Source organism: Rhodamnia argentea, chromosome 3, assembly GCF_020921035.1.
Source record: "Rhodamnia argentea isolate NSW1041297 chromosome 3, ASM2092103v1, whole genome shotgun sequence".
Lineage (NCBI taxonomy): Eukaryota > Viridiplantae > Streptophyta > Magnoliopsida > Myrtales > Myrtaceae > Rhodamnia > Rhodamnia argentea.
In genome coordinates this window covers 17079346-17222371 of record NC_063152.1, presented here as the reverse complement: position 1 = coordinate 17222371, position 143026 = coordinate 17079346, and the positions used below count along the sequence as shown (strand labels likewise).

General features: G+C 40.6%; 9 protein-coding genes and 2 pseudogenes across 12 annotated transcripts; 5 read left to right on the top strand and 6 right to left on the bottom strand.

Annotated features, from left to right (window-relative positions):
• Positions 1-739: 739 nt before the first annotated feature.
• LOC115754054 (BTB/POZ domain and ankyrin repeat-containing protein NPR1-like) lies at positions 740-5166 on the bottom strand. Its single transcript, XM_030692972.2, has 4 exons — positions 4289-5166; positions 2924-3677; positions 1917-2114; positions 740-1306 (listed from the first exon to the last, which is right to left on the bottom strand). The coding sequence occupies exons 1-4, from the start codon at positions 4835-4837 to the stop codon at positions 1050-1052; spliced, it is 1758 nt and encodes a 585-aa protein (XP_030548832.2). The 5' UTR covers positions 4838-5166; the 3' UTR covers positions 740-1049.
• A 16474-nt stretch (positions 5167-21640) lies between these two features.
• LOC115754066 lies at positions 21641-90770 on the top strand (annotated as a pseudogene).
• On the top strand, positions 26584-29175 carry LOC115754034 (disease resistance protein Roq1-like). Its single transcript, XM_048275699.1, has 4 exons — positions 26584-27136; positions 27663-27931; positions 27967-28806; positions 28908-29175. Exons 1-3 carry the CDS (start codon positions 26661-26663, stop codon positions 28488-28490), a joined length of 1269 nt encoding a protein of 422 aa, XP_048131656.1. The 5' UTR covers positions 26584-26660; the 3' UTR covers positions 28491-28806; positions 28908-29175.
• On the top strand, positions 32120-33572 carry LOC115754033. Its single transcript, XM_030692936.2, has 3 exons — positions 32120-32480; positions 32624-32779; positions 33118-33572. Exons 1-3 carry the CDS (start codon positions 32364-32366, stop codon positions 33250-33252), a joined length of 408 nt encoding a protein of 135 aa, XP_030548796.1. The 5' UTR covers positions 32120-32363; the 3' UTR covers positions 33253-33572.
• On the top strand, positions 48212-55223 carry LOC115754029 (disease resistance protein RUN1-like). 3 transcript variants are annotated; one of them, XM_030692926.2, is made up of 7 exons: positions 48212-48787; positions 48998-50096; positions 50201-50330; positions 50367-50512; positions 51284-52090; positions 52435-52995; positions 54447-55223. In XM_030692926.2, the coding sequence occupies exons 1-7, from the start codon at positions 48306-48308 to the stop codon at positions 55041-55043; spliced, it is 3822 nt and encodes a 1273-aa protein (XP_030548786.1). In that variant the 5' UTR covers positions 48212-48305; the 3' UTR covers positions 55044-55223. The 3 variants fall into 3 exon arrangements, with proteins under 3 accessions (XP_030548786.1, XP_030548785.1, XP_048131653.1); XM_030692925.2 differs by having other exon boundaries at positions 50201-50512; XM_048275696.1 differs by lacking the exon at positions 52435-52995 and having other exon boundaries at positions 48213-48787; positions 50201-50512; positions 54447-55222.
• On the bottom strand, positions 75771-76634 carry LOC115754043 (annotated as a pseudogene).
• Positions 78132-83627, bottom strand: LOC115754030 (pentatricopeptide repeat-containing protein At5g62370). Of its 2 annotated transcripts, XM_048275698.1 has the most exons (5): positions 83109-83332; positions 80220-82752; positions 79407-79504; positions 79078-79287; positions 78132-78630 (listed from the first exon to the last, which is right to left on the bottom strand). In XM_048275698.1, exons 1-2 carry the CDS (start codon positions 83199-83201, stop codon positions 80482-80484), a joined length of 2364 nt encoding a protein of 787 aa, XP_048131655.1. In that variant the 5' UTR covers positions 83202-83332; the 3' UTR covers positions 78132-78630; positions 79078-79287; positions 79407-79504; positions 80220-80481. The 2 variants fall into 2 exon arrangements, with proteins under 2 accessions (XP_048131655.1, XP_048131654.1); XM_048275697.1 differs by having other exon boundaries at positions 80220-83627.
• Positions 90771-95605: 4835 nt separating the features above from the next.
• Positions 95606-96894, top strand: LOC125314117. Its single transcript, XM_048275592.1, has 2 exons — positions 95606-96001; positions 96079-96894. Exons 1-2 carry the CDS (start codon positions 95606-95608, stop codon positions 96892-96894), a joined length of 1212 nt encoding a protein of 403 aa, XP_048131549.1.
• A 13393-nt stretch (positions 96895-110287) lies between these two features.
• LOC115731854 (fe(2+) transport protein 1-like) lies at positions 110288-111892 on the bottom strand. Its single transcript, XM_030662530.2, has 3 exons — positions 111245-111892; positions 110843-110992; positions 110288-110693 (listed from the first exon to the last, which is right to left on the bottom strand). Exons 1-3 carry the CDS (start codon positions 111890-111892, stop codon positions 110388-110390), a joined length of 1104 nt encoding a protein of 367 aa, XP_030518390.1. The 3' UTR covers positions 110288-110387.
• Positions 111893-117188: 5296 nt separating this feature from the next.
• On the bottom strand, positions 117189-128377 carry LOC115754040 (cyclin-T1-5-like). Its single transcript, XM_030692945.2, has 7 exons — positions 128024-128377; positions 124822-125039; positions 123205-123286; positions 120842-120976; positions 119211-119386; positions 118958-119109; positions 117189-118703 (listed from the first exon to the last, which is right to left on the bottom strand). Exons 2-7 carry the CDS (start codon positions 125028-125030, stop codon positions 117643-117645), a joined length of 1815 nt encoding a protein of 604 aa, XP_030548805.1. The 5' UTR covers positions 125031-125039; positions 128024-128377; the 3' UTR covers positions 117189-117642.
• A 2443-nt stretch (positions 128378-130820) lies between these two features.
• LOC115754041 (pyruvate dehydrogenase E1 component subunit beta-3, chloroplastic) lies at positions 130821-135060 on the bottom strand. Its single transcript, XM_030692946.2, has 4 exons — positions 134733-135060; positions 134334-134425; positions 134190-134233; positions 130821-132065 (listed from the first exon to the last, which is right to left on the bottom strand). Exons 1-4 carry the CDS (start codon positions 134836-134838, stop codon positions 131093-131095), a joined length of 1215 nt encoding a protein of 404 aa, XP_030548806.1. The 5' UTR covers positions 134839-135060; the 3' UTR covers positions 130821-131092.
• Positions 135061-143026: the final 7966 nt, after the last annotated feature.

The window sequence follows — 143026 nt, the reverse complement described above, 5'->3', positions numbered from 1 at the left end:
ATGCAGAGCAGTTTCGTCTCCTACATCTTACTATCGGCATCTTTACTCGAAGAAGTGGTATTACCGGCAGCGCGCCTAGGCTTGCATAACATTCAAATGCAGCAAAAAGAGCGATAAGTTTCCGAGCTGTAAGGGTCCCAGGTGATACTAAGTCATTGTTCACCGGGCTGTTCTGTGATCGCGTCACGCCGGTGCCAAGATCGAATGTCGAGATGTTTTTAACAACACTTGATCGAATCGGGTAAAGACAGTTGCAATTTGGAAGGCGTTGCTCGCTCGAGTTCAAATCGGAGGCCAATGGATTCAGCAGGTTAGGATTGCCACTTCGGGAATCAAATCGAGATTGGATAATAATACTCTTTGAATCTACAGCGTCTATGTCCGACCAAAGAAACAGAAGGAACTCATGTTAACGTCTAAACTCGAACATTTGCAAGTCAGTTCTGAACACAGAACCCCTTTGCACCAACTCCAACTCGAGCAGTATAAATCATCTGATCTGGAGTTAAAAAAAATGGCAGGTTAATCATCATTTTGTTTAGCTAATTGCATGTATCAGCTCGGCGATTAACAGGCCTGCAACAAATCCTTTCGTGTTTGAAAACTTTTCCGACGCATAAACGCTTAATGATTAGCCAAAAGAAGAGCATTTCCAAACATTTCAAACTCCGACCAAAGCGGGATTTTTTCGGATTATGTAACCTTTATCTACTCAGAGGAGGACCGAGATCATTAAAAAAAAAATTAAAAGCAAAACATGGATTGTGATCTGTTGAAAGTGTAATATTTGCTGAACAGACTGATTGCAACTGTACAAAAATGCAATTCAAATCCCTTTGTTGGGTAGCATCAACAGGTGGAGACCTAAAAGAAAGACAAAAACATCTCCAACAAATACCAAAACATCCTATGAACATCTGAATATATAATTTTGTCAGCTCAACAAATTGAGGACAGAAGCCAAAATTTTTGCTTCCTTACCTTAAAAAAAGTAAAACCAGTTACCCTTCAAATAGGTTGGTTTATTCCATATTGCTTCGTTTATGTCTTCACGGTCTTCTAATTCTTTGATTTTCTTTTAAGGATGATGAGGACGAGGAAGATGAGAGCCCTGACCGGCTCATTACCGCCTTGTCCTTAGAGAAGGCCTTCTGGACATCTTCCTTGAGTTCCATGAACCTTCTCGTCTTTATTCTCTGCTCATCGGGTGTGCCCTTCTCGAGGTAACACAGGTCGGGCAGATCATCCTCCATGAACTTATCGAGAACCTCCGAGCAATTAGGAAAGTAGCGCCTACCCATTTCCACTGCCACCATGACAATGGGTTCTCGTCAGTGAATTACACAATTGAAATGAACTTGGCATCATCCACAGGAAACTTTGACTACGATAAACATTGAAGAAACTGTGTTTACATCAAATCAAAATGTAGTAACCAGACTTCTGAATAATGAGTTTGAATTTACAATCAGATAGATCAAGTTCCAAGTGAGTTTGTTCAGCATTCAAAAGTATGCTCATCACAAAGAAGGATCTAAAGCAAAAGTGTCTCCCAAAGACGTGAGAGAGAATAGTTAGACCGCTGAATCAGCTTGAAATTCAAGTTACGGCAGGAAATGACATGCATGCGTGTTGGCCCTTAAGATACTGAAATGCACAACTGGCACTACCCACCATGTGCTGTGCGCGCTAGAGAGAGAGAGAGAGAGGAGGAAGCAGCAGGGAGCACTATTGAGGAGAATGTAGAAAGCTCTCTCATGATCATCATGAAGTCACATAGCATCTTATATGCCTGTGTTTACACCTCTTCAACATCACAGCATGAACTTATAGAATCAACATCAACCCAAGACGAAAGAGTAAGAACTTTTCTTAATCAATAAAGCCGAGCAGCAAAAGAGTATGTTTCAAGTTACCTGTTTTTTGGAGGGCTTCCATTCGGGATCTCAGTCTCTTGTTTTGATCTATGGGGGTCTCATTCAGATCAACCTCCCTCAGATTTCCACTTGAACCTTTTCTTGCAGAAAGACCAGCAAACTCAGCTGTCATCTCAGCATGAGCAATGTCCATAGCTAATTTAGCCTCAGTTGGGAAGAACAGTCTTGCAAATGCAACTGCAGTTCGTGATACAGACAGCATATTGTTCTTAATTATCCTTAGCAATGAGGAAGATAATAAATTCTGTAGAAATGATTGACACCCATGAAGTGCAGAAGCATAAAAATAAAGTGATTAAAAAAAAAGTGTTTTCCAGGAAGAAAACGATGTGAAAGAAAAAAGTACTGAGAATATTTGGAAGCACTTTTAAGAAACAACCAAAGGAAAAGTAAACACCATTATTCTCAGAATCCCCCTAGGTAAAACCATGATGATTTAGATGCCTTATCAAAGATGCCTATACAACCAACCTTAAGGAAATCCTCCATTAGGACCACTAGTTTAAGGGCCTCCAATGTGCATCAATTCATTGACTAACACCAAAATCAATTCTGTCCCCACTACTCTCTCCATACTATAGAACAGTGGGACACCACTGGATCTAGGCTTGCACTAGCATGTTGCTCTGTTCCAATCTTCCAAATGTCTATCTCACTTGAACGTTTCAAAGGGACAAGGAAAGCAAAGAAATGTTAGTCAGGCGACTTATTGTGGGTGGAATTCAAGGAATCAACATATACAATCATCTTGCAAGTTACTTGAAATCAATCCAGATTAGTCGTTATCCTTCCAGAACGGTGAACTTTTGAACACCTCAAAACATCATTTGTTTGAATTTCTTTTCAACCTTCACAAAGAGTATGGTGTCCTCACTCAACACAACAACCTTCTATTCTCATAAAGATGACATGTCTGCTAGAAATATTCATTGCACTGCACCTTGTAAATTTACAAGAAACCAAGTATAAGCCAAAAAAATCAGTACCTCTGTTTTCCAGATACAACAGCTTCATGTGTAGATCATCAAATACCATAGGAGACGATACAGAAGCATCTCCTGCCAATGGATTCCTCCGCATTTCCCTCTCCAGTACATCTATGCATAGCCTGTCCTTGTTTGCTTCCTGGCACTGCTCTGTTTTAGCATGATAATCCTTAGGCCTCGTCAACCTTCGGCAGATGCTGACAGCACTCTGCCCATCAATTGTCAATTCCGGCGCACAAGCGCCTTTTGACAATAATGAGACTATTATTTTGGGTTCCTTCCTCATTGCAGCAACATGAAGCACGGTGTATCCCCTTGGGTTTCGAAGGTTGACATTAGCCAAGCCCATACCAAGCAACTCAGAAACAACCTTGGCGTCACAGTAAGCTGCAGCATAATGTAAGCCATAGGCTTCATCTAAGGTGATATTGGACTCGCTCAAGAGAAGCGTGACAAGCTCAATATCATCGGAGTCTAAGGCTTTGTGAATTCTCTTTATTCTCTTCTCATGCAAGGGGTCCGGAATTTCCAAGTCAGTTTCATCTTTAGGTTGAGACTTGAGACGGAGCAATTTAATCTCTTCTGCAACCTTACGGGGAAGCTCTTTCTCAAGAGAGATGTTGTCAAGATCAGATCGAGCCACTCTATCAACACATTGCATCACAAGTTGATTCAATTCACAGTGGAAAGCAACGGTAAGGATTGGGATGATGTCTTCCGATCGAGCCTTCCCAACAAAGTTAACAAGATGCCGCTGCAGTTGCACAACATATCAATTTAAAGATTATCTACAGCACGATGCAAATCATCCGGATGAGGAAATTTTTTTCACTTTAATTGATCAAAAAATGAAGGTCAACTGTGCAGGTTTCCAGCTGGTTACAGATCGCAAAGAGATAATATCAGTGATAAAAACAATACTAGATTGCGCCTACACTTTCCTTCTTATTCCGCCACATGGCCAAGAACCAAATGAAGGAATCTGCTAGTTAAAATATCTGCTACAAATTTCAGCACAGCCTGGTCACCCTCATGGCTCCAACCATTCTTGGAGTAGCCAGTCTCAAAAAAAACTTCAGCCAGGTAGCTTCTCATAAGATGCAGAGACCATGTGGAGGAGTTTATGTGACAATGCTATCTTGACATTCTATAAATCTTTCACCAATTCAATGAGGCTATAAAAGAACAACCACTTATAATGCTATTTTGAGATTCCATAAATCTTTCATGAATAAATGGGGGCCATAAAAGAACAACCACTTATAGTAGGCTGAATTTTGTGTGTTTTAATTAACATGCGCTGGATGGACAAACCTATTGCCACAGCTACAGCACTTTGTTCAGCATAGAGAGGGAGGGACTAACATGGAGGAGGGAAACCAGCTCCCGGATCTGAAAGATATATGAGGCATACATCAACTCCACTGCAAAATTGATAGCCGGCCTACATGCATCATGGTTACACGTATTATCGACGCAAGTAGAAACCTCCACCGGAGAACACTTCAGCTTTCCCGTGTACACATAGCTCAAGAAAATCAGAAAGGCTTCATATCCGACCTTGCCATAAGGCAAAAGATGGTCCATGTAATACTTTGGTTTACTCTCCTTCTCATCGGATCCCATCTCTTGCTTGAAAAGGTCATTGAAGAAGTCACTCCGGGCAGCCAAAATGCATCGATGAACACCGACCGAGATGTTCTCAACAACAATATCAGCATCACTATAATCAGGAGTGGAATCAGAAAGAAGCCTCTCCAAACTAGAGCTGAGTTTGCCAAGGCTGATGACATCAAGGCTATGCCCCGTCTCAGAGCTACCAGGACCCGATGGGTTGTTGCTGACAGAGTTATTGGATAAATGGGAAGATGAAGTGAAGCTCAAAGATGATGATGGTTCTATCGAATAAGCCATAAATCTAATTAGGGAAGGCTGAGTTACTGAAGGACCCGTATTGTGCTGAAGCTCAACCTTGAGACCAAAAGCAGGGAAGAAACTTCCTAGCGATGATTAGAGCCGAAACTCAATTTAGCTAGCAATGCTTCTAGGTGCAGGACAATCAGGTCTAACACAGACCCCATATATTTACAAAAGCACTATACATATAAGAGGTAACAGGCAGACCAGATTTGGTAACATCTGTTCATTTGCAAACACAATACCTCAAGAAATTCAAACTGACACTTCCGAATGGGCATCAGAGAAACACCACATAGAGATGAAATATATACACGGACTCAAGAGATCGACAAAATATGAAACTTGAAGCACAAACACTTAGATTGAACGCCCACAAATGTAGGAGATAGAGCTAAGAGACTACGACAATGGAAATACGCAAGCCCGAATCTAACCCAACCGCTAGGGGCAATCGAAACATCAAGAAAACAACAGCAGGACAGATTGTGGGACAGCAACACGATCTCAGAGGGAAGTCACCAAAAATCGCATAATGCCCAACTAATATTATCTCAAGAAGAAGCAGCACCAAGAACACCCCTTTTGCTCAATTTGTAACAGATCTCACCGAGGCGACCCAGGATCAAGCAGCCCAATGGCAGGAACAGGTCGTAGACCCCCCGGGGCGGAATCAAGAACAAGCTCTAAAGATTGATGGGTCGAGCACGACGGTGAAAAGCAGCAGCAAGAATCAAGAAAAGCTGCAACGGAAAAACGGGCGGACGAAGAGACCGGGGATTGGACGGACCGAGCAGAGACCGAAGCAGAAAGGATAAGGAAGGTAACACGAAACGGAAAGAGCCCAGACGAAACTTCAGTTTTCGCTTTCACATCTACAACACCCTCAGAGAGAGAGAGAGAGAGAGAGAAGCAAAAAGGGTTAAAATATGAAAGAAAAGGAAAAGAAAACAGAGAAAAAGAAGAGGAGGAAGAAGAAGAAGACGAAGAAAGGATTGGTGCTGCTGTTGATGTGGGGCTTGGTTGACTGAACGTGTGAACGAAGGCAGGGGAGGTGAAGTCGTGTAGGTGACGAATGCGATGGCGTCAGCTTCGGTTGCTGGCCCCTGCAGTCCTGCTTACGTTCTCCACTTGCGTCTCACCTCTCTGGTTTTTGTCTTCCCTTGTTGGGCCCTCACGGTCATTTTCCTTCTCCCCAAATTGCATCAGAGAGAGAGAGAGAGTGTGTGTGAAAGCGAGGCGAAAGGCAGAAGATTTCGCTTCTTTTTTTTAAGATTAAAAAAGATGTTGCCTGAGGAAAGCATGGTGTTATTAGTACTCCGTCCCACGTGACACAACGAGTACTGACGTTGATAAAATTTGTTAATTCGCTAACATAATTTAATTTATATTTTCTTTTCTTTTTTTTTCTTCTTCTTTTTTTCCCCCTTCTTCCTCCACCCTCGGGCATCGGCGATGGGCGGCAGCCGACCAAAGGCAACTACCGGATATCGTAGCCCTAGGCTTCACCTCGCCTGCAGCCAGTGAGGGCCACCCTAGCCTGTCGTAGCTAGTGGCTGGTAGCCGGCCATCACCGAGGCCGAGTGACTAGTAGAGGAAGAAGGAAAGGGAAAAATAAAAAGAAAGAAAATAAAAAAGATAAAAAGAATATAAAATAAAATACATTTAAAATATATGAGTAAATTTTGTCTACGCGAGCGCCAATGTATGCCATGTAGGATGATCGACATTCGGTCAAAATTGGCTACATGGACTATATTGGTAAAACATGAAAAGATTAGGATTAAATTGACATAACCGAAAGGTTTATGACTGCATTGGCACAACCGTAATAGATTTATGAATGTTTTGGTAATTTTTTTCGCAATCTACATATAACGGCAATGATACTAACAATAGAAAAAAAAATACTAATAAATGGGTCGACATACATAGTTGAACAAGTTCCAAACATCACGAAATAGTCGATGCGGGACACTAAAATAGAATACATAGAAAACAATTGTTGCGCATTATTTACCTAGGACGCTTCCGAACTCGGATCTTTAGTAAAGCAAGAAAAGGGGATTGTCCTAGCCTCCATTTGTTTAGAGAAAAATGAATGATTTGAAAAATATTTATTTAAAAAGATCCCTTCTATCGCTTCAAAAAATGAATCAACACAAAATATATTTGATTGTTCGCGAAAATGCTAAGCTCCATTTTTTAACGGAAAATGAATAATTTGTAAACGGTTTTCTGAAAAAAAAAAATCGCTTGTATCGCTCGAAATAATTAGTCGATAGAAAATATTTTCAGTATCGGTAACAATTTATGTCTTAATATTTCATGGAAATGAAACTACTTTTTGTTTATTCATTTTTTGTAGATGATATAAGAGATCATTTTAAAATAATATGTATATGTATATGTACATATATGTATTTTTCAAATTATTATTTTCGCGAAACAAATCTAAAAGCTCCACATGTGCCCATCGCTAGCTATAATCCTAGATGAGAAACCGTTGCATGAGATTTTCCAAACTAATTAGTAATTGGACCGGTTCTATCCTCCTAAAAAAATTCAAAAAAAAAAAAAACTTGTCAGCCGTTAGATCCAAACATTTTGTTGTCGATCGTCGGATCGTGGGTGTTGTTAGTCGTCCTTGTCAACATGACGTGCTATATAGCTCACGACAGCATAGACTTGGCTTTTCTTCATACTTATCATAATGTTCATTGCAGTAAACATGAAGGCATTTTTCCAAGACATGACATCCCTTGTGACATCATGCAATTTCGATGTTCGTAGGGAAAATTATATATTTCAACGTGGATAATAAATTTGGATTTTGAAAATTTAAGGGACGATAATTGATCGTTCCGAGACGTCTATAAAAAAAGTCAATTTTGAATAGTCAAACTTTGACTCGTAATACCAAGACTCGTTGCAAGTAAATTTAGTCTTGACCGAATCCTAAATGCGAAAATCTCAATTTTTGCCCTCAATCGATTGAGCTAAATGGCCACCAATATCTATATATTAAATTACCATTTCGCCCTAGGATTTGTGAGTATAAGACATAAGAATTAATTAAATCTTTGAAAAATAAATCAACCCCCCAAGCATATCGTCCCTCCACTTTCATTTTTGTTGACCTCACCCTCTGCTTACATCATCTAAAACCACGCACACCCACCCCCCACCCCGCCCCCCCCCACACATCGACACCGCCATCCAGCCACTCGCCATCGCCCGCCACACCGTTGTTGTTCATCACCATCTTCTTTTTCTTTTCTTCTTCTCTGCAACTCGCCCCGACGCCACACCACCCCACCCAACCACCATCATTGACACCGCCATCCAGCCACTCGCCGTCGCCCACCGCACCGTTGTCCAGCTGTCATCGGCTAGTCGCCGGTCGAGCTGCTTCAGGACCAGCCACCTGCGGCCAGTTCGTGCGCGTCGGACGCCCGTCCAACCCAGATCCGGTTGCTGTCCAGCCTCGTGACTCGCTGACTCAAGCTGTGCCAATCGTTCCGACACTCGCCTGGCCACCCCAGCTGGTCTAGCCGCGCCTCATTAGTCACCCGCAGCCATCCCACACCGCCCGACGCCAACGATCAGCCCCAATTGCATCTCGACCAGCCGCCACGATCTCGACCCGCTGCCATATCAACCCGAAACCCTCATTGCCCGTGAATCGTGGACCCGACACCCTTGGACCCGAACCACCCGAACCGAAATCCTAACCCGTAACCCCTAAACCCGAACCTTATCTTTGTCCAGCCACTGTATAGTTGCCTCGTTGCCGCCGCAGTTCCTACCCGAAGTTGAGCCAACCCGAAGTCGCACGTGGACTCGACCCGATACGGGAGTTCGTAACCCGATCCGAGAATCCGACTCGACATGGAACGCAGGGATTGTGAGTTAACCCCTAAACTCTGAAGAAGGAATTAACTGCGTTTAAGAATAGAGTTAATATTATTAACCGCTAATTGGATTATTTAGTTAGGGCCAGATAATTTAATTGCTTGTGATTGAATTATTTGCGTGAAGCCGAGTTAGCTAAATATTTTGGTATTATTAATGGAAATCTGGATTAGTTAATCGAGTAGAATTAATTACATGTGATTGGAATAATTACCTTAATTAATTATTATTGTATGATTATTAATATTGGGTGATTATTGTATTATCGTTGGGTAATTGTATAATGACTGTTGTTTGTCCGAATTGATGTAATTGATCACCCCGTTTATAGTTGTAAAGTCTTGTGAATGATATGTATATCTATATGACCACGGGTGGACTGAATTTTGAGCATAAAAATGGCTTCGAGCCAAGTTTTGAGCATGATTGTTTGTATGTGCATTGAATTAAATGCAAAGATTTAAATTGGCTTGATTATTTGGCATGCTTGTGTGATCATATAAGGGTTAACTTGATAAGCTAGTGTCGTGACGATCGGAACCACACGACTTATTGGATGCACAACAGTTCGTGACGCCGGACCGATCAGATGCCGGTTGCAACTTGTGATGAACCGACACTCCTTACGTAAATGTCCGCTAGCCGTGCCGTAACGACCATAATCACACGACTTAACGGTCACCGTCGCCGAAGGAATGGGACAATGCCTGGTCATGCCGGTAGAGCACTAACTAATTAGTGTGCCAAGCACCAACCGACTAGTGTGCTAGGTCTAATGGCCTCTAATAATCGGAACACGTTTGATACATTGTGTATGAGACTATGATGAGTGCTCTGGTTGAGTGCCTTGGTTTATATGTTGTTGGCTGTTATGCTATGAACTATTCGTCATGTGGCCCAAGGTGGGGTAAGTTTGCATGTAATTGATGATTCACTGTGATATTGTACTTGGTCGTATGGTAGCTAGAGCATGGCGAGAGTCGCACGCTATAAATCTGTCATCGATATTATCCTGTATGTTTATGCTGCCTTGAGCGAGTCAATGCCATACTTTGACTTAGGCGTTGACTCACGAAAATTTTATATCTCACCCATTATTATTAACCATTTTTAGGCCCTTAACTATGAAGAGCTTGCTCTGTAGAGGATAACGTCTTCCCTCTTGAGTAGTTGGAGTAATGTTAACCCTAATCCAGACTAAGTACTTTTGTTGGGTGTAGATAGTGGCCCCGAGGGAGGGCTAGTTTGTACATACGTATTTTCCCAATGTTAACAAGATAATTAAATAAAAGTAATTTCTTGTTGTTATCTGATGTGTTAGCCTACTATTCTATCCCTAATGTTTGATTTGATTTATGAGAGTTGTACGTTCCGCATGCGTTTAATAATAAGATAAAAATAATGGGTCGATGATGTGCCCGAGACGTCGTCCTTTTGACCTGAGGCAATCTGATAGAGTTGTTGCGGTCTCGGGGATTGGGGCATGACATCCCTTACGGGAGTCAATCCAATCAATCACGGTGTAATGTTCCCGTATTTCGATTTAGAAGTTATTTCCAAGAAATGTGAGCAAAAATGTGTCGATTCGCATTGATTTCGAAGTCGTTCTTGCCATGTCAAATATGGAGTCCACCCGGCGACTTCGAGTCATTTTCGTGCCATCTCGAGAATTGGGGAGCCTACGGATGTTACCGAGTTATCATTTGTCTCATGTCCGCCATAAAAGTGTAATTTGAGCAAATTAATGTTTGCATTTAGATAGCACTATACTTGCGTAATTGGACTCACGGAATAATTAAGGTTATGTTTGTTTTGTGAAAAATGACTAACTTAAAAAAAAAATTTCTTAAAAATAATAGTTTATATCGCTTCAAATAATTAATTGAAAATTTATGTCTAAACATCTTTAAAGACGAAAAAAAGAATATTCGTTCATTCATTTTTGTAAGCGAGTGAATATTTTTAGGAAAATATTTTTCAAATCGGCCATTTTTTCGTGAGACATCCCGAGCCTAAATATTAAACATGCTCTTACATCCAAAATTACATCAATACGACCAATTATTCTGGGTTAAATTGTTCAGAAAACGACCTCATATTTGCAGTCGCATATCAAGTACCCTCGCCAACGGCGCAATGCTCAGCCTTCATATTGAGGTCAACCAAATCTTTTTTTTTTCGTCCAATTAGTTTCCAAGTTTAGTAATTTTTATAAATTTTCCTTTCTTTCCTAGGTTCTACATTTTTTTTTCTTCCATATTTATTAGACACAGAAACCGGATCGGGACCATATCGGGGTCTAATCTTCCCCGGCCACGACCGAGCTTGCCGTGCTCTCGGGAGATCGATCTCGCAACTCACATGAGCTCAAGCTTCCATGGCCGCGAGGCAGGAGCATCATGAGAAAGAGGAAAGTGCGGTCATTTGGATGGCGAGGGCCATCGGCCGGTTGGTGAAGGCGGCAAGGAGAGAGAGAGAGATGTGTGTACGATTTGAAGCATATGCAAATTGCAGATTTGAAAAGTGAGGATGACGTTTGATAACTGAGTGCAAATCTAAATTCCGTTTATTTTGCGAAAAATGAATTAATTCAAAAATATTATATTTTAAAAATAATCACTTATATCGCTTGTAAAAATAAATGAATGAAAAAAAATTTCATCGTCTATGCATATCGTTAGACATAAATTGTTATCGACAATAAAAATATTTTTCATTAACTACTTATTTTAAGCGATACACGGAATTGTTTTTTTAAAAAAATTATTTTAAATCACTTTTTTTTATGAAACAAACGAAACTTTAGTAAGTTTTTTTTATTATCCCATTATTGTTTCATTAATTTAATTTTGAACGCTTCGAAATTCGTGCGCTGCCGTACAACTCGAGAAAAAGAAAAGGAGCAAGCAGGACAATTCCTTGCAATTTTTTGTTTTCTCTCTCTCTCTCTCTCTCTCTCTCTTTTTTAATGAGACTTTTCCACAACTTTTTTAGTTAAGATATACTACGATTCCTAAGTTAATTGGTCGAATTAGCCTTCAACTTGGATTAAGCATGCAATGGCTTTTGATAACACATCTTTTATGCAATTACCATCCGTGAATTATGACTTTCTTATGTAAATAATTAAATTTGCTTCAAAATATTTTCCATTAAAGATGATAATTCACTTTTTCATCCAAAAAGGTTCGAAAATAATCCATGAAATGCACATTTAGTAATAAATTCAGTTTAATGTTTAATCTATTGTCCCAAAATCCAAAATCAACGGGAAAGATCAAGACTAATTTGGTTTTATTTCTACCATGAAGAAAGTCATTAATCCTGTTTAGATCCCACAGTTCAAGAAAACCATATCTATGTTGGGCCGACATCAAAATCACGCGACGCTCAGATAAAAGCCAAAGGAACTATGAATTAATATCGACCAACAAAAAAAAAAAAGAAAAAGAAAAAAAGAACTATGTATTAATAACTTAAGCCAACAACAGTATACCGTAAAAAAAAATATGAATTACGATAAAAAAAATATGAATTTACATTGGAAGTTGGTAAACAATTATTCAACATTTTCTACGACCATTGCGATTTAAAAGCGGATAAGCTAATGAATTTCACAGGAAATTTCAATAATTTGGAATTGCTTATGAACTCAATTAACATGATCTTAAAGTTGAGTGTAACTACTTGGAGGCCAAAGCATCCGAAATTCGGGGGATGTTTGAATTGCGTCTTGCATTTTAGTTTTACTTTTAAACATTAAACTCGCTTTCCATATTCGATAGAGAGAGAGAAAGAGGGGGCAGGCTATGGCTATGTAGCACCATTACTCTTTGGGGGCTTACGTGTCGTGTTGGATATTCTCTGATATTCTCCGATATGCGATCGACACGTGATAAGCACTAAAAACATGCTAGCAACACGCGAGTCTAGCATCCCGACACACTATTTCGATGCGCATGGATCAATTTTAAGTATTTTCAATAAATTAGGATAAAAAAAAACTAGGGGTCAAAATGCAAATAAAAAAAATATACTTAAGTCATATATTTAGCCAGCCCAAAATTAAAATACCTAGCTAGTCCCAAAAAAACCTAATCGATATTTTTATATACACAATGCAATTTATCATGTATACATAAAAATAAACATTTAATATACAATGTGTCACAACGTGTCAAAATTTTGGACTTTTCCACAACTTTTTTAGTTAAGATATACTACGATTCCTAAGTTAATATGTGATCGACATGTGGTAAGCGCTTAAGACACGCCGGTGACACGCGAGTCTAGCATCTCGATACATTATTTTGACATGCATGGGATTAATTTTAAGCATTTTCAATAAATTAGGGTAAAAAAAAATAAACTGGGGGTCAAAATGCAAATCTATCAAAAATATTTATATTTAAGTCATACATTTAGCTAGCCCAAAATTAATATGTCCAGCTAGCTTCGAAAAAACCTAATTGATATTTTTATATACACAATGCAATTTATCATGTATACATAAAAATAGATATTTAATATACAATGTGTCACAACGTATCAAAATTCTTTATTTTTTTTACGAAATCATGTGTTGGAGTATCTTGTCGTGTCGTGTCGTGTCGTGTCGGTGATATATTTACCCTAAACTTTCTATTGTGACACCAAAAATCCTAAACTAATAATCGAGTAACACATTTACCCTATGTTAGGGTCTTTTAAAAATCAACATTGAAAATCTGACGTGAGACCATAATAGCGCCATGCGAGAGTCACATTAGAAAACATAAAATGAAAATAAAAAAATAAAAGAAACTCGAAGCATGATCATCTTTGAAGCACTGTTCATCTTCTTCAAGTGCTCGTACGGCGATGCACAAAGCCATCGGATGATCCCCGGCTGCGTACAATTCATCTTTTTCTTTTTCCTTTCCTTTTGTCTTTTGTCAAACTCTTCAACTCGGCAAGCCAAGCACCATACCATGGCGACGATATATCATCTTTCATTATCCATGGAAGCTGTCCTTCTGTTATATGTAACTCTTCCGAGTTGATTAAGCCTTCTAGGACAACAGGCTCGATTATAAGGCTGTTAGTGTAGCCTATATTTAGCGATCTCAAATTCGTCAATTCCCTGATTTTTTTAGGTAGTCTAGAAATTATATTCCTTGCGAAGCTAAGAACCTACCATTCTGTAAGGTTGCTAACAATTACCACATCCTTTAAATGACAATTTATGATTAATGACCAGAGGTTTCCGAGGTTTTCCATCAGGGAAGGCAAACTGGAGATCGACATGGAGCAAAGACGTGGGGCTCGGAGCTCCTCCATGTCTTTGAAGTACGTTTTGCTGCAATCTCCCATGTCGGTTGTTTTCCTGACAATATGAGTATCTTCGCGTGGGGAAACCGATGGGGCATCAGTTCAACGGGCCTATCACTGCCGACATTGACTAGGCATGTCCGACATTCCCTTGAGCTTTTCCTCTGGCCACGTGCCACAATTGTCATAAATAACTAAGGAATTTTTTTTTTTTTATCTCTAAATGAAGTTGAGACAACTACCTCGCCGTAGAGATCATGTATGGTCACATTTTCCTTGTCATCGCCACCGTCCGGCGACAAACGAACGGAACGGAGTTCGCTGAGCATAGTCTCCAATCGATCCCTTGAACCTTGTATCGTCTTTTGGCATTTCTCAAACGGAACGGAGTTCCTTTATTGTTCATCTCTCTGGGTAAACTCCTCCAGTTTTTCCACTGTTTTTTTTTTTGTCAAACATTTTTCCTGTACCTTCATCAGTCAAATTATGGCAAAATCGATCCATAGACTTCGCCACTTTGATCGGCTTCTCCAATCCACTGGCAGATTGGCAAATAGTAACAGATATTTGCATTGCACTGTTGTGTCTCTCCATGGCATATTCAGGAAAAGGTTCAACAGCTACCGATGATTAAAGACATGGAGGGTAGCCCCAGTATTGTAGAAGCTCGTGAGAAAGAGGAGGAACAGAGTGACATGGATAACCTTGACTAGTCACGGCCGGTTCGGTGGAACCGCCGGCTCCGGTTCGGGAACCGGCCGTGTAAAATGGCGGTTCCGGTTCCGAGCAGGAACCGGCGGTTCCGGGCCGATTCCCGGTTCCGATTCCGGTTCATTCCGATTCCTTTTTAATAATAATTTTTAAAATAATAAATAAAAAAATAAATATAATAAATTATAAATTATAAAATACAATTAAATTGTACATTGTAATAAAATATGGAAAAAAAAAAGAATGAATGGGCTTGAACTTAATGAATTATCATTAAGCGCCTACATATCTTCTTGGGGATAGAAGAATCAAAGCCCATGTAGTTCTTTTACCTTTGAGAACCCCAACTTACCTCATCGTCAATCGTCGCTACCCGTTGTGGTACCCGTGGCGGTGGTATCTCCAACATCATCGCTAAAAAATTCGTGTTCACGATCTAACTCTTGGTGTCGATATTTCGCCCTCGTCCAATCGCCGACACAAGCTTGAGCTTCCACAGAGTCCGGGCTTAATCTTGAACGGCGAGAGTCCAAAATTAATCCTCCGGAACTAAATGCTTGTTTAATCGCAACCGTTAAAGAAGGGGTTGCTAATATTTGACGAGCGATGAGGGCGAGAACTGGATACTCGATTTGGTGACTCTTCCACCACTTCAGGATTTCGAAATCTGTACTATGTTATGCATCACGAAACTCAAATTGAGTGGTTAAATATTTTTCTAATTCAGAAATACTACCTGTTGCCCCTTTTTGTTTTTTTTGCCTACTCTTAAGCATATTATACCCTCTACTAAGTGAACTACCACCTTCGCTACGTGAGGCGGTAGATTGTAAAGATCCAGAATCACTTAAACCATATCTACTACAAAATTCTCCATTTAACATGTCCTAATATATTTGAAATATCTATTGAATCATCCAAATGTAAACAATCATGATAATACACATTCAAATAATCTTGTAAACCTTCTAATTTAATACGTGGATCAAAAACAATACCAACTAAATAGACAAGAGGAATTTGCAAATAATAATGCAACCGTTTTTCTCGCATTACTAAAATAGTTTGACCTAATTCGGTATCATTTTCATATTCACTAAAAACACTACTAATATTAACACACTCTATTAAAAATAAATGCGTTGTAGGATAATAAATACCAGATAAAGTCTTAGTAGCATCATTAAAAATTTTCAAAATATCTAAAATTTTCTTGCAAACGTCACAATGTTGAGGAAGTAAAGTAATTTCGGGAATATTTTGTGAAATAAACATACATAATAAATATTTATATTCAAAAATTTGCCGAAGCAACTCGTACGTAGAAATCCAACGAGTCGGAATATCTTTTGGAAATCTTCTTGTCCTTCTCCCATTTTGTTTACAAAATTTTCCCCATGATTTCATACATTGGGGACGACTCCATAAAAATTTAATTGCACTTTTTATTGGGGCGAGAGAAGTGTCAAGAGTTCGTAAACCATTTTGTACACATAAATTTAAAACATGACAAGCACATCTAATGTGAAAATATTGTCCGCCAAAAGTGGGTTTGCAAATATTTTCTAATTCGGGAATAGAAGCGGTATTTGCGGCGGCATTATCAAAACCAATTGAAAATACTTTATTTATTAAATTATATTCTTCTAAAACTTGCCTAATTATTCTATAAATATTATGAGCTGAATGGCTTTTATCAAAAACTCGGAATGTAATAAGTCTTTTTTGAATCATCCAATTGTCATCTATCCAATGACACGTGACACCCATATAAGAATGAATTTGCCAAGGATCACTCCAAATATCGCTACCTATATGCACACGTCCATTGAATTCGGAAAAAAATTTTGCTAAAGATTTTTTTCCTTTTTTATAAAGATGAAAAACTCCGCGTTTAAGAGTATTTTTTGGAATAGTTGGCGCTTGCGGAACCAACGCAGTATTTATCAAATATTTCATATTAAAATTTTCACCAGTATTAAACGGAGCATGATCAAGGGCAACATATTCACCTACTGTTTGTTTATAAAGTGCTTCAAAGAAACGAAATATAGGATGAGGATTAGAAGTGGCGTACCCGGAAATTTGTTGTTGCGTATTGTCGATCCCCGCTTGCGTTGGATGTTTTTTCGTCAAATGCCGATGAAATGTTCCGTAGCCGTCTCCTTTCGTAAATTTATATGTTTGCGAACAATATTTACATTTTACATTATACTTACCTTCGACTTCATCACGTACCTTGTCGAAGTGTAGCCACAAATCCGATGTATTATCTCGGCCCTTCCGTTCCGGCTCATTTGCCGTTGACGTTTCTTCGACACCAGTGGGAGGATGAAGACTTTCTTGTGTTGGGATGTGTTCGACGTTCGGAATCGGGACATAGTTGATATTATCGTCGTCGTCTTCCCAACTTGCATACTCACGAGGATCATATTCGGGAATGGGATACTCGGAATCTCCCATAGCCATCTTGCCCTTGTCGGCATTTCTGCTTTCACTTGCCATTTTTGAGAGAATTGATCGGAAATCCGATTGAGAAAATTGAGTCGGGATTGAGAGAATTGGGAGAATTTGAGCGATTTGAGAGGATTTCGGAGAGAATTCGAGAGATTGTTCGGAGAATTTGTGACAAAAATGAAAGGGGAAGCATATGTATTTATAGGCAAGAATCATTTTTAATTATTTTTTTTTTATTATGTAGAGCAACGGCCCAAAGGGGGGGGGGGGCACAGGGGCGAAGAGCCCAACGGCTCTGCGCCCCCGGGCCCACTTAATTTTTTTTTTTTTGGTTTTGTTTGTGGACGGTTCCGAACCGGCCCGGAACCGCCGGTTCCCACGTTTCCGGAACCGTGGGCCCGGTCAACGGGTCGGTTCCGGGCCCACGGGCCCAAATGGCCCCCTCTAACCTTGACATGGTTAAAGTCATCTGACCATTGCAGCGGCCTTAAGTTCGAGGTCGCCGATCTCTCCCCCCACGCCGATCCCAAGTCGAGGAAGTCATGGACAACCTTGACCACAGTCTTGGTCCACAAATGAGCGCTTGAAGACTATGAACAGTGCATCGAAAACAATGAACGATTACCGAGATTTAACTTTTACTTTAATTATTTCTGACCAGGCCACAACAAATTTTTAACGGCAATTTTTAATAGATCCCCGATGGAGAGTAAATGCGTCACTCGGGTATTAGTTTGGAATTTTTAGTGCCACAAAAAAGTTTAAGTTAAATATGTCACGGTGGACATAGTATGAGATTTTTGGTGATTTTATCCCAAAAAGAAAAGAACAAAAGAAAGGGTAAAACGAAAAGGAAAAGAGAAAGAAAAATAAAAACAAGTGCCAATGCACCCGCCATGGATTGAAAAAATGCATTCGAGGCCTTATGTGATGCTAAATTGGCCACTACAGAGGCTAATTTGAGAGAAAGTAATGCTCAAGATTACCTCTTAAGAAAATGACCCGCTTCATGTTAATCGAAATTTTACTGTAATTTTTTTACAGCTTAGTTGAATTGCGGTACGCAAAGGAGAGAGACATGAAATGTATGAACAGAGAGAGAGAGAGAGAGAGAGAGAGAGAGAGAGAGAGAGAGAGAGAGAGAGAGAGAGATATGATACTAAATATGGAACCGGATCTTCTGAGTGGGAATAATTTGATCATTTAAGGATCTAATATAAAAAAAAAAAATTATTCAAACTTTAGCATATGTCTCAACTATATTAAATTTTTTTTTGTCCCAAATCTACCTGCCTAATGACCAAAAAAATCCTCAACTTTAGCATATGTCCCAATTATTTTCAAAACTTTTTTTTATCTCATAAAAACTCCCAAACTTTTACTTTTGTCCCAATTGTACCATTTCATCATTAGTCAATCTTACGTGGCATTTTTCACGTCGCTAGTGAATTATACCACAGTAAAACCGACATGAGAAAACATCCCAACTTCTCTTTTGTTGTCTGCTTTCCCTACACATTGTCAAAACTTATAGAGCCACTCAAGATGACGCGTTGCAGATTCTCCTCGGCACTCAACAGTCCCAAGAATTGCTAGACTTGGAGATCCGATTATTTGAACGAACGATCTCAAATTTTGTTGTCCTTGAAACCCGATGTTTTCGAATTTGGAAGATTTATTGATAAGTTCGACCCGAAAATTCGAACCATGTAGGATTAAATAGTGGTGATTACGGATACAAGGCCGACAGTGGTAGAATGGGGATAAAAGTAAAAGTTGAGAGTTTTTTATGATGCAAAATTTTTTTAATATAATTGGGACACACACTAAAGTTGGGGAAATTTTTTGGGTATTAAGCCGGTAAAATTAGGACAAAAGTAAAAGTTTGAGATTTTTTATGAGACAAACAAAGTTTTGAATATAATTGAGATATATGCTAAAGTTTGGAATTTTTTGGGTATCAAGCCTCAATAAAGCAAAAGAAAATTTTCAAATAAAAGTATGAAATGCTATTATTTTATCAAATAAGGGGTTGAAGTTAACTTTGTTTTAAAATAAAAACCTAAACTGTTCAAACTTCTCAAAGAAGGCCAGGTTGAGGCGCATTTTCATCAAGTATTTTTTTAATGCTTTTTCTTTTTTTCCTCTTCCCTCCCCGGCTGTCACCGGCATCGGGCGGCCTTCGCCGGCCATCGATTAGGCCCGGCGATGGCTCGGAGAGGAAAGAGTGAAAAAAGAAAAAGAAAAGAAAAGAAAAGAAAAATTAAAAAAGTAAATAATGAAAATGCTCTTAATCGGACTCTTTTTTGTAATAATGATGTTATATTATGTTTTTATTTAAAATAATGCTTACTTCATGTTCTTATTTAAATTTTTTTCTTAAGTAAATAAACATTTGTTTTACCCGATTAAAAAAAATTGTGTGGGAATAGCCTCCACCCTTTCATTTTCTTTGGTTTTGTTTTTTCGACTTTTCGGATTCTTTGGCTGAGTATTGACTATGACCTCTGAAGCACCGACACGTTAATTAGGTCATCATGTCGGTGTTGAACAAGCGTCCTACCCTTTCCGACAGGCGTTCGACACATGGTCAATGTGAATCGGATATCCGACATGCGGTCAACACTCGTTGAAGATTTGACACGTGGTCAACGCCGGTGACAGGCCGGGGACACGCGTGTCAGTGAGGAAGGAGGGCAGAGGAAGCGCAGATCTAGAGGTCGAAAATCTGGGGGAGGAGAAGGAGAAGGGTGCCTGTGTCTTGGACCCACGAGAGAGGGAGAGAGCCGGCAACGGGCGAGTCGGTGAGGAAGGAGGGTTAGATAGCATGGGTCTGGAAAGGGAGGCAGCGATGGAGCGAGCCAGAGCCAGAGGATGGGCTTCATGTGCGCCGGAGGACAGAGCGAGTGAGCCTCGGAGAACAGAGCAAGATAGCGGCGGGGGACAGGCTTGACAGCCCAAATCACGATTTGCTGACAGAGAGAGAGAGAGAGAGAGAGAGATTTAAAAAAAAAAGTAAAGAGAGACGAAGATGAGAGAGAGAGCCAGGGGCCCCGGGGGCCGCGGGGGGGGGGGGGGAGGGGGCGGAGGAGAGCGGGGAAGAAGACGATGAGAGAGGACAGAGAGCGTGCAGGTGCAAGCGTGCTGTACTGTGCACTGTCGATTGCAGAGGTACTAATTGATTAGGGAGCACATCACTTTTAAGAGAATCCAATATCTTTTTAATCTTTTTTTACTTTATTATTTACTTTTTTCTAGACTAATTAATGTCAAATTACGGTATATCAAAATTTCTTTTATATTATAAAAGTTCTTTTTGTAAATTCTCTATTTTTACAACAAAAAAAAAGTTTATTATTTTTATAAAAATATATTTTTAATATACAACGTATTATCAATGTGTCGAAATTTCTATTTTTTAAGAAATGACGTGTCGACCAGCAGCGTCGTGTCGCGTGTCACGTGTCGGTATCGACATGTTAAATTCCTCGGCATGTTGGTGTCAAACACGCGTTTGACACGCCGTCAACGCGGATCAGACCTCCAACACATGGTCGGACACTTCGGGGATACACGAGCCGGTGAGGAAGGAGGGCGGAAAAAAGCAGATCTGGAGGGCGGATATCGATGGGGAGAGGGGAAGAGCATCTCGGACCATGAGAGAGATGAGGGAGGGAGCCGGCAAGTGATCGCCCGAGCAGAAAACGACCTTCATGTGCTTCGGAGCAGAGAGTGAACGAGCCGGAGGATAGAGCGAGAGAGTGCTGGAGGAGAGACGAGCAGCAAAATTCATGGTGGTCGACGTCGTGGTTGGCTTCGCGAGACAGAGAGGAGAGAGAGAGAGAGAGGGGGGGAGCGCGTGATTTTTGCGTGAAGTAAAGAGAGAGGGAAGGGGGGAGTAGAGAGGAGAGAGATGAAACTTGTGGGATGTTTTCGGTGATTTTTTAAAAAAGTAAAGAGAGAGAAGAGGGAGAGACGGAGGGGAGAGAGAGAGAGAGAGGCGTTTATTTTGCTTTTTTACTTTATTATTTGTTTATTTTTTCTAGACTGGTTGGAATCGTATTCATGGTATGAGCTTTCTTTATATCATAAGAACTCTTTTGATAAATTCTCCTTTTTATAAAAAAATATAAAAATAATAATATATTATATATAAATAAAAATATATTTAATATAATATGTTCTTAACATATCGAAAATATCTATTTTTTTTTTAAAATAACGTGTCGTATCGTATCTATCGTGCATTTTACCTCAATGTTAGTACTATTTAGACTATGACTTTCCCAAGACTTTGAACGACGCCCCCATCTGCGGCTTCGTCTCCATTTCCGAGAGAGAGAGAGGGGGCGCGCGCGCGAGAGGGGGGCACACGGTCCTTTTGTCTTAGTTAGCTTCCTTAAGCGAGAAGGAGTCACCGTCATCATCTGAGCGATCAGTCATCTTCTCCTTCCTCTCTCTCTCTCTCACACTCTGCTACTGTAGCTAAAAGGGTGCTTCGTTTTCCTTCTTCTGTTCTCATGGAGGCGCCGCGGCTGGTCAACGATCGAGTCTACGTGGCGGTGGGCAGCGACGTGCAAGAGAGCAAGTCGACTCTCTCGTGGGCGTTGCGGAATTTCGGCGGCCACTTCCGCATCCTCCGTGTTCATCAGCCTCCGGAGTGATCATGACAGTGGCCGCCTCGACCCACTTTCAGTTGTGGACCGCACCCCTCACCCCAACTCCCCCGCCGCGGCGGCCAATCCGAACCACACCGACGACTTCGTTAATTCCATCTTAGTTATACGTTGAATGCCGTAAACTGAAACCCTTTTTTTTTTTTTTATCGCAAAATAACTTTTTTAAGACACTCTGTTGGAACTGATTCACTTCGGCCTAGGATGCCGGGGAATGATAGACGCGTTGGTAAAGTTTGATACTTTAGCTTAGTAGAATGCTAACTCAAGCGCATCCTAAAGGATGACTGTAAGAAAGGGCAAGAGTATCTATGCTGTATTGATGATGATGATTCTTGCGAGAATGGTTTCTCTGGCTTTGTTAGCTGATAAGCTGCATTCAACCTCTGGACATCATCAGAGATTGTCAAGATTGCTTTGTTTAATTCCGCGGAGACGTGACTGGATATGAGGCGGCACGATTTAGTTTTGTTGAACTAAGTATTTTTTGGTAATTTGTGGTTGATGCAACTGTTGGCCCTTCCTTGTGTTGGTGCCTCTAACCAGTGAGGTGATCTCGAATTAACATTTTGTAGAAAGTACTTCCCTATTGCCCCATTTGAAGAAACACTCCTGATTGGTATGTACGAGTCTGTTGGACTTCTTTGTAATGTTGGTGATCATGTAGTTTTTCGATGCGAAAATAACTCTCGGTGGTCTAGGGTTAGCATATGCTCGCGTCTTTGGAAATATAGTCCGAATGTGATGCGTTTACCATATGATTGCGTGCCGCGAGGCTTTCTTATTCCGAGGACTAGTCAACATTGGAGGGAACATGACTTTGGTCCTAATAGTCCTTTTCTGTGCAAGTCGGCATTAGCTTAAATTCTTCCACCACGGCAATTTAGTGACAGCAGTTTCCTTGACTTGTGAAATTTCCCAGTGAATCAGACGTATGGTTATGGTGCCAGGACTCCTCAAGAACTTGCGAGGCAGAACATGGATAAGATCCTGGACGAGTACATTCGCATTTGTAGCCAAGCAGGGGTTCGTTTTTACCCGAATTATACGTCTTTCTCCACATTTTCCATATGATAGTTTGTTGGTTCTTAGCATTATTGTTAAATTCGTAAGAGTTTCTTCTTCTCATTTTCCCGTTTTGGTGAATAAGAGAAGAAAAGATAGATTGTGAAGTTTGGGATCTTTCGACATTTCGTATGATCATGTCACGGGAAAAATCAGCGCGTAGTTCGTCCAAGTTCAGATTGTCTTGACTTTGTTCCCGTAATTCAGTACTCCCAGTTTCTTTTGGATTAACTGAGTACAAAAAGGGTGGTGGAAGTTAGAGGCTATCGTCGTATGGGATTTGGCTTCTGTCGAGTTCTGTTTCTAAGGTTTTAAATTGGTTGAGTGTAACCAGAAATGTATAATACTTACTTAACCTGATGTCGGGCCATCATTCGAAACTTTTCGAAGTTAATCCTTGTCGTGGTCACTGTTGTCCAATGTCCGACTTGAAGGGAACTGAGCGCAAACCAGCGCGACCAGCAGCCGGTGGCTAGAAAAAAATAACTTTTAACCTTCATTAAGTCAAGAAAGCAGTGGGAACATCACCTCGTTCGTTTGTTTCTGGTCCGAAATCAAGGAGGGGTTCATGCATGTGGTGCGTGAAAAGTCGAGCGTCGGTGCATTGTTCAGCTTTATCAATCCAACAGCCTTTGTCTTGCACTGACCTAGAGGGAATGTGAGGTGGGACACCGGGAAAATTCCGAAAGCTTATAAAAAAAATTGTCTGATAAAATAAAGGAGAGAAGAAAAACTGGCGTGTGAACGCACTTGGATTGGATCAATGCAAGCCAAAGTGATGTAGACATATGCATAGCCAAAGATGGCTACTTTTTTTCTTTTTTTGGTCCCAAAAAAAAAATGGCTACTTGGAATTAGCATTTTTTTTTTCAAATTCCCATGCTCATTGCGAACATGATCCACCAAACTCGTCGACTCAGCAAGTGATAAATATTAAGGTAAACGTAACAACCACATCACATAGTTTAAGTGCTCTGTCATCGTAAAGTATGGGGGCGAATTTTGGTTCCCATTTTTGCTATATCTCATTTAACAGATTTATCACACAAGCTCACGATTGTCTATTGATCAAAATAATTCAGTTATTGACGAAAAGCAATTTTGCACTGTGAAGATGTCAAGACCAATTGAAGAAGAGGTGATTGCTAGTGTGGCTTACGAAATAAGTTCTTAGAACTAAAAACTTTTAAGCACATGTTAGTGGACAAATTGTGACCATGTTGGTTCTGCTTACTTTGTTTAATTAATTTTATTTTGTTTTCATAACATTCATCATTTTATTGATTGAGAATTTTTTGTGTCTAAATACGGTCAATGATAATCTGGAAGTATTTTAGTGTCTATTACACAATCACAAAATAATTTCCTATCTTCTTTCCCCATGAGAAATTGGTGCGGTTTGACAATCATGTGCTGAAGAGTTACCTCCCACATTCACGTTATCTCTCATTTAACTTCTTTGTGTAATGATGGAACTTATGTCCTTACTAATTTTGGAGCTTGAACCCCATACCTTTTTTCTTTCTTTAATCATAACTTCCAAAATGTACGAATAAGCATTTTTTTTAATCATAACTTCCAACATGTGTGAGGGCTAGTTTACTTTAATGTACGCATGCCGAAAAGACCAAAAACAAACTCAAAATAATATATGTTTCGAGTAATCACGAATGGTCATTAATAAATTTGCAACAGCTAAAAAAAAAGAAAGAAAGAAAGAAAAGAAAGACAAAAGTTCATTAATTACAAATGACATTTATTGAAAGCCACAACGAAGTATTTTACGGGGAAGTGGGGCTTGAATACATGGAGACAGTGCGAACCGCATATTCTCTCGAATGTCGAAGAAATTAACTAACCAATCAGTGCCAAGTCTACCAATTTATAGGTACATCAATCATCCCTCACAAATTTGCAATATAGTTTCAGCCAAGTGCTTTTCCAACGAGATTAGATACTTTCTTTCTCATATATGAAAGAGAGAAACAAAGGCCTAATGGAAGCCATGTCCCCTAAGCCAATCAATCAATTAGAAAACCGGCCTCCAATTATGACTGTATGAAACTATGGTCTAAAATTTTTTATTAAGTCGACCCGCGCGTTCCCTAGCTAATAAACTCAATCTCCCATATTTACTTGATTCAAATTCAAATTTGCAATTTTTTCCATCTTAGACCAGTCAAGTTTTTTTTTTCTCAAATATTATTTTGGCGAATATTTTTTGCCTCCGGAAGTTCTGTGTATGCGTGAACAGGCGTATAGTTGGATGGTATGATGAACGAGAAAAAAAGCGAGGGGTCTCATCCAATTCATAATCTTTGATACTGATTATTTATGTTAATAAATCGGTCGTGGAATAATTTCATAGACATAATGCCCTTTTTCTTTGGAGAAAATAACTTCCGAGAGTAATTTTGAGACAAATCGATCTTGTTGCTTTTGGATTACAATATCGTTAAATAATAACAAAACGGAGAAACAGGAAACATATAAATAAAAAAGTAAAACTAAGTGTAGGCATCTTTGATTATTAATTGGGGAGTGGACTTTCTTTCTTACAATTTTCATGAATTTTCATGGATAATCTTCATGAACCATCGCAATTAAAAATAAATCGAAATTTATGAAGTTCTATTCTTTGTTACAATGTAATGTGGTAAACATTTGTGGACCATCATAATTTTAAAATTTCGAGCTTACGGCACTTTTACTGTTGGTTACGAATGAACCTCCTATCTCTTTGGTTGGAGACAAGAATTCAATCGTCAATATGCGTCAAAGGATTTCACTTTATGGCAACTTAAAAAAGGGAAAAGAAAAATATGAGTGACCAACTTTTTGAAGCAAAAGTGCCTGCGTGAAGGCTTGTAAGAAAGAAAACAAAAACAGAAAAGAAAGACAAAATCTCTTTGTTTGCTAATTGCTATTTATATTATGCCAAAAAGAAAAGAAGAACAAAATCTCATTGTTTGCTAATGTTACTCCCTTGTTAAAGTAATTAAATATTAAATCACGCCTTCATCTCATAATTTAAGATTTTAAAACAATTGGTAGTGATTTTATAAAATTCATAAGAGTCCACGCGACTTGTCGTGTCCTTAATCTTCTTGCTATATTTCTGACTCTCTTCACATTCTCATGCATTGAATGGTAATGACGCGGTAGGCTTCTCGTCATTTTTCTTTTGGCGTTACACATTGGACACGATGTGGAATCAAAACAAGTTATGATGACACTATGTTTGACTGACTCGTTTGACTAACACGCATTTCAACACTTTTCAAAGGCTTTCTTTCCGGAAACCAATCAATCAGTGGGGACTCCAATAAGTACGGTATGAAATTATTGATCCTAAAAATTTTATCTTATGTTGATTGGGCAAATTAACTAGCAATTCAATAAATAATAAATTCAACATCAACTAACCCAGCAAATGTCATCTTTAAGGAAGAAAAGTTTCACACGCAAATTCTCACCAATTTCAGGCGCTTGAGATGCACAATAATAATATTAAAAGACCTTGACTATTTTTTTTTTGTCGAACCGCGGAAAAGCAAGTCATACCATCTAGGTATAAAGAAGACGACGGGACGATCAGATGGTGAACAAACTAGCTCAAACAAAGTACCAGATATATATTGGCAACTCATTGCTTATTGCTAGTGCTAACCCCCCTCCTAATTCAAATGGCTTCTTCTTCTTCCAAGCGCATAAGGACATACGATGTCTTCCTCAGTTTCAGAGGCATGGATGTTCGCAACAATTTTGTTGGTCATCTCTATACAGCTCTAGACCAAATAGGAATAAACACTTACATCGACAGTGAAGAACTGGAGAAGGGAGAGCAGATAACAGCGGCGCTTATGGAGGCGATCGAGGAATCGCAAATTGCAGTCATTGTTTTCTCCGAGAACTATGCCTCTTCGTCGTTTTGTTTGAACGAGTTAATGAAAATCATGGGGCGCATGCAGCAAAAGGAGCTGATTGTGTGGCCGGTGTTTTACAAAGTGGAACCCCGTGAAGTGAGGACGCCAAGAGAGATTTACGAAGAAGCTATGGCCATACATGAGGTCAAGTTCGGGAATGATTTAAACAAAGTAAAGAGATGGAATGAAGCTCTTCTGGACACTGGTAGCTTGTCTGGGTGGCATTTCACAGATGGGTACGTGACAACTCTTCCACTACTTCGATTAGTCTAATTCTTTTGATACTTAATTTTCTCCAAGGTTTAGAATCCTATAATGTTAGGGATAATTTTGCCCCTCAGTCTCTCTCTCTCACGAACACACTCTTATCTGACAATTACACAGCACAGTGCCCGTGTAAGCAGCGGACTCTCAGTCGGTTCTTCTAGATTTCTAAAATAACTATCTATCTCCTTTGATAAAGAGTCCATTGAATTTTGATAGGATACTCCACGATCAACTTGAATTATTGAAAAATGTGAAATAGATATGCTTTTTTGGGCCAGAAAATGCAAAATAGATTAACACACAACACCTAGAATAACATGAAAAATATAGTCTTAGACCCATGCATACACGGGGGCATCTTGCTAGTTGAACATATTTTAACATTTATCTCCAAATATATTGAAGACATGTTTCTTGCTCAGTGATTTTATTTGAATAGTTATCCATTTCTTTGCATTGCTCTGAAAGCGATTTCAACTAACTTTTCCTTGTCAGAAATGAAGCGGAGCTTATACAACATATCGTACAAAAGATCTCAACTCAACTAGATCAAATGCCCTTACATGTTGCCAAATATTTGGTTGGGATAGATTCCCGAGTACAACAGCTTAAAACAATATTAAATCTACAGTCCAAGGATGATGTTATGATGGTAGGATTATGGGGCCAAGGAGGTGTAGGTAAGACGACCCTTGCTAGAGCCACTTATAATGTTGTGTTTAGAGAGTTTCATGGTTCTAGCTTCTTGGAACGTGTTGGAGAAAGTTTCATGGTTCTAGCTTCTTGGAACGTGTTGGAGAAAGTTCCAACATTTCCAATGATTTGGTTGCTTTGCAAGAAAAATTGCTATCGGAGATATTATCGGGGAGGAAATTTACAATTCACAGTGTTGGTAAAGGAAGTCGGTTGATTGAAAATAGACTTTGCAAGAAGAAAGTTCTCATTATCCTTGACGATGTCGATGATGAATGCCAACTAAATGCTTTAGCTAGAAATTGCAAGTGGTTCGGTAAAGGAAGCAGGATAATTATCACAACAAGAGATAGGCATTTGCTAACTACTCATGGGGTACACCATGATCATATCTATGAAGTAAAAGTTCTCCAAAACGGTGAAACTCTTCATCTTTTTAGAAAGCATGCTTTTCTAGGAAATCGGAAAATAGAAATCAGCAGCAATCTTGTTGATAGGGTCTTAAATTATGCTAGAGGCCTTCCTTTGGCTCTTGTGGTATTGGTTTCTTTCTTGTGTGGTAGAGGAGAACGTGAATGGAAAAGTATCCTGCAGAAACTTTCCAAAATTCCTGACAAAAAAAATCAATGATGTGCTGAAGGTTAGTTATGATGGATTGGATGACCACATGAGGGAGATTTTTCTAGACATTGCTGGTTTCTTCAAGGGGGAGAGAACAAAGTATATTAAGAAAGTTCTTGATAGTTGTGACTTTGACACGACTATTGGAGTGCAAATTCTCATTGAGCGCTCCTTGATTAGGGAAGAGCATCAGACCTTACAAATGCATGACTTAATACAATCAATGGGTATGGATATTGTTCAGGAAAAATGTCGTGATGATCCCGAAAAGCGCAGTAGATTATGGCTTTATGATGATGTTACTAATGTTCTATCGGGAGATACGGTAAGACTTGTCAATGTAGAAGGATTCATAATCCATTATTATCTTTGGCTTTGTTTACTCTAATTGCAAGATAACCTTAATTTATTCGAATAAATATACAGGGAACAGATGCCATAAAAGCCATAGCTTTGAAGCTACTGAAGCCGGAAGAGACGTATATTGGTCCTAATGCTTTCACGAACATGAAAAAGTTGAGGCTTCTCATTCTGCGTAACGTACATAATTCTTTCCAAGGTCCCATTCTCCTCCCTAATGAGATAAGGTGGTTTGAATGGCCTCACTGTGCCTCGATTCCAGAATTCAGAGATGGTCCAAAGAAGTTTGTTGGACTTGATATGCGGAAGAGCAAGACCGAAGTTAGGCTGGAACAATTTAAGGTACACATCTATTTGGTTTTTTTCATTACTTATAACTATATATATATATTAAATCTGATGATGTTAGTTAGTATCCTTAGGAAAGCATCTACAATTTTTATATGCGTTATACGTATTAAGTATAATATTGATACAAAAACTTACCGGCATGTGAATTAACATTTGAATGCTGAATGTGCTTAAGCTACATCATGAGCCTTTTTATTTGATTTTTATGGTTTAGATGTATAGTTGGTTGGAGTCCAAATGTTTAAAGACCCTTTCCATGAGAGAATTGAGGAGGCACTAACTCATAACTCTTTGGTGAATAGGTAAATCATATTTGAGAAATAATATTACTGAACGTCAATCACATATTCAACTAATATTTGACAAATAAATAAAAGGAAAAAAATCAATAAAAAAAATCTCTATCTCTGCAAAGCTTATTGCCGGCTAAAGTACACTACAAGTGCCAAAACTTGTGTACGGCGCTTACTTTAATGCCAAAACTTTCAAAATGATCACTTAAATGTCAATTTTTTTTAAAAATGATCACTTCAGTGCCAACTCCGATTTGAGCCGACGTGGCTCGCCGGAAATTCGACGTAACCTATTTTTTATTGATATTTGAGCCAACGTGGCTCGCCGGAGTTAGCACCGAAATGAGTGTTTTTCAAAAAATTTGGTACTTAAGTGATCGTTTTCAAAAAAATTGACACTTAAGTGATTATTTTGAAAGTTTTGGCACCGAAGTGATCATTTTTCAAAAAAATTGACACTTAAATGATCGTTATGAAAATTTTGGCACTAAAGTGAGCGTCATACACAAGTTTTGGCACTTATAGTGTACTTAAGTTGCTTATTGCCCAAGTGCATCCAAGGGATGTACCAGTCCTTCCGGGTGCGATCCGGTGTTAAGAGTAGTGGTGTTCTAGGGCTATTCATTTGAGATTTTTGCAAAATCGAAACCTATTTGGGGAATGTACTATGTAGTACCAGTTTGAAGTTTTTAATAGTAGTAACATTTTCTTTTAATCAGACGATAAGGTTTGGATCAATTTAATTTCATGTAAGCGGTTTACCGATGTGGATTTTTATTTTGTTATAATTTTCTACTTATATTATATTGCGCCCGTGAAAAAGTCATGTCATATCAACAATTACCCCAATAAAACAAATATAGTCTTTTTTTTTTTTCCAAAAAACAAATATAGTCTTAGAAGCAACAAAATTGTCCTATGTAATTTGTTAAAATCGTATGGATAAATTATTTCCCGCGGACATACATAAGTATTTACTTGTTCACCGTAAGTTCCGCAATAATGTTTATAAAGTTATGATGTGTGAAAACTTTTGTATCTATAGGTTCCAAGTTGATTTCATAATTCTTGCAAGACTTTAAAAAATTGAAGTTCATTAACTTCTGTGAATGCCGATCACCGATTTGTTTGCCGGACCTCGGTTATACTCCAAATCTCGAGGAATTGGATCTCAATGGGTGCAATAACTTGGAGCATGCCCATAAATCAGTTGCATATCACAGTAAGTTACAGTTATTGAATTTAAGTGGGTGCTCTAAACTTCATCTCCCTGATGTGCTCCAGCCCAAGAACCTTCAACATCTCATTCTTGCTGATTGCTCAAAATTGCAAAGATTCCTGAATGGTCTAGATAAAGCCAAAGGCTCGCGAGAACTTGATTTAAATGGGACTTCAATTGAGGAACTTCCTGCATCCATAGAAAGTCTTGTCTCTTTGGAAAGAATGGACTTAAGAAAATGCAAGGATTTGGCAGTCCTTCCGTCTAGCATTTACCGGTTGCGAAATCTTCAATGGTTATTCCTTGAAAGCTGCTCAAAACTGATCAAGTTTCCAAAGGAGGAGGGAGATTCGAGTGATCCTCGTATAAAGAGAGGATTTCCTATGTTGAGGGAATTAAATCTCTCGAATTGCAATCTATCAGAAGCAGAGTTCTTGGAGAATCCTTCGTGATTTCCCTCCTTAGAATATTTGGACATGAACGGAAACAAATTTACTAACCTTCCTATGAGCCGGCAACTATCTAATTTGCATCGTTTGAAAGTTAGATATTGCGAACAGCTTCAAGAGATCCTTGAGATTCCAAGCCAATTGAATTATCTGGAGGCGGGTGGTTGCACATCTTTGAGTAAAATTCCTTCCTTCAAATGTCACTATGGCATTATCAACTTGAGTATGTGTCAGGAACTGGTCCGTAATGGGTTGACCATAAATGATTTGTTCAAGCTTGGGTTTAGACTCTCTCTCTCTCTCTCTTATTAATATGGAGTCGTCTGCATGTTGGTTGCACCCATTGTTGGAATATTGCCAAAGATCGAAAATCCTGGATTGGTGGGCTAATTTAGAAAAACAAACATATAGAGAGTGATTCTATATGTATATGTAGTGGAGGTGGCCATAAGACAACGCAAAGAATATTCTTTCTTTTTATAGAATTCTAGTTCACTACGGAATTACAAGGATCATAGAATGAAAAACTTCAACAGTGCTTCTTCATCCAATTACAAAATCTTCAACAATACATATCCTGTTTCCATCAATTAAGCACAAAATTCATTGTAATGCTATTGCTAACTATAGCTAAACTCTATGACTACCCACTTAACTCACTGAAACTCTCTTTTTAGGTGCCAATTTCGAAAAACTATCTAACAGTTTACATCTATGACAGCATTTGCATACCAGCCCCAACGTGAATGTTCATCTACCTGGAGGAGAGCTGCCAGAGTGGTTGGTCCCCAATAATGAGGGTTATATATCTTTCATGATGTCAAAGGAATTGTTTGAGAAGAAGTTCTTAGTATTAGTTTGCTGCGTTGTATCTCGAGGAAACGAAGGACAAATTCCTGAATTGGAGTTCTGGACTTCTGTTAATGGAGAATTTAGGGAGGCATACTACTGGTATTTAGGAGCGGATTCAGATCATGTGCAGCTTCGATGTTTCAAATATTGTTGGAGATCAGACAATTTTGGTCCAAATGACTGGAATCATTTGCAGTTAATCATTAAAGGATCAGGTCGTGCTATTGTTAAAAAGTGTGGATTCCAATTAATATTCAAGCCGTTAGAGAATGATTTGGATGTTTTCCTTCAACATAATCCATGGCTGGATCGAGCTTTACTCTACATAGTTCGACACGAAGATTGTCCAACGAGCACAATGGAAGAAAGTTCAAATGCAACAGAAGATTTACTAGATAGTGAAACTAGCACAGAGGAAAATAGTTCGAGTAATTTAGTACGCAAAGGGTCGAACATGGCTGACTTCTCACTTCAGGTCCGTCTCTATCTCTCTGTGTGTGCATGTGTGTGTGATTGATAGAGTCTATGTTGGGTGCACTGGGTGTTTGTGTAATGCAAAAACTGAAAATGCAAGAAAAACAAACTAATATATGGTGATTGTTTACCTATATGTGACAGCGGTGGTGGGTGGAGCATGAAGATAATCAAATAAACATCGAAGGCAATAGTTCAAATGAAAGAGAAGGTGTACAAGATTGTCAAACGAGCACAGAGGAAGATAGTTCAATCAAATTAGTCCACAAAGGATTGAACATGGCAGACTTCTCCATTGAGGTCTCTCTCTCTCTCCATGTGCGTGCATGCTTGTTCTGATACGAAGTGTATGTTAGGCGCATTGAGTTTGTATAATGCAAACGCTTAAAATTCTAGACAGACAAACAAATCTAATATGAAGTAATTCTTCACGTAAATTTAACAGAAGTACCTACGACATCAGCAAGGGAATGATTTCTTTTGCATGAGTATTGTATATAACGTAAGAAAAGATCAATGCATCTAATTATTGGAGAACACTAGCTTAGGTTGAATCACGAGGAATGTTCTCAAATCAAGCTCTTCCACTTGAACTAGTTACAAACTTTGGTACTTCTAACAATTTACTCATTTAGCAGAAGCATCGATATTCCGTAATTTCTCTTGATTACCGAAATGTTCGCCCTGAGGAGAGATGCCAGAGGAGTTTGTTCCTATTGAAGACGATACCATACGTTTCATGGCTCCACAAGACTTGTATGACAAGTTCCTAGGATTGGTTCTTTGTGTGGTTTTCAGTGTAGAAGATGGAGAAAACGAAATATCTTTCGACATTCTGCCCCATGTTAATGGCCAAAGACGGAGTGTGCTATCGGGAACTCTAGGTTCATTTGATTCGGATCATATGTGGATTCAGTAGCTCAAACCAAATGTGCTATGGGGATTGTTTGAGGGAGCAGTTGATTTTCGTCAATTTGACGAGATAGATTTACGATTTAGCCTTAAACTTAAAGAATCGGGCGGAATTGTGAAAAAGTTGGGATATGTGATAAGATGCAGGGAATTAGAGGATGATTTGAAGGTTGTGCTTGAAGACAACAAATTTTTAAATTTAGCTTCACTCTGTGAGGATTCTCATGATCCAGCAGATTCAGAGATAGACCCCACATTTGAGTCAAGACATCATCGAAGAGAGTACTTACACAGATGTCACATGCATAGAGAGGATCTGGAAGCCAGTGAGAGTGATACAGATCAAACTGGAAGCAGCGGGTAGCGAAATACATTAGATTTTTTTTTTTTTTGGTCGAAAGCGAAATAGATTAGATTAAATGGATATTTTTGTGGTGATCTAGTTTTGTTGGATAGCTTAGTCTCGACTTCTGAGGGATGAGAACTACTTTCCTTTCATAATTATTGTGGTGTGTTTAGCAGGGAACCACTTTTTTCTTATTAACATTATGGCATGTTTAACGTACCAACTTTTCGTCATCAAGCCAACTGCATTCGATTTACACGTTTTCGTGATTCTGCTGGATCATGATCTCCTTGACAAATTGTTAGATTCTGCATAGCAGGCTTAGTTAAGTTTCGTATCATTTACATATCAATTGCTGATTTCACAGCAAGTTTTCGTTTTTGGACGAGTCTATCCCGTGTCAATGAGCAAAATCATCCATGACTTTGAGTGGCGGCTTGGGCGTAGATTGAGAGTTTAGAGCTCCCAAAGCCATGGATAGCTGCAGGAACGAAATTATCTCCCGCAGCCAGTCCTCATCCCTTATCTCTTTCGTCTGAAGAAACCCCACTCTGTGACGTCCACTTGGCATTTGTGATTTTGCCTAACTGAATCCATTACATAATTCATGGATTTAGTTGTCCTGACCACTAGTTTTGTGAAGTTTTTTTTTTTTTTTAATAGTTTTGTGAAGTTAGTTTTAGTGTTCTTCTATCACTTGAGATGCCTGGTCAATTTAGATGGATGAGTTTATTCTGGAATTAAACCAGCGTACTGTTGTTGTGTAATGCTGGGATTAATCTCACCCTGTTGCTAAGTATTCATTAGCATCTGTTTTTTTAAGTTCTTCTCAAACCTATGAAGTTGTTCGTTTTCATATTGACCTAGGCGATTCCTCTATTATTACTAAACAGATTGCTTTAAATAGGTGCAAAGTCTTGTGCCATAACTGCAGGCTTCTTTGAACTGAAAGGTTTTGAGCCTGTCGCAGGTTGCTCGCCTGTTTTTGAACCCCATTATCTTAAAGCTCTATTACCACCCAGTGTTGGGCTCTTTTTTCCCATGGTAGAAGCAAAGAGCAGTGGAAGAGAGCATCGAATAAACTTGCAGAGCATCCGAATGAAACGACCGATAATGTCCTAAGATAAGCTTTGAAAGCCCTACATGATGAACACAAGGAAGGATCAAGATTACGTGACTAAAGTTCTTGATGCATGCAGCTCCTAACTGATCATTGATGTGCAAGTACTAGTTGAGAAGTCCTTGATAAGTATCGAAAATAGGATGATTTACATGAATGACTTGCATCAATTAACAGCCAAACATATTTTCTATCAAGAATGCCCTGAGGAGCCAAGTAAATGCAGCAGGTTTTGGTCGTAGGATGAGATACGTGAAGTATTAGCATCGGATACTGTAATTGCAGTATGTGTAAACCTTGTGAACTTCCAACATGTTGCCACTATAGAATGAACTGGTGGAATCTATTGAAGACAATATGGCCTATGATTCTTTTGATAATCTTGGACAACTACCAGCAATTGGGCTGTGCGAGTCCCGTGACGCCCTGAAAATTAGACTCTATGTTCAGAGACCGAATTCAATAAAAAGGACTATTATCGGATTATAGTCAGTGCAAAATTTCGGATTGCAAGGACGTAAGTAACGGATTTTGGACGGTTCCCGATTTGTTGTTCGGTTTAGATTAGGTCTAAAAAATTTCAGTCGTCGCGATTTATGATTTTTAATCATTGCGCCTAAACCTTTTTCGAACCGAGCCTAGCTCGTGAAAATCCAAATTTTACTCTCGGTTGATTGAGCCAAAAATTCGTTCAATCCCGATTTACCCATTTACCGAATTGCTCTCAATAATTCGTTAGAATCCAAAAATTATTCAAATTCACGGTGGGCCCCACTTGTCCCCTCACCTCTCTAATCTCCCACGTACCCCTCACATCACTCTTCCCCCACCCCACGTGACGCTCTCTTTTTCCCCTCTCCCATCTGTCAACTCACACTCTCTCTCCTCTCTCCCTTTCTCCCGCTGGCCTCTCTCTCTTCTTCTTCTTCTTCTTCTTCTGCGGTTGTGCGACGACCCCCCCACCCCCGACGTCCTCCTTCCGTGCTGCTACCGCTCCACCGCCGCGCCTCCATCTTCGCCGCGCCGGTCGTCACCGCGTCGCTTCGCCATGAACCAGTTGCCGTCCTAGCTCACTCGACCGAGGAGCCAGCCACCGTTCGTCGCCGCGTCGCCAACTCAGCCAGCCCAAGGACGAGCCGGTCGCGACCTCAACCGAGCCTTCAGCTCAGCCGTGGGAACCCAGCCCCCAGTTCGTCGCGCCGCCTGCCCAGCCACTGTCCTCTACCTCGTGCAGTCCCAGCCTCGCACCTGGACACCGCCCGCTACCCACCCCCAGGCGAGACCCACGCCGGCCCGAGCTGGACCCGCGAACCCCCCTCCTCGTCTCTGCTCACCGCCCAACCTCCGTCCGCCGGCTGCGTCGCAGCAAGCCCGAGCAGCCGTATCGCCTGAGCCGCCGGTAGCCACTCGAACCCGACTCCGGCCACCCATTCGAACTGGTCCGATCTTCTCTATTTGTGCCGCCCAAACAACCCACCGAGCTGCCACACTGCCACCGTGAGCCGCCGAGACCTCGTCGCCATCCCAAGAGCGTGTTGCCAAAGTCGCCGGCCGTGAACAGTGCAGTGAATAGTGCCGTGAACAGTACCCCCGACCCGTGAACAGTCCGACCAGATCCGAAAGTTTCGTATCCGACCCGACACCGACCGCTGGTTTTCTGTGAGTTAAATCCCTAAATCCCGATTAGGGCGCTAATTGCGCTCAATAATAGTTAATTAGCGTAATTAGCAATTTATGATGTTTAGCTAGATTAATTGTGGTCGGAATAGATAGAAATTGGGTTTAAGATAAATGACCACAATTATTTAAGATAGTCTGACTAGTTAGATCGTCCGTAGCTAATTGATAAGTAAACTGGACTCGTTGTTTGGGCAATGATTGTCGGTGTCCGATCGCGAGCGAGCGATAGGTCAGAGCCAAGTGTGCGATTATTAATTGGTTGAAATTGAATTAATAATTATCGTTGGAATTATTAATTTGGTTTAATTAATCCGCGGCAATTGAATGTTTGACTCAAGGCTTGATGTTGACTGTTGCTTGTCGCGTGAACAGTTTTGGGCGTCAGACACACCGTATCAGATGCAAAGTCTTGTGATTATTTATTGTGCATTCATATGACCACGTGCGGAATTAAATTGCATATTTTAGCATGAAAATGGCCGTAGGCCAAGTCGTTGAGCACGTACACATGAGCATCCGGCTAAAAGTAAAAGATAAAAATTGATTGGTTGTCGGATGTGCTTGAGTGGTCATATGATGAGAAAAATCGTGCCGATCGTGCGGAACCATAAGACTTGTCAGAAGCACATCAACTCGCGCTTGTGCTAGTCGTACGGATCACGCAAATTGTCGGATGCCGGTCGCAACTTGTGACGGACCAAAGCTCCTTTTTGGATTGCCCGTCTGCTATGTCGTGCCGGTCGCACTGGATACATAGCTTTCGGTCGCCGTCGCCGGAAGTAAGGGACGATGCCTAGTCCTGCTAGTAGACACTACCAATCGTAGTGTTGGGGTCACATCGGTTGTGTGCGCCGATCACGCCAATCGCGTGGGTCACCGATTAATAAATGAATTTCGTGTGGTGTCCTGTGCATTCAAGTGATGTGATGCCTTGCCAATGAATTAAATTAGTTGATTTGACTGTTAAGTCGTCTACATTGCATTATGCGTGGCTTTTGAAGGGTAAGGTTGCATGTGGTTGAGATATCCGTTATGAGATGTTGTGGTTGTTTATTAGGACGTCCGAGTGAATCAACACTCTAGTCGGGCTTAGGCATTGACTCACCGAGATTTATTTCTCACCTCGTCGTTGTTAACCTTTTTCAGGTCCCGAGTGATGAAGCGGTGGCCTTTTAAGGCGAGGGTCGTTGTAGGATTTTGGGGAGTAGATGATGACTTAACCTTACCCGACCGTATACCTTTTTGGGGTCCTAGTGAGCCGCCCCGAAGAATGGGGTTGTTTATGTTTTACGTAGCTCAGTAGGGTTAAGACTCCTCTGCTTTTGGTTGATGAAATGGAATTGTCTTTTGTTTGATGATTGAGTTTATTTTCCTGTTTATTATCCCTATTGAAAATTGTCCGGGAGAATTTACGTTTCCGCTTGCGTCGTAAGTATGTAGGTCAATAGTCTACCTAGGACGCTATCTTTTGTGACTCGTGGCGATTTGGTAGGTATGTCGCGAGCTCGAGAGTCGGGGCGTGACATCCCCGCCCAAGGTGGTATCAGAGTATGACCCGGCTGATCCATCCGGTCATTGGCCTAGAGTGATAAGGTGCGTTGGAAAATTGGGATAGTTAGTAGGATTGTAAGCGCAGTGCATGTGATTGTTGTTTGTGTTCTAGTTGTTGGGGCTGCCTTCTTATTGCGTTTGCTATGGGGTGGGCGGGACTCAGTATTTTCCCGCAAGATGAGTAGACGCGGTGGAAGACCACCCCGAGCTATGAATGTTAGATCGAATCCAGCTACGCCTATAGGACGGGATCCAATGATCGCCGAGATCTTGGAAGGTGAAAGGGCATCCCGAGTTAGACTTGACAGGCGGGATCTAAGGATTGATGGGATCTTCGAGGTGTTGGGAGCCATTGGAAATCTAATGGGGCAGCAAGTAAGGAACCAAAATCTTTGCTGCCGCTTTGAAGTACCACGAGGGAATGTGTCAGCTGGAGCGACGAATGATGGACGCCAGGCACAAAAGTTGGTTGAACAGTTCCTTAAGCTGAAGCCGCCTAAGTTTGCGGGAAGCGGAGATCCTAAGGCTGCTACCTCTTGGATAGAGGAGTCGGAGAAAGCGTTCGCCCTACTAAGGTGTACGGATGAAGATAATGTCACTCTGGCCGTTTATCGGTTGCGGGGCAATGTAAGTTCGTGGTGGAGAGCCACTAAGGACATAGTCTTTCCGGATGGTGTAGCCCCGACATGGGATACTTTTGTGGGAGCATTTAATGGAAAGTACTTTTCGGATACTGCGAGGGAACGAAAGATGGTAGAATTTCTTCGCCTGCGCCAGAATCAATTATCGGTGGATGAGTATGAGGCGAGATTTGCTGAGCTGTCGAAGTATGCCCCAAGGATGATAGAGGATCCCGTAGATAGGGCAAGAAGGTTTCGAGATGGACTAAAATCAGAAATCAAGAGCGTGTTGGTGCCGCTCAACCCGAAGGATTATGACGACCTGTATGAGAGGGCACAGATGGTAGAGCGTGACATGACCGAAAGGGCTGCCGCGACCGGATTACGATTCCTACCCTCGCACAGAAGGGACATTCGACAAGGAAAAAGGCCGATGCCTAGTGGTAGACACCACATCTTGCCCAATAGAAGAGGGGCGATTAGCAAGCCAGTGTTTTGCCAAAATGGGGCGTGTCACTTATGCCGCCAAAGGCATGGACTCGGTCCATGCCCGTTTAGTGGAGGGGCATGTTTTAGATGTGGCAAGTTCGGTCATCAAGTGAGAGACGCCCGCAGAGCGAGTAGGTCAGGCAAGCGCTACAGCGGCGGGAGGAGGACAGTTTGGAGAGAATGCTCCACCAAACTTTCAAAGTCGACCTCCGGCACAAGGAATGGTGTTCATTGTCACCCGAGAGGAGGCGAAGGATTCGCCGACCGTCACGCGTACGGTCCTCGTGCACAACCATGTTGCATATGCTTTGTTTGATCTAGATGGTACACACTCATTTGTGGCTGCTAAATTTGTTGGGTTGGTTGGATTGAAATTATTGCCATTGGATGCTGTGTTTAAGATTTCTACGCCTTTAAAGGATAGCATAATTTCGGCTATAAGTCGTCCTAACCGTGAGTTAGTCATAGATGGTCATAAGGGTAGGATAGACCTGTTCGTGCTTGAAATGTTCGACTTTGATCGAGTGTTGGAATGGATGGGTTGAGAAGGCAAAAAGCAATAGTGGATTGTAGTCGTAAGGTTGTATAGTTTAACCCGCCTAGTGGAGGTAGCTTTGAGTTTGTTAGAGGTCGAGGTGAGACCTCGATGCCGTTGGTTTCATCATTTCAAGCGACACGTTTGTTGGAAAATGGGTGTTAAGGATATCTCGCGACGATAGTGGCAATATGATTGAGATTTGCAATGAAGCGAACAGAAGTCTAAGAGCTTTAAGCGTGGATTTGAGTAGTGAATGTGCTTGAAGTTTAATGATTTACTTATGAACAATAAGTTGAGATGGAAGTGACATGTCAATGACTTTGGATGTGAAATTTGAGAATTGATTTTGGTGGGTCATAGATTTGAAATTGTGTTGATTCTTGATGGTTTTAGATATAGATTGTTATGAAAAAACCCCGATTAATTGTTGATGTGAGGTTTAGGAAGCGAATACGAAACGTTTGGGCAAAGGGCCAATTGGATTAGATGTTCGTAATTTTGAATGGTCGGCGACCAAACTTGAGGATATAGCATAATGATCGACAATAGATTGAGCGATAAGTTGGGAAGGCGAGAGTCTAGGCTTAAATCGTTGAAGTTTGGTGGTTAGTCCGTTGGGATGATTGAGGTGATTAATTATGGATTATAAGTCTGAATTTGTGCGGCATTTTGGTAGTGTAAATTATTGACTTTTAAGGATTGATTTAAAAAAAAAAACAGGAAGAAGAGGATCGCAAGGCATGGAATGGTGAACGTTTGGACTAAAGGCCAATGTGATTAAATGCATATGAGAATTATCTGGACCACGATTGGACATGAGGCTGTAGATTAATCTTAGGAAATAGATCTCTGAGATGTATTAGTCGCTTGTAGAGTTAGAAAGTTCGAAATGATAAGGATAGAATTAAAAACGAGTAGTGTGTAAAGAGTGATGAGGAGGATTGTGCACTACACATGTTTATGACATTGAAATTGGTTCTCAAAATGAAAAATATATTTCGGAAGTGTATAGCATTATACCTTGAGCGACAAGTGAAAGATGATGAGTGGATGGAGAGACCACGCTTAAGTGAGGGCCTCTGATGTGTGATTAGGATAAGCTTGAAATGATTGGAGACCATACGAGCTAGTTGACTAGCGACCTAACATTGTCATGGGGAAGTGTATAACATTTGATGACTGTAATCAATGGAACCATAGGCAAACAGGCGGAACGAAGGATTGTAGAGATAAACAAGAAAAGGTTCGTACTGGCAAGTTATGAGTGGATGATATAGTGGGCATTGCCGATTGAGTCTTTAAGTTACTAAGATCGGTAATGACCCAAAATAAGGTTAAGATTGCGAGATGTAGCAATTAAGGAAGGCACGTGATTAGAGTGCGTATCGAAAGCATAGTGAGGCCACGTAGTTTACGGACATAATGACTACAAAGGTCTTGCTTTGGTTTAGGCAGAAACCTTATCGGAAACCCATCGTAGTAGCTATAGTATTAGTCATGTTAGCAAAAAGAAGTATCAGAATCTGGGACAGCACTTTTGGTGAATTGGTTTGAAGGGTGATGTAGCCAAGCACGTGATGAAGTGTTAGCCGTATCGGCAAGTCAAGGTGCATTATGGTAGGTCTAATGGATTGTCGCAGCCGTTGGAGATTCTAGAAAAAAAAAATGAATGAGAGCATGTTACAACGGACTGGTGATGGAATTGCCTTGAAATCAAAAGAGGACATGGTTCAATTTGGGTTGTGGCGGGCGGATTGACAGAGTTTGCTCACTTTGTGGCGGTGAGAAAGGGTTTTGCTTTGGATAGATATTGTCGATTGTTGAGTAGGGATGCCCGATTTCTATGATCAATTATTGATATAGATTGGCAATCAACAACTGGATTGGGAAGCAAGTGCATGTGGTTACAATTTAATTTGGATTTTTGGAGTTAGATTATTTAACCTGTCTAGGTGAATTATGCATACGGAATTATGATAGGTTGGTAATCGAGGATCGCAGATTTGAGTCTGACTTGTGTATTTACGGTCGAGTTATGGTCTTAATGCACCGAATGGAAAGAAAAATTGGTGTGAAACGAGCATATTATGACGAGCGGTGAGGATGTTATGAGGTGTCAGTATCTCATCCTTTTACGGAGTTGCGGTGGTTGAATTTCGAGAACAAAATTTCTTAAGGTGGGGAGAATTGTGACGCCCTGAAAATTAGATTCTATGTTCGGTGACCGAATTCAATAAAAAGGACTATTATCGGATTATAGTAGGTGCAAAATTTCAGATTGCAAGGACATAAGTGACGGATTTTGAACGGTTCCCGATTTGTTGTTCGGTTTAGATTATGTCTCAAAAATTTTAGTCGTCGCGATTTAGGATTTTTAATCGTTGCGCCTAAACCTTTTTCGAACCGAGCCTAACCCGTGAAAATCCAAATTTTACTCTCGGTTGATTGAGCCAAAAATTCGTTCAATCTCGGTTTACCCATTTACCGAATTGCTCTCAATAATTCACCAGAATCCAAAAATTATTCAAATCCACGGTGGGCCCCACTTGTCCCCTCACCTCTCTAATCTCCCACGTACCCCTCACATCACTCTTCCCCCACCCCACGTGACGCTCTCTTTTTCCCCTCTCCCATCTGTCAACTCACACTCTCTCTCCTCTCTCCCTTTCTCCCGTTGGCCTCTCTCTTCTTCTTCTTCTTCTTTTTCCTCTTCCTCTCTTCTTTTGCGGTTGTGCGACTTCCCCCCACCCCCGACGTCCTCCTTTCGTGCTGCTACCGCTCCACCACCGTGCCTCCATCTCCGCCGCGCCGGTCGTCACTTCGCCATGAACCAGTTGCCGTCCTAGCTCACTCGACCGAGGAGCTAGCTACCGTCCGTCACCGCGTCGCCAACTCAGCTAGCCCAAGGACGAGCCGGTCGCGACCTCAACCGAGCCTTCAGCTTAGCCGTGGGAACCCAGCCCCCAGTTTGTCGCGCCGCCTGCCCAGCCACTGTCCTCTGCCTCGTGCAGTCCCAGCCTCGCACCTGGACACCGCCCGCTATCCACCCCCAGGCGAGACCCACGCCGGCCCGAGCTGGACCCGCGAACCCCCCTCCTCGTTTCTGCTCACCGCCCAACCTCCGTCCGCCGGCTGCGTCGCAGCAAGCCCGAGCAGCCGTATTTCCTGAGCCGCCGGTAGCCACTCGAACTCGACTCCGGCCACCCCTTCGAACTGGTCCGATCTTCTCTATTTGTGCCGCCCAAACAACCCACCGAGCTGCCACACCGCCACCGTGAGCCGCCGAGACCTCGTCGCCATCCCGAGAGCGTGTTGCCAAAGTCGTCGGCCGTGAACAGTGCAGTGAATAGAGCCGTGAATAGTACCGTGAACAGTGCAGTGAATAGTGCCGTGAACAGTATTGGTGAACAGTCCGACCCGATCCGAAAGTTTCGTATCCGACCTGACACCAGCCGTTGGTTTTCTGTGAGTTAGACCCCTAAACTCCGATTAGGGCGCTAATTGCGCTCAGTAATAGTTAATTAGCGTAATTAGCAATTTATGATGTTTAGCTAGATTAATTGTGGTCGGAATAGATAGAAATTGGGTTTAAGATAAATGACCACAATTATTTAAGATAGTTTGACTAGTTAGATCGTCTGTAGCTAATTGATGAGTAAACTGGGGTGGTTGTTTGGGCAATGATTGCCGGTGTTTGATCGCGAGCGAGCGATAGGTCAGAGCCAAGCGTGCGATTATTAGTTGGTTGAAATTCAATTAATAATTATCGTTGGGATTATTAATTGGGTTTAATTAATCCGCGGCGATTGAATGTTTGACTGAAGGCTTGATGTTGACTGTTGCTTGTCGCGTGAACAGTTTTGGGCGTCAGACACCCGGTATCGAATGCAAAGTCTTGTGATTATTTATTGTGCATTCATATGACCACGTGCGGAATTAAATTGCATATTTTAGCATGAAAATGGCCGTAGGCCAAGTCGTTGAGCACGTACACATGAGCATCCGGCTAAAAGTAAAAGATAAAAATTGATTGGTTGTCGGATGTGCTTGAGTAGTCATATGATGAGAAAAACCGTGCTAGTCGTGCGGAACCATACGACTTGTCGGAAGCACGTCAATTCGCGCCCGTGCTAGTCGAACGGATCACGCGAATTGTCGAATGCCGGTCGCAGCTTGTGATAGACCGAAGCTCCTTTTTGGATCGCCTATCTGCTATGCCGTGCCAGCCGCACTGGATACATAGCTTTCGGTCGCCATCGCCGGAAGTAAGGGACGATGCCCGGTCCGGCCGGTAGACACAGCCAATCGTAGTGTTGGGGCCACATCGGTTGTGTGCGCCGACCATGCCGATCGTGTGGGTCATCGATTAATAAATGGATTTCGTGTGGTGTCCTGTGCATGCAAGTGACGTGATGCCTTGCCAATGAATTAAATTGGTTGATTTGACTGTTAAGTCGTCTGCATGGCATTATGCGTGGCTTTTGAAGGGTAAGCTTGCATGTGGTTGAGATATCTGCTATGAGATGTTGTGGTTGTTTATTAGGACGTGCGAGTGAATCAACGCTCTAGTCGGGCTTAGGCATTGACTCACCGAGATTTATTTCTCACCCCGTCGTTGTTAACCTTTTTCGGGTCTCGAGTGATGAAGCGGTGGCCTTTTAAGGCGAGGGTCGTTGTAGGATTTTTGGGAGTAGATGATGATTTAACCTTACCCGACCGTATACCTTTTTGGGGTCTTAGTGAGCCGCCCCGAAGAATGGGGTTGTTTATGTCTTATGTAGCTCGGTAGGGTTAAGACTCCTATGCTTTTGGTTAATGAAACGGAATTATCTTTTGTTTGATGATTGAGTTGATTTTCCTGCTTATTATCCCTATTGTAAATTTTCCGGGAGAATTTACGTTTCCGCTTGCGTCGTAAGTATGTAGGTTAATAGTCTACCCGAGACGCTATCTTTTGTGACCCGTGGCGGTTTGGTAGGGATGTCGCGAGCTCGAGAGTCGGGGCGTGACAAGTCCAATCCAGAAGAAGATTTGTACATTGGACTTGCTTCTTTAGCAGATTTGAAGACGCTAAAATTGCTCATCCTTCGAAATGCATGCGTTCCCTATGGAGCTGAGCAATGTCTCGCTCCATAGTTGAGATGGTTTGAATGGCGTGGATACCCTTCAACAATCTTATCGACATTTCGCAATGCAGAGAAGCTCGTAGGACTTCATATGCTGTACGGTTTTGTTCTAGAATCGAATTGGTAAGTGAATTCAAGCTATGTGCCTAGGATTGGTAGGTTTAACACTATAAATAAGCCAATGGGAAACTAACTATTGTATTTTCATATCTCATATTTGGCAGAATCTTAGAAATTTGCAATATGTCGATTTTGGTGAAAGTTTCCTAAAAAAGATTCCTAACCTTTCAATGGTTCCAAATGGTAAAAGTTTAATGCTACATGGGTGCGTTCGATTAATTGAGATCCATGAATCTAGAGAAGCTTGTTGTTTGGATCTCGAATCTTGATTAAGACTCGAGACTTGTCCAGTTGTCCTTCTAATTGAAGTCAACATATCTCAAATTTCTATGCTGATGCGCTCCTATCCCCGTGGAGTTCCTGGCCATCTCGGCACAAGTGGAATCTCTACTAATACTTAGTTTAAATGAAGGAGTAATCGAAGAATTGCTGGATTCATTTGAGAATCTCATTTCTCTCCTAATTCTGTTTATGAATGACTGCAAGGAACTTTCAGTTCTTCCAAGCAGCATTCATAGGTTGTGAGCTCTTAGGTGTATTTATGCAAATGGTTGCTCAGAGCTTCGCAAGTTTCTGCAACATGGAGAATAATTAAGTCGATTCAGATTGCACCATCGCATTGCCGAATCTAGTTCATCTGGATCGAAGCAATTGCAGTCTATCAGAAGTGGATTTTCTCATGGAAGTTACCTGTTTTCCAACGTTGTGCTCCTTGTCCCTAGCAGGTAATGCTAACACTACTCTGCCTGCGCGCATCAGTAAGTTTGACAAGTTAGATGTTCTTGATTGTCGAATTGCGAGCGGCTTCAGCTGAACTTTGAACTCCCCCCACTGGCATGTTACTGTAGAGATCGATCAAATTATGACAGTCAGAAATGACTCCTTATCTCCATCAAGAAGATCCTATGAAGATTAGGAAAGTAAGAGTGAGTGAGCGAAAGGCCAAACAGAAGTATGAGTAAAGCTTGATTTTCTCGTGATTATGTCATCAATTGAGCGTGGACTTCATAAAGCTTCAATTGTAAGCAACTGGATGGAGGGCGACGATTTTCTGTTTCGTTCCCAAAAAATCAATTCTGTTCTGGTATATTTCTGAAGAAGTTGGTAAATGTCAAAAATTTGTTGGTTAAAAGAGCCACCGATCACCTGATTTCCCATTAAGGAATTACAGACACTTTTTTTTTTTTGTTGAAAATTTCAGATATTTTTCCCTTGAATTTTGATTCAAACATAACCTATGTATAACGTAATTTACTTAATTGTATAGAATGTAATACATGAATGGGATGCTTTCTTTATCTCAAATTTGAAAGGATGATTACGAAAATCGAACCTTCGTGGAATTATACATTTGCGTACATTGCGGGCAATTTAAGTATGGATAGATGAAGTCCTCACTTATTGAATAGAACCACATGTACAATGGAAGTGTGGTCCAATAATTCAAGTAAAGAACACTGTCAATAAGTTATCCTAATAAAGGTCGGTTATCTTAAAAAATTTGGCAAACTTTAAGCGCTAATGTACACGTAACGAAGGTCTTTCTTTTATCTTTGCCGAATAAAATAATGATTAGTTGACTAAAGTGCTAATTTCCAAAGTCGTGCGTGTATGTTCCCGATTTCCACGTTCATATTAGCTGTTTTTCAAGATGGACGGCGCAACTAATTAATATATTGATTATTAGTTAAATCCTTTTCATTATCATGATGCATTTTCTTATTAATTAATAAAATAAAATATCATAAATAAGTATTGTCGCTAACCATCATTTGCACTGACAATAGCGGAATGAATCTCACGGACCTATTTAGGATAGTCCACTACCGAATGAATCAAATTCGAAACATTGCTTGACAAATGAAAGGTTTTATATTTGGAAGCATTATTAAAGTTAACACCTTGTGATCCTGGATCAGATTTTCAAAAATGAGACACGCTTTTTTTAATTAGGCATTGAATGGACATTGAGGATCAATTACTGGGCATTTAGTTTCTTTCCAAAATAACAAGACACAAAAAAAAAATGTTTGAGCCATGACTGAAAGCTATAGATTGTCAAAAGCATAAAAGAAATCATTGAAGAATATCCCATGGAATATCTTTATTTGGGTGACACAACAATTTTAAACATTTTATCTCTTTCTACACACATTTAATCTGTTTTCGTTTTGTCGTGTATATATTTGTATTCACAAGAAAACATATAGGCTACATTTGGTAGTCACGATATGACAAAATTTATCATATCCTATATTTGGTTTTTGCCCAAAATATGATAAAGTTCGATACGATAGTGATATAACCCAAACTCATATAAAATTATCCTCTAGGGATCGTGGGAAAAAGGTAGATAGGATTTCTAATATTCATAATATAAAATTTATTTTTCCAAAAATAACAAAACTCTTAAATTAATAAAATTAAAATAACATTTGAATTCCAATATAGAAAAAAAATTGAAAATAACAAAAAACATCAACCATTTCGTTTTTACTTATTCCTATTTTTATTTATATATTCGAAATTATATCTATTGATATGTGTGTGTATATATATGTATATAACATATAAAAATATATATATATCTAGTATTCATATTATGACATATTTTAGGTACTTTAGGTGTATTAGTATGGTTTACTATTTAATAAAATTTTATTAGAGAACGATGGGAACGGAAAAAAAGAAGAACTAAAAATGGAAAAGAAATAGAAAAAAAGAGGGAAAATAATAAGAAGTAAGAAATAAAAATGAAGTAGGCAAGAGTGTCGTGAGATATTCTAATCATCTCTGTTTGTGTAATTTTTAGGCTCATTTAATTGATATATCGTTCATACCGAACATAAATGGACATGATATGATGCGAAAATATTGGACTATATTATTGCGATTAATCAAATAGTGGATATGATATAGCAAAATACCCGAGTTTCATATCTTTCTATTTAGTCGTGCAAGACCTGTACTAACTAGACATTCAGATCACTAAACGCAGCGGTATGATTATTATGCTACAATATCATAATGAGTGCATTCTCAAACTCATAACTGATGGGCTTTTCTTTACTTCCAGCAATAGGAAAGTTTTTTTTTTTTTTTTAAACAAAAGGTATTGGACAAAGTCGAAAAATTGGAAATTTGTATATATTCATTAGAAACGGCTCTTTTCCTGACACTGTGAGACGTTCCATGTTTCTCAGTCAGCATTGATCTCTCGACCAACTTCAGGATGAGTTCCAGACAAAGCCGTCAACGGGGATGAAGCATCATCCGTCGTTGCTCGGCACGATTTCAAACTAAGCCTCGCCTTCTATCTTTCCTATGTCGTCTTCTTCTTCTTCTTCCGAAGCAAAATGGCCTTTCGACGTCTTCCTCAGCTTCAGGGGCCCGGACGTCCGCCTCGGCTTCCTCGCTCACCTCCACAGGGCTCTGCTTCACCGTGGCATCAACGCCTACATCGACAGCGAGGACTTGAGGCCTGGGGACGAGATCTCGCCGGCGCTGGAGAAGGCCATCGAGGAGTCGCGAATCGCCGTGCTCGTCTTCTCCGAGAACTACGCTTCGTCCGGGTGGTGCTTGGAGGAGCTGGCGAAGGTAATGGAGTGTAAGAGGCTCAAGGGACTGCTGGTGTTGCCTGTGTTCTACGGAGTGGAGCCGAGGGAGATTCGAGGGCAGAGAGAGAGTTATGGCAAGGCATTGGCCAGGCACGAGGAGAAATTGGGAAAGGATTCTGAGAAGGTGAAGAAATGGAGGCAAGCCCTAATTGAAGCCGCCAATTTGTCCGGTTGGCATTATGTCGATGGGTAATCACAGTCTCCCTATTCGGCCCTGTAAAAGAATTTCAAATTCTCTAATTCTCTAATTTTATTGATACACGATGGCATCGATTGGTGTGTTAGAGTAATGTCTTGGACCGTTGAAGATTGATTTTTTGCTTCTTATTAGTTTTAATTAGTTCAATGAACTGTATATTTCCATTTATTCGCATTCCTTTTGCTGCTCTGTTTCGGCAGAGATGAGACCAAGTTCATCGAGAGCATCGTCAAAAGGATCTCGGCTATAGTAGGACGAGTACCCTTGAGTGTTGCCAAGTATCCTGTTGGTGTAGGCTGCCGGGTAGAAGAAGTGACATTGTTGTTAAGTATGGGCTCGAATGATGTTCGGATGATAGGAATATGGGGAACTGGAGGTATTGGGAAGACCACAATCGCTAAAGCTGTTTATAACAGTATTGCTAGTCAGTTTGATGGGTGCAGCTTTCTTCCAAATGTTAGAGAAACCTCCAGTAAACCTGATGGCCTGGTTCATTTGCAGAAAACACTGTTATCCGAGACATTATGGAAAGAAAATTTAGTGGTCTTCAGTGTGGATGGAGGTGCTAATCTGATACGAGATAGACTTTGCTGCAGGAAGATTCTTCTTGTGCTTGATGATGTGGATCATGAGAACCAGTTGAATGCTTTAGCTAGAGAACGTGAATGGTTTGGAAGAGGGAGCAGGATCATCATTACGTCAAGAGATAAACATGTACTAACTTCTCATGGGATAGATCAAGCATATGAAGTTAAACCATTAGATCGAGGTGAAGCTTTTGAACTTCTCAGTTCATATGCTTTTCCAAGAGACCAGACGGAAGACATAAGTAGGGATCTCATAGATAATATTTTGGGCTATGCTAATGGCCTTCCCTTAGCGGTTGTAGTGTTGGGTCCCTTTTTATGTGGTAGAAGCAGAGCTGAATGGGAGAGTACATTGGGCAAACTTGCTGAAAGTCCTAATAAAGATATAAACAGTGTTCTCAAGATAAGTTTTGATGCGCTTGAGGACAATGAGAAGGACATTTTTCTTGACATTGCTTGCTTCTTTAAGGGGTTTTTAAGGGATTATGTAACCAGAGTTCTTGATTGTTGTGGTTTAAAGGCATTAATTGGGATTCAGATTCTAATAGAGAGATCCTTACTTACAATTGAGAATGAGATAAGAGTACAAATGCATGACTTGATTCAGCTGATGGGTCAAGATATCGTTAAGCAAGAGTGTCCAGATGACCCTGGGAAACGGAGTAGATTATGGTGCTATGATGATGTTTATGAAGTACTGTCACAGGATACGGTGAGAGCTTTTCATGAAACCGTCAATAATCTTATCTTCTTTAGTTTACATGCTATTACCTAATTGCATTTGGTTATTAATGATTATTTTCTTTTCCTTGACAGGGAACCAATGCTGTTAAAGGCATAATGCTGCTGTTGCCGAGACAAGAAGAGCTAGACATCAGTCCCAGTGCTTTCACACACATGAGGAGACTGAAATTGCTCATCTTTCGGACTGCACAACTCAGCGGAGGTGCCATACGTCTTCCTAATGATTCAAGCCGTGGAGGTCCCATATGTCTTCCTAACGATTTAAGGTGGCTTGAATGGCCTGAATGTCCTTTGTCCACTCTGAAGTTTAGTGCTGGTCCAAAGAAACTTGTCCAGCTTGATGTGTTTAACAGCCAGATTAAGCAATTAGAAGGGAACTTAAAGGTATGTCGTGAATGCTTTAGTTGACAGTTTACATTCAGTGAATTCAAATTGAATTTATCAAAATCTTGTTCAGCTTTTCTTTATAATTTGCAGCATTTTTTGACTTTGAAGTTTCTGAATTTGTCCTACACCTATCCATGATATGGATTATTGGCATGGTTGGTACTTTTAAAACAATCAAATAGATATTGATAATTAACTCAAATAACAATTCAATGGATATGCATCATAGGGGTTTAATAAATCGCACATGAGATCCACTAGATCAAGATGTCAAAGTCTATTGATGAATTTATACCGTGTTTATATGTATACAAATGCCAGGTATAATTGTAGTGGCTGTATTTATGATGTTATAATAAATTCATGCCATGGATTAGATGGCAAAGGATTGACCATGGCTCTTGTGCTCCCACTTGAGGTTTCTCTCTCTCTCTCTCTCTCTCTCTCTCTCTCTGAGTTACAAGTTTTGTTTCTGCACGTAAGTGTAGTGGAAGTGGCCACACACTCTAGTGTACAGTGGAATTACGAGTCTGCTTCCTCTTTGGGCGAGTTTACATGGATTTCTTACTAGACTCATATTTAAAATGGGAGAGGGAGTGCTTTGGATACACCATATGATCAAGTGAATTCTGATCAGCTGTGCTTGAATCATGATCAAGTGATTTTTATTAAAGGACTCAGAGCCTGATATTGAATTGCATAAATATCTCACCTTTTTTCTTTTTTCGCTCAAGATGTCTATCCAAGTTGGTTTCATTGTTTTTGCAGGGCCTTAAAACCTTGAAGTTCATTGACTTCCACGAATGCAAGTCGCTGGTTTATATGCCTGACCTCAGTGGTACTCCAAATCTTGAGATGTTGGATCTCCATGAGTGCGAAAACTTGGAGCGTGGCCCTGAATCAGTTGCATATCTCTGCAAGTTGTGGTTTTTAAATTTAAGGGGGTGCTCTAAATTGCAAAATTTCCCTGATATTCCGGATAAAAATGAAAGCTTGCGAGAAGTTTATTTAGACAGGACTTCATTTGAGGAACTTCCTCCGTCCATAGAAAATCTTGTCTCTTTGAAAAAAATGACGTTGAGAGATTGCAAGAAACTGGCAATCCTTCCATCCTGCATTTATAGGTTGCAAAATCTTGAAGAGTTGGATCTTAATGGCTGCTCAAAACTAAAAAAGTTTCCAAAGGAGGAGGATTCGAGCGATCCCCATACAAAGACGGGATTTCCTATGTTATTGCGGTTGCACCTTGCATGGTGCAATCTATCAGAAGTAGAATTCTTGGAGAATCTTTCATGTTTTCCCTGCTTACAATCATTGGATTTGTCGGGAAACAATTTTACTAATCTTCCTATATGCGGGCAACTATGGAATTTGTGGTTTTTGGATGTGTCGAAGTGCGAACAACTACAAGAGATCCCCTATTTTCCAGTGAAATTGACACATGTAGATGCAAGTGGTTGCAAATCTCTGAGTAAAATTCCCTCTGAGATGGGTAACGTTAAGTTTATCCAGTTATATGCATGTCATGAACTGGTCCCTAATGGGTTCTCCCTGAATGATTGGTTCAAGCCTGAGGTTAGACTCTCTCTCTCTCTCTCTCATTATTGGCTGCAAGAGCGTTTATGTATTGTTAAAGGCTGAAAATCCTGGATTCTATATATGTGGTGGAACGCAAAGGATATTCTCTTTATTTATAGAACTCATAGTTCGTTGTTGAATTACAAGGATCGCCCAATAAAAAAACTTCAATAACACATGTTCATCCAGTTACAAAATCTTTAACAATACCTATCCTGTTTCCACTCATAATGCTATTGCTAACTGTATCTTAACTCTAGGACTACCCACTTAACTCGTTGAAACTTCTCTTTGTATGTGCCAATTTCGAAGAAGTATCTGACAGTCTACATCTATGACAGAAACTTCATCACAAAATAAATTGCCAAGTTATTCTACCTGGTGGAGAGATGCCAGCGTGGCTGCTTCCCAATAAAGAGGGTTATGTGTCTTTCGTGGCTTCAAAGGGCTTTTATGAGAAGATCCTAGGAGTTGCTTTGTGTTTCGTAATTCGAGCAGAAGGAATGAGGTCATGCCAATTTGAGTTTACCGCATCCGTTAATGGCAAATGCACGGAAAGCCCCATGGCGGCCAGGTCATTTGATTTGGAGCATGTGTGGCTTTTGTTTATGGATCCAAAGAATGTGTGGACAGTAGACGATTTTGGTCCAAATGACTTGAGTCATTTCCACTTGAGCATTAGAGTATCTAGAAATCAAAATATATATGGAGATAGGAGAGGAATTGTGAAACAGTTTGGATTCCGACTAATATGCAAGCCACGAGAAAACGATTTGGAGATTTCGCGCGAAGATAATCCAACGAGCACCAAGGGTGAAAGTTCAAATGAAACAAAAGATGTACAAGATGGTGAAACGTGCACTGAGGAAGGAGGATTGAACATAGCTGACTTCTCAAAAGAGGTATCTCTCTCTCTGCGCGCGCATGTGTGTGTATCTGAATATGTGTTGATACAAAGTGTACGTTCGACGCACTGTGTTTGCATAATGCAAAAGCAGAAAATTCTGGACAAACAGTTAAATATAATATAAAGTGATGCTGCACATATGTATGAAGCTGAACAAAATCTCAAAATGATGTGATGACAGAGACCTAATGTTTGTAATTACTGTATTGAAAAATACATGTTAAAATCTAAGCAAATCTAACTAACATTGGACACGTAGTTCTTGATGCTACGGTTGATCAAAACAACTAACACCATCAACAGTACTAGATCAACTCTACGGATCAAGATAAAACTACACATTGACAATGATTCAATTAATTCGACTTGCAACTTTTTTCACTCTTAGGTGTTTGGTGCTGTAGAGTAATGTTAAGATAAATTTTTTTTGGAAGTTCTATATCCCTAGGATGAGAATATCTCTAATCATTTTTGTGGTGAAAGTCTCTAACCATTAAATAAAGGGGTTATATTAAACGCTTATATAAAATATAATAAAAAACAATAATATACAAATTTTGTGAGTGAATTTTAATAAGTCTAACATCATTTTATGTTATAACGGACAAAAGTTCGAAGCAAATAATTCATCCCTAGATTGCCAAAATCTTACTTTGATATAAAAGAAGACAAGCAGCATCAATCGGTGAAATCAAAGTTATCAAAACAATAGTTAAAATAAAGGGCTTTGGCCAACGTTAGTGCTTGGGAGCAATCTAAATATAATTTTCTCAAGTCATGAGGTTAAGAAGCAGAAATAGAAAGAGTTTTTAGTTTTTGAGCCACCTTTTGTAATCTTTGAATATTTATAATGGATTTTGATTCTCTTTTTATATAAAGTTAGAGCAGACATAAGAGGTGTAAGTGGTTTGGATGAGGCTGGCCGGTGGAGAGGGTATGCATTGGAATTTCCTTGTCAATTTTCCATTAATTTGAGTGCAAGTAGAAGTTTCTTTTTTTATTTGTTTTAATAATGTTAAATTTGTTGTAAGTAAATTGGAGTTCAATTAGGACAGTTTGTGCTGAGAATCGGCGATGTCTAAATTGAACATATGACAATGAACATTAGACAGTGGGGGTCTGACTAGGACGATTAATTTCTCGGATATGATATTCTATTTTCCATCAATTTTTCACTTCCTCTATGGTTACACTCGTATTGTATGAGCTATGCTTAGGTGATCCAATTTAATATTAGGGGTGGGTAACACATGCAAGGGAATGATTTCCAACATAAGCAAGGATCAATATGTCTAATTGTTATAGAACTCTAGCTTTAGTTTTTTTTTTTTTTTTGGTCGAAATACTCTAGCTTTAGTTGAATTACTAGGAATATGCTCAAATCAAACTCTTATTCTTGAACTAATTACGAACTTGGATACTTCTAACAATTTACCCATGTAACAGAAGCATCGTTATTCCAGCCTTTGGCCTTATCACCGAAACGTTCGCCCTGGAAGAGAGATGCCAGAGGAGTTCGTCCTTGTCGAAGACGGTACTATATCTTTCATGGCTTCACAAGAATTTTATGACAAGTTCCTAGGATTGGCTCTCTGTGTTGTTTTCGATGTAGAAGATGAAAAAAAGGAAGTATCTTTTGACATTGTGCCACATGTTCACGGCCAAAGGCGGAATGGGCTGGCAGGATCTCTCGGTTCATTTGATTCGGATCACACGTGGTTTCAGTTTCTCCAACCAAATGTGCTGTGGGGAGTGTTGGAGGGAGCAGTTGACTTCGGTGAATTTGAGGAGAGTTATGTACGATTTAGTCTTACAATTAGAGTCTTAGGTGGAACCATGAAAAAATTGGGATATTTGCTAAGTTGCAAGCCACTAGAGGATGATTTGAAGATTGCACTTAAAGACGATCATTCATTGGATCCAGCTTCACTCTGTGAGGATTTTGATTCAGCGAGCGACACTTCTTGGGGACTTTGTTCATTCGAATACTTGCGCAAATTTCACATTTTTCCACCGGAAGTTAGCAGTGGCGAAACAGGTTAAATGGGAGGAGGCGAGTGGAGTAGTGTTGGCATATGTTTCCTGATACCCGAGGACACCTGTGTTGTTGTTGAAGTAAGAGATGGCGTTCAGTTCAATTTCTAATGTCAGATTCAAATATATGAAAATGGACACAGGATGACTTGGCACACAACCTTCGTAGCAAGTGCTTGTTTCTCCATATTTCCTTATGAATCGGAGTATGATCTCACTAATAAATGTCATGTTTTGCACAACCATGCTTAGCTGCATGTTGTTTACTGATTTTAGTTGGCGGTAGCGTATCTTTGTAATAGTCTTGGGCAGCGACTACTTTTAACTCAACTCCAGATCATTTTGTTTTTAATCACAATTGCACCTACTGGCTTACCAGAAACCATGTTCCGAGCATGGTTAATTTTCTGATATGGCTCGGAGATTTATCTCGTCAGTAAAAATACCTAACTGACAACCTGTTGGTCATGTGGGCTCATAGTAATTTATCAACAAGAAATGCAGCAATTAAATATCCACTTTTTCATAGATTTATCTCTCAAAACAAGAACTTAATGGGGAACATAGCAATTTACCAATGAAATTAATAATTTGCCGACATAGTTCCCTTTTTGAAAAGGTAACAAGGGATCGCTGAAGTGAGGAACTTACGAACTTAAGGTGGAATGTAAATGATCATAAATGGAAATTTACCGCTCAAAGGATCAACTTAGCAGTGAAATTAGCAGCTTACCAACATAGTCCACTTACAAACTAGTCAGTTATAACTAAAGTAAGAAATTTGTCTATACGGATTAAAATCGAAGTTAGTAAAATATTGTTGGATTAAGCAACTTGCCAAGATAGGCCCACTTTTACTGTAGCATGTTACCAACAGTTTGAGGAATTTGAAAAAAGCCAAATTCAATAGTAAGTCATCAAGCTGTTTAGAATATCGACGCAAAAAAATAAAAATAAAAATCAAGATGTCTATAAATTTGCTATTAGAAATAAAATCTTATGATCCAAGTTAGTGTCGTCACGGAGAAATTAATAACTTATCATACCAATGTATCCTGCCTTCTTGGTGGTGGGCGTTGTGAGAGCATAGACAAAGTATTAGAGTAAGGAAGAAAAGATAGTTAAATATTGTTCGGTGAATTTATTCTAAGGAGACTGAGATTGCTCCTCATCCTGAACGAACAGATTGGCAGAGGTCCCTTATGTCCTCCTAATGGTTTAAGGTGGCTTGAATGGCCTGAATATCCTTTATCAACTCTGAAGTTTCGTGCTGGTCCAAAGAAACTTGCTTGGTTTTATGTGCACAACAGAGGGATTAAAGAATTAGCGGATGGCTTAAAGGTACGTCATACATTCTTTTGTTGATGTTTTCATTTCGGTACCTTGCAGAAAGTGAAATTTATCAAAACCTTGTTCAGCTGTTCTTTTTAATTTGCAGAATTTTAAAAATTTGAAGTTCCTGAATTTCAGCTGTTGCGAGTCGCTGATTAGTGTCCCGGACTTCTAAGAGGTGCCAAATTTGGAGACATTGGACTTTTAAGCAGGTGATCGAACCTAATCTCTGTTATCAGTCTTCCTAGTAGCATCTACTAGATGCAAAGTCTAGAGCACCTTTCTCTTGAAGGTTGTTCATCGTTTGGCTTGTTTCCAGAGAGCAGTGAGAGCTCCAATCTCCCTAATGGCAGACTTCAATTTCCAAATCAGGTCTCCTTGAAGCTTAGTGGGTGCAATCTGTCAGAGGCAGAATTCCTTCTGTCTTACCTGCTTCTCCTTTGTAAATGTTTTGCAACTGTTAGGAAATTACTTTGTTAGGCTTCCTACATGCATTGGCAAGTTTGAGGAGTTGATGGTCCTAAAAAAATTAGATGAATGTATCATCTTACCTTTACCCAAAAATAAAAAATAAAAATTGATGAATGTAAACAGCTACAGGAGACCCTAGAGCTCCCGCCAAACATTTGCAACCTTGAAAATGCAACGCATAGTCCAGATTTCCAAAGTTGCCCGTTCAGTGCATTCAGTCCTCTGAGTCAGTGTATATTCACTTAGATTCATGTCATGGATTAGTTCGTGAAGATATCGACCTGGCTAACATTACACATATGCATGAGCTGTTGTGATTCTGATTTAATAAACTTTCTATAGCAGGATGTTCTTGCGAAGGGTCACTACATGGATACCACACTTCCAGGAAGAGAGATAGCATGTTGGTTTATCCAAAGTCAAGAGCGTTCTGTCTCTTTCCGGGTGCCCCGAGATTTGCATGGGACTTTCCTTGGATTGGCTTTGTGTGTTGCTTTTGGATTGGAGGAAACCGGAATTGAGGCTAATGTTTCGGGTGAGGTTCAGGTATTGGTGATGAACAATAAAATTCTCTTTGTTACAGTTTGATCCCTTGTGGTTTAACTATTCAACACATAGTTCATTCGATGAGCTGGATGAGATGCTGGAGACTGAGTGGAGTCTCTTCCAGGTTTCATTTGAAGTATCAGAAAAAAACAGTAAGAAGGTGTAGGTTTCGCCTTCTATGCAAGCAAGTTCTATGCCAACATGAATTGCCCTTACAAAAAGCATCTCAAGCTCATAAAGATGATCTCAATTACGGGAGATATTCTTGATTTGTGGCAGAAAGATCACACCTTTGCATTGCAGTTAATTTTGAGTATTTGATATAATATTTACGGGAAAAGTACACTAGAAATGCCATAACTTTTGTACAGCGTTCACTTGAGTGCCATAACTTTCAAAACGTTCATTTAAGTGTCATAACTTTTAAAAATCGTTCACTTGAGTGCCATGTTGACGTGGCAGCCGGAAAAGCCGACGTGGCAGCCGGAAAAGTTACCGTAGACGCCGGAAAGCTGACGTGGCACGCCGGAAAAGTTACTGTAGCACTCAAGTGAACGATTTTGCTCCGACGTAGCACTCAAGTGAACGATTTTTGAAAGTTATGGCACTTAAATGAACGTTTTGAAAGTTAAGGCACTTAAGTGAACGCCGTACATAAGTTATGGCACTTCTAGTGTACTTTTCCCCGTTATTTACTATAACCTGTTGCATTCGATGAATGATTTCTCGCACTTCGCTTTTGGTCACTTTAGGACCTGTGCTTTTTCCCGGCGAGAATGACCCTCTTGTCCATTTCCCGATGGGTTTCGCTGGATACGTGACGGCCACAGTGGCGGAGGGTGATATAAGAAAGCCAACAAGCTCCCCACTATGGGATAATATGCTAAAATTGTTATTTTTCCATACTTGTCTTGAGGCTATGCATATGCCAAGGATGAAAGAGGTGACTCGGATTATCTTTTATTGCTCATAACGAATAAAATCCATCTCTACCACATAGGTGGCTCAATTTTATCCTTGGATACCATGCGAATGGTTACTGATGCAACATGGTACTCCGGTAACAAATCAAGCGGGGCTTAGGAAAAATTGTAAGGCAAAATACCAAAAACAAGATTGGCCAGTTGAATTGATCTGTTTCCTACTTTTTGAGAAATTTTTTTGAAATTTTTGGGATTTTTGGAATGGTTTGCCCATGAGAGAAAAAATTGTCATTTGGTAGAAATCGAAAGGCAGAATCATCAAAAATACGATTAGCCACTTGAAATGATCCATCTCTTAATTTTTGAGATTTTTTTGGAATTTTTATTTTTATTTTTTATATTTTATTTTTTCCAATTATTCCCTTTTTTGGATTTTTAATTTTTTGGATTTTTTATTAATTCGAAATTTCTATTTAAAAAAATTATACGAAGCTGGTTAGGTTGACCCAAGCCACGTCTCGTGGGCTCCTTACGAAAGTCAGAGAAGATTATTGTTGCCTTTTTGATTATCAAAAGTGTTCTTTTTTTGAAGAACTCACTTTTTTTTTTCTTATTTTGGTCCAAAAATGTTCTCGGGAGCAGAATCGGAATCGGAATCAGAATCGGAGAAACAAAAACGTTACCAAATAGATCCTAAGTTTCGATATGGCATCTTGATTTTCCAGAGTGCATCTTCATATGCTGATGAGAGTTTATGTGTATCTTTTGCGGAACTTATGTCTGAGTGCTTTTCGGCGATTTCTCTTGACTTCACTCTGTCCGAAATCATTATCAATTAGAGAAGCCTGTCTCCATTTTTCTGCGCATGAAGGAGATTGCTGCTAAAGTTTCTTCGACTCTTCATTCTTTGGACGCGACTATATGTTAGCTGATGTGGATTGTTTAAAGCTTTATAGGGAAGGAGATTCACACAATTCTGATATGGATTTTTGTTCCGATCGTCATTTTTAGTGAATTCTACTGCGGAATCTGGATTACAAAACTCAAGAAGTCCTATAGGTTCATCAGCTCTTTCACGATCCAGCTCCAGTGAAGTTGAAGATGATGATGGGCCCTTGGTTTGGATTGAGAGAGGCCATAGGATCCATCATAAATCAGAATCAAGCTCTGGACCTTCTTTTAAACCTTCCAATGAACTTTCTTGTGAACTTCCAACGCCACTTTGTGCTACGGTAGAACGATTTCTGTACTTTCAAGTGTATCTATCACTTCAGTAAACTAGATAGTTTCATATACAACAGAACACTGGGATTATGAGTCCATTCTTGAGGTCCCAAATTTCCTGACGGGAAGGAAGTAACGATGAACTCTATAGACAAACTTGACAGAGCAATGGCAGAAGCTGCAAATGCAAAACGAGAGGCATATGAAGAGTGGATCCGTCGTCAAGAATCTGAAAAGAATGCAATTGATGCTACTCACAGAGTAATGTTTGTTGGATATGTTGTTAATATAGTCCAAATAATATGTTTACATACAAGCCCAATAGGTGAAAGCATGGTTATTTGGGTCCATATGGGTTGGAGCCCAATAGCTTGCATATTAACTCTAGGGTTTTCCTAAGCTGGAGGTAATACTGTTGAGCATTCCAAACTCGATGTCTCTTGGTGTAATACTTCAAGCAACCAAAACGCTCTCTATTCTCAAAACCCATAACCTCCAACAATCTTGAAGTATTAGATTCATGTGTCGGATTTGAGCGAGTAAGGTGTCTACTTGAAGATCTCATCAAGACGAACTCGCTGGTATTTTTTTTTTTCGATTCGACGAAGAGATTGGCCGAGATCTGAGTTTGAAGATTAAAAAAACCCAGAAATTATAGCCAATTTCAGAGGGTGAAACCACTTGGGTTCTGTTCTACTCGTTGATACGAACGTTTTGAGTGGTCACTTGCGTCGAACGGAGGTAAGACGGCGGAGATACGGCAACCGGAAGTTTCACCGTCGCACGTGATTTTCCGGCGATTTTCGGGTATTTTTCTAGCCAGTTTCCAGCGAGTTTTCGGAGACAAGGGCAATCCATCTTAAGGTTTTTGGACGCTCCGGATTCATTTTTGGGGTCTGTTTTGCCAAATTCCACTTCTACAGAGCGGTTTGACCAAGGTTAGGGACTTTATTTGACTTTGTGAGCTCCGAGGACTCCAAGGTGCACTCTTTCTAACTTTTGCTTTGATAAAATGGCAAAACATAGTTCATATGATATTATAAAGCTGCAATCATTTGATGTTACTAAATTTCATGGTTGGAAATTGCATGTGCAATTTGGCATGAAAGAGCGTGAAATATTCTACACTGTGTTGAGTAATTTTGCATCTACCACTCAAGATGTGGATGAATATCAATGGAACAAAGATGAAGATTTTTGTAGAGATTATTTGTTGACCTCTCTAAATCCTCGTCTAGCTATGACTTATAGTGAGTATAAGGCGACAAAAGAGATATGGGATCACTTGAACGCTCGCTTTAAAAAACAAGAGGGGCTCTCTAAGACTCTCCAAGCGGAGAAGTTCTTTCACTTTAAATTCAATATGAATTTGAGTATTATCTCTCGATTAATTGAACTTGAGAACATGAGGAACAAACTCAAAGAGGATAACTTTGATATGTCCGATAATCTCTTTGTCGGTCTTGTATTGAGTAAGCTACCCGCTGAATGGAGTTCTTTCAAGACCGAAATGCACAGATTGAACAGATGGGACTGGATGAATTAAAGAGGTATATTCATATTGAGGATCAAAACTTTTCTAAGAAAAGTTTTGAACAAGTAGGACAACAAAAGTCAGTTGCTAACTTAATTTCATACTCCAATAAACCTCGGAAAATGTTCAAGTCACCAAAAAGTGAATCATCTTCACAGTTAGAAGCTAAAAAGACTATTTCCAAAAAGAAGAAGAAGGGGAAGTGCCATAACCGTGGAAAGTGGGGTCACTGGGCAGTAGAGTGTAAGCTACCAAAGAAGCCAAAGAATGACACACCACAAAATGAGGCTAATATGCTAATTAGTGAATCCGAGCCTCAACCCTTCATTGGAATGATGAAGAATGGAAAGACCAGTGTCTCTTCCGAGTGGTGGTTGGATAGTGGCGCTACTTGTTATGTTACAAATGACAAAAACTTACTCACCGAGGTCACAGAAGTGAAAGACACCATGGAAAATTGCAATGGTGGCGAGGCGGAGGTGATTCATGTTGGAACTACAAATTTGGTGCTTTCTTAAGGTAAATTATTAACTCAGAAACATGTTAGAGTAGTACCTTTACTTAAAAAGAATTTGATATCTATGAGTTTACTTGATAAAGCTGGTATGTCCTTTTCAACTATGAATGGCAGAGTAACTTTATCTGTTAACTCATGTTATTTTGGTTGTGCATTCATGGTTAATGGCATGTATAGGTTGAGTTTAGATATTGATAGCATAAACCATGTGAGTTCTACTTTGATTGATCCAAAGTTGTTGCACAATAGACTTGGACATGTGAACTACAGGAAAATGCAACATCTAGCTAAAACTCACAACATTCCATTGGATACTTCTATTCGATTTGACAAATGTGAAGTGTGTGCATAGGCTAAGATTACTAGAAAACATTTTAAGTCGGTTTCTAAAAGCACACAACTTCTTGAGCTAATACATTTTGACTTTTGTGACTTCAAAAATTACGTTACTAGAGGTGGTTGGAAGTATCTAAAAACATTCATAGACGATTTTTCTAGATATTGTCATGTCTATTTGATGAAATCGAAAGATGAGGCTTTTGAAAAATTTAAGATTTTCAAGTCTAGAGTAGAAAATCAACTCAACTTGAAAATTAAAAGGTTTAGGAGTGATAGAGGAGGAGAATATACAATGACAAGGTTCAAGGAATTTTGTGCTTCAGAGGGTATAATACTTGAAACCACTGCTCCTTACTCATCCCAATCAAATGGTGTTGCCGAACGTAAGAATAGAACATTAACTAAAATGTTAAATTCTATGTTACTTACAGGTGGCATGCCTTCCTCCTACTCGGGAGAAGCAGTTCTAACCGCTAATCACATCCCGAATAGGTTGCCGCACTCTAAGTTGTCTATGACACCTTATGAGGTATGGCATAAGCGTCCTTGTAGATATGATACTCTTAAGACTTGAGGCTGTGTTGCTTATGTAAGAATACAAGATCCTAAGAGACCTAAGGTGGGACCTAGAACCATTACTGGTATATATCTAGGTAGTGCAGAAGATAGTGTTGCAGATAGGTTTTTGGATTTATCTACTAACACAGTGATAGAATCTAGAGATGCAGAATTCTTTGAAAATAAGTTTCTTAGAGATCATAGCTTGAATGCTTCTGGATCTACAGATATGATTTCAGAATCTCCCGTAGAATCTGAAGCAGGCCCTTCCGACACTAATCCCACACAATTGGCTGTTGAACCAGTTCCAGTTAGAATATCTACAAGAGAGAGAGTTCCCAAAAGTTTTGGTGAGAACTTTGTTACTTACCATTTAGAGGATGATCCATTCTCCTATCGGGAAGCAATGAGATCTAGGGAATCCCTGTTGTGGGTAGAAGCCATAGATGATGAAATGAGCTCTCTCTTGCATAACCACACTTGGCAACTAGTCAATTTACTAAAAGGGGCTAAGGCTATAGGCTGTAAGTGGGTATTGAAGAAGAAACTAAATAGTGATGGATCAATAGCCGGATACAAAGCACGTTTAGTAGCTAAAAGCTATAAATAGCAGAGTGGAATAGACTATTTTCATGTCTATTCACCTGTGTGTCATCTATCAACTATAAGAATTCTTTTTGCTTTGGCATTCATCGAACACTTTGTAGTGCATCAAATGGATGTAAAGACAGCTTTCCTAAATGGAGAGTTAAATGAAGAAATTTACGTGGAACAACCGGAAGGGTATGTCATGAAAGGTCTTAAGGGCAAAGTTTGTAAATTGAACAAATCCTTGTATGGTCTTAAACAAGCACCTAAGATGTGGCATCTTAAATTTGACAAAGTGGTAAAGAGTTATGGCTTTCAGTCTAGTTATTCGGATAAATGCATTTACCATCATTCTATGTCAAATAAGATAGTAATCATTTGCTTGTATGTTGATGACATGTTAATTCTTGGCTCTGATCATTCCGTAGTGAGTGACGTGAAAGCTACTTTAGCCAAAGAATTTGACATGAAAGATCTTGGTATTGCTAATATTATTCTTGGTATGAAAGTGAGCTATGAAAGGCAAGTCATCTCCCTTAGCCAAACTCATTATATTGAGCAGCTACTTTCTACCCGGGGATACAGTGAGTGTAAACCGAGTGAGACATCATGTGATTATAATAAAAGGCTGAGTCTTAATGAAGGGACCAGCGTGGATCAATTAAAGTACTCGAAACCGATTGGTAGTCTCATGTATACTATGAGTTGCACTAGACCCGACATAGCCTTTACAGTTGGCATGCTGAGTTGTTTCACTAGTAATCCTAGTAAAGAGCATTGGGATGCCCTCGTAGGCTAATGAGATACCTTAAAGGTACTAAAGATTATGTTCTATGTTACTTTGGTTTTCCTCCAACTGTGGATGGATATTCCGATGCCTCGTGGTGCTCAGAAATTGGTAATAGTAAGTCCACAAGTGGATATGTATTCACTTTGGGTGGAGTTGCTGTTACTTGGAAATCCAAAAGACAGACTTGTATTGCATTGTTATCTATGGAATCAGAACTTTTTGCTTTAGTCTCAACCGGCGAAGAGGTAGAGTGGATAAATAATCCGATTACGTATATTCCTTTGACTTGGCTAAAGATTAATTCTTTAAGCCTGTTTCGTGATAATCAAGCAGCTGCTCAAGTCATCAAGAATGCTCTCTTTAATTCAAAGAGAAGACATGTGAACCGAGGCATGCGTTGTTGAATTATCCGAGAGAACAAGGAGTTATCACCTAGATGAATGTGCGATCGAAGGATAACATGGCCGATGCTCTCACAAAGGGTATGCCTAAAGATCGATTATTCAAAACAGTGGGGGAAATTGGGTTAAAGACTGTGTAGACAAGTCTTAATTACCATTTACTTACCATCTAATTATGTGTTTTGAATTATCGAATCTTCCTTTGTTGGCCAAAATGATAAGCACAGTCTATATGTTTCATCGACGTTCATGGTTGCCGACTAATTTGAAAAGGGTGAGTTGTCTCATTCCAAACTTGATGAAGATGACTTTAACCTAATTCAAAAGTTCTACCCGAGAAGCTTGTGTCATTCCAAACTTGATGATACAATCCAACTAGGTTGGACTATCCTTTTGGTTAAATGATCTCATTCCAAACTTGATGCTAGATTATTTGACTTTAAGGAATCAGTAATTGTGACATTCCAAATTGAAACGTAGAAATAATTATTTGCATAAGAAGCCTGTTAATCTTGTTCTTAATTGAAACTTGATACTATATGACAAGGTTATTATAAGTGACCCGACTTTTGGTCATGTTCTTTGAAACTAGACACTGGTTATTCTCTTACAAATAAACTTAAGTTGATGGCTCTTTGTAAATCAAATTGTTTAGGCCTTGTTCATAATTTATGAAACCGGCTTGATGCTTATGAACATGATATTATAATGTTTTCCGACATTAATATATGTTCTTCTCCGCTTAATGTTATGATGCTAAGTTCTTTTAGTAGAACTAGTCACTTTTAGTAGATTATTCAAATGACTGAATTCATGATAATATGAAATTCATATTTGACATTCTACGGGGATGACGAGAGATGGAGGAGAGCTTAATGAGTGGGATCCTAACCAGGATGGCCTGCTTGATGAATGAATATATCATTTAGAGTATGTGGGGACTTAACAGTTCACCTACTATTGCCCATTTTGATGGAGTCCATTTACTTGATACTTACATTTTGCTATCTCTATTTTGTGAATATTATCATGCTCGTTTCTTGTATTTGTGAGGCCTTTGACTATTTTGACTAGCCTACTTATACTTGACTGTTGTGCATATGTTGGTTGTGAACTAATTCTGAGATTTATTTTTGGTTGTTGGGATTTGGATGAGTTTAGACTGAATCTAAAACTCTTAATATTTATTTTGATGTACTGATCTCAGAACAGATTCTTGATAATGATGATTCACTTATTTGGATTGCAAATGATGATTGAGTTTAATATTTTACTGTTAAAACTCTTTGTCCAATCCGAGTTGATTGTCTTGGACTGAATGTGGATGATTCATATTTGTTTGAACATTACACCGACCACCGTATCTGAATTGTGCTGTATGGTGAACATAGGAGGAGATTGTTGGATATGTTGTTAATATAGTCCAAATAATATGTTTACATACAAGCCCAATAGGTGAAAGCATGGTTATTTGGGTCCATATGGGTTGGAGCCCAATAGCTTGCATATTAACTCTAGGGTTTTCCTAAGCTGGAGGTAATACTGTTGAACATTCCAAACTTGATGTCTCTTGGTGTAATACTTCAAGCAACCAAAACGCTCTCCATTCTCAAAACCCATAACCTCCAACAATGTTCTCGTTGTGATTATCTTGCTATGTTCTGTGGCTGATGTATTCATGGATTCTCGAGTATTGCGGATAAAAAGCAAGGATGCACAAATTTAGTTAATCAATTGTTCAGAATCTGCTTTCTTTTTGCTAATCAATGTCCTGACGAAGTGCTCTAAATGGTGCAACCGAGGATGCGGAAGTCTTGTAGACCAATCTAAATGAAGTTCCTTCATATGGAATAGAACTAACTTAGAACATTAGTATTCCTAAGCTTGTGAGTTTTGAGTAGACTCCATTAGGTGGAAATTGCTTAGTCCATCTTTGACGCAAGTGCTTGGCACGGCCTCAGCCTCATAAGTTGATATTGGTAGGTACAGAGCTTTGAGTGCCTTCGTAATATGATAATGATGTATCCGAACATCATTGGTTATTTACAGGTTATAGCACTTCGGGAGGAGCTAATGCGGAGGAAGGGTCTTGAGGAATCGCTAGCTAAAGAAAAGGAAGCACTTGAAATGACGAAGAACCAACTCGACGAGTTACGTATGCTGCTAGAGAATGCACTGAAAATAAATGAGGAGCTCCTTACAAATCAAGCAAGTGAACCCTCCGAGTGCAAATCCGCGGGGCCTCCTTTCCGAATTTTCTTTCTTAGATATTATGGATGCTACCGGCAAGGTTTGATCCATACTTAAAGATCGAGTAAGGAGAGTACGGGAGCGCTTATAAAGGTTTTCTTTGTCACATTTCAAATAAGGGCTTGAAGTGGCTATAGAGTCTTAAAAAAAGGATTCGCCTAAATGGCGCTTTTGTCATTTCCCCATTTTATTCTTTTTATTGTTTTTTTATTTTTTTTCCTTTTTCTGTCTTTTTAAAAATAAAAAACACCCATAGGCGGGACTCGCCGGTGGCTGCCACCTCATATCCCCGACCGAGGGGGGAGGGGTCGGCGGGAGGCGGCAAAGGCCGATGGACCCTCTCCCGATTGGCTCTCGCACACATGCATAGAGATGGAGGTCGCCCCTCCCGCCTATGGTCGTCGCCCCATCGTTGGGGAAATATAAAGTCATCCAAGCTTGGAAGAGCCAGAACGAGCCAAATAGAGTGCCATCCTCTTTTGATGTCATTGCTAAAGATGCATGAGTAAAACCCCTATACAACATGGCGAGAATAAGGGCGTGCATAATAATAATTCTATTTCTTTGTTTCTGTTCCAAACTTATTTAATAGGTTTGGAATAGAAATTCGTTTGGTAATACAATTCTATTTTTTCCATTTTTAAAACAATTTTTTGTTCTAGAAATAAATTTGAAAGGGAAATAAGAAGCTAAAAATTATAGCTTCTCTATTCCGAAAACAAAAATGAGAAATAACCTAAGAAAGCCGTTCGTTTTTTCTCAAGTTCTTGTCGCACTCTCTTTGTTGCCCTTCCTTGTCGGGCGCCGCCTACGACCGTCAACCATCGTCCCCCACCGACCTCTGCTAGCCACCCCCGCCCACCACCGGGCGTTATCAACCCTCACTGTTGGTCGCCGCCGACCGCCACCTCCTTTGCCCGTCGCCGCCCACCTCCACCTACCGCTAACCTCCGCCGGCCATCGCCGCCCCCCGCCGCCACCCACCGCCCGCCGCAGCCGCCAAGCATCGACCATTGCCCACAACTAGCCACCGCAACCACCGCCGATCGCCACAACCACCGACGCCGCTAGAATAATAAATAAATAATATTTTTTTTATTTTTAAATAGTAAGTAATATTTTCTAATAGTAAAAGCTATTTTTTAAAATAAATTTAAAATAAAAATAAAAAATGAAGTAGAAATTTTCCGTAGAAGATTTTGTGTTAATAATATTCCATAAGTAGAAATTTTCAACCGTTATTAAACAAACTCCTGTTTGGAGAACGTAAATTTTATGTCGTTATCAAACGCGTTTTTTTTTTTCTTAAAATCTCATTCGAAAACTAGAAATAGAAAAATCTATTTCTAGCCAAAAATTGATTCTAGAAATAGAATAGTTTTCATGAGCGTCCTAAGCGGACCTAACAAAGTTGGCTTACCTGCCGCGAGGTGAGAGGCAAGATACAGAAAATCCTTAGAAACTTTGAGCGATTGGGTTGAACTAGACGTAACTGGAAAGCTAGTAATGCAAGTAAGTCGTGTGCTCATTAGAAGTGATTAAACCAGACGTACAGGGAAATCAACCAATAAATTTTGCCGTTTAGCAAGAATGTCATCATCAGGAGCATCGAGGGTTTCAATAGAATCCATGTCCTTTACCGGAGGAAAACCAGCTATGACATAAACGTCCAAAAGAGTGATCGACATGGGAACCAAAGTTAAGAAGCGACAGTAAACTAGCGGCAGAATTCCCGAGTTTTAGGTCATACGACAAACAGGCTAGCCTCCAAAGCGGTCTCCATCCCAGCCCTTTCCCAGGCAAGTTGAATGCAAAAGGTCATTCTTCATTCGCAAATAGCACCTATGGAAGTCCACCTCAAAAGAGGGAAAATCTCGGAAACAGTGGCTACGAACCACGGTGTCGGGGGTTCGAATCCCTCCTCGCCCACAACCTGTCCAAAAGGGGAAGGACGTTTTCCTATGGGGTGTAGGAAAATCATGATCGGGATAGCGGACCCAAGGTTACGGAATTTGGGTGTGGGTCTTTTGTCGCTTCTTGATCAATTGTTTTTGCTCACCATCCAAGCTCCTCAATATAGCTGAGAATTTCCGAGCAATTGGAAGCCGCTTTTGATGGTGAGAAGAGGGTTCTATAGTCCATGTGTCGATGATGGAAGACCTTTGGATGGGAAGCGATTCTTCATGCTTCTTCGGAAAACTGGGTTTGAGAGAAGGTTGGAATTCGTTGATGATTGAGGAAATGAGCTTGCTCAGCCTCAGGATCTCATTTCAAATACGTTCAGAAGATGGAAACAACAATTAACTAGCGTGTTCATCATTTTGCAGATCATAGAATTTGGTGATAATCATCAGTAGGAGGATATCGAGGAGGATTGAACGTCATGAAAAATAGCAAAGCAAAGAACATAAGAGGTTCGAAGGCTTTGGACCAGGTAGGAAATTAGCGTCCAAGGAAGAAGACAAGTGAATGAAAGATTTCTTGCGTATACTCGCTTGCCTGGGATAAAGATGGACCCAAAAGATAAGAGAAAATTTCAAATAAGGGCCGAAGTACCCTCATTTTCTTAAAAAAAAAAAAATAATTTGAAGTATTTCAAATAAGGATCCGAAGGGAAAAATTGTCAAAAAAGTCTTAAACTTTTCTCACTTTTGCCAATTCAGTTCTAAATCTTTTAAATTGGCTGATTTAGTCTTAAACATTCTCACTTTGTGCCGATTCATTCATATTCACTGAAAATCACTAACGTGGATGTCGGTTGTCCTACGTGACACTGCCGGAGATAATTTTTAATAATTTTTTTAAAATTTTTTATTTAAAAAATCAATTATTATTTTTTTTGTTTCCTGGCCAATAACCCCAACTAGATTAACGGAAAAAATAAAATAAAATTAGATTTTTTCAAAGCAAAATATTTAAAAATTATCCATGTTAGCGTCGGCGGTGCCACGTAAGACGATCGGTGTCTACTTCCGGGATTTCCGATCAATAAGACTAAATTGGCACAAAGTGAAAAGGTTTTGGACTAAGTCGGCAAATTTAAAAAGTTTAGGTCCGAATTGACAAAAGTGTGAAAGGTCTAGGACTTTTTTGACAAGTTTTCCAAAGCCTAAAGTGCCACTCTTTGTTTCGAAGAAGAGCCTGACCGAGGGCATTTTCGTCATTTCCTTGTCCTTTTCTTCTTTTTTCTTTTCCTTTTCCCCTTTTTGTTTCTCTTTTGTTTCGGGCAGCGAGAGCGGCGGCTCCAGCGGGCTGACTGCTGGCAACCCTCACCTATAGCGGCAAGGGTCGCCTGAACTTGATTCCAATGCCCCACGGGACGATCACCGAACCCAGAGGATGAGACATCGATTTCGTCAATGTCGCTCACAGCCGCCACGTGCACTCCGACTGGGGCAAGGTCGATCTGCTGAGCGCTGGGTTGACTCCTCTACGGACGAAGCACATCTTGCTCAAGATCCAAACGGACAACGTCCTGGCCCTCGACTTCTTCAACTGGGTCAAGCTCTGAAGCCCGGGTTCCCGCGCCCTCGAGACCCACTTCATCGTGCTTCACGTTCTCACGAAAAATCGGAGATTTAAGTCGGTGGAGTCGATCGTCCGAGCTTTCGTGGCGGCGACTGGCCCGGTTGATCATGCACATCAGCTATTTGATGCGGTACCCTACTCCTACCGGGCGTGCGATTCTTCGCCTCGGGTTTTCGACTCGTTGTTCAGGACGTTTGCGCATTTAAAGAAGTTTGGGAATGCCACCGAGACTTTTCGCACGAAGAAAGAGTACTGGTTCATGCCCACGGTGGAGTCCTGCAAAGCTTACCCGGGTGCACAGCTTAGCATGAACAGGGTCAAGGTAGTCTTGTCGTTCCATCAGGAGATGCGGCATTGCAGGATTGCTCCGATGTTTAGGGATCGCCAGATCTGGGTGGCCGAGGGTCGCCTCTCCGCGGCCGACGAGGGCTTGGGCAAAGGTCGCCAGTGGCCAGTGAGCCTTCAACGGACTCACCCTGCTTTCCCGCCAAAACAAAGGACAAAAAAAATAAAAGGAAAAAAGGAAACGTAAAATGGAAAAGAAGGAAAAAGAAATCAAAATAAGAAATGATGAAAATATCCATGGTCAGGAATTTTTAAAACAAGAAGAGCACATCGGGCTTTTATTTAAAACAAAGTCTACCTCATACCATTATTTAAGAAAATAAGAGCATTTCATGTTTTTATTTGGATTTTTTTCCAAAAGATAATGATCTAGAAGAGATACGAATTATATTGATCACGATTCATTATACATAAATAATCGGAGCGATGTGTCAGAATACTACAAGAGATCATGAGATGGCTAGTCGCGCACGAAGTACAAAGCATCAGAAGGCAAAATGTACATTGGAAAACCCTGCGAAGAAGACCGCGTGTGATCAAGGTACTATTTAAAATGAATCAAAAGAGATTTAATTCTTTTAATAGTGGACATACGTTGACACCAAAATATGATCTGACTCGAGCATCGATGTACATGTGCCTAGCACGTGAGCGAAGGGATGTGTGTGAATGGCATGGAAGCGTGAGCACTTGCGTGCGTAACACATGAGCACCATTGTTCACACACCAACCTATTGATGAGCATAGAAATAAGGATTAATACCTCGAAAAATCTTAAATAGGTACACCAATGACAAATTCAACTCAAATTATTTTTTTATCATAAAAAATCATAAACCGGTACACCTTTGATAAATGTTCCCCAAATTGATACATCAGTAACAAATTTACCCTATGTTGGTTTTCTTTAAATTTTATAGTCAAATTTTTGAGTTGGATGACACATGACAATTGTCGGATGTACAAGTTTGGTGTTTTTACCCTCTATTTGTCACAAGCGTTTCAACTTGGTATTAATCCAATTCAGCGAAAACTAACGTAGGGTAAATTTATTACATATATATCAGTTTTGGGTTTTTTATGATCAAAATAATTAGTTTGAGATGATTTTTTTGCAGATGAATCGGTTTGGGAATTTTGATAGTCAAAAAATAGTTTGAAATAAATTTGTCATATATGCACCAGTTTGTGATTTTTTGTTATAAAAAAATTAGTTTGAGGTAAATTCGTCATAGGTATAACGGTTTGAGGCTTTTCGTGGTATTAACCCTAGACATAAACACGTGATAATTGGCGATAATATTCGTCAATTCTCATATTCAGTTGTTGAAACACGAAGACAAATACTTAGAAACCACCAATATGAATGCTGGCGGCAAACATTTATTGAAATATAACTCACAACTTGGAGTCCCCATGACGATTGAAGTCAGCAATGCACATTTTGGAGGGAACAATTACCGATTGAAGACCCAATTAGGACAGTGATCGACGGTTACAAAACGACCCTCACACGATGAAGACAATCGTTCAGGAACATGGGAGAAACATGCAGAAATTTAGGGATATGGACACACTGATGGAGGTTACATCACTACAAAAAAACAAGGATTTAGCTACCAATTTTACCACGAAAAATTGACCAAAATTTGTCGCTAAACCGATTTGCGACGAAAATTAGCGACGGAAAAATATTCGTCGCCAATTAGGCGTCGCAAAATTTAGGGACGAAAAACAAAATTCATGACTAATTAGCGATGAATTTTGTGACAAATACCTATCCGTGGCTAATTAGTGATGAATAAGTTTCATTGCTAATTGGCCACGAATTTTGCGACGAATTACCCTCAGTGGCAAATTAGCGACGAAACTTATTCCTCGCTAATTAGTCACGAATTTTCCCACGAAAATAAATTTCGTCACTAAATTTAGCGATGAATTTTATGTTCGTCGCTAAATTTAGCGACACCGTATTAGCCACGAATTTTTTTTTTGTGGCAAAATTCGTCGCAAAACCCAATTTAGCGACGAATTTTTTTTTTTTCATATGGTAAAATCATTTCTTTTACTTTTCGATTTTAAATTTAATTAAAAGCAAAATTAATTTCTGCAATTTATATTTAGCATTGATTAGCACTTAATAATATCAAAATTTTATAATAATATGAAAATGAGATACATTCATCTACATTTTTCACAAGAATGACACAAATATTTTTCTGTCACCGGGTCAAGTCGAGTCTACGGGTCGGGATATCGGATTTTTGGGTCCGGGTCAGGTTCGTAGGAGTCGGCGGATTTCTCGAGTTAGGTCAACTTAACGGGTTCGGGTCACAAGGCTCACGGTTCCATGATCGGCAGCGGTTGGTCAACGGCGCAACGGACGGCTAAGGCTCGGGTAGTGGCTGAATAGCGGCGCTGAGGCTGCTGGGGACGATGGCGCGGCATGGCAGGGCTGCTGGCTCGTGGGTCGGTACTTGGGCCTTGCGGATCTCAGAGCTCCCGAGCTCAATTGGGCTCGCGAGCAATGGCCCAAGCTTGTGGCGTCGTGGTGATGGCAGCTGGAGAGGTGCAGCTGGGCCGCGAGCTGAGGGTCTCGGGTTGCAAGTTTCAGGTGGTGGCCAAGCCGAGCAGTGGCTACGGTGGTTCGGGAGAGCGTCGGGTTCAGGAACAGGGAGCTCAAATCGTCGTCGCGGCGGGCTCGTCGTCAGATCTGTGAGTCTCGGCCAGCTCAGGTGGCCGGAGGTGGCTGGGTAACAGTGCTCGGTGGCAGCGAAGCTCAGGTGGAGGAGGGTCGTGGGGCGAAGGTCCGAGGTTTACGGCGACGAGGCTAGCAGGTGGTTGCTACAAGCGACTTGGCTGGTTGCGGCTCGCGCGAGGCTGACTGGCCGTGGCCGGCAGGCGTGGCTAGCGACGGGAGTGGACGGAGGGTGGTGGTGCGGGCTGTAGTGGTCGAGTGGAGGTGGGTCGCTCGGCTGAACCAGAAAAAGAAAGCAAGAACAAGAAGGAAGGAGGAAATAAAGAAGATGCAGAAGCGAAGAAGAAGATGAAGATGTCGTACAGACAGGAGAGAGAGAGCACGTGGGATTGAAACTTGGGTAGGAGGCTTTTAGAAAGTAATGTCAAAAGAAAGAATAAATAAGATATGAGAAAGAAATCTAGCGACGAAAAAAACAATTCGTGGCTTATTTAGCGACAAACAAAACAATTCGTCGCTAATTTAGTGACGAAAAGCTAATTCGTCGCTAAATTAGCGACGGAAAAAAAAATATGTCGATAATATTAATATTAATATTTTCTTTTTTATTTTTATTTATATCATATTAGCGACGAATAATACATTTCGTCGCCAAATTAGCGATGAAAAAATTAGTTCATCGCTAAATTGAAATCTTTTCTCTTTTATTTTTATTCACAATGCTAATTTTTGCGATGAACAAAATTGTTTGTCACTAAATTAGCGGTGAAAAAGCTAATTCGTCACTAATTTTAACATTTTATTTTTTTACTTTTATTTTTATTTATAGCATACTAGCGACGAAAAACGAATTTCGTCACTAAATTAGCGACGACAAAGTTAATTCGTCACTAAATTGAATATTTCCTTTTTTAATATTTATATAAAATTACCGACAAAAAATGTGATTCGTCACTAATTTTAATATTTTCTTTCTTATTTTTATTCACAGTGCTAATTTTGCGACGAAATCAACGTTCGTCGCTAATTAGCGATGAATGACCATTTTCGTCACTAAGTTTTAAGAAGAGAATTTGCGACGAAAAACATGGTTCGTCGCTAATTAGTGACGAAATAGGTTTTCGTCGCTAAATGATAGCAACAAATTTGTGGCGAAATTTGGTTTTCGTCGCTAATTAGTGACCAAAAACATTGCTCGTAGGTAATTTTTATTTTTATTTTTATTTTGATTTTTTATTTATATCGTATTAGCAACGAAAAACAAATTTCGTCGCTACCGAGCAACGAAAAAGCTAATTCGTCGCTAAATTGAATATTTTCTTTTTTATTTTTATTTCTATCATATTAGCGACGAATAATACATTTGGTCGCTAAATTAGCGACGAAAATAATAATTCGTCGGTAATTTTAATATTTTCTTTGTTATTTTTATTCAAGGTGCTAATTTTGCGACGAAAATTAAAGTTCGTCACTAATTAGCGACGAACTTTGATTTTCGTCGCTAACTTTTAAGAGAAGAATTTGCGACAAAAAAAAGATATTCGTCGCTAATTGGCAACGAAGCCTATTGTCGTCGCAAAGGAGATTGCGACGAATAATCTTTTCATGGCCGTTTTCGTCGCTAATTGGCGATGATTTTTTTTTTTGTGGTCATTTTCGTGGCTAATTAGAGACGAATTCGTGGCTAATTAGTGACGAAATTTTTTTTGTGGCTATATTAGTCGCTAATTAGCGACTAATTTTTTCGTCACTAATTTCGTCGCAAATAGCGACGAATATTCATTTTTTCGCTATTTTCATTGGAAATTAGCAACGAATTTTTTCCGTCGCAAATTTTTCGTAGCTAAATCCCTGTAGTCATCGCATCCTCAAATTAGCGATTGTGTTTCTTCGCGTATACGTGAAGAAACACAATCGCTCCGAGCCGTTAAGGGATAGTCATCGCATCCTCAATATAAATACCATTAGTCATCCAATGAAGAAGCCCCCAAACAAACAACATGTTATATTTTTATTATCTTTACATTTTCTGTATTGCATTTTTAGATTTTCCTTAGCTACAGTCTTCGGATCCTCATCGTCGAGTCAAATCCGACGAGTATCTTTATTCATGGTGCTCCATCTTTGAGTCAAACTCCCGCATAGTACTGTTGCGTTCTTAAATTTCATCGTAGAGTAAACTCTGTCGAAATTTATTTACGATTGACTCGTTTGTGGTAGCTGTACTTTTTGAATCTTTCTGTTGAGTCAAACTCCAATTCGATTTATGTCTATGTAGTGTCATTTGGAATTGAATTGTTGATTTTCATATTTACTTGAATTATTTCTGTCCGTAATTGCCATAGAACCCTCTCTATATAGTCGAGGCAAACTCCGGCGTAATACCGTTGCTTTCTCAAATTTCGTCATCGAAAAAACCCCGTCGAAATTTGTTTATGATTGACTCGTTTGTGGTAGATTAACTTTCTGAATATTTCCGTTGAATCAGACTCCAATTCGATTTACGTTTGTATAGTGTCATTTCGAACTGAATCATTGATTTTCACATTCATCTGAATTATTCATGTGCAAAATTACCATAGAACCCTCTCCATACACTTAAAAGCCGACGAATTATTTTTGGTGAAAGATACTGCATTGAGAGAATAATTCCGTCGAAACCAGTAGAAAGTATACATAACATGAAGTCTAACATATATGAAGTGAGTCTTGCATCTATGTCGATATTTGTAAATAAATGATGCTACTTGCGAAATAATGATTGTGCGGTTGAGGGAATGTATCTTGCTGATCTTTGCGAGCTTCACATTTATGTGAACTTTAGTAAGTCCCATACGGTAAATAAATCTAAGTGAAGAACATATGCGAACAATATCCAAAGTATGATCTTATCATTGCAACCACCCTGTACCAAAGCAGCTGAGAACTCGGGGTCTCCACCTTCGCCGCCGTTCTGTGGCAGCGGCGGCGGCGGCCATGGTAGTGGCTATGCAAATGCGCCGCGGTCACCACGCCTATCTCCCGGTCAACATCGTGGCCCTCACAAGTCGGGGATGACGCCCATGTTGTTCTTCTGGCTATAGACTATGGTCGCCTTAGAGTCGATCATGAGGGCGCTCAGCACGGCGTCACAAGCGGTGAACAGGAACTTTTGCCAAGGGTTCTCCTTCAAACACGGCAAGGACAGCATGTCGAATGAGACAGGCAGCACGTGCATGAACCCAGTGGCGAGGATGATGCCCGCTGCGAAGCACTTGACGATGACAAAGAGGTCGCCGTCAAGCTGGAGGGCCGGGACCGAGCGGGGTAAACCGCAGGGAGCGGACACCAGTCAGACTTGCGATGGAGACGATGGCAATGATCTTGAGGGGGAGGGCCCTGGCCTTGTCAATGCAGCTGCCTGATTCAGCGGTGCATGCCTCAGTCACGACGGAGAGCGCCGGCGAGACAAGGAGAGAGAAGGTGAGGAGAAGGATGGGGTGGGCTTGAGGAGTGAAGTGGACGTTGTTTTTGGGCCTCCTCTTCTTCTTCTTCTTGAGATCTTAGGGGTTGGCATGTTGATTTTGGAGACTTGTGGCACCATATGATAATTTAGTTGGGTCCTAACAATACTTTTTTTTTTTATAATTAAGTATGGAATTTTTTTTTCACGATTTTACTTCATTTAATCATTTTTTTTTCATTATTTTCTTGCGCTACCTAATAATTTCTCGTTATTTAGTATTATTTCCCCCTTTTTTTGTTTATGTCATTTGTTCCTCTATTTATGCATATTCTTCTTTGTAGGTACCCATCAATATACTCATTTTATATAATGTTGCTAGGGCTCACGGGTCAGTGCACATCATGCTCCATGCATCAGTTGGAGTGGAATTAATGATCGCCATAGTTAATTTATGGGAGGATTTATTATGTTAATCCTTTTATCTTTGGATGCATTACTCTCGCATGTGGGTAAAAAAAAAAAAAAAGTTCAGTCAAGTAAGACTCGAATGTCAAGTTCATCACCATATTGATAATAAGGTTACTACCTTTTTTTTTTTTCTGTCGAAAAGGTTACTACTTTGATGTTTTGATTTTCACTGAATAATAAACTCCTCCAATCCTCTCGTGATAGAGGATTATAGGAAAATTGTCCAAAAAACCCTAAACCCGTTGTATTTTAGCCAATTCAACCCTAAAAATTTTAAATTTATCAGTTGAGCTTTAAAACTTTTTACCTTTTACCAATTGAGTTCTATTGGCCAAAAATCACCGACATGAATGCTTGCTATATTACGTGGCACGATCGACCGTGGATCATTTTTAATAATGTTCCAACATTTTTTTTTCAATTTCCTTTCATTTTTTTCTTTCTTTTTCCTTTTTTACTATCTTTCTTTTCTCAGCGACCGGCGAGGGTTTCCTTTTTTACTATCTTTCTTTTCTCAGCGACCGGCGAGGGTCACCAGGTCCACCCGCCACCAACACATGTTTGTGTTTCTCGATGGAATGAACTGTGCTATAGACATGGTTGTGCCTCCATGGAATGAATGTGCACAATCTCGATTGATGCATGGAGGAAGAATTTAGCTTGTCAGCTAACAATCCCAATGAGATTTAACAAACCATACTCACAACAATCATCAATATGCCTTTTGAAAATCATATGGCAAGACTTGTGTCAGAACTCTACTAAGCTACGCACCAAAATTTACGGCGTTGGTGGTGCCCCGGTTTTCATAGGCTGTCATAAATCAGTTTGTTTTGTCTTAGTTCAATGTAAAGTGCCTCAAGAAAATTATTATATTAATCGCACACTGCGTATATCAACGATGAAAAGTGCAAGTTTCAATGGACTATGGCAAAAACAAAAGAATTTAGGAGTACCAAGCACCAGAAGCCATAGGGCAACATAGACATACCCGCTAATAGGCATGCGGCCCTACCAATTAAAGGGATTGGGAGGGTAGGGAAGGTAGTATCATTGATGCGGGGTTCGATTCCTGCATTGTGCAAAGAAGTAAAGCAAAAATCAGAAAGAGGAGAGTTAGAGAAAGGACAAACCCAAAAAAAAAAAAAATGGACGTACCCAAACATTTATTAGGAGTTGCGAAACTACTCTTAACAGTTGCCCAGAAACACATAAAGCAAGATTAAAGCCGGTGCAAGGTGGGTAATTTTAGCAAATTCCCATCACAACTTTGATTACCAGACAAATTCCAAATTACCTGATACTCTTGCAGACTCAGAAATGGGAAGTAAAGGTAGCTGTGACCTGTCACTTGAAATTGATAGGTCCCCCTCGATGTTAGGGGTCAGACAAATTGCTCCACAAATACCATCTTGCCATGAATTATGGCGCCTTCAATTCTGGCCAGTCCATCACTGATCCAAAGTTGTTCTTTTTCTCATCAAAGAAACAGGTCCAAACAATAGGAACAGAGTTCTATGGAAACCTGCTATGCCATGAGGAGGTCTTCCAGCTGATTCAGTACGTTTAGAATGACGCTGTACTTAGAGGTACAACGGTCTATTGGACCAGGAGGAAACTTCCAATTAATTGCTATGACCTGTTATCGAGAGTGATAGATATCAATATAAATTGCTCAATTTTAGCTTTTAAAAGAAAATGATGACATCAACACTGCAACAAAATGCATATTGGCAAGTGGAGATATAATTAAACCAATAAGACAGCCATTGGCAAATGAGTTAATTGGGCAGCCGACCTCCATTTGACGGTGTGAGCATATATATAATGGTGCGTCACGTGTGTCTTAGGGAATGAGGCATGTGGAGAGCCAAAGCTCAAGTGTTCACTAAATGTTTATCTCTACTCGGAAACAGCATGATCACCACGATTTTACGTACTCGTATACTGCTCGAGAATGCTAAACCAAGCAAAAAAATTTCCGACGGTAAAATTAAATTTCCAAAGAGAACCTCAATATATTGGAGGATTTAGTGACATTGACATTTTCCCCATTCAAAAACAGATGACGAAAATGGAAGCTAACCTTTTCTTTAAATGACAATGCCGCAAAAAGCATTCTGGAATAGTAAGATGGGCAGAAATCTTACATCAGATGAATTACTGATTCTCAAATGCCACCCTCGCACACTTTTCTCTTCCGTTTACTTTTCGGAATGCACCAAAAGGCAATGCATCGGTCAACTCAGTATGACTACCAACTCAAGCAGCCAAAGAAGCTCAAACAACTCCACAACTGCAGTAGCATGCAGCAAATAATGAGTAATTCAACATGAAAACTGAAGCAAAGAGTCCATCTAACAGTTCTTAAATCTCTGATTAAGCAAAAAGACTTGCTCATAGAATATACCTTACCATTTGCTGAGTTATTGTGCAAAGTGCTTATTGTCCGGAATCCAAATGCTTCTACAGCAACATCCACCTTAAAATGCATAGAGCCAGATCAAAATGATCTGAAAGACGGTAAAGAAATCAGTTTATCATTCTTTTCCAACAATATAAAATAGAATAAGTACATTTGTGTGTTTAATGAACACTTCAATATGAGCTGCATATTGTCAACTGACATACAAGATCATCAAAGTGCAACACATGATCAAGTTCGTAGGACATCAAATTCTTTCCTTCAAGACCTAATCAATTCTGGAGGCTGGCGTAGGACTCAGTTTGAGATGCACTCTAGACGTTGCATTTCTACCAAGGATGATGAAGACGGGACACGCATGTGTTTTAAGGAAAAAAGAATGTATGAACTTTTCTAATCGAGACAGTGATTAGATTAGGTAAATCCGTCAACTATGCGAGTAAACCCCTTGGCTAAGTGATTGAAACATTATGATTTATGTCCCCATCATGAGATAGATACATGAAGGTGCATGTCTGTGGTCGATGAAGATGATACCGTTGCCTCACATGGTAGTAGTCAGGTTAAAAAAAAAAATAGATTCTTTGCAGTCCGCAATATGATGGTAGATTGAGTACGTTGAGCTTTTCCTTAGAGCCACGTTGTGAAACCTCAAGCAGCAAAACACATTTTCAGAAAAATCCATCAGTGGCATTTCAGCAAAATTAGTAATAGCATGTCACGGTTTGACGGTTAACTAAAAAAGTAACTCATGCATACATATAGTAAAAAAAACATGACAGAGGAAGTTAATATCAACTTACCAAATAGTCAAAAGCAGCACAACCATGTCCTTCACAAGTGAAGAGAAGAAGAAGAGATTCCTCCTCTCTGGTAAGAGGGTGAGATGGCCCTTGGGGATAAGTTTCTAGCTTTTCCAATGATTAAGATTGCCAAATGAAATGACAACTGATAAAAGAAGGACGGGGATAAAGTAATACCAACTTCTAGTAAAAGTTCCCCCATAACAAAACCATCTTGTTTCCTTGTAAATCGGCAAATGGAGATCTCCTGATAATGCATGAGTCAACCAAAAACCTTCTCATTCAGCTGTCCAGAGACATATTCCTCTTTGTGCATCAAATGGTGGACTACTTGAGCTTCATGCCACCTCCGACTCACACATAAGTTGGAAAGCAGCAAATTAGAGCAGCGAAGGCTCGGAATTAAGTCATGGGAAAGCATTTCTTCAAATATCTTGAAGGCATGAATATCCAGTCTGCTCGAGCAAAGGTGGTTCAATAAACATGTATAAGACAACTTACTCAGAAATAAACCCCTCTTCTGCATTGCATAAACAAGTGACAATGCATCCAACAGCCTTCCACAACTACAAAGGCCTCTCAATAGCCTATTGTATGCAGGTCCATCCGGAAGATAACCATCAGCATTCATCTTGTTGAATAAGCCAACAGCACTATCAATTTCACCTCGAGTTATGTGCCCCCCTATCAGAATTGTGTAGGTCACCTGATTCGGATGTAACCCCTCTCTTTGCATCAACTCAACATGGTGATATGCATCCTCGATCATGTTGGCTCGGCAAAAACCAGATATTAAGCCATTGTATAGGAATAGATTCGGCATAAACTCACTATCCTTAATTTTCTTGAACAGATTCAATGCAAAGTGCTTCATTGCTTCCGGCATATTTACAGGAACCTTAAGGTTTCTATCATGTGTTGCCAAACTCCTACTCTGTAGCAAATCAAACAGCATTTTTCTTGCTCTATAAGATGCTCTTCTTGTGATGCGCCATTCATTCTTTATGCCATTGACATGTTTGCATACACCCCGTAACACAACAATATGGGTAATAAGATCAAATTTCATCTGGTTTCTGTACATCAAATCAACTAGCATGAAGGCAAATTTAAATTCTCCTTCCCTTAAATAATGGCCAATAAGGGAGGTATAGAGCACATTATTTGGCTCATAACCATCTCCAATCATTTTATCAAGGTACATGCACCCCTCCTCAGTCATATTTCTCTTTAACAAACCATTTATTAGAGCAGTATAGGAATATGAACTTGGCTTGATAAAGTTTTCTATCATTTTATCAAACAATTCGCTAGCTTCAAGAAGTCTTCCACTTCTGGCATAAGCATTTATCATCGTCATGTATATAGTCTCATCTGGATCCACACCATCCTCAAGCATTCTTATGAAAAGGTCTTCTGCCTCATAAATTCTCTTTTCAGTGCTTAAAAAACCTATAATGCAGTCATACATGGCGACGTTGGGCTTCAGTCCCCTCTCACTAATTTGGCCCATGACACGATAAGCTGACTGCAAATTCCCTTGCTTGCAATAACCATTTATCATTATTAAGTAAGTTTCCAAGTCTGGAACTATACCCCTGTCCTGTATTAGACGAATGAGGGATTCAGCTTCCTCAAATAGCCCTTTTCGGCACAGACACTTAATCAGTGAATTGTATGTAAAAAGCAACAGGTGGCATCCAACAATATCTGCTTTATCCACAAGGAGAATAGCAGCGTCAATATCTCCTGTCTCGCATAAAGCACTAATGCAAATAGTAAAAGCACTACTGGCCAGATTCAAGTCCTTTCTGGCGATTCCCTCAAGTAGATAGTCAATTTTTTGCCCAAAATCCATGCTGCCATCCCAAGTATTAGAAGCTAAGTTTACAGAATGGCCAATAGCCTGCAACATCATATAAGCAATCTGAAGTTCACCCCCTCTCGGGTGCATCCTGATGACAACAAGAAAAAAAATAGGGTCAGGGAGAACCCCATTCTCCAGCATCCTTTTGCACAATTCATCTGCTTCAGTCAACTTGTTTTTCTTGTAAAGTGAAGCAACCAAAGTTGTATAAGAGTGCACACTAGGAGTTATATCGCAGACAAGCATCTCATTTAACAGCTCCAATGCACAGTCCACTTTCCCTATTCTACAATAGTTGCTTATCATGATCTGGTAAGTAACCACAGTAGGCTGTACTCCACAGTCCACCATTTGTTTGTATATTGTCCAGCCCTTATCAAATATACCCCTCTTCATGAACCCATGAATTAATGTGTTAAAGGTATAACCATCTACCTCGCAACCCATTTTCAGCATCCTAAAGAATATCCTCACTGCCATCTTCATTTTCCTATCCTTGCTATACCCAAAAATTAGCCAGTTATACATCACTTTATCAACAAAAAAGCCCTGTGCTTCCATCTCTATCGATAGTTGCTCCGCCTCCACAATCCGCCCCCCCTTGCAAAGACCATAAAACAATGATTTATACTGATGGAGTGTCGGGGGAAGCTCAGTGATCTCCTCCTGCAAGTAGAATACTTTAACTGCTTCATCCATGTGTCCCTTAAAACACAATGAGTCTATCAACTGATTATAACAACCAATCCTCATACTAACCCCTGCGCCAATCAATCTAACAAAAAAACCAAATGCTTCCAAAGCCATTCCTCCTGCACAAAGTTCTCGAAAAATTGCATCACAAGCTTCCACATTAGGCAATGCACCCGACTCGACACACCTATCAAACTCCCTCTTTGCCTCATCAAGTTTTCCCAATTTACAGAAACAATTTATCATAGAATCCAACATACAATAATCAGGATCAATGCCTCTACCGACAATATTCTCATTATACCACGCCTCGGCCAATTGGTACTCACCACACTGCACGAGTTTCCGCAAAAGCACACCGTGGCTACCCGAGTCGAGGCCCAATCCTCGCGAAGCGAGGAAATGGACCGCTGAGACTGCATCGAGAGCTGATGAAGAACAAACTATTATCCGCCGAACCACGCTCTGTGCGGCCGAGAACTGCCCCCGCCCAACGAGCTGCTCTAACAAAGACAGAGACAAGGACTTATGATCGGACGAATTGCCAGAAGTTGCAGAAGCCGGGGGTTCCAAATGAAGGGCACATGTCGTAATCGCTCTTCTTGAGCTAAAGAATCGATGGTGAGCAGTGATGCACTTCTTTAGCATAATGGGTCACTGGAAATTGGGATTTTCTCAAGCAAAGGTCTCACCTTTCACCACAAAAATGGCGAGACAATCGAGAATAGCCCATGAATCTCCACGGCGCGACTGAAAGAACGAAATCAGAGACTGTACTGTGCAGAGTCGCACCTGAGTGAGAGAGAGAGGAGGGAGAGAGGGATGATCCCTCGACAGCCAACATAGGCATAAACGGATAAACCCTTCTTTGTTAGGGTTCTACAGTTCTACTCGTCAGTTAACTAAAAATCAAATTTTTAGGGTTTTAACTTTCAACAAAAAAAATAAATAAATAAAAATAACTTCGACCAAAAAAAAAATTATAAAAAAAATGACTTTAGGTTATGAAGTTTCCCTTAATATAAGTAAATTTCACCTAAATTTAAATACTAAAATAATACTTAATATTGAATACTAGAAAAACCAAAAGCTAAATGGTGGTTGTATAGCTCCACACATCTAGATCATGGTTTGACCGTACACTAAGCTTATGAAATGGACAATCAATTTATAAAGTTTCTTTGTTGATTGTTCTTTGCATCATCGCAAAGATACTGGAATGTGGTTATTGAGTGTCTTTATTAGAAGTGGTTGAAAGCGTGTAAGATTCCTAATAATTTTGAACTTACTCTTACCTTTTTATTAAGCTCGAATTTCACCCGATAAATTCATATCTTTTTTGTGACATCTCAAGAATCGACACCCTACTCGCGGTATTGAGTTACCCCTTATCCCATCAGAAAAGGCCAATTTAAATGCTCTATAAAGAACCCCCTATGTCTCGTTCCCGTCCAACTCATCAAAAGATCGAAGAGCGGTTTCTGTTTTGCGCCCTAGCTCCCAACACTAATAGATGCTTAGACATATGCAACTGAATCTGTAAGTGGCACATGATAGGATGGAAGAGAAAAACGGCGAGAAGAAGAGAAAGAGAGGGAGGGAGGACCTACTTCTATTGTCTTCCCTTTCTACTTCTAGACTGGTTCGTCGGCGGGACAATGAGCCAAGATTCGATTTGTCAATCGTCGAATCCATGCCATCTCCATTGAAAAAAAGTGTAATTTGAGCAAAGCTAATGTTGGTATCTTTCACGTGTCTCTCGTTATGAAAGATGATAAGAAAGAATACAAGGTTAGAATCATAACACGAGAAAATACAAATATATACTCTCCCTTTCCAACTGTTTAGATAAAGAAAATGGCATGGCTTGCAAGTTTCCTAGAACTCATTTAACGAGAGCTTTTGATTTACATTTTTCGACAATGGACATGCATTAGTAGGAGATCATCGGTCGTGGCTGAAATTAGAGGCGATAGTGAAGCTAAAATTCAGAGACCATTTGTGCTCGAAAACTTAATTAGATGCGGTGTGTGAATGAGAGAGAAAATGACATTTATGGAGAGAGAGAGAGAGTTGCTAGTAAACATAGAACCAAATTTTATAATTGAAGTTGCTAGTAAACATACTCTCTCCCTTGCTACTGTAGCTAAAACGTGCTCTTTTACTTCTGCTCTCGCGGAGGCCAGCGGCGGTCAATCGCCTTCGCGGCTGGTCGACGATGGAGTCTACGTGGCCGTGGGCGGCGATGTGCAAAAGAGTCAGTCGACTCTCCCGGGCGTTGCGGAACTTCGGCGGCCACTTTCGCATCCTCCATGTTCAACGGCCTCCGGAGGACGATAATGATCGCGACCCATCTCGTAAGTTTCTGTTCAGGACCACCGCCTACGACTTCGTTCGTTTCATCGTAGATTTACGTACAATGCCGTACATTGCAACTCTTCTTATCGTAAAATAAATTTGTTTTCACGACGGCCCAGGATGTCGGGGACATGGGGCGGCGGGACATTACAGAAGCAATGTTAAAGTTTGCGACTTTAGCTTTGTAGAATGCCAACTGAAGCCCAGCATATGATGCTAAAAGGGCATGCGTATCTGCTGTATCGATGATGATGCTTCTTGTGAGAATGGTTTTGGTTTGTCTCTGGCATTGCTAGCTGATAAGCCGAACTCGTCCGCTACAAATCGGTAGATATTGTAGAGATTGCTTTTTTCTAATTCCCCATAGGAGTGACTACATGTGAGGTGACACTATTTTAATTTTGTTGAACTAGGGATTATTGGTAATTTGTGGTCGAATGCAACTGTTGGCCAATCCTTGTGTTGATGCCTCTAACCAGTGAGGTTATCCTGAATTAAGATTTTGTGAGAAATACTTCCCTATCGCCCCATCTGAAGTAAAGTTTCCGGCTCGTATATACAAGTCATTGGACTCAATTGTAATGTCGGTGGTCGTGTAGTTTGCGAAAATAACTCCAAGTCTGTGGGCCGGCATGTGCTCGTGTTTTTGGAAATTTTAGTGTAGTCCGAAAGTGATGCATTTACGAAACATTTGCATGCTGCTAGGCTTTTCTTATTCTGAGGACAGATTAACTGTGGTGACAACATGATCTTATAAGGTGCAAGTTGGCATTAGCTTGAATTCTACTGCTGTGGCAATTTAGTAACAGCAGTTTCTTTGACTTGGTGAGATTTCCAGTGAATCAGTCATATGGTTATGGCGTCAGGACTCCTCAAGAACTTGTGAGGCAGAACATGGACACGACAAGATGCTGGACGAGCACATTCACATCTGTAAGCAAGCATAGACTCGTTTTCCCCGAATTATGTATCTTCCTCAACATTTGCCATATGATCAGTTCGTTGTTTCTTACCATTACTGTTGAATGCACGAGAATTTGTTTCTCATTTTCCCATTTTGGTGAAGTAGAGAAGACGACTATAAACTGTGAAGTATAGGATTTTTTGACATTTCAGATTGATATTTCATGTTACTGGAAAAGTTGGTGCTTAATTCGTCTCGATCAGATTCGCTCGAATTCTTTCTGCAAATTCAATAATCCCAGTTGTTCTTAATCAACTGAGTACATAAGGGTGGTGGAAGTAAGGGATATTATTGTTGTGTAGATTAAGTTTATGTCGAGTTCCGTTTTGATGTTTTAATTGATGTATACCCAGAAATTTATATGCTTTGGTAACCTGACATCAGCCCATCACTCGAAACTTTTCGAAGTTAATCGTTGACGTGCACGTTGGAGTCCAGTATCCGACTTGTGTGTGCATGCATTAATGTTTCCTTTCCGCAGGTTTCTGTGGAGGAAAGATATATCAAGATGCAAGGTACAGGGAAGGGAATAGCACAACTTATTGAGGAGCATGCCATTGAGAAGCTGATTATGGGAGCAGCAGCACACAGGCACTATTTTGTGTATGATTTACTCATGTCTTCATCTTCGTTTGTTTAGCATAGACCTGAAGGCAAAAGAAAATGTGACCTCTGGAGTCGATGAGCTACTTTGAGTCCTAGTCTTAGATTAATGACATCGACTTTGCTCAAAGATTACATCTTAAATGCATTGCAAAAGTATTTTTTTGAGTCACATACGTTGCTATATTTGTTATGGATAGGCGAGCTAATAGTCTGTCATGGATATGGTTCCTCATATCTTATGTGCGGCAACTGGAGAGAGAGATTACAGTACAATTCAGTCATTTTGGATGACGACTAATTTAGTTGAGCTGTTATTTTGCTTCACAGATCAGCACCTATTGACATATGCAGTTTTTAACAAAGTCAGATGCAACATTCTTTTGACCAAAAAAAAAAAAAGATGCAACATTCGCTTCTTTCTTCAAAATCTTTGTTTGCTGATGTTCCTTGGGCATTGCAGTGGGACGGCACAACTTAAATCCACAAGCGCATTATTTGTCAACCAGCAGGCAGATCCGTCTTGTTATATTTGGTTTATCTGCAAGCGACAGCTAATTAATATCAGGTAACACAACATGGCCATATTTTACTTTATGTGTCTCCATGTAGTCGATGACGAGCACAAACATGACAATTATCCCAAAACAAATTCTCGTTTTATGTACTCATTCTCGGTACCTGTCCTGAGCAGGGCAGAGGTAAGGAGTTAAGCCAGTGTAAGTAGTGACTACGACTAATATCTGCAAACATAGATGTATAGAACTTGACATCTTGGCTTGAATAATATCCACCAAATCTGGAATAGCTTGTAGAGAATTACAGAACAAGTCATTGAAACACAAAAGATGCAACAAGCAGAACATAAGAAAAGTACTTAAATAAACAGAATGGGTGACCCCTTTGAAGCCTCTAACTCATTGATGCAGGAGCATACGAGAATATTATCTATTTTCTCAAGTTACTGCTCACAGTAACTACAGTAGATTACTAGTCTTTGGAGTCCTTTTAGGAATTTGCTTTACTTAAGAGTCCTAGCACTATTAGGTTTACTTTCTTACGTAGATGTCCTCTTAATAAAAGGATTCTAAGCCAATTTATTGGTCTTGAAGAGTCGTTTCCAGATTTGTCATTTTTCTAGAATGAATAAAGTTTTTTTCAAGAAAGACATTCTTTCTTTTCCTTGGCCTTGAAGTCCAGAAGGCAATCTTTTACACTGTTTGTTTCCTTAGGAATTGTTCCTATTTGCTCTTGGTTTAAGAGTACCTTGTAAGGGTTTTCCCCACATCTCTCATACCTGTTCCCAAACTCTTGGGCTAAGTTTGAATATGGCATTTTTGAGTTTCCAGAGCGCATCTTCACATGCTGATGAGAGGTTATTCATATCTTTTCTGGAACCTACATCTGAATGCTTTTCAACATATTCTCTTAAGTTCGCTCTGTTCAAAATCACCACCTTCTTTTAGTGAAGGCCATCTCTGTGTAGGCATATAAAGGAAATTGCTGCTTAAGTTTCTTCTTCAACTTGTTATGCGTTGGGCGCAACAATGATGTTAGCTGACGTGGCTATTGAAAAATTTGCAGGGAAGGAGATTTAAACAAGTTCAATACGGATGTTTCCCCATCATCAGTATCACCGAATTCTGCTGTGGAATCTGGATTACAAAACTCGAGGAGTCCTTCTATGGGTTCATCAGCTCTAGTGAAGTTGAAGGTGATATGCCCTTGGTTCGGATTGAGAGAGGCCAGAGGATCCATCATAAATCAGAATCAAGCTCTGAACCTTCTGATAAACCTTCCTATGAACTTTCTTGTGAACCTCCAACTTTGATATTGTGCTACAGTAGAAAAAATTTCTTTACTTTCAGTAAACTAGATAGTTTTATATACAACTGAAAACTGGGATTACGAGTCATTCTTAGGGCCCAAATTTCCTGACAGGAAGGAAGTAACGATGAACTGTATGAACAACTTGACAGAGCAACAGCAGAGGCTGCAAATGCAAAGCAAGAGGCATATAAAGAGTGGATCCGTCGTTAAAAAGCTGAAAAAATCGCAATTGATGGTACTTGCAGAATAATGTTCTTGTTGTGATTTTCTTACTATGTTTTGCATACATAATAGTAACCGGTTCTGGAGTATTGGAGATAGAAAGCTTTGACAACACATGCATAAGAGACCAATTTAGTTATTGGAATCTACTTTTTTTTAGTTTTGTTACCTCACATCAATGTCTGGACAAAATACTCTAGATTGTGTACTAGAGGATGCAGTAGTCTTGTAGACCAATCCAATGAAGTTCCTTCATCTGGAATTGAAAGATTTTAGAAGGTAGTATTTCTAAAGTTTGAGCAGACTCTATTAGGTGGAAGTTGGTCTGTCCATCTTCCATGCGAGTGCTTGGCACGGCAGTCTTATAAGTTGACATTGGTAGGGACAGAATCTTGAGTCTCTTAAAAATTAATAAAATATCTGAACATCATTGCCTCTTTACAGGTTAAAGCGCTTGAGGATGATCTAAAGGAAGGGTCTTGAGGAATCGCTAGGTAAAGAAAAGGAAGCACTTGAAATGACGAAGAAGCAACTAGAGAATGCACTGAAACTGAATGAGTAGCTTCTAGCAAGCGAATCCTCGAGTGTCAATCAGCAGGACTTCCTTTCTGAATTTTCTTTCTCAGAAATTATGGAAGCTACCGACAGTTTCAATCCATCGTTTAGGATTGATGGAGGACAGTATGGGAGCACTTATAAAGGCTTTCTTTGTCCCATCCCAGTGACCATAAAGATGTTCTTCCGAGAATGCTCACAGTACCATCAAGAGGTGAGGCGGTCGCAGTCTTAGCATATTGTCCTGGAAGAATAGCTGAAGTTGTTTTGAGAAATGATTAGAAGCATGCAGGCTTATATCATGGTCCATCAACCCAACAGGCAATCCAAAATATACGATTGGGATGTTCTTGTACTTTCATTTCATTTTAGGCAAATGAAAAACCTTTTTAACTTCTCCATTCAAGAAGTTGGACAGACGATAGACTCATGAAATGTTTTGAAGGTCCTAAGTGTAAACTCTGACAAAGTTGTGGGTTTTGTCTCAGGTCCAAACATCAAGTAAGCTAAGACATCCAAATTTGGTTAACCAAATCGGGGTCTGCACCAAAGAGTGGACTCTTATCTATGAGTATCTCCCCAGTGGTAGCCTTGAAGACCGACTCTGCTCCACAGGCAACACTGCGCCTCCATCATGGCAAATTCCTGTACGAATTTTTGCGGAAACATGTGCTGCACTAATTTTTCTACATTACCACAGTGGCATAGCACATGGTGACCTGAAACCAGGAAATATTCTTCTCGACACCAACTTCCTGTCGAAACTAATAAAATCAGGACTCTCCCGCGAGCGATCGTTTGCCTCGGCTATTTATTCTTTTGGTCTTATAGTATTGCGGTTACTGATCGGGAAATCTGTGCAAGACTTATTTGTTTTGGAGAACTTCAATTGCATATTGGATTCTACAGAGGGGCACTGGCCATTGGAGTAAGTCAGAGAGCTGGCTCACCTGGCATGGAGGTGGTGTGATATAAATCCCAGCAACCAGCCTGAGCTCAAGTTCGAAGTGTTGCCGGTACTCGACCAGATGCGAATTCTTAGTGAAGTTTCATCGTCCATTCGTTCAGGTCCTGAAGTGCCTAGCCCGCCTCCTCCATATTTCATTTGTCCAATCTACCAGGTAAGTTTGCTTTTTCTTTCTTTATTAGCATTTTTATCACTGTTTAATCTTCGGCTATGCATAGGTCGGCATGATCATGTTTATTCTAATTTGAAATGGCTATACACCTCATAGGCAATTTATCTTAGGAAATTATGCTAAATCCCCATGCGGCAGCAGATGGTTTCGCCTACGAGGCAGATGCGATAAGGTGTTGGTTTGCTAGTGGCCACAATACTTCACCTATGACGAATCTCCGGCTTGCGAACCTTGATCTCGTCCCAAATCGGACTCTGCGATCTGCAATTTGAGATTGGTTGCAAGACCATTGTACCCTAAATTCAATGTCCCGTTCATAGTCACTGTGAACCCGACAAGAGAGGTCCAACTTTGCTTTCTGAGCTATGGACTGCGCAGGGATTGCAGACTTTTGCTCCGACACTGAAATGTATCATCAGCCATAATTGTTCAGTTCCTAGGTCTGGGATATTGTTTCGGCATAAGGTTGAATTTACGTCTGCACAAACCATGAACGGATTTCTAGGCTTGCATATGCTACAAAAATTTACTGCAGAACTCCACGAACCGCGGCCCCGAGTCGGCTAGGTCTGCGATTAGAGAGCTTGATGAAAAGCCTGTGATGAGAGTTTGAGCTGAAGAGAAAAAACTCTCCTTTCATTCAATGAATATTTTTTTTTTGTACATTTACAATACTCAATCCTATCATATATATATATAGGACATCCGATAACCCTAATTAGGGGATATACAATAGGAAGGATTCTATACTAGGAAGCATACTATACAATAAAAAACTTCCTAACAAATAGGCTAAAATAGCTCACGACCACATTCCCCCTCAAGTGGGTGCAAAGATGTCTTTGATACCCAACTTGATAAGTGAGCAATGGAATTCTCTACTTGATACAGCCTTTGTCAATATATCGCCTAACCGGTCTTCAGACTTGACAAATGGTAACTGGATCACTTTTGCATCCAAATTCTCTTTGATGAAATGTCTGTCAACCTCCACATGTTTGGTTCTATCATGCTGAACTGGATTATGAGCAATGTTTATGGCTGCTTTATTATCACAGAACAATTTGATTTCCAAACCTGGTGGATACCCGAGCTCGGTTAGCAACTTCCGAAGCCATAGAAGTTCGCATAACCCATTTGCTACACCTCCGAATTCAGCTTCTGCACTAGATCGAGCTACAACTTTTTGTTTCTTACTTCTCCACGTAACAAGGTTGCCTCCCACAAATGTAAGATACCCCGATGTAGACCTCCTATCTGTCACACTTCCAGCCCAATCAGCATCCGTGTAACCCTCTACTTCAAGGTGGCCATTCTTTACAAATAGCAATCCCTTTCCCGAGGCCGACTTCAAATATCGAATGATGTGCAACACAGCACTCATATGATCCTCACTAGGTGTATGCATGAACCGACTCACCACACTTACTGCATGAGCAATATCGGGACATGTATGTGATAAGTAAATCAATCGGCCTACTAACCTTTGGTATTTCTCTTTATTAGTAGGCGTCCGATCGGGGTACTCTCCAAGCTTACGGTTTGTACCATAGAAGTGTCTCGGAGCTTGCAATCAAGCATGCCAACTTCGATCAAAAGATCAAGAACATACTTCCGCCGAGACAAGTAAATCCCTTCCTTCGACCTAGCAACCTCGATTCCGTGGAAATATTTCGGACCTCCCAAGTTCTTCATCTCAAACTCCCTAGATAATAATTCCCGCAGCCTCATAATCTCTGCACTATCATTGCCTGTAATAATCATATCGTCTACATATATGATAAGAGTCGTTATTCTTCCTTGAGCACCTTTTAAGAACAAAGTGTGATCCGAATTACTTTGGGAGTATCCATACCTTTTCATAGCCGACCTAAAGCGACCGAACCATGCACGAGGGGACCGCTTCAACCCATACAATGACCTTTCCAACTTACAAACCATGTTCGGCTGATCTGCGCATCCGTATCCAAGTGGAAGCTCCATATAGATCTCCTCCTCTAAATCTCCATGAAGGAATGCATTCTTCACATCAAATTGATACAAAGGCCACTCCAAGTTTGCGGCCAGAGATAACAACACTCTTATTGTGACGTCCCGGAAATTGGGTGTCTGTAAGAAAAATTATGAATTCCAACGTGGAAAATAAAATTTGGATTTTGAGGATTTAAGAGACGATGATTGGTTGTTCCGGGACATCCGTCGAAAAAAGTCAAGTTTGAATTGTCAAACGTTGACTCGTAGTGTCAAGACCCTTCGCGCGCAAATTCGGACTTGTCCGAACCCTAAATGCCAAAATTCTAATTTTGCCCTCGCTCGATTGAGCCAAATGACTACCGATACCTATTTTTACCAATTATCAATTTGTCCATAGATTTTATTGGTATAAGACGAAAATAATTAAGTGAGATTGACATTGTGGCCCCCACCCCTTTTTCTTTTCATCCCATCAGCCGCACATCTCTCTCTCCCATTTTCTCTCACCTCACCCCCACGTGATTGCCCTCCCCCTCTTATTTTTGACTTTTCTACATCCTCTCTCTCTCTCTCTCTCTCTCTCTCTCTCTCTCTTTTCCCTCATTCTTCATGCCACCAGATCTCCCCCCCTTCCACGTGCACATCCATCCCATCCTCTCTCTCTCTCCAATTAATTCTCTCTCTCTCTCTCTCTCTCCTGTTGTTGATTGCGACAACCCCCCTTCCCCCTACTGTGCTTCTTCTTCGTGCATCTTCTTCTTTCTTCTTCACTCTTCTTTCCTTCTTTTTCTGCAACCCACCCGACGCCTTCTTCTTCTGCTATTTCCTTGCCCGACCTTTACCAACGCCACTTGACCGCCGGCCACCGCCTCACGCCTCTGTTGCCAGCTCGCCGACCCCAGCCCAGTCAGCCCCATCAACCACCGCACCGCCACCAGCGAAACCCAGCCGCGACCCCTCGACCTCACCGCCTCTCCTCCGTTCCGCCTCACCCCCAACAGCCCCCGAGACCACCACCGCCCAGCCTTAGCCGCCGAAACCCCAGATCCGGCACCTCGTCCGAGTCCCCGACGCCTGTCCGACCCGATCCGCGAGCTCGCGACCCCGTCGCCCTCGCCCACCGCCGCGACCCATTCAAGCCTCAACCGCCGTGGACCAGCCCCGGCGCCGTGTCCAGCCCGCCCCATCGCCGACCACCAGCCCCGATGCCAACTCCTCCACCCCAGCCACCCGAAACCCCCATGCCGTGAACAGTAGCCCGCGAGACCCGACCCGAAACAAGAATCGAACCCGACCCGACCCGAAAACCAGTGATCCAACCCGAAACCCGAGATCCGACCCGAACCGCCAACCCGACCCGAACCGAACAGTAACCCGAGACCCGATTCAATTAGTGTCGCCGTTTTCGTCACCGCCGCGCCCGACTCTACATCGAACGTTGGAGTTGTGAGTCGACCCCTAAACTCTGACTAGGGTGTTAACTGCGTTCGAGATTTAGAATAATTGTTGTGGATTGCGATTAAAATAATTAGCGGGTGCTAGATGTATTTATTTTAATTATAATTGTACTATTTGTCCGAAATTGGATCGCTTTATTATTAAGGGGTTAATTAATTGAAGCATGGATTAATTGATCATGATAGATTAATTAATTAAAGTCGGGTTAATTAATTAAGATAGATTTAATTATTTATGTTTGAGTATTATTAATTTTTAATTAAGTTGTAATTAAATCAATTAATTAGTACCGCGATAATTATTTAATTGTTAATTAATTATTGAATTATTATTGTTGGGTGATTGTCTCAGTGATCATTGAGTGTCCCGACCGGCGTGAATTTGATGACCGATTGTCCTATATGGACAATATGTGTATTTATGTGATCACGTGTGGACTGCTATTTTAAGCATGAAAATGGCCTCGAGCCAAGTTTTGAGCACGACTGTTTGTGTATGTGCATTGGGTTAAATGCAAAGATATAAATTGGCTGGTTGCCTGTCGTGCGTGTGTGGTCACATAATGGATAATGTCTTCTCGGGTACGTGAGGACAAAGCCGACCCCCGGGTACGAGGGTTCGAGCCCGGTAAGTTCGTGCCGAGGGTACTTGGAACCACACGACTTATTAGATGCCGGTCGCAGCTTGTGACGGACCGACGCTCCCTACGGGAATGCCCGATTGTTAATCCATGCCGAGGGTATTTGGAACCACATGGTTTGTCGGTTGCCGTTGCCGAAGGAATGGAATGGTGCCCGGTTCTGCCAGAAGAGCATGGTTTTGCTAAGACCGGGAACGGTCGTTAATAATCGAAACACGTGTGGTGCATTGTGCATGCAATTTATGATGAGTGTTCTGGTTACGTGCCTTGATTGCATGTTAAATATGAATTGTTTAATGTGTGGCCAAGGCAAGGTAAGCTTGCATGTACTTAATGGTGATTGTTGGTTTTGGATTTGACTTTGTGATTGGTGAAGCGTTGCAAGGATCGCACGCTTTTGGGTTACCATTGTTATGGTATTGCATGCTTAGGATATCTTGAGCGAGTCAATGTCCTACTCGGACTTAGGCGTTGACTCACCGAGATTTTATATCTCACCCCGTTGTTGTTAACAAATTTTCGGGTCCTTAGCTACGGAAGCCGGAAGTGTTTGCAGACTCTTTTTGGTAGCACGGAGTAGTGTTAACCCATATCCCGATCCGGTATTTTTTTGGAGGATTATAGGAAGTGGCCCGGAGGTAGGGCTTGTATATACACGTTCTTCCTAGGGTTAACAGTAAATAAATAAAAAGGATTGTCCGGTATGATTTCCCGCTTTTCTATCCCCGTGTATTTTATAATTGTTTGGGAGTTTCACGTTCCGCATGCGTTTAATAAAAAGATAAAAGTAATGGGTCGATGACGTGCCTGGGACGTCGTCCTTTTATGACCCGAGGCGTTTTGGTAGGGTTGTTGCGGGCCCGGGGATCGGGGCGTGACAACCCCGCCCAAGGTGGTATCGGAGCAAGGTCGGCCCGAACTACATGGTCATGGCTTGGAGTAATAAGGAGCGTTGGGATATGGGATAGTTAGTAGGATTGAAATCCCGTGCATGTGATTTCTACTTAAGGTTTTAAGGCAGTAAGCTTGAGTTCTCATTACGTGTTGCTTGGGGTGAACAGGGCTCCGTAACCAACCCGTGAAATGAACAACCGTAATGCTAGGACTGCTAGAGGGGGAGCAACACAAGAAGACCCCCGAGTAGATGGATTGCTACGAGCATTGGAAGCTTTGGGTGATATAGTTGGGCAGCAAGTGAGGAATCAAGCTGCCGCCGCTCCGCCCGAGGACCCGTTAGTTGGAAACGGGAATGGAGCTCAACAGATACAAAAATTGGTGAAGCAATTCCTGGACCTCAAGCCGCCAAAATTTTCTGGAATTGGCGATCCCGAGGCCGCCACTCACCGGATAAAGGAACCGGAGAAAGCTTTTGCACTACCGAGGTGCAATGAGGAGGACAAGGTGACATTGGCGCCTATCGCTTGCAAGGGAATGCCAAGCACTGGTGGCAAGCTACACAAGGCAGAGTTTTCCCCGAAGGTACGATCCCGGTGTGGCATGTCTTCGTGGAGGCGTTTAATAATAAGTATTTCTCCGAGTGTGCTCGGGAGCGAAAGATGGCGGAATTCATGCGCCCGCGCCAAAACCCGATGTCCGTAGACCGGTATGAGGCTAAGTTTTTCGAGCTGTCTATGTATGCACCTAGAATGGTGGAAGATCCCGTGGACAGAACAAGAAGGTTTAGAGATGGGTTGAAACCGAGAGTGAAGGATCGGTTGGTGCCGTTGAACTTGAAAGATTACAATGAGTTGTACGAAAGGGCCCGATTGATCGAGAGAAATATGATGGAAAGGGCTGCTGCATCCGGATCACGATTTGTGCCCTCTGGTAGGAATGAGCGTAGATTTGGCAAGAGGCCAATGTTGGGAGGAAGGTCGACCATCCCACCTAACCGGAGGAATGCCGTAGGAAAGCCGGCTCTTGGAAATGGTGGAATATGCCGATTTTGCAATCGGAGGCATGGGATCGCCCCGTGTCCCTTCGGGAATGGAGCCTGTTTTGGTTGTGGTCGGATGGGCCACCAAGTGAGAGATTGCCCACGGAGGCAAAGAGGAGTTACGGCGCCATCACAACAAGGAGGACAGCCGCGTGGGAATACGCAATGCAATTACCGGAGCCGACCTCCAAAGCAAGGAAGAGTTTTTGCGGTCTCCGGGGAAGAGGCGAAGGATTCGCCGACCGTTACAGGTACGGTCTTCTTGCATGATCATATAGCATATGCGTTGTTTGATCCTGGAGCCACGCACTCCTTTGTTGCTGAGCAGCTTGTTAAATTAGTTGGGTTGAGTCCGAAATCGCTGGAAACGGTCTTTAAGATATCTACGCCGCTAAAAGATAGTGTAATATCTCGCGAGAGGTTGTCCCGATTGTAAGTTGACAATAGGTGGTCACGAAGAAGTGATAGATCCGATTGTCTTTGGAAATGTATGATTTTGATGTGATTGTCGGTATGGATTGGCTTACAAAGCAGAGAGCCACGATGGATTGCTATAAAAAGGCAATTCGGTTTAACCCGCCGAATGGGGTTAGTTTTGAGTTTGTTGGAAGTCGAGGTGGTACATCGACTTTGTCAATCTCGTCGCCGGAAGCGACTCGTTTGTTGGAAAGTGGTCATCAAGGATATCCGGCAACCGTAGTTAACACATCTGTTGAGGAGCCAAGGATGGAAGACATCGCAATTGTGTGCGAGTTTCCCGATGTGTTTCCCCAAGAGTTGCCGTGTCCGCCACCAAATAGAGAGATCGAGTTTGTGATTGAGCTAATCCCCTGAACGGAGCCGATTTCTAAAGCTCCGTATAGGATGGCGTTATCGGAACCGAAGGAACCGAAGGTGCAATTGCGGGAATTGTTGGATAAGGGTTTTGTCCGCCCTAGTGCGTCACCATGGGGAGCACCCGTATTGTTTGTTAGGAAAAAAGATGGATCGTTGCGTCCGTGCATAGATTACGCATGCCTTAATCGGGTGACGATCAAGAATAAGTATCCGTTGCCAAGAATTGACGATTTGTTCGACCAGCTTCAAGGAGCTTCGGTATTTTCCAAGATCAACTTACGGACGGGATACCATCGGTTGAGGATTCGGAAGGAGGATATACCGAAAACGGCATTTAGGACGCGTTATGGTCATTATGAATTTACTGTAATGCCGTTTGGTCTAACAAATGCGCCCGTCGCTTTTATGGATCTAATGAACAGGGTGTTTAAGGAGTATTTGGATAGATTCGTCATAGTGTTTATTGACGATATCTTAGTGTATTCGAGGAGCTATGAAGATCATGAGCAGCATTTGAGAACGATATTACGGACTCTTCGAGACCATCAGCTGTACGCCAAGTTTAGTAAATGCGAGTTTTGGGCGACTCGTGTGGCGTTCTTAGGCCATGTGGTATCCGGTGAAGGAATTTCAGTAGATCCAGCTAAGATCGAAGCAGTAACGGATTGGCCGAGGCCTACGACGGTAAGAGAGATTCGAAGTTTCTTGGGATTGGCGGGTTATTACGGACGATTCGTGGAAAGGTTTTCTGCTATAGCCATGCCACTAACGCGATTGTTGAAAAAGGACGTAAAGTTTGAGTGGACAGACAAGTGCGAGCGTGGTTTTCAAGAGCCGAAGCATAAGGCGACTACGGCTCCTGTTTTGACAATACCGTCTGGTCCAGGGAGGATTTGAGATTTACAAATGATGCATCACACAAAGGATTGGGATGTGTGTTAATGCAACATGGAAAGGTAGTTGCATATGCGTCTCGTCGATTAAGGCCTCATGAATTGAATTATCCGACGCATGATCCGGAGTTAGCAAATGTTGTTTTTGCTCTTAAAATCTGGAGGCACTATTTGATTGGCGAAAGATTTCAAGTGTATACGGATCATCAGAGTCTTAAGTATCTGTTCTCTCAGAAAGAGTTGAACATGAGGCAACGTCGTTGGATGGAGCTGCTTAAGGATTATGACTGCGAGATTCTGTACCATCCAGGTAAGGCTAATAAGGTTGCGTATGCTCTAAGTCGAAAATCGGTGATTGCTCAATTACGGGTCCAAGAATGGCGTCTTCTTGAAGAAGTGAGAGATTTGGATTTTAAGTTGGAAGTAAATCGCCCGTCAAGCCTCGTAGCTACGTTGAGAATTGAGCCAGAAGTGCGGGCGAGAGTTAAAGCCTTGCGATCGACGGATCCCGCCATTCAAAAGATCCCGCAAGAGAGCTCGGCTAAGCGAAAGGTTGACTTCCAAGTAACCGAGGATGGAATACTAAGGTTTCGAGGACGTTTATGTGTACCTGCTGATGAAGGTCTAAGGGAGGAAATTTTATCGGGAGCACATCGAAGCAGCTACGGTATTCATCCTGGTAGTACGAAGATGTATCAGAATTTGAGACAACATTTTTGGTGGAATGGTATGAAGGTCGATATAGCTAAGCACGTAGCAAAGTGTCCGACGTGCCAACAAGTTAAGGCGCAGACTTGTAAACCTGGTGGATTGTTGCAGCCACTGGAAATTCCAGAGTGGAAATGGGAGCATATCACAATGGATTTTGTTATGGGACTGCCAAGAAGTCAGAGAGGTAATGATTCCATTTGGGTTGTGGTAGACAGATTAACGAAGTCTGCTCATTTTATTGCTGTGCGAAAAGACTTCACTTTGGACAGGTATGCTGACTTGTATGTGAGACATATAGTACGATCGCATGGAGTGCCGGTGACAATCACTTCGGATCGTGATCCCAAGTTCACCGCCACATTTTGGAAAAGTCTGCAGAATGCATTGGGGACAAAATTGCAGTTCAGTACGGCCTATCATCCACAGACAGATGGCCGGTCCGAAAGGACGATTCAGACACTTGAGGACATGCTGAGAGCTTGCGTTTTGGATTTTAAAGGCAACTGGGAGGAACAACTTCATTTGGTTGAATTTGCTTACAATAACAGCTTTCGGCAGAGTATCAAAATGGCACCTTTTGAGGCGTTATATGGTAGAGCTTGCGGGACGCCAATGTGTTGGAACGAAGTTGGTGAGAGAAGTATCACCGGCCCCGAGTTGGTACAGCAGTCATTGGAAGTCATTAAGGTCATCAGAGAAAGACTCAAGACGGCACAGAGTCGCCGGAAAAGTTATGCAGACAAGAGGCGCCGACCTTTGGAGTTTCGAGTGGGAGATCATGTGTTTTTGAAAGTGTCGCCGATGCGTGGAACATCTCGATTTGGCAAAAAAGGAAAGCTAAGTCCAAGATATGTGGGACCCTTTGAAATTTTGGAGCGGATTGGAAATCTGGCATATCGTTTGGCGTTGCCACCGAGACTTGCTCAAGTGCATGACGTTTTTCACGTGTCGATGCTAAGAAAATATGAGCCCGATCCAGCTCATGTGTTGAGTTTTGAGGAAATTCAAGTGGACGAGCGAGTATCGTATATCGAGCGTCCGGTGAAAATTGTGGATAGGAAAGAGCAAGTTCTTCGGAGGAAGACGATCCCAATGGTCAAAGTGATTTGGCAACATCATGGAACCGAGGGTGCGACGTGGGAAAATGAGGAAATTATGAAGAATTTGTACCCTTTTCTTTTTGAAGAAATGTGACAGTGTTTCAATTTCGAGGACGAAATTTCCTAAGGAGGGGAGAGTTGTGACGTCCCGGAAATTGGGTGTCCGTAAGAAAAATTATGAATTCCAACGTGGAAAATAAAATTTGGATTTTGAGGATTTAAGAGACGATGATTGGTTGTTCCGGGACATCCGTCAGAAAAAGTCAAGTTTGAATTGTCAAACGTTGACTCGTAGTGTCAAGACCCTTCGCGCGCAAATTCGGACTTGTCCGAACCCTAAATGCCAAAATTCTAATTTTGCCCTCGGTCGATTGAGCCAAATGACTACCGATACCTATTTTTACCAATTATCAATTTGTCCATAGATTTTATTGGTATAAGACGAAAATAATTAAGTGAGATTGACATTGTGGCCCCCACCCCTTTTTCTTTTCATCCCATCAGCCGCACATCTCTCTCTCCCATTTTCTCTCACCTCACCCCCACGTGATTGCCCTCCCCCTCTTATTTTTGACTTTTCTACATCCCTCTCTCTCTCTCTCTCTCTCTCTCTCTCTCTCTCTTTTCCCTCATTCTTCATGCCACCAGATCTCCCCCCCCCTCCACGTGCACATCCATCCCATCCTCTCTCTCTCTCCAATTAATTCTCTCTCTCTCTCTCTCTCTCTCCTGTTGTTGATTGCGACAACCCCCCCTTCCCCTACTGTGCTTCTTCTTCGTGCATCTTCTTCTTTCTTCTTCACTCTTCTTTCCTTCTTTTTCTGCAACCCACCCGACGCCTTCTTCTTCTGCTATTTCCTTGCCCGACCTTTACCAACGCCACTTGACCGCCGGCCACCGCCTCACGCCTCTGTTGCCAGCTCGCCGACCCCAGCCCAGTCGGCCCCATCAACCACCGCACCGCCACTAGCGAAACCCGGCCGCGACCCCTCGACCTCACCGCCTCTCCTCCGTTCCGCCTCACCCCCAACAGCCCCCGAGACCACCACCACCCAGCCTTAGCCGCCGAAACCCCCGATCCGGCACCTCGGTCGAGTCCCCGACGCCTGTCCGACCCGATCCGCGAGCTCGCGACCCCGTCGCCCTCGCCCACCGCCGCGACCCATTCAAGCCTCAACCGCCGTGGACCGGCCCGGCGCCGTGTCCAGCCCGCCCCATCGCCGACCACCAGCCCGATGCCAACTCCTCCACCCCAGCCCACCCGAAACCCCCATGCCGTGAACAGTGGCCCGCGAGACCCGACCCGAAACAAGAATCGAACCCGACCCGACCCGAAAACCAGTGATCCAACCCGAAACCCGAGATCCGACCCGAACCGCCAACCCGACCCGAACCGAACAGTAACCCGAGACCCGATTCAATTAGTGTCGCCGTTTTCGTCACCGCCGCGCCCGACTCTACATCGAACGTTGGAGTTGTGAGTCGACCCCTAAACTCTGACTAGGGTGTTAACTGCGTTCGAGATTTAGAATAATTGTTGTGGATTGCGATTAAAATAATTAGCGGGTGCTAGATGTATTTATTTTAATTATAATTGTACTATTTGTCCGAAATTGGATCGAGTTTATTATTATAAGGGGTTAATTAATTGAAGCATGGATTAATTGATCGCGATAGATTAATTAATTAAAGTCGGGTTAATTAATTAAGATAGATTTAATTATTTATGTTTGAGTATTATTAATTTTTAATTAAGTTGTAATTAAATCAATTAATTAGTACCGCGATAATTATTTAATTGTTAATTAATTATTGAATTATTATTGTTGGGTGATTGTCCAGTGATCGTTGAGTGTCCCGACCGGCGTGAATTTGATGACCGATTGTCCTATATGGACAATATGTGTATTTATGTGATCACGTGTGGACTGCTATTTTAAGCATGAAAATGGCCTCGAGCCAAGTTTTGAGCACGATTGTTTGTGTATGTGCATTGGGTTAAATGCAAAGATATAAATTGGCTGGTTGCCTGTCGTGCGTGTGTGGTCACATAATGGATAATGTCTTCTCGGGTACGTGAGGACAAAGCCGACCCCCGGGTACGAGGGTTCGAGCCCGGTAAGTTCGTGCCGAGGGTACTTGGAACCACACGACTTATTAGATGCCGGTCGCAGCTTGTGACGGACCGACGCTCCCTACGGGAATGCCCGATTGTTAATCCATGCCGAGGGTATTTGGAACCACATGGTTTGTCGGTTGCCGTTGCCGAAGGAATGGAATGGTGCCCGGTTCCGCCGGAAGAGCATGGTTTTGCTAAGACCGGGAACGGTCGTTAATAACTCAAACACGTGTGGTGCATTGTGCATGCAATTTATGATGAGTGTTCTGGTTACGTGCCTTGATTGCATGTTAAATATGAATTGTTTAATGTGTGGCCAAGGCAAGGTAAGCTTGCATGTACTTAATGGTGATTGTTGGTTTTGGATTTGACTTTGTGATTGGTGAAGCGTTGCAAGGATCGCACGCTTTTGGGTTACCATTATTATGGTATTGCATGCTTAGGATATCTTGAGCGAGTCAATGTCCTACTCGGACTTAGGCGTTGACTCACCGAGATTTTATATCTCACCCCGTTGTTGTTAACAAATTTTCAGGTCCTTAGCTACGGAAGCCGGAAGTGTTTGCAGACTCTTTTTGGTAGCACGGAGTAGTGTTAACCCATATCCCGATCTCGGTATTTTTTGGAGGATTATAGGAAGTGGCCCGGAGGTAGGGCTTGTATATACACGTTCTTCCTAGGGTTAACGGTAAATAAATAAAAAGGATTGTCCGGTATGATTTCACGCTTTTCTATCCCCGTGTATTTTATAATTGTTTGGGAGTTTCACGTTCCGCATGCGTTTAATAAAAAGATAAAAGTAATGGGTCGATGACGTGCCTGGGACGTCGTCCTTTTATGACCCGAGGCGTTTTGGTAGGGTTGTTGCGGGCCCGGGGATCGGGGCGTGACACTTATAGTATCTAACTTCGCAACCGGAGAGAATGTTTCCTAATAATCCACCCCATAAGTCCGTGTGTACCCTTTAGCTACCGGTCGCGCCTTATACCTCTCAATAGTGCCGTCATTTTTATGTTTGACAGTAAACACCCACCTACATCCGACCGGCTTTTTATCCTTTGGTAGTTCCACAAGTTTCCGGGTTCGATTTTTCTCCAACGCCCCCATCTTCGCCTCCATCGCTTGAAGCCATTTCGGATCCTTCATGGCTTCTTCGACTCTGTTTGGAACTTGAACCGAGGAAACCGTGGACACGAAGACTTGTAGTGGTGTGGACAGCCTCTTGGCGGACACATAGTCCGCAATAGGGTATCGAGATCGACGGTCCTCTACATCCGGAGAATATCGATTCGGTGGTTTACCCCTATTATGCCTATCGGGTAGCTTATAACTAGTAAGCACATTAGTATATTCAAAAGAATCAAGTACGGTGGAAGTACTTACCTCGGGTACATTCTCGGGAGCTTGGAGTGGTACTGAAGAGGGCGAAGGGGGCAAAGATGAGGGAGGCTGTTGTAGCCGTGAATCGGTTGACACCTGTTCAAACCCAATCGGTTGTAGCTCGATTGCCACTTTTACTGTGCCGCCCGGCCGTGCGCTTATCTCACTTCGTGGAGGCGGTAGTTCAAAATCTTCAGCCTCGGAATCGTGCGGCCGTGCGCACCCATCCGTCACTCCTGCAGTCCCAACCTCCCACCAATGTCTAGTTCTACATCCAGTCTCCCCCTGAACAGGACATTGGGAGGAAGGAAAAAAGGACTCCGTCTTGATAAATGTTACATCCATTGTGACATACGTGCGCTTCCCCGCAAGATCATAGCACCGATACCCTTTACGAGAAGGGCCATAGCCAAGAAACACACATTTGACTGCACAAGGGTCAAGTTTGGTCCGCTGATTTTTGTGAAGATGGACATAAGCAACACACCCAAACACCTTAGGAGGCAATGTAAGAACCAAAGGAAGAGACACATGGGTGGCAAGCGATTGCATTGGCGTACGATAGCTCAGAATGCGGGAAGGCATGCGATTTAACAAATAAGCAACTGTAACTACAGCAGAATCCCAAAAACGATGGGGAACATGGCCACCCTCCAACAGTGCTCGAGTGGTTTCAAGAAGATGGCGATTCTTGCGCTCAACAACATCGTTCTGCTGAGGAGTCCGAGGGTAAGAAGTTTCATGTATCAAACCATGTTCCCGAAAATAAGCTGCAAGAGGTTTACTTAAGTATTCACCACCATCATCAGACCGGAGAACCCGAAGTTTGGTCCCAAACTAAGTTTGAATCATACGGTGGAAAGTCCGAAAGATAGCTTCAGCCTCATTCTTATGTTTCATCAAATATAGCCAAGTCATACGTGTACAATCGTCAACAAAGATGATAAACCGTCGAAACCCGGATACTGTAGTAATAGGAGACGCACCCCATACATCAGAATGAATTAAGGAAAAAGGAGTGGAACCGATATTCGAACCGGGAGGAAAACAGGTACGATGGCTTTTTGCCAAAATATATGTATCACACTGAAAACTAGAGTTTGATAGACCATGAAATAACTTGGGAAATAAATCCAGTAAATACCCAAAGGATGGGTGACCTAAACGACGATGCCATAACCAAAGTTCCTTCTCTTGAGCTAATTGTCCACGAGAATGATAGGTTCGTCCGTAAGTAATTTCATCCACGAAATACGATCCCTCCCTCTTAGTACCACACCCAATAATCTCCTTCGTGAGAATGTCCCGAAAAAGGCAAAAATCGGGGTACATAAGCACAATACGCTTTAACTCACTAGTAAGCAGTCCAACCGATAATAGACGATTAGACAATGTAGGAACAAGTAAGGTATGAGATAGAGAGAGAAGGCGTGATGCATACACGCCCGGCGGCCGTTACAAGAAAGCTATGCCCATTGGCATTTTAAATATGATCTTGACGTGGTGTAGTAGATGTAAGAAGGTCACCAGATTCCGGAGTCATGTGATCGGTAGCGCCGTAATCAATTATCCACCCATGCTGATCAGCACCACGTCCATTAGCAAAGACAAACCCATAATTACCTTCAAGAGATTTGGCATTAGCAGATTCGGGCTCCATGGGAATTAATGCCAAGCCGCTAGTCACTAAGGAGGCTTGCCCTCCATTCCGCCCCTTCTGTGAGCCTTATTTCTTCTTCTTGGTCCGAAAATCATCCCACCAATCCGGATAACCATGTAGTTTAAAACAAGATGCTGCTGTATGTTTAGGATTCCCACGGTGAGAGCACCCATCGGATTGAATTGGCATACCAGGTCTAGGGCGAGCTTTCGGGCCAGAAGGCACTAACTGGAGATGCGGATCACCCTTGCCACGCCGCGACACCATGGCGGAACCAGAGATAACCCCGACGGGAGTGAACAACATGACAGATTGGCGCATATCCTCTCGCCCGACCCGAGCATAAGCTTGCTCAATAGTGGGGAATGGATCCATCTTCAGAACATCAGCACGAACATTATCCAGGTGGTCATCGAGACCGTCCAAAAAAAAAAATAAACTCGATCTTCATTAACAATGGCATTGTACCTTAGAATATCGGCCGGGAATTGCATAGGATTAGAACGTCGGAAATCAATCTCACGCCAGAGCCCTTGAAGATCATTGTAATATTTCTCAATGGATCCACCGCCTTGCTTCAATTGAGAAATCCGCCTCTTAAGATCATAGATTTGGGAGGTGTCGGATCCATCAAAAAATGTCGTTGCCACGGAATCCCATACGTCTTTAGCAGTAGGAAACCGAATGAAGTTTGGTATCAAGGCTGGATCCATAGAATTGATAAGCCAACCTTTCACCGTAGAATCATCGGTCTTCCATTGTCGAAAAAACGGATCGGTAGGAGGGGGCTCGGGAGAACCACCATTCAAATAGCCCGGTTTGTCTTTGCCCGAGACATACATCTCAACAACCTGGGACCATACGCCATAATTTTTTCCATCAAGCTTGACAGCAATCGGTGCAGAAGCCGGGGTTCAACGCGCGGCGGCGCGGCCTGCAGGGTCAAGAGCCGCTTCATCGCAACGGTCAAGTCCGCGAGAATGTCAGCAGCAGAGGCATTAGCATTCGCTTGGTCATTGGAACAATCAGCTGTTTGTCGGCCATGAGATCGGGTCCGAAGTAGATCGGACAGGACGAAGTTGATTGATGATTGACGCACAGTACCCAAATGATCAAACCCTAGGGCTCTGATACCATGAAGAGAAAAAACTCTCCTTTCATTCAATGAATATTTTTTTTCTGTACATTTACAATACTCAATCCTATCATATATATATATATAGGACATCCGATAACCCTAATTATGGGATATACAATAGGAAGGATTCTATACTAGGAAGCATACTATATAATAAAAAACTTCCTAACAAATAGGCTAAAATAGCTCACAATCACATGAGCTAGAGGATCGAGTTTGAGCACCGAGGCATTTCTTTAGCATAATGGGTTATTGAAAAGAGGGATTTTCCCGAAGGAAAGTTGTCGCCTTTCGGTGTAAAAATGGAGAGACAATTGAGAATCGCCGGTGATTTTCGAAGAACGACCTCAGAGACTAATCGTGCAGTCTCACCCGAGAGTGAGAGAGTGAGAGGAGGGAGAGAGAGCAGAGAGGGATGATCCCTCAATAGCAACATAGGCATAAACCCGTCTCCCTGGGGTTTTAGCAATTCATCCGGGGCAAAAGGGGACATAATTTTCTACACGGTAGTTAACTAAAAATGAAATTTTTAAGGTTTTAGCAATTGTATTTCGGAAAGTTTGACACAATACGGTCCCTGAACTACTAGTAAATGTTCAATCTAGTTTCTAGAATGTATAGAACTGTTCATTTTTTTCCTTCTACTAATTCAAGTTAATGAAATCCGATGATGTGTCTCCTAATCCGTTAAGTTTGAATGATATACAACAAGCAAAAAGTTACATGTGGATTTATCCAAACAAAATATTCATTTCAAATTGGAATATAATAATCAATGTCATCAAATAATTATGGACATGTTAACACCCTTATTCTTTTTTGTTCTTTTTCTAAAGTGGATGAATAAAAAGATAGACAAGTTGACCTATCATTTTCAAAAATTCATGTGATCACGTTTGATTTCTCGTTTGAGTAAATGGGTGACTACATTAAATATTTTCTAATAGTTCGGGAACAACATTGAATTAATTGAAAATTCATGGACATCATTATACATTGGGCTTAAGTTTAATGATCATTTGGATAATTTTTTTTTCCATTAATTTCGGCAAATGTCCGACGGAGGATGGAAAGAATTTCAGACCATCCTGATATGTGGGGAGTTTCTTTGTCTGTTTCTACCTTGGAACAATGACCATTTCAAAATGGGGAAAAACTTAGTTTAACTTTCAGGAAAAATTCGAAACCCTGTCGTACGATTTCATATGCCCTTGTTCTTGTATATTGAATGACTTCAAGTAATTCGGACGAAAGAAAGTCAAATTGTAAATTTAGTAAAATTTACAAAAAGTCACTGTAAAATGTTCCTCAGTCAAAAACTTTTCTTCCACAACTTTTCTTATTTTATACTTTTTGCCTTAACGATCTATGAGGATTTTCAAAAATTATAATACCCTCTAACAAAGCATGAAATCCTTAAATAAATCTGAGCTTATATTTTTCTTTCTTTTACGTCAAAAAAACCTGGCTACAATTTTCTTTTCATTCTAATTGTTTTTTTGTATGTGTCATCCCTAAAACTTCACCCCTTCTCGAGACTAAAGTCGAAAAGACATAAAAGACGATATCGTAAAAAAAAAAAAAGTCTTAGATAAAATAGCTTTTTTTTAATACAATTTTATGATAATAAAATTAATAATTTCTATATAAATTACAACTAAATTAAAATGTAGAGGAAAATATAATAAGAGGTCTAATTTGTGGGTAGATTATTTGTGATTTGAATTATAGCTTGCTTCCTTTTTCGCCAAATATACCTCATTTCATGACAGGACTAAAATTTCACTTAATATAAGTAAACTTAGACATGACCACAGGCCGTGAACCGCCGGTTCCGGTTCGTGGCCATGCTTGAACCGGAACCGGCCCTTGAAGGGGCGGTCCCGGTTCGAGTTCCGATAAGGGCCGGTTCCGGTTCCGATTCAGCCCAATTTTGGGCCGTTGAAGGGGGGAAAAGAGCCGCTCTTTTTCCCTTTTGTTTTTTTTTTTCTTTTGGCGGTTCAGAACCGCTTGTTCCCGGCTGGTTTCGAATTTTTTTTCCCAAACCAGCCCGTGGCCATGTCTAAGTAAACCGCACCTACATTTAAATAACAAACCTTATTATTGAACTAACAACCAATATATATCTTTGTGAATTAATTAACAGAAAATGTAAAGGCTAAAAGGATAACTTATCTGAGTAAATTATTTTAGTTAGAAGTACAGCTTAATTATAACGTGAATAAGCTGCACTTCAACAATGACACTCTTAATGGAATACTTAAAATTAAAATGATGAAATGAAAGAAATATAATACCATATATTTATTACACAAAATCACTCATTCATTTATTTATTAATTACGTGAATAAATTAACACTAATACGTACGTTCTCTAATTTTTAATAAAAATAAGTTTAGTAAAAAAAATTGTAACCTCTATTATAGTTGGTAGCTTATAGTTTATTGTCGATAGTTTATGTAAGACATAAAATAAAACTATAAAAATCCAAATTTCGTCTTTAAAAAATTAGAATAGCTTGTGACATTAATAGAGATAAATCATGTTTCTCGAAGACAATAATAAAAATAAATTGATAATCCACACATTAAAAATTAAAAAATAGTAGAAACAAAAGAAAAGTAAGTTGGAATTCTGTGATTGTTGTCTAATTTGTGTAGATGATATTTTTGTCATATTTTTCAGGAATCTTCCCGGAGATTGTGGATCTTTAAGGGCGAATTATTACCCAAAGTCCCATGTTAAAAGGTACAATTAGTCCACCAAGTTTTTTATGTTTTCATATGTTTAGAGTGTAAGTAAATAGTAACGATTATTCACCCGCATAGAAACGGCATAAAAATACCATACCACATCACGTAATCTATAAGAAGACAATAATTTGGCAGATCAAGAGAAGTTGAGGAAAATTTGTCACCTATAATCAACTTCCTAGGCGATAATTGAGACAACCAGAAAAAAAGAAGAAGGAAGAAATAATAAAAATATTCAAAAAATATATTAAAATTTTATTAAAAATTACCCACATCGGTGCCGGCGGTGTCACGTAGGATGACCGGCGTCCACGTCAGTTATTTTCAATCAATATAACTGAATTGGCAAAAAATTAAAATATTTAGGATTGAATCGACAAACTTAAAACGTTTAGGACTTTTTTGGGAATTATTCCCAATAGATAGATTTAAATTTTTTTTTTTTTGCAAATACTATTGAGTAATCTAAACTCGCCTATAATGACAAACTAAGCAAAATTCAAAAGGGTATTCAAACCGAAAAGTGGAAGATGAAAGTTTTCAAATTATAAGGAATTGTGAAATACAAACTATTTGATTAAACATTTAAACTAGCAAAATGAGAACTGCAAATGTTGCTTGTAAATGTCTAAGATGAGAACATTTTCATTGAAGCAACATACTCAATAAGGTAATGATTAGTCAATTAAAATTAAGATTGGCCAAATGAAGACTTCACGCACACTACATAAATAAAGACCAATGAACAGTACAAATATAAAGTGAAATTTCTTAATTTTAAAACGAATCTCAAACCAATTACAATTAAAGTAGAAATTTAGCTCCATTTCTTAGACATTTCAAAAATAAACATTATATTTAACATTGAGTGAAAGTGAAAAAATAAAATATCGAAATTTTCTTTCGTCAATCAATTAATATAAGAATATGAATTTCACAACCATTTCACGATCCATATATGTAAATATTATATTTGAACCTACAACATAGATGGAAGCTAAAATAAAATTGTAGGAAAATACGGATGCAAAAGGTGATATCCAGGGTAGTGCCAGATCACAATGAAATATGCAGAAATCCACGGTCCATGATGCTAAGTTCCTACTTTGAATTATATTACTTTCTATGTTGAAAAGAAATATTATCCAAACTTTCAACCATTAATCCAATCACCTCACGTTTTATTATTAGATGACAATTATCACATATTCGTTACTTGTTGATAAGCCATAAGCCAAACACACATGTAGCAAGAAGCATAAACCAAAAAGCGAAAAGAAGGCGGAAAAATCCGTCCAAGTTACATATTTTGTCGTTGAGGAAAATCAGTATAAACTCAAGCCCATTTGGCCATGAGAGACATGCCACCAGCACCCAGGAGCACAGCCGCACAGGACTTGATCTGGAGCTTGATGCTGTGCTGCAGCTTCGGCCCCATGAAGTCAGCGGCGAGGAGGTCGACCAGGGCCATGTAGATCAGGAGCCCCGCTGACGACGCGTTGAGCAGGCCGACCGTGATGAGCGAGCTCGGGCTGTTCTCCCGGTACGTGCTCGACAGCGCGATCCCTATCGCAATCCCGAACGGGGTCGTCGCCGCAAAGAAGAACACCATCACCAGCTTCTTCAACCACTTGTACTCTGCCTGTTTGTAGTGTCACAATGAACATAAAATAACAATAGTTTCTGCTGATTAATTTGTTTTTTTCTTTGCTATAAACTGTAAAAACTTTGAGGGTCATGGATATAAAATGTTAACTGAAGACTTTACCCAAAAAAAGGTAAAATTGTTACCTGAAGAATGCAGCCGCCAAGACCCATGCCTTCAAACATTTGATGGAAGCAAAGAGCAGCCACAAGGCCCTTGATGGTGCAAACATTGCTCGAGGCTCCCAATCCCAGCCCTATCACCACTGAGTGTACCACTATTCCTAGCTCCAGCACCTGAATACAATTATCAACCACAAAGTTTAGGACCAAATTGGCAAAAAATGCGGTAAGTTCAACACTTTTTGGACAATTTTCCTTGATTTTAATGTCAAGAAAAGAAATTTATTTATGAAGAGCAGAAATTTTTTGAAGCTAATATGTTAAATTTCCGACACTATGACATCATAGTTTCGTTGAGGTAGAGATATACTTGGTCTTAATTATGAAAAAACATGTGCTAGCAATATCCAAAAAGTATGATCCTACCATTGCAACAACCCTGTACCGAAGCAGCTGAGAACTCGTGGGCTCCACCTTCGCCGCAGCTGCCGCCACTCCATGGTGGCGGTGGCCATGGCCGTGGCCGTGGCTATGCAAATGTGCCGCGGTCACCACACCCATCTCCTGATGGACATCGTGGCGCTCGCTTTCGGGTATGATGCCGACGTTGTGCTTCCTGCTGTACACACTCGTCGCCATCGAGTCGACCATCAGTGTCACGAGGGCGCTCAGCATGGCGACGAACCCGGTGAACGGGAACTTGTGCCAAGGGTTCTCCTTCAAGCACTGCGAGGACAGCATGTCGAAGGAGTCGGGCAGCACGTGCATGAACCCAGTGGCGAGGATGATGCCCGCTGCGAAGCACTTGACGATGACGAAGAGGTCGCGGTCGGGGTGGAGGGCCGGGACCGAGCGGGTGAACAGCGGGGAGCAGACACCGATCAAACTCGTGACGAGGATGGAGACGATGGCAATGATCTTGAGGGGGAGGGCCTTGGCCTTGTCGAAGCAGCTGCCGGACTCGGCGGTGCACTCTTCGGGCACGACGGAGAGCGCCGGCGGGATAAGGAGGGAGAAGGTGAGGTGGAGGAGGAGGAGGACGATGGGGGTGGGCTTGAGGAGTGGAGTGGACATTGTTTTTGGGGAGTTAAACTAATCAATGACGAACCCTAGTATCCCTCCTCCTCTTCTTCTTCTTGGGATCTTTTGGGGGGGTTGGCAAGTTGAACGTGGAGGATTAATCCTTTATATAGAAACTTGTGGCACCATCTGATAATTTTGCTGGGTCCTTCCTATGTTAAATCATGATTTTTTTTTTCATGATTTCCTCCGATACCTAATATTTTCTCGTTATTTAGTATTACCCCCCCCCCGCCCCCTCTCCCCCAATTTTCTTTTCTTGTTTAGTAATGGGAAAATAATTTGTTTCTCTATTTAAATAAATATATATAATGTTGCTAGGGTTTACGGGTCAATGCACATCATGCTTCATGCCTTAAGTGGAGTGGAATTAATTATCACAATAGTTAATTTATGTAATTGTGTTATCTTATTTTGTTGATGTGAAATCATATAAAACTTTTTACTAGTTACTTGGGGTTGATCTAGATTATTGTAAAATATATTTTGCACAATAAATGAGTCTCAGAATTAATCGTATAACTAATATATATGTGATTGTGTTATCTTATTGAACTGTCCTCATAAAAAGTATTTTCTTTGTGGATAAAAATCTCATTTATTTTAGGTATGATTTTGCGGTACATCATGTAGAAGCAACTTTTAAATTAAATTAAAAATTTTAAAATATTTTAGCTTATTTTGTAAAATTATATTACACGTGGCGTCCACGTGGACTATTTTTTAAAAAAAAATGCCACGTAGATGCCATATGAACTGACTTTTTTTAAAAAAAAAATTTCCACATAATATTAAAAAATTAATTTAAAATGCCATGTGTATTGTTTGGTAGGAATTGACACTTAATTGATTGGTTTTCTTCAATTTTGGCACTTAAGTGATCTAAAAAAAAAAATATTGACACTAAAGTGAGTTCGGTATATAAATATTGACACTCCAGGTGTTTTTCTACCAAATTTTTATGGGCATAAATGAGTGAATATAGGACGTATAAAGTGTGTGTTTTGATAAGTTTAAACGGGAGTTCAAAGATTTTAAGTCCATAGATATTCTGGTACATAGAACTTAATCTTTCGTTATTTTTCACTGTTTTTTATTTTTTTTGCCCCATCATTCTTCTTCTTCTTCCCTTGAGACAGGCCATGTGCATTCTATGCAACTCCCCACACATTATGGTGACCCCATTTTTTTCCTCTCTCTTTTTTTCCTTTTTTGGAATATTTATTTTTTTGGCCTTTTTGGGTTAATGACGTGTACTCATCAATTTTTTTTTTTGTTCAGATTTGGGATGTTACCATCGTAATCGAATGCCACGTGGCGGCTGAAAATGTCAGGGGCTCGTGCCCCCGACGCACCAAAACGGCATGCGTCGAGCCTTTCGAAGGGGGAGGGACCGTGGGATGCCCGTGGAGCGCGCGTGGTTTTGAACCACGCGCGGGGCCGCGTGGGATTCCGGAAGGGAGGAAAAAAAAAAAGAGAAGGGAAAGGACTTCCGTACTCGGGTGGGGCCGATTTGAATTCGTACGAAACCCGGAAACCATTTGGGCCGTCCGATGAGTAATTTCATCCGAAGAAAGAAAAAAATTGCGAGACGTTTTTTTTAGCATTTGAATTTCTTGTTGTTTAATTTGATCCTTTCGAAATACGGACATGTCGCATTTGCGTTGGGGCTTAGATTGCAAAAGGTCCCAAATTCCGAACCTTGAGCTTGTGGTGAATTATTAAATCGTAGAACTTCAGTCAACTGCGTTTTTGCGTAATTATGTACGTTAGAATTTGATTTTCTATGGATGCCGGTGGAGCTAGCATAATCTTATTCGTAAAAAGCATCAAGAAGGCATGATTGTTTTATCGGTATCAAAAGGGTGTCTCGAGACTATCAGAGCATCCGACCGATCCGTATCTAGTGTGACGATTCTCTCTCCAACTCATGCTCCGAGTAATTACTGGAGACACATAAATTTATGCTCTCGGGAGCGACCCGAAGAGAATGCACAAGTATAATAATCCGAAATCATACCTTAAATAAGGAGAGCAAACATCCTTATCACTCCAGCAACAATCTCTTCTAAAAAACACAGATATGTTTGTTGTACTTTGCAAGTACGGACACAGATTGAAATCTGAAACCTCTTTTTTTTTTTTTAAATCATGACACACAAGACAAATGACTAAATACCAACAGGCTGACCAATGAACAGTTTAGGGAATGTCAACATGTGATTCTCTAGCATTATACTGATTTGACTTTTAATTCAAAAAGGCTATAGTACAATTTGTTGAGGTGATGTGTGAGAATGTGATGGTTTCATGCTTTAACATATGTTTGTGGTTCTCTATCATGAAGCCAAATGAGACAAAATGCAAAATCAAATAAAAAAAGTATGGTGGTAAAGTCTTCTGGACGCACGCACTCCTGCCACATAAGTGAAACACCCCCCCCCCCCAAAAAAATGAACGAAAAACACATATATAATGGTTAATTTATGCAAAATGCTGTGAGGATGTGTAATCAATCACAAACTTTATGTTTTTCGAGAAATTTTCGTACTTAGCTCTGTTCTATGTTAAGGCATAACATATGGTCTCCCTTCATTTGTAAGCTTAAGTTTTTGGGTTTGGCATTTAATACAGTAACTTTTGGGTTTGACATTTTAATACAGTACCTCACATCACGAAGCTTTTGTAGGCTTTTCAGCCTTAAAGTTATACTCCAACCAGAATATTCATGGCGCAAACAAATTAGAGTTACAGTAAAAAAACTTTATGGATGCACAAACACGAGAAAAAGAAACTTGTCTATGTTTTCTTCTTTTTCTTTCCTGTTTTTTGTCCTTCTCATCTTTGTTTATTCATCTCAAATCCTCGAATTCCCACGTGGTTAGAGTGTTGTTACTTTTCCTTAAGGTTAATACCACGAAAAATCTCAAATTAACACATATGATAAATTTATCTCAAATTAATTTTTTGACAATAAAAAATTTCAAACCGATATACATGTAATAAATTTATCCTCTGTCAGTTTCCGTTAAATTATTGTTAAATTGCTGGGTTGAATAACACGTCACAGTTAACAAATATTTTGGTTTTACCCTTCATTTGTTGCGGGTGTACTAGTTTTGAAATTTTCATCGTATTAAGCCAATTTAATAGAAATTAATGGAGGTTAAATTTATCAAGTGCAGCAATTTGGGATTTTCTGTGGTCAAAATTTTATTAGTTTGGGTTTTTGGTGGTTAAAAAATTAAAATTTATCACAGATGTACTAGTTTGGAGTTTTTTCGTGGTATTAACTCTTAATAATATTATTTACGTTTTATCTGATTTAGTTCCTAAACAACCATTTATCTCCCCAACTTTTGTACTACTTAGTCCGTGGATAAGAAGAAGTTCCTGATCTCTAAGGACATTTTGCACCTTTAATTTATTCGAGAATAATTTATTTATGTCCCCAACCTGCTGGTCGTTTGCCTTATAATCAGTTTAGTTGTTAATCTTGTAGTCAGAACATGTGATTAATTAAGCAAGAAATTGGAGCTTCTAAAATAGATCATCCGGCATAAATTAAAGATTATTTGTCTAGCCTTCATTGATTTTTGTGATTTAATTAGTTTAATCGGTTACAATTGGAATAATTAGAAAATTGCCAATGGAGTTAAAAGAAACTCAGGACGATGACGTTTTGGCGATTTGAATATCTGCCTCTCCTAGAAAATTGATTGAATTATGCAGCAACAAAATAGATTTAAAGGGTCGGCACTATTGCAAATGTCTGTCTCTTACACATTGTGCTTTTATCTGCAAAATCAGGTTTTGATAATCCTGGCGACTTCCTTTTGGTTTTTTATTTCTTCCTCATTTTCTCATGACCATTAAGTAAATGAGTGCTAGATGTTGGAAATTAAGTTGTAACATAACGGGAGGAAATACACAACGATCTTTGTTATAACCAGAAAAATATAAACAGGGATAATAACTCCGAGAAAGCGGTAACTACTTCAATAATAAAAACCAAGCCAATATCTGTCTATAAATCTTTGTAAATAAAGATTATGAAAGAAATAATCTTCGTAAACTCGAAAAGAATTGAACAAGAGAGATGAGGTATTAGGAGCCAACGGCGTCGAGCAGCTTCACAAATTGTGCCTCCCAAGATACAACACTCCAAACTCGTTTTTACTGGCACTACATGAATAGGACTTTGTCGAACACTCTTTGAAACTAGAGAAGTATTTCAAAGAGTTCTTCGAGTTCTTCTATTGAACTAAGAAGACACGTCTATTTATAAATAGTAAAACTGCTGCAGAAAACTGAAAAGACATGAACTCAAAAGATATAGATTATGCACATATTTGTTGAGCCATTAACTCTTGATAACTACAATATTAAAGTCAGAAACTGTAACAAAGTCACGTGAAATTTCAAGGGACATGTGAATTGAAGAGACAGACATCATACACCACACGATGATTTAGTGCGAAAGGCTGATACATCCAAATACGAGATCGCATCCGCTTATGGTAGTGATGCGAGTATTTACAGTTGGTAAATGGGTCTGGGATCTCTAGCATCTCGGTGAGGCTATGTTCCTTAACTAGTACGGAACCCTCACGATAATGTCGAGAGATAATGATTATGCCGATAGTCCGGCTCCGGCATTTGGTGCTACAAAGAGAAAAAAGGAGCATCTACAGTAAGCGCTTTATATAATTCGGGCGTAACATTTACATGTGCTCTCGATGTTGAGTATCTTATGGATTAGGGAGTTAAGCCACTATCGACCAAATGGCTCAAGATCAAGATGACTTTTTTTTTCTGTTTGGTCGGAAAAATCAAGATGACTTAACGAGTTCGATTTCCCACGCTTGCTTATGCCGAGTTCGCGTGAGCTTTACACTTGTTTTAGAAGTATGATGTTCTCATCCACTAGAAAAGACATCTATCTAGAATGAAAAATTAGCCAATTGGATTTAGACCTATAATGGATACTCAAAAGAAAAAGATAAATAACAGTACTTTGGAAAGGAAAGTTACCTCCTTTCTTTCGCCGTGCCAAGGGGCAAACGAACTTCAGGTACTTGAGATGAATTCTACATATGAACCCACCTAATGTGAAGACATGTTCATCGCTTTGTGCTAAATATTAACAGCTCAGGCTAACGAAGAGGCTCATAGTTGCTCCCCAGCTCTCTTACTCTTTTGTTTCTTACAAGTAGTAACCCATTAAATAGCACCAAAGGGGGTGCCTCCCATTTACAACATAGAAACTTCAGGAAGAAAGGAGATGCAGTTGCTCCTCAATACAGTTCGCATTAAGACCTTCCAAAAATTGTCATTTAATACATGATCTTACAGCTCGCGCACGTATAGTTATCGACAATTAAGTAAGCTCAGAAACTTTATCAGGTATAGTGTTAAGCATTAGCTCAAACCCATGAAGTCAAGTAGGTGCAGGGACAAGCACACCATTTTGAAGCGATGCGGAATCCCAAATGCAGGAATAAGTTTGAATACGGCATATGTTCCTTACTCCGACTTAAAAGAAACAAATCAGTAAATAAAACGCTTGCCTTCTTTGGAGATGTCCTGTAATCACCGCATGCAGCAAGTCCCCTCAATCCATGGACAAGTCCTCCAGCATAATCTTGTGCCCAATACAGTCAGTTGCAACACGCGACATACTAGTACTGCCCACTAAAATGATGCAATCTGACATTGCTCGACAAGGAACTCGCACCACGCCATCATGACCGATGAGTCTCTAACACATGTCTTCTGTGCTCCCTCTCTGCAGTATAACCATTTTCCGGGCCATGCCTTCTATGATCCTTATCTCCATAACCAACGCGACCCATCCTGTGTCCGTCATCTCCAGTTTCTCGGTTCATATTTGATATGTGTTCATGCCGCTTCTTTCCTTCTATTTGTCTATCGATTGGGCTTCCTTTTCTTTTGCGCGAGTTCGGCATAGGTGAAGCATCATCCAGCATTTCCCCTTCCTCCGCATTTTCGCCTTCTGCTCTTCTTGATGACTGACCCTTTGTTATCAGGGTTTTCCCATCTCCCATATCATCATGGTCCTTTTCATGATCAAACTCGTCACTTCTAGACCAGCTTGGTCTTCTTTCCCTCCTGATTTTCTCATCTTCCACTGCCAACTCAACACCATGCTCTAGCTCTCTCTCAATCAGGTCATCCTCATCCATAACATCCTTTTTCTTTGTCATTTCTGCACGCTCCTTCCTCCTTTTCTCAAGTGCGGCCTTAACCTTGTCCTTATCAATCTTGATGGCTTCCTTTGGCGACTGACCAACTGATCCTTCCCGGAGTTCTGGATTTCGACTGACCACTGATTTACGTGATGCAGCGTCTATCCACTCTCCTTCTTCCGTAATATCATGTCTTTTGCTGCTTCTTTCTTGATCTTCTCCAGAAACATGTTCCGACTCTGCCTTGTATTTGTTGGGATGCTCTCTCGTGTTGTCTTTACCAGTCAATTGGTCAGGGTGCTCTCTTGCATTCTCTTTAGCTTCCACATCAACCCTTTGATCAGTAATAACACTACCCACATCAGCATGATCAGCACCATGATTTTGAGCAGGTCTCTGATTATAGTCAGAGACCGAATGGTCAAGTGGAGCACGTGAAGACACTTGCTTTGATGCCTGCTCCTCATTTGCACCTGAAACTTTTGAAGAGGGACGATGAGTCGACTCACCACCACCACCACTGCCATCAACTTCACTCCCTTGCGATGGAGGAACCCTGTTTTGCTCGTATAGTTCAAGCATCTGATTGCTAACCTCTGCATAGTCAGAAAAAGAGAGTGATGTATGGGTCAAAACATAAGATACAGGGAACGGTGCATCATAAAGAGTGTGGGGATAAAGACACCCATAGCAAACCAATGTGATCACTCCTAGAAATAAGTAACTCGATGGGCTTATTTTGAATTGAGATATCAATGTGTACATGCAATATGGGACCAGGAGCCTGCTCAATAAAGGCCCCAAAGCGTCCACAACATCCTTATAGAAGAATTTAAAAGAGGACACCAACCCTCTAATTGACGTGGGGTGACATCAAACTCTTGCCACCAGACCCTCTCACCATCTGATGGGAGCTTCACTTTGAGGAACTTGGCAGCAAGGAATATAGCACCTGCCGCAATATGATGGGGCTTAAATTGCAGGCAGAGCGATGTCCTCAGTCTGCAAGCCACCTTACAGTGTGTGAAAGCACATAAAGGCAAGAGACTACTGAATTGGAATTATCAGACACCTGAAACGAAAGAGACGAATCTCGATCATACCCATCATTCACAAAATTCCATGCCACTTGAGCAAGTGCATTCTGTGCAACCTTAAACTTCTTTATTGCTTCAACAAGAGGTTTGTAGGGATGGTGAACATTTAGGTCAAATCCCAAGGTGGCAAGTACAACCCTCTCTCCTAGTAAAATTAGCTCTTTCTGCTGCTCATATACTTCCTGCGCAAGATAAAGAACCATGTGTGTCAGAGCATCCAAAACTAAAGGAAATCACGATATTATTTGAGGAAGATAAAGTTCTTCAACAGAAGTACGTAGGAATATACCAAAACAGGAAAAGGAAACTTAATGCACACACTTATCCATAAACAGATTAAACCATGAAGTCTGAAAATTTTTATAATCAGAAAAGAAGAATTAAGATAAGATTCAGATCCTATAATTAGTCTCTCATCAGATGCACCACATTAGGCAAGGAAGAGCAGCTCTCCAAACCAATTTGGAAAGGAGAGCACCAATAATACAACTGCAGAACTGACTATTGCGTAACCCGACACATACCAGAAAAATGGAAATGCCAAATTTTTTTTAGCAAATCACAAAGCAAGTGATAAGTCAGTTCCCTAGATACTTTGCATAAGCAACACAGGTCAATTGGAATAAAAGCCCAATTCCTGTGGTTCACAGAAGTGAGGTTTCTATATGCCGCCCAACAAAAGAAAGATTTCATGGGCAAAACATTAGGAAGCCAGATAACCATGGCCAGAAACTGACCACGGTCATTGAAGTTGAATTTGCCAACAGCTTTAAAAAAGGATTCAATGGAGAGTACTCTACTTTTAGAGAGATTCCAAACAAGTATCACCCCCTGAACACCCAGGATTCAGATTGATAGGGGCAAGGGAAATCAATACATCACGTGATGCTGACAAATATAATTACAGAAGAGGACATTAGAATACGAGATTTTTTTTTTTCAATGATTCTGCAAAAATGGGAATGACACAAGGATAATCTCATTGATGCTATCTTTAAACTGAGGGAATTGGAGATAAGTGGGAGGAACTAATTCTAGGGGGAACATTTATCTCTGTCCTTAAAGAGTGGAATTTCATAGTGAGACATTCAATTTCCTCCGGACTTTGGAAGGAAATGGAAGCCAATCAATTTCCCAAGGCATACATTGCAGTGTTACCAGTCTATTCAGATACAGCTGTAATACAAAAAGCTTTCCTGCCTTCTCTTCTTTCCCCTCCACATCAATTTCCATCATTATACATTTAAACAAAGATGTCGGTATTGCCTTCTGCTTTTCTCCCATATCATTTCTCTCCCAACTTAAAATTGCTGAACATTCTCCAAAAACAGCATCATGGATCATGTTTGTCAGCCAAGTTTGCTCGAACAGAGGCATACCATGCATTGTCTGTCCAAATTTAGGAATGATCCTTCTTTTCATGCAGATGAACACAAGATATGGTAGTCCCTATCTTCTAAATGTGCAATCATACAAACGGTAAAAGTAGACTTCAGTAAGATGCAATAATATGAGCAGACTCTCTACTTAGGCAGCACAACAAAGTTCAAGACAGTAAGAAGTGGCCAAAGAACTCACAACAACCCAACAGGCAAGAATTAATCTCTTCAAAAACAAAATGGCAAGTTAAGGAGAACCTTCTGTTTGATCCTCTGAGCAGCTGCAGGATCCTTTTTATGGATTATCTCATAAGAAACAAGTATAACATCTTTCAGTGGGCGCGGAGTCTCTTCAACTTTCCCAGCAAGGAACATGCACACAGTTGCAATTGTCTGTGAAGCATTGAAAAGGAGACCAATCAAATAAAGCAAAAGCACCCCAATTTTTTTTCCCAATTAGTCAGGAAGTCAATCCAAGAATAAAGTCACCAGGAGACAACTGCTATTTTAGAACACTCCATACAGATTTTCAGAAAGCATGATTTCAATCAAGTCAGGAAAATATGGGCCTAAAGCAATTAATGCCATCAACAGAAAAACACAGACATAAAAACACAACTAACAAAAGCCATCAACACATGCAATGTCCAAAAATAGAAATAATCTAAGTTATCAGCAGCCAGAATGCCAACTTCATAAGGAAGCATAAGTTTGAAAATCTACAGCCAGGGAACAAAAAGATGACACGTAGTGATCCAGTTGGAAAAAGAAAATGAAAATCATTCCGATTAGCCTGATGTATCTCACCTCACCCAAGCAAATAGAAATTTGGTAATTAAAATTGTAGCACTATACAAAGAACCAGCCTTACAAAATCAGGTTATTCGAATTCCAAGATGTCAAATATTCAACAGAGACATCAAAAACTATATAATATTTTACAATGGTCACGGATGGTCATAAAAGGAGAGTTCATCACACCTAGCTCTTTAAGTGAGTTCATCCAGACCACAATGTCATGCATCAAAGGAGCCAATGATTTCAGTATCATATTATTTTCAGTCATTTAAAGTAGGATAGCCATTATACTTCCTTCCACACCCCTCTTATGCTTTGCCCTCTTCCCCCACCCCTCTCTTTTGCTAAATATCTACAATGCAATAAAGGGTTGTAACTGGGTGGGCTTCTCACAAGACAGCAGGTCTGGGACCATGACTGGTCCATCAGGCAAATGCCCAATGCCCTGATGTCCTCGGTTTGGTCCTCTTCAAACTCTTTCTTATGTACATAGTTCCCGTGCCTAACCAATCTTAAACAAGCTGGCCAGTGGCACGTTCTCACTTCATCTTGGTGCCATGTTCCAATTTACCAGTAACCCACAATAATCTACTTTTTCTTTTCGTTTTTCCAATTATTTTTCCTTTTTTCGTATTTATTTTCCCTTTTCCTTATTTTCATGCCAGCCAATTGCTCATATTTATCTTTTTAGTTTACTTTAATTGATCAGTCCCTTAAAGTGAACATACAATGGTATGAGTCCATACAAACCAAAAGATTTGGAGGGTGCACGACTTTCATCATTACTTATTTTAAAACTAAACTCCACCAGATATGCAAATGTTATTAATAATGATTAGTTTTCGGGGAAAAAAAGGTACAATATAACTCACCCAATTCTATGGAGAAAGATTTTAAGCTTATCATGGAAAAAGCACTTATAAATCATGAAAACTGCAATAATGTTGTCTATTCTCACTGAAAATCATCAAATTTCATATATCAGTCCGTAAGTTCATCATTTCTATCGATTTCCTCAGAGTTTCCCCAAAATTATGTTTCTTACTCAAATCCATGGCTGACTATTACATGACCATATGGAGACATGTAGAAAATTTCTCAAGGAAGAGAATATGAACTTTCGCGGCAAAACTCAGGCTCATTTTCTAGTTAACACAAATGGAAAATGTTAAGAGTGCAGTATATAATTCCCCCATCTTCAAAGTCTCTTGAAGGTGTTATTTCCACTTTTAGTTAACTTATCAACTAGTACCCTAGGAGCACTTGTTAACAAAACCCAACATAAGAACATAAAACATAAGGCAAGTCCTCTACTTTGATAGATCTTTTAAGGTTGACACAAATGATTTTTAATTGATCTAGCTTGGAAAAACAGCTAAAAGTCAGAAAATGACCATATACATCTACCAATATAAATTAGTGCACACAATTGACATGTCTTTCTGTCCATACTTTAATCGATCAGTCCCTTAAAGTGAATATACAATGGTATGAGTGCACACAAACCAAAAGATTTGGTTGGGGCTGGGGGGTGGGGATTTACATATATCTACGTAGTTATGCATTCAAGATTGTTTCTAGTAAATCTCAAGACCACAGCAGGTTAAATTAAAACTCCAAACTGAAAAAAAAATTCTTCACGTGACGTCATCTTTTAACTCTCAACAAATTAATCCACCTCCCAAAGTCAGATTTCTGCTTACTTAAAGAAGACAGCCATCCAATAATAATCTTGCGCATGCTAAATCCAGATGCCAATGCACAATGCAGATACCTAAATAGCCAAATAGACAACAGAAGTACTATAAATATTGCTCACTGACCCTTCTGTCATTTTTTGCATGTGATTGTCGGAGGAAGAATCGATGACAAAATATAATTGCCGTAGCTATTGTGACTTGAGGCCTACACAATAAACAATATAGTTCCAGTCAGATCCACATATGTAAAATATGATTCGGCAGCATGGAATGATGAGGCTCCTAGAATTTTCCAGAGCGAAAAATTTAGACCTCTAGTATGTAATGGCCAACTGATGTGAATAAGATCATATGCAGAACATTTTATCGCATACTAGATGTAACCTAAAGTAATAGTCAAGACAGAAGCATAAATGGGATTCAGGGTGAGGTCCATGCAATGACTATAAAGCTCCAGTGCGTCATTCATCCAAGTCATTTGAACAACCTATTAGCAACACAAAATATATCTAGGATTCCAGAGGGCAACACACACAAATCTTACCCGCACAATTTGGTATATAACTAATGCCTTAACCACTACTAATAATGTAAACACAGTTTCCACAACTCGGTGTATTGATAAATTAGGTCTCTAATTTGAGAATAGATACATAGACCTAGGATTTCAGAGGGCAACAACTCACAAACCTTACCAGAACAATTTCATCTACTGAAATGGTAAAGAATAATTATATTTCAATAACCCACAAGCCTAAACAGTTGCTAATAACGTAGAAACAATTTGCAGTACTTGGTGTACTGACATGTTAGTGAGGCATAAATTAGGTTTCTCTCGGCAAAGAAGATATCAACAAGATAAATGATCAACCTCAACCTAAATACTCAAGATCGCTCCCGTTGTAATATAAACAGATCATAGAATAAACAGTTCTTCTCTTTAGTAAATGGCATTTAATTACAGCCAAAAAGTTCACACAAATAAACTAAGAAAAGGGTTCCCAATCAAGCTTCAAATTTCTAGTTTATTGGGCCACCCCTCTACAAACACAAGTACCCACTTAAAAACCCCTTGAAACTAGCCTCCCACCCCGTACAAAAAAAGAAGAAAAAACCCCAAAAAATTTATTCTGTTTCTCTCCATTCCATTTAATAAAGTAAAGGTTCTCCGCACAAATAACATTCAACACCACAGCCCAAAAATCACTTCAATAACCTAAAGAAATGGTTTCCAGTAAGGCTCCAGAATTTTCAGTCAATCATGTCCACCCTTTTTCTCTTTCCTACAGCTATCCAGTTGAAATCCTCGAGAAACCAACATTTATGCTCCTATATTGGAGAGAATGTCCACCCACTAGTTTCGCTTAAATAGCTACAATGTTATTACATCTTAACGCAGCACCCACAACAACCACAATGCAACACTTTCCCCACTCCTCATCCCAGACCTAAACTTCCAAATACTTCAGAAATGGTAAAAGTAAAGTATTGATAACAAACCTACAAAAATCTGGGATTATGAGAAAAGGACATCCTGCACTTGGAGTCGCGATGATTGAAGAACAAATTGGCAATTGGCACCAACCACGATATCATTATCATAAAATATTTCATATCTTTTAGCCCAAAAAATTTTCACGAAGATACTGAATTACTGTTTTCAATAACTTGAAGTAGAATTCCAAACCTAACACAGCAAAGTATTGCCTTTGAGAATAAGGACATGACAATTAAGCTTACACTTTGAGCCTCATTCCAAGATCCTGTAAAAAGGTACAATAGCACTTCCGTAGATAGGTCTCCTTCTTGAGGTCGATTCCATCTAGTCTCGACGGTGAATTCTCTTCAATCTCCTTTCGCAACATGTACCATCGACCTCCCATACATTCTTCTTGCTGTTGCTGCTGTAGTCCTTGCGAAGAAGACTCTCCTCCGATGTAGCCCGCCATTCAGTTTATCTAAACGAGAATTTATAGTCATATATATCAACTTTTACTGGTTCAGACTAAGATATGATATCTATATATGTAATCGATGAAAACAGATGACAGATAAAAGTCTCAATATAGCAACAAGAACTGGTGTTGCAGGACTAAGAGTTAGAGCTACCATCAAGGGTGTTACCAAGGTTAGTCAAACCCATAAAATTCTAGACTCAAGCTCAACTCCATTGACATGTAGCACGATGACTTCCAAATAGTGAGCCCAATATGATACGATACATGAAGAGCAATCACTCGATATTAACATTTTCCTCTAGGCATCACACTTAAAGCTTTTTAAGCATCACATCCATGAAATCTTAAGCATCCCACTTAAGAGAAGAATTGCAGCGCATCATTCAAATGCAAAGACTTGCTAAAGTTCAATAATTCATGAACTCCACTAAAAGGAAACAATTACAATCATGCATGAAGACTCTTCTAAAAAACAAAACCTATTCCCCAGTTGAAATAGAACCTCTAAACAAGATATGTAGTTCCTTACCCAAAAAAAAACCAAGATATGTAGTTGAAAAGGAAACTCTCTAAAAGAAAACATGATATACCACTTAAAAAAGAGAAAGGGAATTTAACAAAACCCCAATAGCAATCAAATCCCAATTCTTTTTGTAATCTAGGGGCAAGAACAAAGGCCGAATTGTCTGGAGAGCTATAAAACACCTTGCAAGCCCCATGATCGGCTTAAGTCCAGACCTTTAATCTAAGCGAGTGGCGCTAACCTAAAGTAGCTCACACAAAGTTGGTGGGATTTGAACAAGTTACCTACAACTCTTCCGTAGGAAATGCCCTGTTGACACCAACCAACTATGCCAACTCTAAGCACAATAAGGCTGGAAACAATGTTAGGTATCTTAAGATAGATTTACAAAATTAATACACTAAATTATGAGATACACTCTTTAGAAAATGCCGCCTTAATATTTGTCACATAATTTAATGCACCAATTTTGTACATTAATCTTACTGTACCTAGCATCGAGCATAATGATTATGATGTGGATAAGCTGGCCGTCCAAGCCTAACACACGTACAATGTCTATAGTATAGATGGGACTGCTTCGCCAGACTTGTGAGCATATGAGAAAAGACGAAATGAAAAATATCAGTAGAAAAGTGAGTACACCCAAATCGAAATGAGAAAGCAAGCTTGAGGCGGTTTGGCGAGATGTTTTTATGTGATGGAGAGGGTAAAACTTAAAAGGACAGAGAGACTACAACAAAGTGGAAAGAAATGACAAGGATATAGAATACTAGGATCTAACAGGAAACCAGGTAGATAAGCAAGCACAAGCTTTGGGAGAAGACTACTAGGACTCTGACCGTGCATAACCAGGATTCAAATAACCAACCCTAATTAGTGAGATAAGACTAACTTTATTGTTGTAGTTGTAATTGTAATTATCTGCTCATGCTTGTTACTCTCTCTCCTCTCTACACACATAGACACACACGCACACACCCATACACAATAATCCTTAAGACAGAAAGCCTACAAAAGGTAAGTACTTATCTATCCCAACAAAAACCCCAGTAACCTTACTGACCAAGCAAGAAACGAGCAGAACTGGAGAGGATGGCTCAACAAGGAAATGTATGTAAGATGTGGTGAACCAAACTTATCACAAACAAGCCCTTTTTCAACCACTAAGCTAATTCCATAGTGCAAACCACATGTACAATATAGTTCTTATTTATTGTGAAATGTCTATCAATTACATCATTTGTGCTCATTTTATAGTTCATATCATGGCATGGATATGCCTCTTCAGTTCCTAGACTTTTGACAAGCAAACTAGGGCAGAGCCACAAATTCTTAAAACAAAACAGTACTCTCATTTATTTTATAAGTATTTTAAGAGCACCAACGGCGTGCCTCCCATTTACAGCCCAGAAGATAGAAGGATCTAAAAGTACAAAAAAGACTGAGCTCTAAGGAGCTACCTGCACAGTGACAGAAACTAAAAATAAGGAGGAAGCTAACAAGTACTTTTGTGTTACTTAGAAAATGTGATCTTTATTATTTCTTAAGTTGGTGCTTCAGTGTCATAGTGCATTAGTTTAGCAAGCCGGCTTTTCCTATATGGGGAGTTCAGTCTGATTTATTCCTATTTAATGTTACCTTTTTCCCGTGTTTCAAACTATGAATTCTGCGTACTTCTGTCATGTTTTAAATCTACAGATTGACGGATTATCTAATTCAACTAGGGACGAAAATAATGAGTGACTCAAGTTTGTTCTCGTCTTAGAAATTGATCAAAGTCAAGTACCTTGATTACGTTTACCAGTTGAATTAAAACGCGACATAATAAAGAAATACAGCGTTCCAAGAGTGTTAATAAGACCAACACACACTGAGTCACAATTCAACAGGGGGAAAGGCATTGTGTCCAACATCTCCTAAACCAGCAGAAACTCCTAAAGGAACATACTGTGAATATTGAGCTCAAAGAATCTTAGACCTGGATGAGGTTGCATCCAGCTCTGCAGCGATCACAAACTAACAGATAGTCAAGATTCAAGAAAAACGAGACACCCGGAGAAATCTAAAACAGGAAAAAGAATATTCACTATAGGATAGGGTATAATCTCCAGCCTAAAGAAAATTAGGGTATAATCCCGCGTCAGTTGTTTCGAGCTGACTTCTATAGGATAATAGATACTCTCACACCAATACCACACATTACAAGCCAGAGCAAAATCCAAGCTTTGGGAGAAAAGATAACAAAAGGCACACTCACGAAAACCCTAGGGATGGGCACGGGGATACCGTCCCCTTCCCCGCATAGCGCGAAGAAAATCCGCCCCGCCACCACCACGCAACTTGTGGGGAGGCAGGGCTATGGCGTTGTAATGCGCACTTGGCAGGGGCAATCGGTGCCCGCCGGGCACCACATCTCGCGATCTGACAAGCCAGCACACAAAGGACGAACGAGACTCACCTTGGTTTCCGACGGAGAATCGGCAGGCTAGGCACGTCGACGGCAAAGAACAGGCCGCAAATCGGAGTCGGCGAGCCGCCAAAGAGAGATAGAGGGAGAGAGGCAGAGCTAGGGTTGCTGTGGATGTAGAGAGAGAGAAAGAGAGAGACAGAGACAGAGGCGATAACGAGAGAGATGGAGCTGGGTCGCTGCGGGCTGGGTTTGCTGCGGGCGCCGGTGGAAGTGGGAGGCCGAGAGAGGGCCGACGATGATGGCGGCGAGGGTTCCTGCGGCGAGGGAGCGCGACTGGCCCGTGCGAGCGAAGAGAGTATGAGAAACGGAGAAGGAAGGAGGGCTGCCGAGGTTAGAAGAGAGAGAAAGATACGCGAGATATTTAGACCATATTCTTATGTTTTTTTTTTCACCCTTTGAGATATTTAGACCATTTTTATTATCTCTCCTTTTTTTTTTCCATACAAAACTTTGCCCCTCCCAAAAAACACCATAAAATCAATCATTTATATGCCAAAATACAGTTCCGCCTAATTCATAAATGACAACTCACTTTCTATCTCCTTTCTCACTTTTGCATTTCCTAAGTTACCCTTGCATTCCTTGTCTCGTGTACGTAGGCCTGATCTAGATCTCCTACCGATCTTAATTTTACCCCGAATTTTTTCCCTGCCTAAAAGAAAATCCCCACCGTAGAATCAATCCCAAATCTCTCCCGGACTTTTTTTTTTCTTTCTATAAATAATAAATACCGACTTCAACTCTAGTCTCAAATCTGTCTCGAAATTTCTTTTGTTTAAAAAAATTCACCAATTTTCAATATAGTCTCAAAGTTGTCTCTAAAAATCGCCATTAATTGTTTGTCCTATTATTTCCATGTCAATAATAAAAACACAGGGTTACGTGGAAAATTGCCTATGAAATTGTACTTCGATAAGAAATTAGCTATTTTTGAACAAAAGGTTAGTATGGATAAATTTGGGATTAGAGTTAAAGTTCAAGGTAAATTTGGGACTAAACAAAGTCGGGGATTGTTCATGGCAGATTTGGACTAGACATTTTTTTTTTTTTGGGATATTTGGACTAGAATTAAAGTTAAGGTAATCCTTATAAGAGATCTAAGCAATCTTTTATCTTTGATCATTAAGAAACACAAAAGAAAAGATTTAAAAAAAAAGTAGATTCAATACAAAGAACCTTTTCCTTCCTAATTTTTTAGATAAACAAGAAATTCAAGATTGAATTAGGACCGAAGCTAAAATTGAGTAATTTTTAGGAAGTTAGGTCCATTTACATAACTACTAATTTTTTTTTATGAATAATCGCCTAATCATGCACACGCATCTAGCTCATGTCTTAAACAAGAAAGGAACTTTTAGCCTAAAAAAATAGATATTACCAATTATTATCGCATACATTGCATGTTTCATTTATTTTTGAATCATGAGATGCATTTGCAATCTTCATCTATAAAGTCTCTCAAAAATCATAGCCTGCCTCTCATTTGATTTCTATGTCCATATCAAATTATATAGGAAAAATTCTAGATAACGGTATTAAGTGCTATCATTTTCTCAAATAAAAATCTGAAGTGGGCATTATTTTAACTAAGAGCTTGAAGTAGCCATCATAGATTCAAACAAGAGCCCGACCTCCTCCATCGGCTAAATATTTTGACCGGTTAAGGGCATTTTCGGCCGACCATCATCGACGCCTACCCGTGATAGACCATAGGCGATGAGTGTGAATTTTTTTTCTTTTTTGTGTGGTTTCTTATTTTTAGTGTTAGCCTTTTTTTTAGATTGTTTTTTATGAATTTTTTTTTTTTGCATTTTTTAACCTAATTTAATTAAAGATTTTGTGTAAAAAATAGAATCCGGGATCAAAACGACATTTAGGTGATCGACCCTCGCCCGCCCTCTTCGAGCATTGACGATGGCCCAAAAAGGAAAGAAAAATACAAAAAAGAAAGAAAAGGAAAAAATTAGAAAAAAGTAAACGACAAAATGCGATTGACCAATGGATGAGGTCAAACCCTTCTTTCATATTGATATAGCCAATTTAAGCCCTTATTTGAAATAATGTATACTCCAGGCTCTTATTCGAGAAAATAATGGCACTCCAACCCTTTATTATTTGAAATAATGTCCACTCCAAGCATTCATTTGAGAAAATGAAGCTACTTTATGCCATTATTTGAAATTTTTCCAACGATAGATTAGATTGTGGTATTATACCTATTTACATATTGGGATGCACTTTTAGTTAGACTTAAGTTCCATAAAAAAAATTATAGCCTAGAAATAGTTAGATATTATATGTGATAATCAAGTACTTATTTTACTAAGATTTTTTTATTAAATAACAAACTATTATTGTTAGGAGTCAAGTTGACTATACTTGCCTGCTTGAAACTCAGTCCATGTAACAAAAAGTTGACCGTTTTATCTTCAAGTAAATATTCGTAACAAGATATTTGATTGGCACACTAATAATTTGGATTTAATTTATACGAATTTAGCCTATTCCAAAATTGTCTTTTTAAAATAAGCAGTTGTAACTCTTTTCCTTTTCCATTTCTATGACTAACCGGCCTCTTCTCTATTAGGGTTAGTGATATGTCTCAAATGAACAGAACCACAATCATCCATCCATATATATTTTAAAATTAGCGTTATAATATAACGCTTGAAATAATTAATCGATAAATAATATTTTAATGATTGATAATAATTTATATTTAAATATTACAAAATATTCAAATCATTATTGTACGCGAAAAACAAAAAAAATGCAAATCACTGACTATATGTAATGCAGTCGCGGTTACGCAATCAAAACACAAATGACAAACAAGATAATTTAAGGTCCTACGTGCCCGTTGAATGAGGAAAAACAACAAACTACTGCCTCATATGACCGTCAAGAACTTGCAAGTTCCCACAGAAAATACTTCAATTATCATAAGGATTATGAGCTCAAAATATGGTTCAGAAAGAATTGTGCTACTATAAATAGGAAAAAGGGCTCGGATGGCTTGTCGGCGCACCCTATGGTGCCTCTCCTTTGGCTGTGTAGTTACTGACAGAGCTGCTCCACCGCCGTTACAATCTGTGCGGGCTGAACGACCGTCCACTCCTCCAACGTCCCGGCATACGGAGTCGGCACGTCTTGAGAAGACAAGCACACTATCGGTGCATCCAAATAGTCATGGAAGTTCTCATTGATAGCTGCCGTTAAGCTAGCGCCGATCCCACCAGTCCTCATGCACTCCTCCACAATCAACACGCGGTGAGTCTTCTTCACGGAATTCCCAATCGTGTGAAGATCAAATGGCTTCAGCGACCTGATGTCAATCACTTCGGGATCGTAACCCTTGTTCACCAGAGTTTTCGCTGCTTGCATCACGTGATATCTCATCCTTGAGTACGTCAGGATCGTCACATGCTCTCCAGGCCTGACCATCTCGGCTTCCTCAAGGGACAACACGTACTCTTCATCGGGAATCCTCTCCTTGAGATTGTAGAGCAAGACGTGCTCGAACAGAATAACAGGATTGTCGCTCCGAATTGCGGCTTTCATCAGGCCCTTGGCGTTATATGGGGTCGAGCACGCGACCATTTGAATCCCAGGGATGGACTGGAAGTACGACTCCAGACGCTGTGAGTGCTCAGCTCCGAGTTGCCTCCCGACTCCACCAGGGCCGCGAATAACTATTGGTATTTTGAATTGGCCCCCAGAAGTGTAATGAAGCATGCCGCAGTTGTTGGAAATTTGGTTGTATGCGAGAAGGAGAAACCCCATATTCATACCTTCCACAATCGGCCTCAACCCAGTCATGGCAGCTCCAATTCCCATTCCTGTGAAGGAGTTCTCAGCAATGGGCGTGTCAAGAACCCTAAGGTCGCCGAATTTCTTAGCTAGTCCCTTAGTGACCTTGTAGGATCCTCCATAATGACCCACATCTTCACCCATCACACATACGTGGGGATCTCTGTCCATTTCTTCCTCCAGACCTTCTTGAAGAGCTTCAAAAAGAAGAAGCTCATGCCTGGTAATCGAATTCAAAGATTCAGTTAGATTCTCAATCAGATAGTATTATTAGAATAATTCCTATAACGTGGAAATGCAGATCCCCGTAGATGCAAGGACAGTGCTTTTATTCATAACATTATACCGTAAATATGTAAAGGCCAGCAATAGCTTTTATTGGCTAGGCCTAGTTTGTTTTTAAATTTTTGAGGCGTAGAGGCATATGAAGCATACGATAAAACGAAGCTTGAATTTCACCTGTTCAAGAAAATGGCACATACATCACACGACAAATTCCTACATCCCAGAAAACGAATGAAGGATACTATCAATGGTTTAAACACCGATGCAGAGATAAATCTGAATCTAGTACTGCTTCAGTATTCAATTAGGAAAAAGCATGTCCACAGGAGACAAAAGTTCATCAGTTATTACACTACCATGGCACAGAACCACAGATTTGAGTTTCTTCCACTAAACAACATTATGTACACAGTTTTTCTCTCTCCAAGAAAAATGAAATCCATCCTCTGCATCAATATGTACCATGTGCATAAGCAGCAACAATTCAAATGGAAGCAAACGACGAATCGCATAAACATGATCAATATGCCTATAATCCCACGAGACAAGCAAATGGTGCTTTTCACATCTGGTACAATCACGAAATGAAACACAAACATTGATCACTAATTCAAATATTCCATCCTGTCACAGAGCAAGTTCGCGCATTAAACATATAAATCTTTAACGGGTCTAGGGTGTACTCGCCTTCTAGATTCCAAAGAGATTTCTTCTAGGGGAACAGTGATAATGACAGGAAACTCATCTCATTTAAGTGGAAGATAATTCGGCAATCAATGCTTTATAGAGAGAGAGTTAATCAAGACCTTTTGGGTATGGCTTTGGAGGTTCTCCACAGAATGCGGAAGCCTCTGAAAGCAGGTCATATTTTGAAGCATGAACCTCCAAAAGGGCCCGTGGTAATGCAACAGTTTGATTCTCTAATGGCATAAGCTAGTGAAAGCACATAAGCAGGTTAGAGTAACTTCGCTTGGTTCATTAAATCAGGAGTCAGGAGTGGACAGAGGATCAACTCAGGACCGACTTATGGTACAGTGATAGTGCTCTCTGTTTTTTTCCCAGATTCAGCTTTGCTTTTGTCATTTTCCTACTCAAATCAAAATGAGAATTCTGCTCCTTGGGAGCAGAAGTTCTCATAAGATGTGAATGGCTGGTACGACCTGATTCTTTCTTCAGAATGCTACATTCTATCAAAGTCAGCACACAAAGTGAAGACTTAGTTTTGAAGGATATTTCTAATTTGATTATTTCTTAGATCTTCAAAGTGAAGGATGCTTTGCAAACTGTAATCTTCAAAAACATAATACGAACTTTGTAGAGGTCATGTGTGGTTGTGGTTGTTCCATAAACTTATGCTGCAAGGGGAAAAAGCTCATGTCTGCCCACAGCTATCCTAGCTTGACTTACAAGCAATATCTCTATCATTTGTAGTTCATTCACACGATCGAGCTGTATTGTTCCAAATGTAAGCTAAGAGTATTGTCAGTTCTACATCTAGGGGAAACAGAACCTTTGAAAAACTTATGTCAGCATGTCTTCACAACAATGCTTCACATTAGATAACACCCGTCACAGTCGTCTCACAATCACAACAATCACGTAGGATTATGTCTTCATCAGAATTGGAAAGTCTAAGGGACGCAAAGATACTGCCACATAACAATCGACCCAAAGAGTCAATTGACATAAGCAAACAAACTTCCAATCATGCTTCATCCTTTCACCTATTCGCCCAAACAATTGCAATTTATAGAGGAATAAGAGTCCCAACTCTTTTCCAGAATCCTCTAAAACCCAGAGATTGACAAACCAATTTACTAATAGAAATGCTAAAACCATGTGATTAAGAAGCTTGATTAGAGACCAGTGCCTGGCTTGTAGAACATGCTCGGCCAAAAAAAGGGCTACTTGATGATGTAAACTTACCCAGAGAGGAAGGGGACAGTAGAGCAAGTCTCCCATAAATTGAAAGAATGAACTCGAACAGGAAATGCAAATTAATGTAAAACCAGAGACTACCACAACAACAATAATTTGTGATAGGAAAAGAATGAGGTACCCGGGTTTGGATGCTGAAGTCGCCGCCGCACTATCTGCTTTAGTCTACACGGCCACAAGAAAAAACAAGAACCAAATCTCAAGCTTGAATACCAAATTCGAAAAATTAAAAGAACCAAGAAACGAGGGAGAGAGAGAAATTAACTGCAACTGCATGGGTGACGAGCTTTCGGGCACGGCATGAATCAGAAACCACTCTCCCGTCAGATCGAACTACAACAAAACTTGCTCTTCTCTCTACATCAAAAGCGCACAGGAACACAAAAATAAAACAATAAGAAGAAGTAATAAATACCCAGAAAGGAAATCATATTCCAGCATTCACACGCACTGCGATTCGGCTCTCTCTCTTCACAAAGCATGTGAATCAATTAACCACATTTCTTTAATTTCTCGAACACTAGAAATCAACCCAAAAGGCGTATAATCAGATAAACATGCCAGCTACGCTGCGTCCATGATAACGCGAGGACTAATTCATGAAATTTGCACGGAACAGTGCCAAGAAATCAGACCAGAAAAGACCAAGGAAAATGAAACGAACCCGAAAGAGATCTGCCAAAAGGGAGCTTGACCCTTTTAGAGTCGAAGGATTTGGAGAGCGACAAAGCCGTGGAAGCTCCGAATCCTTGGAAAATCGCGGCAGCCATTGGAGATATTGAAACAATCCGCAAGAAGTGATGAGAAAGGAGGAGAAGAGCGAGAGAGGAAGAGAGAGAGAGAAGGGTGATCTTTATACGAGAGAGTGCGAATTTGGACGGAGAAATTGAGAGAGAAAGGCGTTGGTTGTTCAACCCCACAGCAGAGAGAGTGCAAGAGCTGGTTTTGGGCGGAGAAACTGAGGAATTGAAAGCTAGTGCCTCTCTCTCTCCCTCGTCCTCATGTTCGTGTCCCAATTTTTTATTTTTTTTTATAATTTCCTTTCCCCACCCCCCCCTTGTTTTATTTGTATTTTTTTTATCCTTCTGAACTTGTGTTTGGTTCTGATTTAAAAAAAAAAAATCCTGTTTGGTACATGCAAAACTCGTACTTTATAGATCTGTTTATTTAGTGAAAAATGAATGATCTAAGAGTTATTTTCTTAAAAAGATCAATTATATCGCTTAAAATAATCAGTTAACGATAAATAATTTCATTATTAATAACAATTTATATTCAAATGATTTCCTGAATGGTAAAAATACTCTAGGCTCGTTTGTTTTTGTAAACGATATAAGACAATCATTTTTAAGAAAATATTTTCATACTCATTCAGTTTCGAGAAACAAACAGAACTTAAAAAGTAGGTTTTTATTGTTTGGATTTGCATCTCATATAGTATTTACTCTACGACTCTCCTTAGTTTTTTTTTTTTTTTTCTTGCCGCATAGCTTGAAATGTAAAAATTCAATGGGTTAATATCATGAAAAATCTTAAATTAAAATCATATAACACATTTATTCAAAATAATTTTGTTGTCGTGTAAAATTCTAATCGGGACAAGGGTTACATTGACTCACCTCATCATACATGGTGAGCGCGAGACGGAGCGGTGGAGAGAGGTGAATTAGATCTAAGTAAATTACAAACACATATATGATCAATTTAAAATTTATTTAACACTCGTATTATGTTTCTGACAAAAAAAACACACACACATATTATGATTAAACCCGTTTATTAAATATAACTAGCTCATATAATGGCTCACCTCATCATGCATGGGTTAAGAAATGGGTTTATGGCACACATTGACGGTTTTAATTCTCATAAAATTTTAGCTTTCCCAATTCCAAATAAACATCATAAATTACTCGGCAAAACAATCATGTCATCTATTCATTTTCTCATGGACCAACTCAGCACTTAGAAACCCTCTTCAATAAACGAAAGATTGATGAGTTAAAGCATTAAATTGGTTGGTCTTGCTGTTTGTAGCAAGTTGGCTCTTGTAAAATCGAGGGAGCTGTTGATTCTAGGTTGTATATGGAGTTTTTGTTTGTTGCATAGTGTGTTGGGAATGACATAACTTCAAATGCTTTGCTTGCTCATCTCATTGGACAGGTTGATTCATTCCATTCACGTCACTTCTGAATTGATGTATGCAAAAGGGAACTTGGAAAGTCAATTGAAGGCAGGTGAGGATGAAGTTCAGGCTCCTGAAGTGTAGCCGAATAGAAGTGAGCACGATTGGACACGGCTCAAGCAACGTCGAGATCTATTGCAAACCCATAATGCTAGTGACATAGGAGAAATGTGTGAGCTGGTGAGAGCCGTCGTTTCTCACAATTGTGACGAGAGCTAGTAAGGGCCGCGATGCCCATCGCCTTTGTGCCATGCGAAAGTTGTTACAGCTCTTGCTACGCACAAGGTGAAGGCCGCCAACAACCCTCCCCCTTGCCCGAGGAGGGTCACCGACCATGGCTAAGGCCCCGGTGACCCTTGCCGACCCTTTGAGGAAGAAGACACTAAAAAGAAAAAGAATATATATATATATATATATATATATATATATATATATAAATTTAGAACATTTTCAAAAACGTGCAAAAATTGTTAATGCCGGTGCCGGTCGAGCAACCTATTATCGATTTTCAGCCAAAATTGATTGGGATGACTAAATTGATAAATCATTGAAATATTTCGGAGCAATTTGATCAAATTAAAATATTTTTTACTGAATTAACCGTCGTATGATCATATTAGGGCTTTTTGGAAAAAAAAAAAAAGGAATTTCCCATGTGTTTGAACATACACATCACTTCTATCGCCGAGGCAAGAAATGGTTTGTCCTTCAATCCAAATTGAACATAATCAAGTATACCCGAACCGAATCGTTGATGACTCTGGATTTTATCTGTGATTTCTTTTGAAATTCATAGATTCCTTAGTATTGCATGGTGTTGACACTTAAAATAATTCAAGAAAGCCTCGTGACGAGCACGTGAGGAAGCGATGATCGGCTACATGAAGGGACACTGGAGCAAGGAACGTGCCAATCAGAAGGTGCCACGTGTCGGGGTAAATTCTGGCGCCACTTCCTTCTAGAGCAAGAAAAGCGCGCGGAGGGAGGCCACGATCGAAGCGGTTGGCAGTAATCCCCACGAGGTAAAAAGAAAAGGCGCGAAGACCGGGAAACCGTCATCCACGTGGCTTATGGAAAAGGGCAAAGCGTGGGGCCAAAGGAAGAAACCGCTCGGCGGTTACCAAAGAGCTCGCCTATAAATACCTCGCAGTAGCAAGATACAAACACACAACAAATCCAAAACACTTGCATTTTCAAACTAGCTCTTAGCTCTTAACCTTTAGCCTTTAGCCTAGCCTAGTCGTAGTTTTCGGATCCCCGTCGTCGATTCAATTCCGACGAGTATCATATCCAGAGTTAGGTGTCGTCGATTAGATTCCGGCGTCTACTCGTTAGGTTCAGCATCGTCGATTAAATTCCGGTGTTGCACCCTTCACCCATCTTGTCCGGTACCGTCGATTCAATTCCGGTATTGTGTCCTAGAATCCCCCGTCCAGTGCTGTTGATTGAATTCCAGCATTGTGTCCTACGTTATCTCCCGATCCCGTCGATTCAATTCCGGGGTCACGTCGAAGTCTGTCACATACCGTCACCGTTGCACATTGGGCCGTTGAAGTTGTCGAAAGCCCGTTTGTAACGCACCCTTTTGTGTAAATCTATTGCATTTGACACTCTCTGTCCAAAACCGACCCAAAACCCCTTTTCGGAAAACGAACGGATTAAGTTCGATAAAAGATTCTCGCGTAAGCAACCTTCTTTGGGGCCATAGTCAATCCGGGCTTAGAACCCATAACCAGCAAAGCCTTGTCGAGGGATTTTAACACGCAACAATCTTTTTTGGCACGCCCGGTGGGACCTTTGGTGTCGGTTCGAGAGAAGTGCTATGCCACGCACAGGAGGACGTAACAACATAGACGGTGGTGGAGACGAACCCCAGGAAGAAATACAACGAATGGAGTCATCTATGGCCCACCAAGAGGACGTCGAGGTCTCTCGACGTAACGTTGAGGAGCCAAGGAGAAATCCAGAAATGACGCCCGTCATGTTAACATCGATAAGGCGTACCATTAAAGAAGTCCAGAACGAGTTTGTCGATCACATGGTCCAAAGGATGACCGAAGTTGTCAGGCCGTTAATTATCAACACGTATCACGAATGTGTTGCGGGGCAACATGGGACTACAATCAACCCACTTCATGCTCAAGAAGGGAATGGTTTCGTGCCAATAGCAAACAACGGTCTACTAGTAACAACACCGCCAAATGGAGGTCTTGCGGGGCGTAATGCTCAACCTTTAGCACCTGCGCGGATTCTACAACGAGGAGAGGCGTTACCGACCAACAAACTTAGACCTCCCGTAAATGCAGACATAGGTATGTTCCCTAGACATCGTATTCGACAAGATATACCTGCGGATACCGTTATGTTTCCGGGACACCCTGTTCGACAAGACGATAATATTGCTCGTCGGGAGGTAGCTGCCCAACACAACCCCGTCCCTATCAATGAACAACCAGCACCCATGATTATCGAAAAATCAGGGGGCAGTACCCTTTAGGGGGCAATGGCGGGCTAGGGGGCAAGATCAATTACCCCAAGTCGAGGGGCAAGGACAATATGGACACCAGGCCGTACGACCCGGATATCGCCAGATGAATCGGGCCCTACAACCACTAGGTCCCGAACCAATGTTTCAGCTTGTTGTGCAACCCATGTATCATCCGCCACAACCTGGATATCAAATGCCATATCAACCGTAGTACCATCGCCCAATGTTCGACCAGGCACCCGTATACATTGACCCGATGGTAGGATACCGGGCTAATGTTTACCGAAAACCGTACCCGCATTGGATGGATACGATCCCATATCCAAGAGGGTTTAAAATACCCGAGTTCACACTTTTTACTGGCGAGGATGATCAGTCCACGTATGAACATATCAATCGTTTTCTAGCACTATGTGGGGATGCTACACATGCGGATCATTGGAAATTAAAGCTCTTCCCATTATCCTTGTCGAAAACAACCTTTACATGGTATACCGCACTACCACCCAATTCGGTGTTGACATGGGAACAGATGGAGCGTTTGTTTCATGGCCGCTTTCAAAGAGCGGTATCGAACTTGTCGAGAGCGGATTTGTCGACAATGAAGCAAATGACAAACGAGACGGTCGACCAGTTTATTGCAAGGTTTAAACGGGCTAGGAACAAATGTTTAGTTCCTTTACCGTAAAAGACATTCGCCGAGTTCGCTTTCAACGGATTGAAATTCGAAATACGAGATAGGATGGTGGGGCATCCATGTGCGGATCTATTCGAATTATCCACGATGGCAACAAAGCACGAAAGTCCGCTCAAGGAAAAAGACAAAAGGCATACTCGAAGAGGAGATGTAAGTTTTGTCGAGCCACCTGATTTCGACGAAGAATCGACGGAGCCTGTCGAAGTGGTCGTCGCCCAATTAACCATCGACAAGCCATACACTTGCCAAGCACCGAAGCCAGCAAGGATGAAAGAAAAGTCAGCTATAATGGCTAAAGCAAAAGAGGTAGTGTACTATTCATTCGATGCGAACCGGGCAGAAGAAATTTTCGACATACTGCTGGCCGACGGACAAATCAGCCTGACGTAAGGGCGTAAGATACCATCCAAAGAAGAATTAGCAGGGAAGAAGTATTGCAAATGGCACCACTCATGGAGCCATAACACATCGGATTGTTTAGTCCTCAAAAAGAACATTCAAGAAGCGATTCGACAAGGAAAGATCAAATTCGGCGAAGACAAAGGGAAACCCCCGATGGATGTGGACGCGGATCCTTTTCCGGTGATGATTGGAATGGTATCTTTAAAGCAATCGAGTAAAGGCCATACGTCAACAAATTTATGCGCTTATTGCGGGCGAAAATTGGGAAACATGAGTACACCCGAGGAAGGGTACCAAAAGAGCGGTCGAACTAGTCGGAGGGATAAGACGCCTTTTCACATTGAAAGTGCCGGACCTCAAAGAAGTTCCAACCATCGGAGAGTTTATAAGTCATTTAAGCAGAGATACGATGAAGGGGACCCTACAATTGGTACTTTAGGTGAGCCAAGTGGCAAGTTTGATTATTACGTAAGCTATGGTCCACCGACCCCACGACCTCAAGAAAGAGTCCACTATGGATGGGGAAAGGAGTTCGACAGAAATTTTCGACAAGGCCTTCATGAGCCACATCGTCGACGCACTCTTAAGATACCAAGCAACCCCGTAGAGGGATCGTGGTATGAGGTAACGGAGGACCAAGAAAAGGAGAAAATCTTGACCCGAACTCAGAAGAGAAGGGTGCAAAGAAAGAACATGGTCCGCATACTACGGCAATCGGAGATTCCAGCCAGTTATGGCTCAATGGCAACAGCTCATAACCACACCAAATTGCGGAGGCCAAGAAATCCGGTTTGGCGGCGAAGACCCGAAGAAACACACTCAGCTCAAGAAAAAGAGGACAAGGGTACAAAGCCACGTAAAACATCTGCGTCTAAATCCCGAATTAAAACCCCTGTTAGCGTGTCAGTATCCCCTCTAAGCTCTTGTATGGTACGAGTTAAGTTGCCACGCAAGTTTCAACTCGAGTCGACCTCACCTGACGGCGGTGACAAAGAAACGACGCAAGAAAAGGAAGGGGCTCGGTTTTGCTTCAACGATGAAGAAACCATGGAATTCGGGAAACCCATGGAAGATCTCTCAAATCATTTGAGGTCGCTCAATATAAATGCCAAGATCAACGGACGGCCAGCAATGAAAGTACTTGTGGATGGGGGTTCAACGTTAAATCTCATTCCATACCGCTTCTTCAAGAAAATAGGAAGAAATGATGACGAAATAATCCCATCGAATATACAAATGTCTGATTTCACTAGCGAAATTACCGAAGTAAAGGGAGTATATGTCGCCGACCCGACCGTCGGATCTAAAACATCGAGGACGTCTTTCTGCGTCGTCGATGCCGACGGATCTTATAACTTGCTGTTGGGACGAGATTGGATACATGGAAACCAATGTGTCCCATCGACGCTTCACCGAATCTTGGCGTTTTGGAATGGGGACAAAGTCGAATATGTAAAAGCAAATCCCCGGACTTGTGTTACCTGGACCAAGATATCCGATTGGGACAAAGTGATGCCAGATGATTGCCTTCGCATATCCAAGCCGCCCGAAGTGGACCCAAGAGATATTGCATTCTGCCGTTTCGACAAAGGGAGTACCGAATGGATCCCAAGAAAGGAACCGGTGGAACCAATCGACCCGCTTTTCGATGGAAAGTCGGGCATTTGCGCAAAACCTCACTAAGAGGTATGCGGCCTACGTGGCCGAGCAAAGTGATCAAGATAGACGACTTGCAGACGGCATTTTAGATTTTGAAGAATCCCCAATTAAGGAGGATGACAAGGTAATTCAAGCTCAAGACCCACTAGAAGAGGTCAATCTCGGAGATGAGGCCCGTCCTCAACCTACTTATGTGAGCCAATTACTCGATCAGCGGTACAAGGTTCAAATGGTAAACCCGTTGAGAAAATATAAGGATTGTTTTGCCTGGAATTACCATGAGATGCCTGGTCTTTCGAGGAGCATAGTTGAACATCGATTGCCAATTAAGAGGGGATTTCGACCACACCAACAGTCTGCTAGAAGGTTCGCTCCCAAAGTAATCCTTAAAATCAAGGAGGAGATCGAGCGTCTCCTTTCGGCCGGATTCATAAGATCAGCAAGGTACGTCGAATGGTTGTCGAATATTGTGCCTGTCAAGAAGAAGAATGGCAAACTCCGAGTGTGTTGATTTCCGCGACCTTAACGCGGCCACCCCGAAAGACGAGTACCAGATGCCCAAGGCCGATGTGTTGATCGATTCGGCCTCCAATAATGAAATGATGTCCCTCATGGACGGACATTCCAGGTATAATCAGATATTTATAGCAAGAGAGGATGTTCACAAGACAACATTTAGATGCCCTGGGGCCATTGGTACGTTCGAATGGGTCGTCATGCCTTTCGGATTGAAGAATGCCGGTGCTACGTATCAAAGGGCAATGAATTACATTTTCCACGATATGATTGGGGAATTCTTGGAGGTCTACATCGATGACGTCATCGTCAAAACAAACCAGGTAAGTCATCTGGACCACCTAGAGCAAGCTTTTGAGAGAATGCGCAAATTTAAGTTAAAAATGAATCTTTTGAAATGCGCCTTCGGGATAAAAGCCGGCAATTTCCTTGGTTTTTTGGTTCATCAAAGAGGTATAGAGGTAGACATGAATAAAGCTAAGGCTATTTCGGAATTACCGTCTCCTGATAATAAAAAACAGTTGCAAATGTTAATCGGGAGATTAAATTTCTTGCGGCGTTTTATAACTAACCTCTCGGGAAAAATCGAAGTTTTCTCCCCGTTGCTCAAATTGAAGAATGAGCGAGAATTTGTGTGGGAAGAGAAACATCAGGTGGCTTTCGACAAATTAAAAGAGTACCTCATCAAGCTACCAATGTTGACGCCACCAAAGGCGGGACGGCCATTGAAGTTATATTTATCGGCCGATGATACAACGATCGGGAGTATGCTGGCTCAAGAAAACGACGAAGGGAAAGAGCAGGCCGTGTATTACCTAAGTAGGATGCTCAACGATGCCGAGACAAGATACACGTCCATCGAAAAACTATGTTTATCACTTTACTACGCCCGTACAAAATTACGACATTATATGTTGCCGACTACGGTACATGTAATTTGTAAAATAGACGTAATTAAGTACATGTTGTCCAGGCCAATCATTAGGGGCCGGATTGCAAAATTGGCGTTCA

What these genes read in the sequence shown, in the direction of transcription:
- LOC115754054 (XM_030692972.2), bottom strand. Translation starts at nt 4,837, where the DNA reads ATGGCTTATTCGATAGAACCATCATCATCTTTGAGCTTCACTTCATCT. An exon ending in AGCTGGTTTCCCTCCTCCAT is followed by an intron (nt 3,678 to 4,288) that starts GTTAGTCCCTCC and finishes GTGCAACTGCAG; the next exon opens with CGGCATCTTGTTAACTTTGT. An exon ending in GTTGTATCTGGAAAACAGAG is followed by an intron (nt 2,115 to 2,923) that starts GTACTGATTTTT and finishes CACGAACTGCAG; the next exon opens with TTGCATTTGCAAGACTGTTC.
- LOC115754034 (XM_048275699.1), top strand. Translation starts at nt 26,661, where the DNA reads ATGGCTTCTTCTTCTTCCAAGCGCATAAGGACATACGATGTCTTCCTC. An exon ending in GGGTGGCATTTCACAGATGG is followed by an intron (nt 27,137 to 27,662) that starts GTACGTGACAAC and finishes TTTCCTTGTCAG; the next exon opens with AAATGAAGCGGAGCTTATAC. An exon ending in CTTGGAACGTGTTGGAGAAA is followed by an intron (nt 27,932 to 27,966) that starts GTTTCATGGTTC and finishes AACGTGTTGGAG; the next exon opens with AAAGTTCCAACATTTCCAAT.
- LOC115754033 (XM_030692936.2), top strand. Translation starts at nt 32,364, where the DNA reads ATGGAAGAAAGTTCAAATGCAACAGAAGATTTACTAGATAGTGAAACT. An exon ending in TGGCTGACTTCTCACTTCAG is followed by an intron (nt 32,481 to 32,623) that starts GTCCGTCTCTAT and finishes TATATGTGACAG; the next exon opens with CGGTGGTGGGTGGAGCATGA. An exon ending in TGGCAGACTTCTCCATTGAG is followed by an intron (nt 32,780 to 33,117) that starts GTCTCTCTCTCT and finishes CTCATTTAGCAG; the next exon opens with AAGCATCGATATTCCGTAAT.
- LOC115754029 (XM_030692925.2), top strand. Translation starts at nt 48,306, where the DNA reads ATGTCGTCTTCTTCTTCTTCTTCCGAAGCAAAATGGCCTTTCGACGTC. An exon ending in GGTTGGCATTATGTCGATGG is followed by an intron (nt 48,788 to 48,997) that starts GTAATCACAGTC and finishes CTGTTTCGGCAG; the next exon opens with AGATGAGACCAAGTTCATCG. An exon ending in ATGATTGGTTCAAGCCTGAG is followed by an intron (nt 52,091 to 52,434) that starts GTTAGACTCTCT and finishes CATCTATGACAG; the next exon opens with AAACTTCATCACAAAATAAA.
- LOC115754030 (XM_048275697.1), bottom strand. Translation starts at nt 83,427, where the DNA reads ATGCTAAAGAAGTGCATCACTGCTCACCATCGATTCTTTAGCTCAAGA.
- LOC125314117 (XM_048275592.1), top strand. Translation starts at nt 95,606, where the DNA reads ATGAACAACCGTAATGCTAGGACTGCTAGAGGGGGAGCAACACAAGAA. An exon ending in AGGCAGAGTTTTCCCCGAAG is followed by an intron (nt 96,002 to 96,078) that starts GTACGATCCCGG and finishes CGGGAGCGAAAG; the next exon opens with ATGGCGGAATTCATGCGCCC.
- LOC115731854 (XM_030662530.2), bottom strand. Translation starts at nt 111,892, where the DNA reads ATGTCCACTCCACTCCTCAAGCCCACCCCCATCGTCCTCCTCCTCCTC. An exon ending in GGTACAGGGTTGTTGCAATG is followed by an intron (nt 110,993 to 111,244) that starts GTAGGATCATAC and finishes AATTGTATTCAG; the next exon opens with GTGCTGGAGCTAGGAATAGT. An exon ending in TTGGCGGCTGCATTCTTCAG is followed by an intron (nt 110,694 to 110,842) that starts GTAACAATTTTA and finishes CACTACAAACAG; the next exon opens with GCAGAGTACAAGTGGTTGAA.
- LOC115754040 (XM_030692945.2), bottom strand. Translation starts at nt 125,030, where the DNA reads ATGGCGGGCTACATCGGAGGAGAGTCTTCTTCGCAAGGACTACAGCAG. An exon ending in ATGCAAAAAATGACAGAAGG is followed by an intron (nt 120,977 to 123,204) that starts GTCAGTGAGCAA and finishes AATGCTTCACAG; the next exon opens with ACAATTGCAACTGTGTGCAT. An exon ending in TGGAATTTTGTGAATGATGG is followed by an intron (nt 119,110 to 119,210) that starts GTATGATCGAGA and finishes GGTGGCTTGCAG; the next exon opens with ACTGAGGACATCGCTCTGCC.
- LOC115754041 (XM_030692946.2), bottom strand. Translation starts at nt 134,838, where the DNA reads ATGGCTGCCGCGATTTTCCAAGGATTCGGAGCTTCCACGGCTTTGTCG. An exon ending in TTTTGGCAGATCTCTTTCGG is followed by an intron (nt 134,426 to 134,732) that starts GTTCGTTTCATT and finishes CTTTTGATGTAG; the next exon opens with AGAGAAGAGCAAGTTTTGTT. An exon ending in ACTTCAGCATCCAAACCCGG is followed by an intron (nt 132,066 to 134,189) that starts GTACCTCATTCT and finishes TTCGATTACCAG; the next exon opens with GCATGAGCTTCTTCTTTTTG.